This window comes from Thunnus maccoyii, chromosome 1 (assembly GCF_910596095.1).
Source record: "Thunnus maccoyii chromosome 1, fThuMac1.1, whole genome shotgun sequence".
NCBI classification, from domain to species: domain Eukaryota; kingdom Metazoa; phylum Chordata; class Actinopteri; order Scombriformes; family Scombridae; genus Thunnus; species Thunnus maccoyii.
Genome location: NC_056533.1, coordinates 35,556,664 through 35,700,842, shown reverse-complemented (window position 1 = coordinate 35,700,842; position 144,179 = coordinate 35,556,664). Strand labels below are relative to the sequence as shown.

At 39.7% G+C, this 144,179-nt stretch overlaps 3 protein-coding genes and 1 long non-coding RNA gene across 10 annotated transcripts in view; 2 read left to right on the top strand and 2 right to left on the bottom strand.

Annotated features, from left to right (window-relative positions):
- Nucleotides 1-46,811, top strand: part of crtc3 (CREB regulated transcription coactivator 3) — a 50,494-nt gene extending 3,683 nt beyond the window's left edge. Inside the window, exons 2-15 of one of the 4 annotated variants that reach the window (XM_042408412.1) lie at nt 5,200-5,310; nt 8,965-9,093; nt 16,241-16,302; nt 28,209-28,271; nt 31,480-31,583; nt 34,796-34,834; nt 34,937-35,022; nt 36,791-36,840; nt 37,906-38,126; nt 39,957-40,192; nt 40,695-40,904; nt 41,463-41,546; nt 42,594-42,804; nt 43,674-46,811. In XM_042408412.1, the coding sequence (XP_042264346.1) occupies nt 5,200-5,310; nt 8,965-9,093; nt 16,241-16,302; nt 28,209-28,271; nt 31,480-31,583; nt 34,796-34,834; nt 34,937-35,022; nt 36,791-36,840; nt 37,906-38,126; nt 39,957-40,192; nt 40,695-40,904; nt 41,463-41,546; nt 42,594-42,804; nt 43,674-43,879 (1,812 nt within the window). In that variant the 3' untranslated portion in view covers nt 43,880-46,811. Of the gene's footprint in view, nt 1-5,199; nt 5,311-8,964; nt 9,094-16,240; nt 16,303-28,208; nt 28,272-31,479; nt 31,584-34,783; nt 34,835-34,936; nt 35,023-36,790; nt 36,841-37,905; nt 38,127-39,956; nt 40,193-40,694; nt 40,905-41,462; nt 41,547-42,593; nt 42,805-43,673 lie in introns of all 4 variants that reach the window. The other 3 variants (XM_042408406.1, XM_042408429.1, XM_042408420.1) reach the window with 3 other exon arrangements.
- Nucleotides 46,812-66,533: 19,722 nt separating this feature from the next.
- adamtsl5 (ADAMTS like 5) lies at nt 66,534-110,882 on the top strand. Of its 4 annotated transcripts, XM_042407741.1 has the most exons (14): nt 66,534-66,765; nt 66,998-67,289; nt 78,824-78,899; nt 87,425-87,597; nt 89,445-89,505; nt 90,301-90,406; nt 90,978-91,105; nt 95,420-95,543; nt 100,821-100,907; nt 102,560-102,723; nt 104,148-104,364; nt 108,323-108,454; nt 109,444-109,515; nt 109,619-110,882. In XM_042407741.1, exons 2-14 carry the CDS (start codon nt 67,282-67,284, stop codon nt 109,951-109,953), a joined length of 1,683 nt encoding a protein of 560 aa, XP_042263675.1. In that variant the 5' UTR covers nt 66,534-66,765; nt 66,998-67,281; the 3' UTR covers nt 109,954-110,882. The 4 variants fall into 4 exon arrangements, with proteins under 4 accessions (XP_042263675.1, XP_042263671.1, XP_042263662.1 ...); XM_042407737.1 differs by having other exon boundaries at nt 66,534-67,289; XM_042407728.1 differs by lacking the exons at nt 66,534-66,765; nt 66,998-67,289 and adding an exon at nt 76,846-77,308.
- On the bottom strand, nt 100,992-113,829 carry LOC121894883. Its single transcript, XR_006095643.1, has 3 exons — nt 112,728-113,829; nt 111,637-111,640; nt 100,992-101,003 (listed from the first exon to the last, which is right to left on the bottom strand). It is a non-coding gene; the product is annotated as an uncharacterized LOC121894883 (long non-coding RNA).
- Nucleotides 113,830-116,129: 2,300 nt separating this feature from the next.
- serinc4 (serine incorporator 4) lies at nt 116,130-143,397 on the bottom strand. The gene is made up of 11 exons (XM_042421430.1): nt 143,190-143,397; nt 131,682-131,849; nt 130,736-130,914; nt 128,696-128,775; nt 128,078-128,171; nt 123,483-123,694; nt 122,358-122,453; nt 118,185-118,311; nt 117,851-117,963; nt 116,695-116,848; nt 116,130-116,601 (listed from the first exon to the last, which is right to left on the bottom strand). The coding sequence occupies exons 1-11, from the start codon at nt 143,307-143,309 to the stop codon at nt 116,394-116,396; spliced, it is 1,551 nt and encodes a 516-aa protein (XP_042277364.1). The 5' UTR covers nt 143,310-143,397; the 3' UTR covers nt 116,130-116,393.
- Nucleotides 143,398-144,179: the final 782 nt, after the last annotated feature.

The following is a 144,179-nucleotide window of genomic DNA, read 5'->3' as shown; positions in this document are numbered from 1 at the left end:
TCACAGATGTGCAAATATAAGATTGAGATTTTACACTAATGTGCAATGTCCACGAGTGGGACAGAGTCCATGTCATTTGGGGTCTTGTTGATGAGGCCAACTGCAGTCTGGAAATGTGTTGTTTTTTTTTTTACCAAATTGGCCTTTTGAGATACAATAATTTACACAAGACATGTTTTTAACTTGCAGTGTTTCCCACACATAGGCTGTACTCGGGCGGCCTGGCCAGGAAGATAAAAATCTGTTGCATTGCCAGTTGCATGCTGCAGGAACTGACTGGGGACTAGAGGCTTCTCTGTGTGCCACAGCCTAGCTAGCATCTACCAATAGCCTGCATGCGCGGTGTTTAGGGAACATCTGTAAATTGTAGCGTCGACCGACAGTCTGCATGTGAGGCGTTTAGAGGACATCTGTAAATTGTAGCTACAGAAAATAACCCGGGTTACACTCTCCCCCTTCTAAACTGCACGTGTCTCTGCATGCACAAGGGTTGCACGCCGCACCTCCCGCCACCACAAGTAAACTCTCAACCTGTGGGAAAGGCTGCATTGCAACCGGCATTGAAATAGGAAAAAGGGAAAGTGGATCCTTGAAATTTGCACCACTAGCCAATATTGAACAGGCTGGGTTGAAAAGTTGAAATACCTTAAGGTAGCAGTGTGAAGATGCAGATTAAATCTCTTGCATCTCATCATATTCAATACATTCCCACAGTTTAAACTCTGATGTACATGATGTATTCACACTAAACACTAAAATGAGAATAGCTGTCCACCTTTAAGGTTAGTCCACCTTAAGTGAGTCTGGTGAGGTTAGGCTAACCCATTGTCGCTAACTTGAAGGCTAACCCCCTTCATTTTTCCAGCAGTTGGGGAAACAACAGACTTTTCTTGGTCTTGAGAAGCTGCAGCATTTATTAACTGACACACTGTAGTCTGTGCTGTACATTTACTGCCAGATTAATAACTCACCGCTAACCTTTTCCTCTGCTCCGCTCACATTCACCATCACTTTTCTGCCGCTCGCTCAACCACACACTCGCTGCGCGCTGTCCTGTTCCTTAGAGGAGCTACGCTACTCTTATAACGGTACCTTTCACAGAGATTTCTTTGAGGAACGAGGGGGGGAGAGGATTCTCGGATTCGATGCACCAGTCGATGACTCAGAACGATTCCACAATCTCTTAGGGTGTTATCCCGCTCGCACAGCTTCTGAGCGAAAATCACCAGTAGCCCGTTTATATTAATGACCGTGTGAAATTTTAGCAGCAGTTCTCGTAATTCTGCGGCGGCGGTTAAATACAGGGGCAAACACTGCTGCCCAGAGAGGAAGAGTGGGACCATTCCTGGAGGATATCACTCATATTTGTGTTAGGCAGCGCTGCTTTCCACTGGTGATGTGGTTGCTCAGGTGTCACTTTGTAGACTTATGACTTAATATATTTTGAGATACTTGTCCAAATGTTGACGCATAGTGACTCACAACAGTCACAGTCAGATGCTTTATGCTGTCATGACTAGGTATCTCTAGTGCAGCTAAAATAAATCTGAGTGTGGCCTTTTTATATTTTTTCTCCAATGTATTCCTACGTTCAGCTTTATTTAAGTACATTTGAGAATTAAGGAAGGTGTTTTCTCAGCAGCGTATAACCAGACAACAAACTGAGCTGACTAAAGATGTGTTTTCTGTTTCTGAATTTATTTTTCTTTCACTCCATAAAGGATGAAAACGAGTCAGATATATACTGTACATATACCTGGTGAATGTTGGATACATCAGAAACTAATAAATATTCCAGCAGTAAGTGAGACAGTGTGCAGGAGTTGTTCTCATTTTTATTCAAGTCGTGCTTTCCTCCGACGCACCTGTCACATATTCAGCTGTGCAGAGACTTTTTTTTTCCAACTCCATAATGTAGGAAAAGCATTAAAAATGAAGAAAAGTAATAATATAATAATTCCCAATGTACTGATCCCAGATCAGACTTGCAGACTATTTGTTTCTAGAAGTCAAAGTCATCTTGGTTTGCTGTTTTGAGTGAATACATTTCACCTCTCCGAGAGGCTTCTTCAGGTCTCCAGTTGCATTTTAATTTTTGCTTCTAGAAATCTCATGACCTCGATAAACCAGAACCTTTTATAGATTAAATATATGTGGATTCTTGTCTGTAATTATAGCTGCTCCCTGAATTTAACTTACCTCGCGAGGCAGCTGGATTCGCGAAACAAGAATCCGTCTCGTCAGGCTTCAAGTTCGTGCTCGTGTCCGAACCGCCGTTGGGTCGGACCAATTAGTGTCCTGTGAGGATTCTCACGTGTTCTCATGAATCCAGCTGCCTCGCAGGTAAAGACGATGATAGACAGATGATTCATCTAATCACCTGCCAAGTATTTATTTGCCAAGTGCCTGCACTTTTCCAAACAATTGTCAAGGACGACTTCTCAAATGGTTCTGTGTAACAAACCATGTGCGTCAGGTTAGAATTTAACATAAGTTCAGTTTTTTTTTAAAGGAGTTGTAATTTATTTGATTTTCTTCTCTGCCTCATGAACATTTCAAGCATATACAGTACGTATACAGTCCAAGATTTAAAAATAGTGTCTCCTGGGAGGATATAAAGACCCTTTTCATGTTATTCCCATGCCATTGGTTCACAATGTGCTCTTTCTATGCGAGCGAGAGTCCTGAATGGCCAGTCAAAGAGGATGTGGTTTTGAGGCAACATTGAATATGAAGTTTGCCATAAGGTATGAACTGTCAGTGACCCCTGCTAGACAGAAAAGCCCAGTGAGTGAGGCTGAGGCTCGCCAGGGTACACGACACACTGCCAGCAAACAGCTGGAATTAGAAGTAGCTGCTTCAACATTTACACCAGCCACCGAATGACTGAATATAAACCCCCCCCCCACCCCCCACCCACCCCCCTGAGGGGCTCTGAAGAACTGTACATTGTACCTGAATGCACAAACAGACTCCAGTCTTCTCTCGGCTGCTGTGCTGTTAGGAGCTGGTATCCCTGTGAGCCATGAATGTGTAAAGTCTGCATATCTGATCAAGACTATGTTATGTAATCCCTAACACTAAGACTGCTGCAAGAGGTTTAATGAGGATTTATTTTTTTAATATTTTTATATTTTTCCTAGATAGAAAATTGAATGTTTCTGTTGTTGTTATGGGGATATCCAATTTACTGGTGATAATGTTTGAAATATATGTGCGTCGCTGTCTTTTGTGTAGCAGGGGCAGTTGTAATTTGACGTTAATCCCCAGATAAAAGATAAATGAAACTGATATTTTGGTTCCCTGCTACACAGTGCATTTAAAGATCTAAATGAGTTATCAGGTTGCAGTTTTAGAGGTTCAGTTAGTATTTTCAGTGCAGAGAGTAGGAAGAGTTGGTTGGTTTGTGCTTCATGTGGAGCAGAAAATCATTCTTTTTGTTGTGGCTTTTATTAGCTTCCATCTACTTGACATAGCTGCATGACATGTTCTTTATTCAACAAGGGGAAAAGTCAGAGATTAACATCTATTTTCATACGTGACCTGGACAAGAACACTGTTGGATTGAAGATAGAAATTAGTATTAAAAAAAAAAGGTGTTGCAACAATAAGATTCATTGATTAGATGACTGACAGAAAATTAATCTGCAACTATTCTGATGATCGAATAGTCATTTTAATATTTTTTTTAAGCAATAATGCCCAACATTTGCTGGTTGCAGCTTCTCAAATGTGGGGATTTGAAGATTTTCTGTGTCAAACATGGATTTTGGATTGTTGATCACGCAAAACGAGACATCTTAAGACATCACTGTGAGCTCTGAGAAATTATAACAGGCACTTTTTCTTTGCTCTGACACGTTATAGATGAAATTAGTCATCAATCAATTGAGAAAGTAATTGTCAGATTAATCGTTTATGAAAATAATCATAACATACATAAACAAAACGAGGCAGTAGTTAACGCCTCACCATAGTTACTGCTCATTACCTGACTGACACCGATCGTTAACTTCAGGCCGATGACTAATAGCTATGTTTACTACTCAGATTTTCCAAGCCCATCCCTAATATCTTGTCACATTCTCTTATCTCTTTCAGCCATCTCTGTTCATTCTTTGTAAATCTTTTGATAAAATCAAATAAGGTCAGTCTTTTGAGATTCAAATTTTGCCCTTTCAGCAGTCTAAGGAAGAAATGCCCCTCTGATTTGCCTATCCCTGATCACAGCTGATGGCTGGCTCTGTTTACCTTACCTTGGCAGAACAAGCCACCTTGTGTTTTCTGCGAGGTAGTTGTTGTGGCATCTCTTGGTAGGGCGCAGGTTTGGAGGCCAAGCTGCCCATTTCCTAGAATCCTCTATTTGTGTCCCGTAAATTGCAAATACTGCTGCTTTTTTTAAAAAATCAGACTAATCAGTTAAATTTTTCTTGTAGTTCGTTTTGTGCTCCTTTCAACTACACATCCTCTTAACATCGATTCTGTACAAACATTGATTCTGTGAAAAGATTAAATAATGAGAGCACTAGATTGAGTTAAGAGGAGGAAACAAACCAAAGGCTAATATCTTTGCTAACATCTGATTCTCTTAGGTGATGTTGCTCTTGATGGGAAAGCAAAGCTTTAATTGTCATGTATCATAAGAACCAGTTCTGAGTGAGAAAAATGCAGTTCAGGTAGTGGTTTGGTCCCTCTAATTGATATATTATTATATATGACATCATTAGATTATTAATAGTGAAGCATCAGTGTTAGAGCAGCATGTTACTGTTGTAGCTGCAGGAGGTGGAGCTAGTTTCAACTACTTTATGTACAGTTAGATCATAAATCAGCATAAAACAGCTGTCAGCAGGTGTCCTGACTCCTTGCAAGAGAACAGAAAGGTAAACAACCTTTCCTGCTGCAGCAAAACAAAACTGTTTCTGTAATAGTTACGGTCAATGAACCATTGTTGGATGTTTACATTTCTCAAAATGAAAGACCAAAATGTTATTTTCTACCTTTCTTTTTTTTTTCCCTGCTGATCTGAAAATGTACCAAACTGTGACTCCAAACCCGAGGCACATGCCGAACCGTGAATTTTGTGTACCGTTACACCCTTAATGCGTGGAGATTATTTACAGGTTTGTTTGTTTGTAAAGCTACATGTTCCTTCCATATGAAGCCTCTGACAGCTGTGTGTTTGTTTTTGACTGACAGGTGCAGTTTCAGAAGGTCCAGCAGCTTCGTCTGTCTCAGTCACGGGCACAGTACTATGGAGGCTCTCTGCCCAACGTCAATCAGATCGGCAACACCAGCACTGAATTTCAGGTGGGATCTCATCACTGTCAAAGTATTTACACCACCACCATCACCACCCAGTAGTCTACTGGTCAAAGTGCATACCACTGCCTCTGTACTAACATCTACACATATTTTGGCAAAATGCCAGAATGCATGTATCTAGGCTAAGTCAACAAAAATAAATATCATACACTGCTCTACCATTTATTAACCATAGTCCTAGATTTTCAATAATTATGTAATTCATGTGTTGCTAATCCAATTCCACTGAATTTGTTTTAGTCCATGACTAGACATAACCTTAGTCTGGGAAACCACATCTTTAGGTTTAACAAAAATTTAGTTTAATTATGTGTTATGTCCTCCTCTTGTACAGGGGTGTACATTTACACATGTACATTATATTGCCTTTGTTACTGGGCATTAAGTCCAAAAACAGCACTACATTAAATTATGAAAAATGATTCAGGAAGGCTTCACACTATGAGACAGATGAGATGGATTCTACAACTCTGGAAAATTATCACTAATCATTTAATCCTTTGTCTTCATGATTGTGAAGTAAATAGTAGAAAATACACTGACTGAGATTCAAGATCCTTTTATTGTCATTCAGCAAAACGTCAGTGATGCAAAGCAGAACAAAATTACGAGCATGGTGCCGTTAAAAACACAGATAAGATAAAAAGAAAAACATTATATAAAAAGAGCTCTATACATAAATATATATATAAAAAAAACAAGGAATACCTGTGCAATCTAATCCTAATATTTCCCCCCTCATGTATATTAATGGGATACACTTTTCAATATAATGCACTCCAGTACAAACCACCATCCACTACATCCTTAATAATAATCATAAAGTAGAATTATCACCTTTCTGACAATGTCAACAAAAACCGGAATAGTATAATCTTCATAAAAGCAGAATGTGTGCTTGTACCTGTGATGTTGCATTGTGGCAAAAGTTGATCCAGGTTAAACTTTATTCGCTGGACGGCCCCGGCTGGGGTTTTTTTGACCCTCTGCAGTGGCAACGCAGTAGTGTGATTCAAATAAATGAGGAGGCGGCATTTTTCACACAGTGCCAGTATTAGTCTGAACACACGGCCTTATAGTTGTACCGATGCTGTAATAAGAACAAAATCAGTTCATTTTGTGTCGGTGTACTGTGATGCTTTCCTTTTAAGCAGAAGGATGTCCACTGTCAAACTAAACACGACTATTTTCTTTAAAACCCTGCTTGCCTTGAGATCACCATCTACCAAATTCAAGGTCTTTTTCTTATTCAGGGTTTTTTCAAGGCCAATTGTGTCAGGCCATAATGACCCCCCCCCCCCCCCCCTTCTTCTAACTTAACTGCAAAAACAGCAAAGCTGGACCTTCAGAAGTGCAAACAAGCTTCTCCTGAGAATATTAAATAATTCAGAGTTTATGCCGCTTTGAAAAAAAAAATGGAATAAAAGATGAGCGCCGTAGTTCTCAGCACTCTTTCAAGTAGCGCAGTGCTGTATGTGATCTAACAGTGCTTCTCTGTAAGAAGGGGGCCGGGTTGGTATCTGTGTCAGCTCTCCGAGGACTTAGTTATACTGGGATATAGAGAGTCCAGGTGAAAGTGCCCTTGTTACTTGAAAGAATGGCCCTTTGAGGTAGAGCAGTAATTGCAGCACCGTGACCAGGTACAGAAATCAAACCCCACACGGAGGGTGAAAGCCCCTCTCACTTGTCCATTCACCGTCCCTTCTGGGAACAAAGCTCCACAAGCGAAATGGCCTTTAGATTCCACTTGACGATAATCATTTGTCAATAGGGGTGTAAGGGTATGTGAATTTGTCCCAGACCATCACCGTAAAGACTTTATGGTTCAGTGCACGCAGTCGTACGAAGAATACACTTACTCCGACATGGGGGACGATAACTCTAGAGCGCAAGTTCCAGCTGGAGTTATATATATTGTGTGATGAGAGAAAAACGTCCATCGTTTCACATTATGCTCTATTGTTTATCGTTGTGACACAAATCACACTCTTTACAGCAGTGTTTTTCGCCATTTGGAGTCGCAAAGCTTTTATTGCACTTACAGTAACATACAAAGTTTAGTTGTCGTCAACTCTTCAACTCTCCATCGCTGTCTGTCTCTCCTCTGCTGCGCTGCACGCACACGGAAGGCTCAGCCCCGCCGCGCTGAGAAAGAGCACAGAGGAGAGAAGCAGCGAGTTGGCGACCATAAATGACAGCAACTAAACAACATAAATTGCTATTTATTCATTGAATTAAAATGTGCTATATCGGGCTAGGTATCATTATCAGGATATGAAATGACCTATATTGGGATTTTGAGATTTTAGTTATCTCGTCCAGCCCTACCATTAGCTGTAGCATAGATGTAAGGTAACCTGGTTACCCTGTAGTGTTGCTGCCGTCAGAATGACAAACGAGAGACCCATAACACTGACTGAGTGCAAAACTATTATTAAAATATGTGCCGATATCACCACAGTGAAACGATACCGCGTCTCCCAGTCCCCTCTCTGTTACGGTCGGATTTTCACTCCACCTTTGAGTGAAGATGTTCAGAACAACTATAAATTCATTTGATTTCTCACATGGTCAGACAGCATGTTGTGAGAACCAGTTCCGAGAGAGAAAAATGTAGTTAAAGTATTGCAGTAAAAGTAGTGGTTTGGTCCCTCTGACTGATATATTATTATATATGACATCATTAGATTATTAATAGTGAAGCATCAGTGTTAGAGCAGCATGTTACTGTTGTAGCTGCTGGAGGTGGAGCTAGTTTACACTACTTTATATACAGTTAGATCATAAATCAGCATAAAACAGCTGTCACCAGGTGTCTTGACTCCTTGCAAGAGAACAGAAAGGTTGTTTACCTGTTTCACTGTTTCAGTAATAGTTGCCACTGCAGCAAAATTCAGACATGGATTATATCGGCTGCATGTGAACCATGTGGACTCTAACAGTGGATGTGAACAGGGCAATAAAGGATTGGAGCTTTATAGCCACAATAATATTAAAAGTTTTTTTATCTCATTGTAAATGTGTTAAACAATGAAAGAGAAAAATTTACATAATAATCTCTTAGGAATACTCTTTAGTGCTCTTTTCAATTGACTATATTTGAGTGTCCCATTCATGTTAAAATACTTTTTGTTTTACTTTAATTTCATAGTATAATACATCAATGTTAGAGTATATTTTTACCTTATATTATTATCGTATTTTTATGAAAATGTTTTCCAGAAAACACCTTTATGGAAAGTGTGTCACACTAAACAAAAGATACAATATTTAATCACACCTTTGTGCCTGTAGTGTTAATCAGCAGTCCTTTGTGCTTGAAATGCCAGCAAGACCTGAAAAAACACAACACATGAAACGTAGCCTATATTCACTTTTTGCTGTAGTAGCAGTCGACATATGACAGTACAATAGTAGGTGAGGATTGTAACACGATGTAGTAGGATAACCTCATCAGTGTTTAAATGACTGAGGCTTTAGACTCAATATAGAAGAAATATTGGTTTCTGCTAAATGAACAAAATAAGCAGCTGCACTTTGATTAAAATTTGACAAAGTGATGTCTTCTCCCTGCCAACGTTTGTGAAACTGCAGTGTTATGTGTGTGATGTAAACAGCCTCCTCCTGTCTCTTTCTCAGGGTGGTTTTCCTTCAGGGTTAGACTCCGTCAGAGGGACCCGCCACCACGGACTGGTCGAGAGGGTCCACAGGGACCGCAACCGCATCAACTCCCCCCATCGCCGACCCATCGACAAGCACGGACGGCAGATATCCTTCCAAGCCTAAGTCATTAACAGCAGGACACCTCACTAACACATCGCCGTGTGATGCAGATATTTTCGTCATCACGAAAGGTTAATCGGCCATGTGGAAGTGGGTGTTGTGGCTTCTAGGCGGTTGGTCTTCATTGTTGTTGTTTTTTTTTTTTTTCAATGGCGGTTTGTGTTACACTCACCAGCGTAGGCAGCTGTTTTGTAGCCTTGGGATCAGAATTAGTCATTATGCTAATTTGAAATGTGACGCAGAGACAGGGCGCTTTACTTATGCCTAATGGACATTGACAGTAGGAGATTCTTAGCATACTCTGAATGCACTCTCAGGTGGCATATGCATGTGTGTGTGTATTGCATACAAGCGTAGCAGGAGATGTGTTTTCATGAGGAAGCTTCAGAAGGGTCTAATTGTTGCGAAAGTGATTATATGTACTGTGGAGTGAGGAACAGGAGGAGTGTTTGCACTTTAACTCTCAACTAGACTCTTCAGAATCCATTTCCACAGAGTCTCGTCAGCGTTGGAGTGAGTAAGAGTTGTGAAATCAGTCTTTTCCTGCTACATTCTGGCACCAATGTCCATGGTTTGTAGTCATATAATTAGGGTTTCATAAAATTTTGTAAACCAGATGGCATAATGTAGACCGCTCCCATTTCCAATGCACAGGAAATTACCATGAATTGTGTCACCTATGACATGTTTTGTATGATTGCATCAGAATTGATCACAGAGCTACGTCGGTGTCTCATGCAGTAGAGAATAGAGACATGTAAATCAGCGGTAGAACGTAAACCTGCAATAATCTTGTCAGGTTATGATAATAGATCATCTTGTGTACCTTGGAAATACTGTCCTGAAAAAATTTAAATCACGTCTGTCAACTCTGTCTTGAAGTTTGGGTTGAACCCAAACACGGTCCAACCCAACGAGACAGGTTTGAGCATGCGCCAAAGCTGAGAATGCGGTAGGAATGCAAAGCTCTAACAGAACGTGTCTGAAATTCGGCAAAAAAAAACAAGGATTTACTGATATTAACTAAGAATGAAAGTTGTGTTATGCCTCTAAGGACGACAAAAGCATGGACAAAAGAGAGCGTGAAACTGTTTATACACAGCTGACTGCAGTGGACATGGATTGTAAAGAGGAAAATCTACAAGAATTACCTTCTTTAATTCGCATGATAGTAAGAGACGAAATCAGCGCAGCAAGGGACGAATTGCAACTGCAGCTAAATGCTCTTCAGGAGGACATATCTGTGTGTGTGTGCAGCCGTTAAATTGGAGATGTTGAAGAAGCGTTATGCAATATAGACACTCGGATTAGAAAATTGGTGACGGTAAACGAGCTACTCCGCGAGGGGGATGATGAACTAAAAGAAAAGGTCGAGCGGCTGGAAAGCCACAGCAGAAAATACAACCTCTGTCTAAACTTAATACAATACATTGATTATAACTTTCAGGGAAGAATAAAAAAAAAAATTCACGGATCATTTAGTAGCGGAGGCGTATTGGAAAGAGGTGATTGAACCAGGGATGCAAAACATCAGGTTAAAAGGACCGGACTGATTTACATGGAACAGAATTTGCACCTATTAACAGGTACGAACATTAGTGAATAAAGGAATGAACTGTAAGAATTTACTATATGACAAAGAAACGGGGAGTTTGTTTGATAGTTTTGTTGTGAACAATGACACTTCAATTGCTCAGTAATAAGTAGCTAGACCGTAAGAAGCAAGTGGATTAGTGGCCATAGGAAAACCATGAACTATGATAGGAGATAGAATGGTTTCAAGTTTCAACTGTATGTGTAATTTTACAGTGGGTGTGAAATTGGTATGCGTGTGTGTGTGTGTGTGTGTATGTGTTTAGTTGTTTCGTCATGTGAAAGCCCCAGGAAGAGTAGCTACTGTTACAATACAGTAGTTAATGGGGATCTAAACAAACAAACCTTAAAAATAACAGTTCATTTAAGCACCTCGGGGAAAACAATTACATATTCAAGTTGGAGTGCTGAAAGGCCCCTACAGAGCCCTGACTTCTCAAAAACTCAAGTGTTTTGAACTGTTTTGAACAAGAACACTATGTACAGTACTTATACACACATAAATATAGCTCCATATGTCATCACACAAAGTTCTTCTCGTAAATCAAAATTAAAACTGTAAAGTTAAATATTGTTTTGAAAGGTTCTTTATAAATATTATATAGTAATAGGGATTTTCTCGATACTTTGTAATAAAGAGATACAGGAAGGACTGGGAGACAGAGTGGTTGACATGGACTACATTTCCTGATCTGGATTCACACCCAATATGTCACATTAACATGAAACACCACTTAGCCCACTGATCCATCAGTACGCCCCCAATTCCTAGCGTTTTAATAAGTGGATCTGTTTATTCTACGCCTCCGGACAGAGATGATTCAGTGACCTGTCACTGTAGCATGATAGGTTCAGGGGAGTTTGATGTCATACTGCTGTATATATTTCTATCAGAACAGATGTGTAAAGTAATGGTCATGAGGATGTATGCTGTATGTTGAGGAAAACATTCCATAAACCCACGTTAGTTTCCCTTTTTAATAATTTAATTAATGATACATTGATGAGTTTTTCATATGTAACCAGGGCTGATGTGTACAATAGAAAGTCATGAGGACATATGAGAATAGTCACATCAAAGGGGCTTTTCCACTATTGAGGAAAGTACTATTGATTTAGTCTAGCATAGCTCTAAAATATTAACTGTTTCAAAGAGTTCCTGATCAACACAGTTTAATTTGAATTCATGTAGACAATATAACCAAGCTATCTGTGATTTGTCTTTAAGTCTAACTGAAATCAAACTCTTTTTGTCTGCTACAGCATACATACCTGCTATGCGAATCACTTGTCCTGTGTTCTCCATTCAGAAAAAAAATCCAAAAGGGGAGACATTTATATTCTGTATTTTTTGGTGTCGTGATGGTGCACTGTAGTTTTGCATTAATTCAATGGAATACCATTAGTTATCAGTCTATGTAAATGTTGACCTTATTTCGATACAGCCAATCAAATCTTTGAATAAAGCGATAACGTGTCGTTCTATCATAAGCAGAGCAGACAGTCACACCGAGCCTGATAGCATCCTGCTACAGATCACGAGAGCCACAGACTCTGAACAACAACCCACATTAGCTTTCATCTGATTGTAAAACGCTCTGAAACTGGGCCATTCACATCAAAACAACGCACGCAGACACAGATGACCATAGCAACAACGCACTGGCAAACCCCCTCTACTTCTGTATTGACATATTGTATTAAGTGGGTTAGCTGGATTTCTGTTTGTTTTTGATAGCCAACAAGCTGTGTTATCATCTATGAACACATTGAACATTACCACCGTTTGGCTGCTGACCGGTGTTTTGTTTGCTAACGTTAGCTAACTTAACTCACTTCGTCAACTAACAACTTACCTCATTTTATTGAAGTATGTTTTTGAGCTACAATGTTGGATGAGCTGGTCCTCCCTCTCCTCTGTCCAGAAATCCACCATGTTTTCATACTGGCCTGTGCTGTTCTCTGATTGGCTGAAGAGAAATAGCTACATCCCTAAGTTCTAAAACTGCAACTTTTAACTTGTTAAACGAGCCACCAAACAAACATTCACCGGGGGTAAGTGCACCGCTAACTTCAGTTAGCAGGCTAGATAGCTAACTAGCCACTCAGCCGGAGCAATTTAACAGCATGTAAACATACCTGCAAATGTTAACTTGGTCTGGTTAGATGCTGGTGCAGTTCTTAGTCTTTGATATCAAAGCTAACAACACCTTGTCTGTCCATGACTTGTAGCTACAGCGGTTTGTTTATTTTCTCTGTTCTGTATGGTGTAGCACCAGTACTCAGCCTGCTAGCTAACATCAACCAAACACAGACACCAATACGTCCCTCCAGCAGCTGAAAAAAAAGGAGCTTTTCTGATATTTCCCCCCTTTTAAATATATTTAAAAACACGTTGACTGCATAAAGGTATGAATAAATGTGATTTCAGTTGGACTTAAAGTTCGCCTATTTACTGTGAAATGTAGTTGTAATGTAAAACACACTTAATGTGTTAACTCGGGTGTAGGCACTCACAGGAAGTGAGTCTGTTGTTGTTAGTATCAAAACAGAAGCTGTTTGCCCATTTGTGTGTGGTGTTGGTTTCACACATGTGCATACTGTACGCATGTGTCCTTGCATATAGTTGGTGTGGTCAACATGGTGTAAAGGTCATTGTTGAAAGAGATTGTTGGTGTTGTCGGTGCCAAAATAGAAAGGACTGTCCAGTTAGCTCATGGTCACAAGGTGTGTGTGTGTGTTTGAGCGAACATCTCATTATCTCCAAGTGGATTTTATTTATCATTCTTAAAATATCAGCAGAGGGAATGATGAGCACCTGAGTCAGTGCTAAATCTGGTCAAGTTTCTGTATTCTCTAGACTCTCAAGAAAAAAAAACTGTGCATTTATTTTAGGAGGCATGTGTGTGACAGAAGAGGTCAGAAGTCATGGTAGTAAAACAGCCAGTGCAGCATTTCACAGAAAAACAAGGGGAGACGTGAAGAGGTGCAATCTCACTGTCATATGAGACGGTAGTTAGTCTAACGTTGTTCTACACGGAACAAAAGGTTGCAATCATGAAATATAATCTGCTGTTTATTTGTTATCAGAATCTGTGTTCGAGGCATTTCCTTTGACTTTGCTCACATTTACCGTCATTGTGCGTTTTTTTTTGTTTGAATACCATGATTCATCACTATGAATGGAGTAATTGTTGCAGCCAGCCGCCACTCCCCAATTTCATGAAAACACATCCAAATTAAGCCTTTAATTTTCTATATTTATAATTTCATTAGATAATAGAATACATATCTATATAGAATTTAATGACATTAAAAGAGAGTTTGGATTCAAATATGTTTGGCTTTTTTGTTGAGTGTCAGAGCTACCCAATTAAAATAATGTGATACTGTATTGATTCACTGATGCCTGTAGGGGAATTCTTGCATAAGCCAGAATAAATGTCAGTGAGTTTTTGTTTTTGCTGTAAGATTTTAGTCGGGATACCATCCACCCAGGGTCATGTCTCCACATTTTTACAAAACTACTGTTATCAGCACAGTCTAACAGCGCATAGCCCTTCAAAACAGAATGTCTGTTATTAATATAGATAGCGCTCAGATATAGTATCGGCACTAATATTGAAAATATTTCCAACGACACCCAGCCCTTCTGCCAGATAGGTTTACGAGAAGTAAAAACATTGCGAATGTGGGCCCACAGGGAAAGGTCATACCTCATGTGCCTGTTCTGTGGGCCGTCCCAGAATGCACCGAGAATCAGTGGAGCTTATCTGCTGCGGAGAGCGATTTAAAAATGATGACGAGGGAGCAGTGCATCATCTTGAAAATGAAAATATGTGGCGCCGTTCATGATTCTGGCTCATCCAATCATAGCGCCGTAATTTGAAAATGTCGTTTGTGAGAAATAGAGAGTGATTTTTTAAAAATTATTACACTCTCACTGTGTACTATAGAGAGATGATAACTCAGTCATTCTTTTCGACATACCAGACATACAACTTGAGTGTGCCATCTACAGTTCGGGGGTTGACTCCACCGTTATAGTTGCTGGAAGATGAACCAGTTCAAACAACCAGTTCGACAGGATCGTTTCCCTCTCTTTCTCCGTGTCTAGAAGAACCACAATAATGTCTTCTCTACTTAGTTTGCGGTGGTGAATGTTTAAAAAGGGGCTTATCAAATGTTTTGTGTTGGAGGTGATGAGAGATAACAGGGCTCCAGTCTATGTGCGGTAAATCTGTCTTACTGCTGATAATAATTCGTCCAAGGCTGAAACAGAAACCGTGTAGAGCGAGAGGTTGTCCTTGTGTTGATTGGTCATAATTTTCAACACCCCCCCCCCCCCCCCCCCCCAAAAAAAAAAAAACACCAGTTCAGACTGGAGACTGATACCAGAGCAGAGGAGCTCGACTTGTAAACACTAAAAAAAGAGGGACTGTTGGCAAGACAAAACACCACCCTACTGAAGTCCTGCCCTTCCACAGACAATGCCAGGAACTCTGTCTGCACTCAGCAGTAAATCAAATAATGCTGTCATTGTTTCACTAAGTATTTGAAAAAGGCAGCTCTCTTTGTTCACACTTGTCTCTCACCGCAGTGGAACTTTGATGAGAATGCGCCTACATTATAAATACTTTCTTTTCTCTTTGAACACGTTTAACTGTCATCCTGAGTTTTTATCATCATGTATTTACACATCAAGACGAAGAAGTAGACTAAAAGCTTGGACTGACACTGCACGGATTATGCTTGATTTTTAAACCCCAAAGCTGTTACTAATTTTTTAGAATCTGGCTGAAATTTCACCAGATCTGACACCTGATTTTTGCCTAAACTATCAAAGATCTGGCTCCCAGAGGATCGGTTGGATTGCTGGCATTCTTTCCAGTGGTTCCAAAGTCGAGACGAGTGTTGTCAAAATATGTGTTTTGTTATAGACAGCTTGTTTAAATATTAATGGAGTAACCGCTAGTACATGTCGAGGCTAAAACTGCAGTCTTGACTGCGACTGCTGTGACGTAAAACTGAGCTTAGCTAGCAACAGAACGAACAGATCAGATTGTTTGCATCTTCCAGGCATGGGCGGCTCCATATTTTTCTTTTTCTCTTCCATTTATAGTAGAATTGCAAAAAGTAATGTTGTCTTGTTCTCTTTCTACCAACATTGTTGAGAGTAGGGTTTGTGAATAAACCTTCTCTGAATTGTCTCTTGACAAAACCAATCCGGGGTCCGATGCTTACACTCAGTGCTGTTGATCCGTACAGCTTGAGCATTGAAGTCGCATGTTTTGGCCGTGCAGAAAGGCCGATTTGAAGCGTGTGGTGTGAGTTAACACATTGCACAAGAAACCTTTTATACTTTGCAATAATTTCAAGTCAGATTAGAGATGTGTTGCATTCTCTTTGTCTCACATTTCTTTCTATGTGTTAGTATCCAATAACATAGGAATATGTACATGTTATTGTTATAAAATGCACCTTCTGTCACAGTGATGTTTCTCTATTTGTGCCAAAAACTTCCTTAACTAACACCCACATAGAGAGCTCTCCGTATGGAACGGTGTACCTGTCCCCACCTCCGGACAACAACTGGAGAAGGTGAGTGTAGCTCCTGGCGAGCCACTGACTGAATGGTTATTGTTTTCTCTTCTTCCTAAAACTCAATTATTTTACAACAGGAACCGTTTCCTCTTTCCAGCCCGTTTCCTCTATCGACTCTCTCTCTCTGCGCCTACCAGTGTTTTTTTTTTTTCTTTCTTTAATCCAGACACCAGTCATCTCGCTCATACTCAAATCAGAAACGTATACAGTCAGCGGACGCCCAGAGCGAAACTGAGGCGGTGTGACGGGTGGAGCTGTTGGCCTTAATTGTTTCTGCAGAAATGCATCAAGTGTCAGGATGCTGTGTAAGCCCTGGGGAAACTTCCGTCTACATAAAGGTGTTTGACAGATAGCCTTTTGCATTAAAGGTCATGCCCAACAGCAGTTATCCTACTGTTTAGGGATTTTGTGCTGTCATAGCACCACTGCGATGTGGTATCTCCAACTTAGCAGAGATTCAGTCACAGTACCTGCTGGAAAACAATGCTAGCCTAGCTGTCCTTGATGTTAGCTGCAAGATCCCTTTTTTTCCAGCTCTGGTTGTGCCTATGTTGAACAGTCAGTGTATTGGTAGACAGCTTTTCCTCAGTGTTTACAAGGGAGTGAATTATAGCCCTGTGATAAAAAGCTCAGCCAAGCTCCTTCCCACTCACTCTCTTTTCAGGCCCTTGCTCTGTCTCCACACTTGTGTTTTGTATGCTGGCTTGGCCGGCCGCCAATCACCCCTGCTTCGTCTTCTCCCATAGCGCCGACACAGACATTCGCCAGGCTCCTTGTCGAGAGCACTATAACAGCTTGTACTGTAGAAGCGAATAAGGCCCACGCCCTCTCGTCATTGTTGACAGCACAAAACAGGTTGGCTGACAAACGTCCTCACGGAGCAACCAGACGTCAGCGCTCTCGGAGTGGGTGTGTTTCTGGGAGAGCCATGTGGCTCAAACCACAGAACGCAAACTCTTAGGTTTGATATTAAAAATTAATCTTCAGTGGGAATACAAAAATGTTAGTTTATTTAAGTAAATAAGTTAATCTCCTGTCATGATGCCAGGTGCAGGCGTGGCTAGTAGACTAATCATTCATACTTCACATGGAGAGAATCTCTGAATTGATTGGATGAATCTTTCTGAAGCATAAAACGGTTCAACAACAGGTTTTTTTTATACCCTGTAAAATGACGGGCTACAGTTGTTTGTGACAGAATGATTTTCTTGTAATTGCTATACGTGGTCTCTCTTTGTGGATGTACAGTACTTGCACAGTCTGTTTTTGTTATTGTAGCAGTTTTAACACAATGTCCCTGCTTTTGTAATGAAAAAAGAAAAAATAAATTTTATGTAACCTTGTGAAACGGCACACAATTTTACTCTACTATACCCCCACACGTTCTCATCTCTGCCTTCCCTCGCTTCCACCCTAGCTTCCACCGTAGCCCTCTATATGTGATTGGCATCAGCTCCGTCAAGTCTCTGCAGGCCAAGCCGAGCCTCCTGCTCCAACCTGCAGCAGATTGTTGTCACAGTGTGTAACAGGATAAACTTCCCCCTCAGCAGTGGATTTTGGCCAGCTTTCACTGTCACAGGCAGAGATATACAAGTTTTACCCTCAGCACTGGCTTACCGACTGTGTCTGAACAGACAAGAGCCCCAAAACATGGAGACCCCTCTGTTCAATACCCAACATCTACTTATCAGAGAGTTTACACAAGTTTTCTTTTGGGTTGCATTTTACTGTTGATTATTTAATGAACTGAGTTTAGTTAAGGGTGTGACCAGCTCACTTTCAAAGCAACTTTCTGATTTGATCTAGAGCTTTCCTGCACATATCTGCCTTGCATCCTTCTTTTTTTTTTTTAGAGGCTCAGCCAAGACTAACATGAACAATCCTGGCTGTGGTACTTCACTGTGCTAAAAAAGCTGGCAAATGAACCCTCCTGACCTCCTGGATCTGCCAGGATGTCAGGGGTGAATTAGACTTTTACATTACATTAGTTTAGAGCATATTGAGAGGAGAACGGATGAAGAAGGTAAAGATGACTATTGCATGAAAGTGGTAGGATAGAACTTATTTGTGGTGTAACAGGAAATGCATGCAGCATTTATGTTCCTCCTCTCTCGATCAGACCAGAAAGCATTTTGCAGAGCACTCTGCAAAATGTGATACCAAGCTAACAAAACATCAGAAGTAAGCAGCCTGGGTGTAACTTTAGACAGGGAATGAAATTTTAACTCTCATAAAGATTCTATCATAAAATCAGCCTTTTCACCTCAGGAATATATTGCAAGAGTTTGGTCATTTTTAAGCAAAAAAAATGCAGAAAAACTCATTCATACCTTCATCTCTAGTCAAATTCACTACTCTGCTGTACTGCACTTTTAACCTTACTCTCCATAAAAAAGTGAGCACATTACACTGATTTTAGCGACTCTCCCTGTTACTTTTACAATTGATTTTGAAATTATTTTAATAGTTTACAATATTGCAGAACTACTGAAACCACACGTCCCAACCCGTGCCCTTAGGTCCTCTAATACCCAGTGCTGCTTTTGCAATACCTGCTCTGTTTATGCACCTAAAATCTGAAACACTTCACCAGCAGAGATTAAAGAGGCGACTTTAGTGAGCACTTTTAAAAGCCAAATAAAAACCTACCTATACAAACTGGCCTTCAGTTAACTTCCTACCCAACATTTATTAATTTGTTTACCGTACAAGTGCACTTTAATGTCCTACTTTCAATCTCTAATTTTAATCTCTAATTTTAACGTAATTCTTATATGTTCAGCACCGTCAGTTACAACCACTGTATGAAAAGTGTCATATATGTATTACAGCATTTCTCATCGTCTGAGGGTCATGGACTAAAGACGGCTAAAGCCCTGAGGTTTAGAGCATACGAAGTGAAAGCTCACATGGAAACACGATCTAGAATTTCCCTTTAAAGAACAGGACAATGGTACCATGCTATCATATTCTAATGTAGCAGCACCATCATTTTACTTCCAAAATATGTTGTCAAATGCATATCTGTGTGCAATTGTAGCATACAATATATATTGGCATTAACTTTCTGATGATGGATAGCTGCATACTTCCCAGGTGTTCTGGGTAGATCCAAGGGTTCAAGCAGACAGACGGCACCAGTCACATCAAGCCACATTGCCTGATGTAGTCTGCTTGAGAATTTTGAAGCGGATGTTTCCATTTCAACCTAGTAATTTCATGAATTATATCATGATTGATGCCCTCACAGCAGCAATATATCACAAGCTCGTCCGTGTCCTGTGAGCTATGTAGGTGGGCAAAAAGGAATGAACTGTACAAAAACTAGTCATGTTTTTACTCCCAGACTACTGACTTGAACTTGTAGCTTTGATAAAGACATGACCCACTGTTGGAGGGGGGAATGAGAAACCAGAGTCTGGGCTGAAGTCATGCCAGATTAGGGAAGCTCTTCTTCCAGTAGCCTGTTGGGAAATCCCATTGAAGAAAATTCTGTTCTTACAGTCCTCTACAAGAGACTTATTGTTGATATACTGATTATGTTTAAAACCATTTTCTTGTTGCCCAGTGGACAGATCAGTGGCTCAACTTAATATCCATCCATGGAAATGGTCTTAGCCTCTTGTGTTGTTGCAGTGAGAGGCAGATTCCCTGCTTGTCTGTCTCAGGGGAGAGTGGGGCGGTAAGTGTTTACAACGCCAACCACATCTGCACTGCATTACCGCCAGTCAGCTCTGGAGAAGAGCCACAGAGCTCTTTAACTGTTTCAGCGCTTTAACTACCACAGCAGTGTTCTTAGCCATCTGCTGTATACCCAGCCTCTCAAGCACTGAGGATTGGTGTATGGCAAAAGTCAGTAAGGCATCCAGTTCAAATCAACAAAACCGGTGAAAGAGATGTGCACAGTAAGCATGCATTTTGTGAAATGTACTATTTGTGAGTGTTTTGGTTACAGTTAGTTCTATTTGTACCGCTGTATGTTTATAATAGGGTAATTCATGTCAAGCTTCCCAGCCTCCAATAGATCAAAACTTAGAGGCAGTGAGCCCGTGCTAAGGGATCAACAAGCACGACAGCAATGCAGGGGAACAGAGCTGTTCACATAGCCTTTAACCGCTCCATGACCAGCAGTCTGGCCAACAGATTTTATCATCTCTCTGGATTTGGTGAGGCTGATTTTGTTTTTTTCCTTTAGAAAAAAAAAAGTAGTGATTTCCCAACTTTGTCCATCTGTAGTCAGTCCACCATCTGTCCTCTAGAGTTAAATCAAAGTATAGTGCTTGCTCAGAACTGCGGCGTGTCAAAAAACATTGCAGTACGATGGTGTCTGGGAAGAGCAGTTCTTACAGGGGATTGGTTCCTGCGGTCCTCAGGCATTAGACCTGAATACAGCCCTGGATGCGTCCCTTCGGAGTCCATCTGCTTCAGGGTCAGAGCCTTGATCCTGTCCCACGCCCTCCTCCTCTTCCATTCACCCATCTTTGGCCTGCTATTCCTATACCAGCCTCTCTCGGGATGAAATCTCAGACAAAGCTCCCTGGAGATTGTGCTGTAGAAAAGCCTTCCAGGGAAGGGATCTTAAAATTTCCTCTTCTCCCTCTCTGGGAGATGTTGTGTGATGATTCATGAGGGATTTTACAGCAGGGCTAGGTGGTCTGATTGCTGCTTTCCTATAAACTCTAGAGCCTGAGCGATACTGGTTTTTGGGTTTGATGCAGATACCGATATTTATATCAGCACATGTGTGTGAATATATATATATATATATATATATATATATATATATATATATATATATATATATATGTGTGTGTGTGTGTGTATATATGTATGTATATATGTTTACACATACATGCATACACATATATATTTATATATATGTATGTGTGTGTGTTTTACAATTTCATTTAGAAGATGCTTGTGCCATAAAGCTAAGTTTGAGTCTGATTGGACGTAGGTGCCAACACACAGTGCATAGAGGCAACACATAGAGTGCACAGAATGCATAAAAGCAGATTTATTTATTTTATTTTTTTCAGTCCATCAAGTGTGAAGGTGTTCACAAAAGAGCTGGCACTTTGGTCTTTTCTCAAAGATTGAGAGCAGCTTAGGGCCCTGTTGTGGTACCAGGTGCCTTTTGTTGACAGAATGTCATGAATGGGAGGGAGCATAGACCTGAATGAGGGAGTTCATGTAGGCAGGAGCTGTTTTAGTTACTGTTTTGTAAGCGAGTGTCAGGGTTTTGAATTTGATGCGGGTCACAACTGGGGGCCAGTTGAGGGATATGAACAGCGGCGTGACGTGCTGTTTTGGGCTGGTTGAAGACCAGCTGTGCCGCTGTTTCTAACCTGTGATATTACGAGAGCCTGTAACAGGAGTTGTGCTGCATGCTCAGACAGGTAGGGTCTGATCTTCCTGATGTTGTACAGGGCAAATCGACACGACCAAGCAATTGAGGCCACCTGAACCTTAAAGGTTAGTTGATCATCAGTCATGACACCCAAGTTTCGGGCAGACTTTTTGGGCATGAGTTAGGTTGATTCAAGCTGGATACTGATCTGTTGTTGTATAGAGGGACTGGCTGGGATGACAAGGAGCTCAGTCTTACAGAGGTTAAGTTGAAGGTACTATTGTTTTATCCATGCCAAGATATCAGCAAGGCATGACGAGATCCCAGCAGAGACCGTGTGGTCTTCCGGCAGGAATGATAAGAAGAGCTGGGTATCGTCAGCATAGCAATGGTATGAGAAATCATGGGAGCAGATGATTGCACCAAGTGAGGTTGTGTATATTGAGAAGAGAAGGGGACCAAGGACTGACCCTTGAGGAACCCCTGTGGATAAGCCATGCGGTTTGGACACTTCTCCCCTCCAAGATACTCTAAAAGATCTCCCTAAGAGGTAGGACATGAACCAGCAGAAGGCAGATCCTGAGATACCAAGCTCAGTGAGTGTGGAGAGAAGGATTTGGTGGGAAACTGTCAAAGACAGCTGACAGATCTAGCAGCAAGAGAGCTGAGGACTGACCAGTCTTTAGTTTTCAACCTGGGCTGGGTTGAGTGTAGGTTTTTTGAGCAATGGGGTGACTCAAGCTTGCTTAAATGCGGTGGGGAAAGCACTTGTTATAAGCAAGGGGTTGATGTTATTTGACTGCGGGGTGAAGTGCGGGGCAGATGGTCTGTAGAAGGTTGGATGGTATTGGTGCAAGAGTCCAGCAGAAGTTTGGAGACTTCCCCCTCGGTCAAAGGAGAGAACGAGGAGAGTCTGGCCTTGTTAGCTGGCAGCTGTAGACTGAGTTGGTTAGCCTCAGAGAACTGGTTACTGATGGCAGAGACCTTTATCAATAAAGAACAAGGCAAACATGTCTGCAGTGAGCAGATTGGAGGGCGGAGGAGGAGGCGGATTGAGGAGTCAGTTAAAAGCAGAGAACATTTTCCAAGTGTCTGTAGCGCCATAGATCTGGAAGAGAATGATGCTAGGAGACCCTGATAGTCACTGAGGTCAGTGGGCTCTCTGTATTCATGCCATTTTCTCTCTGCCGCTTTGAGCTCCGTTCTTTGCTCTCTGACTTCAGTGAGCCATGGACTGGGGGGGCTGTTGCGAGCAGGTTTGGATGTTAGAGGGCAGAGATTGTTAAGATAGGAGGCTTGTGAGGAACAGAGTGTGTCTGTAGCCTCATTGACAGGGATTTAGGAGAATTCATTATGAGGAGACATGGAGAGCTCATTGGAAAGTTGAGTCGGTGTGAGGGACCGGATGTTTCAGTGGAAGGAGACCAATTGCGGAGGAACATGAGGATGTTTTGGTAAGGAGATTGTGAATTGAACAAAGAATTAGTCAGGCAGAGGTAGGGGGGGTGTCAGTCAGATTTGCTGTAGAGCAGCAGTCAAAATCACATCAAGAGTATCGCCCACTTTGTCTGTGTGGGGGCCTGTTTGAGGTCAAATAAGAACAGAAGTGACAGGAAGTCAGCTGCTGGGGTTTTGTCAGTATGGATATTCATGCCATGACATGCATCCCATGACAAACCATCTGTAAACACATGAGAATACAATACAAGTGACCAACATGAAGACATGTAAGAGGGAGAAATAGAAACGAACAAACCGAAACAAAAGAAAAAAATCAAAACAGCAGCAATAATAAGAACAGCTAAGCATAATGTTGGGCTTAGAATCACTTATTGTGGTACATGTGTGTAGGTAGGTGTGTGTGTGTTTGTGTGGGTGGGTGGGTTGTCTGCATGTTGCCTTTAGAACAATCTGTTCAACTGGGTCTGAAGAGCAGCTTTCTATTTGGAGAGGGGTTTAGCAGGGATCAGGTCCTCTGACTCCACACTGTCCCAAACCAGTCCAGTCCCCCAAATCTCCCACAGTCATCAAGGGCCAGTCCAAGGTGGTCCCATCATTCAGATATGGTTGAATAAAACATAACAAAAGATAGATAAATTTTATAAACAAACAAAAAAAACAACCTTTGAGTAAGTATAAAGCCAATTGACCAATGATCCATTTTTGATGCCCATAATGATGCTGGTGACCAAAACAATGGTTATCTTAGTTGCGGTGGGTAAAGTAGTATTTATATGGGGGGAGGTGGAGAGGAAAAAAGAAGATGCATACATATAATAAATACGAGAAAGGACTTAGCAAAGGAAGGAGGAGGTAGATAATTAGCTTTCTAAATGAGCAGAGTGTTAATGGATGAGGTGTTGAGGGATAAATTGTGAGACAGTTTGTTAGTGAAATGTTGAGTGTATGACGTGTATATGAATGCATGCATATGTATGATGTGGCTGGTTTACTGGCATTTGCTAACAGACAAAATTAAGATTGACATTTATGATGAATGGAATCCAAGTTTTACAAAAAAATGTAACATTTGTTTTCTTTTTTTCCATTGATATATGCTCTGTGAGAAGATTTAACCAATGATTGATGTTTACTGTTTGTTTGGTTTTCCAGTTTGTAAGAATGACTTTCTTGGCGATAGCTAGGGCAACCAGTGTGGGTTTTGTGTGTTTTGGTGGAAGTTCAACCGACGATAAATCGCCAAGTATGCGTATGAGGGAGAGAGGGGAATGCTGCAACCCAAGAGTGAGGACAGCTTCTGTGTTACCTTCAAGCAAATGTGTTGCACGAGTGGAGCCATAAGGAGTGGAGGTGGTCTGTGGTGCCTAGAGTGCATTGTGAACATTTATCTGTGTCGGAGAGACCCATTTTATGCATTTTATGTTGAGTGATGTGTGCTCTATGGAGGATTTTATACTGGATTAGTTGTAGACTTGTATTCTTTGTCATTTCAAATTAATTTCTGCAGACATATGTCCAGAGGTTGGTGTCAGAGGGGAGAGATAAATCTCTGTCCAGCTTAGCAGTTGGCAGGAGGATGCTGTTATCTATATTGGAGATTAATTTATAAAGATTTGAAAGAATTTTGGTGGATGTAGAATACTTTTAGTTTGGCCAGTATGTTCACCACCATCTTCTGGGAGCTGAGGCCATCATTAATGATCGGTTGAAGTATATGAGCACTGTAGCTCAGGTCAGGATTCTCCACAAGCCTCATGCCTTTTACCATGTTTGCACCAATGTTCCATTCCTCAAGCATGGTCAGGATAATCTGCTGATGTGTTCCACTTTTTGGGACCCCGACATGGCCTTCACATTCAACACAACTTGGACTGTCTATGAAATGAGCAGCCAAGCTCATGAGGGCTTCGGTAGATCCAGACCAACAGTCAGTGGTAAAGGGAATGCTGTTTCCTGCATTTTCCACAGAGAGAAGTTGCTTTATTCTTGTTACAACTTGTGAGTGAATTTGGCCCATCAGCTGAGTGCAGAAATGCTTCTCATTTTTCAAAGGGTACCTGGGCTCTGCCTCGGCCAGTAATCTTTTAAAACCAGTACCCTCCACAATTGCGTAAGGAAGGATATCAGTGGTGATTGTTTCCATGATCGACTTCTCCAGCTCCTTTGATCTCAGGTTGGGTCGGGTGGGGTCCACTTTGTGGTCTTACCAAACACTTGTTTGAGTGTGGGCTGTGTTGTTGATGATGAAGCTTTGTCTTCTTTGGGCTGTGCTGCTTTATCACGTGTCTCATGATAGGCTTCTTTATGTTTCACTTTAAGATGTTCCCACTAGTTGGTTGTATTTTTCAGTTTGAGGCTGTTTGATCATTGACTGACAGAGCCTGCACAGATATTACAGATGAGTGTACCAGATGGGTCCTTGGTGAAGTAGTCCCACACCTTAATTCTTCCACCCTCAGCCATCTGTAAAAAGAAAAATAAATAAATTAAAAAGTATGAGACATGAACTGAATTATATATTTGAGCTGGAACCAAACTACTTTGCATAGCATGTTCTATATATTCATTCTAAATAGCTTAATCTTCACTAATGATGAATTTGTATTTATATTTAGGTATATCAACGTATATACTATACTATATATATTAATATAATGAGTAAAGTCACTGGCAAAACATTTGAAGTCCTTTCTACTAAACCACAGCAAAAGTTTCAATTTTAGGGGTTCAAAAACACCAGAGTAATGTGGACGCTAGTCGTAAAAGTAGCAAAAATTATGCATTTTAAAACAAAAAAGCATTAGTTTAGATGCATAAATAAGTTCTTTATAGAGTTCTTTTAACTGTAAATCAGGCCAAGATATTCCAGTAGTGTCCCAGAATAAAATATAGACCCGTAAATGTGCGTATGTTCCCTTTAAAGCACTGGTCAGCATCAGATGTTGTATAATATTCAACTAGTTTACCCCAGTTAACCGTCAGTCAGTCTGTTTGTGTTTCATCTTGACTATTTTGGCTAATAAAGTTGACTGAGCTATGATTCTAGGTGTATATTATGTGCTTGTATGATTGTCAAAATTTTAAATCAGTTTCATGTGTTTAATTTAAGAACATTACACCTTTCTAAGAGAGAAGCTGGAAAGAAAAAAAACTCACAGGGGTAACAAACGGAAACAAAATCAGCATGCAATTGTGTCGGAGTGATACAGTATTTGTTGTCGGATGGGTGGAGTGCCGCAGCTCATCTGCATTCCACAGCCTACATCGTATATCTCAGGCTAAATAAAGGTTATTACACCCTTCAGTGACAGGCATAGTGGCTTAACCAGGTGATTCGGCACATGTGGAGGGGTTGTCTGTGTTGTAGTTTTGTCTATTTTTACACCGCTCGTCAATGTTACATGAAAGGACATATCAGAGATTGCCCCCTGTTGTACGGCCGGAGACCTACAGGCTTTTAATGCTACATTATGTTGAGCTTTTTAAGGTGGTTATAAGCCTTGTTTCATATTTCTGCTTGATAGAAAAGTGTTTCCAATGTTTTTGTAAAGAATAATTATGATGTATTCCTGTGCAAGTCCACATGATCACTTAGTGGCACATAGATTGTGATAATTTGAATAATTGCTCAGTTATTTTGCTAATATGTTTTGTAGAGGGGCCCTGTGTGCAAATCCAGTTTTAATACCTTCCTTAATTATGTTTATGTCATGTTTACATGGTGCATATATCCAAGTATGTTTATGTATCTTAACTAGATGACACGTGGTTGGTTTCTAGGGCTCAAGCTGGCTGGTAGTTTACCTCGTGTTATATACACGGTAATTAAAGGTAACAGGATATACATGGGAGAACATGTGGGAGAAAGGTTGGGGGGGTGGGGGGGACATAAACATTATTGCCCCAGGGCCCCATAGCCTGTTGATCCGGCCATGTTGGCCAACATTTCTAATAGTAATAATAACATTGTTCTCATCAAGGTAATTGCTGAGATCTGGGACTGCAGTGACATCACAAAAAACATGCGCTGGCACTCGCTGTCAGTGTTATTCCACCCTCACATAAAGCGGTGCAGATAATCTGACCCAACGTTCGGTTTGTGTACAACCTGTCTGATGGTGTGACTGCTGTTGCTGCTTTCATTCTTCACCATGCTCCCAGATTTCAGCAATTACTTTAATGAGTAGGAGTTTATCTGATAATGATAAGTCAAGAGAAACTGCAGCCAAAAATAAGACCCCAAATCGTGTGTAACTAGAAATCTCCTTTACGCCCGAGCGCCACAGAGCACCGGCTTTGAATTCCTCGCTTAACGCTGAAAAAACAACATTTCCTAAATTCTGTAGATACAATCTAGTAAGCAAGCATTCCAGGAACATGACAACCAGCACGGCTTAACAAAGGCTGTGTAGTGACTAAAACCCCTTTCTTTCACAAATAGGAAGTTCATTCGAGTTCTTTCTGCAGTCTAGATGTATTTTTAGAGGACGATTCGCACCAGCGGTCGCTTCAGTACACTTTCAGTCTTAAGGAAGAGTCAAGACCCCTTTTTTTGCTGAACGCTTCAAAAAAAAAAATCCACTTAGTCACTGTTCCCACTCCGTCGTTTCAGGCTCCGACAATGACTCTTCACATCGAGTTGTTTATGTCGTTTCTCTTTCTGGCCAGTCATTTCCCCCAGAGAGCTGGCTGCGTTTCACCGGTTTTCTCCCCATTAGATACGGGGGAGAACGGCTGTTCTTCAGCTGCAGGTTTAGCTTCCAGTAATCCTTCTTCTTAGCACTCCTGTTGTTTGTCTTCCTTTCTTCCGTCTCATTTGTTCTCCCTCTGCTTTTAATTTATTTTGTCTTTCCATTTTCCTCGGATATACAATGGTATTGTGCTGCATCTGAGTGTGTTTTTTTTTTTTTTCCAGGGTCTGTCTTCTTTCAACACATGCACCAACACACACAAATCATTTATATATTTTTTTTTAACAAGATCTTTTTCTTCTCTTCACAAACTTAAGAGCAGGACTTTCAGCAGCCAGGGGTCTCTTCTTTCACCCAGTAAATTTGTCTGTGGTTCTTTTCCTCTGTCTCTCTCTTTGAAGGGAACAGCAGCCATGGACTGAGGAAAAACGGCCGGGGTTTAGATTAATATCACAACTCAACAGGTGACCCTTGACCCCTCTCTCTCTCTCTCTCCTCTCTCTTCCCCTCAGTCTCTATCTTCACTGCTTTATCCTTTGCTCACACAGCGGCCGACAATTCCGTTCTTTGTCTTTTTTTTTTTTTTTTTCTTTGCAATCGCTGCTGGCTACGTAATATCCTGGTTTCTATCCTTCGTAAATCTGCTTGATTTGTAACATCTCAATAATCCTCTCCTTTCTTTCCCTTTTGAAGCGCTGAGATAGAGGGCCGCAGAGGCTCTTCTAAAGACTCTTACGGTTGATTTATTCATTTTTTTTTTTTCTCCTTGTAGTTTTCCACTCATCTTTCCAGTTTGGTATTTCTGAAACATTAATCAGTAGTATCTTCTCTTTACTAACCCAGCTTTAGGACTCACGGCTCCTTTGCAGACTAACATCCAGGCTCACGATTCACATTTTCTTACTTTCAGCCTTTTTTTTTTTTTTACATCCCTCTCCAAAGTGCTGTATTTGTAAAGTGTTGTTTTTCTGAATTCAATGTCTGGTTTGTGTCGACAAAGACACAGAAGAGCTCTGATTACATCCTCCAAACTTAATTGTTCAAAATTTACAAAATAACTGCTTTGTTTTGAAAAACCTGAAGTAGCATGCATGCTAATTGTTAGCGGTGGTAAACATATACTTCAAAATTTGGGAAAATATGCTTATTTACTGTCTTACCAAGAGTTAAATAAGAAGATTAATATCAATGACACCTCAGTGTGTTTAACACAGAAGCATCTGATGTTTATCTCAGTGTTGCATTAAGCCTGGAAGCATCGAGGCACAAGTACGTCTGAGGGCCAGTTGGATTTGGTTCAGAGTTTTGAACTTCTCTCCGAGGACAACAGGACTTCTTCTGAGATGCTGTGTGTGGTCACCGAGTCCAGCTGTAAAGAAATGGCTTCAGTGTGTGGGCTGACTGCTTTTCAAAACAATAGGAAGCCCTAAAACCAGTCAGTTTTCTACATAAACACACATGCAAAGAACCTGAGTATCACTGGAAATTTTTCTATACCAGCGCTGACTCGATGCCAGAGTTTGAGCAGAACCATACCGTCCTCAATCCTTTACTTTAAGAGATATAAACATTTTTTTCAGCAAAACCACACGATGCCAAACTTCTCAAATGCTGACTGGTCTAAACAGCAACAGTATAAACTATTTCACTGTATAAAATACAAACTCAATTTGGTAAAATAATTATTTAAAAAAAGCAAATATATAATTAAAGAAGAAGTAAACAAGACTACAAACCTGATTCAGTCATCCTTTGCCAACTTTTAGTTAGTGCTCTGGCTGACACCATTCTGTTAATGTAATGTAGCAATGTTAGCTTTTATTAGCTTTGGTCATGTCATCAGTCCCACATTTGATCAGATCGAATATTCCCTATTTATTACATTATATTTAATATGTAGCATTAGGTATGTGACACAATTACACCATTTACACATTTAAATCTGTCCAGAGAGCCAAATAAAATTCTTAAGATGCTTTCAAGGCTAAATCTGTCTTCATTGACAGAATAAAGTCAAACTGAGCAGCTTTGAAAGCATCAAATTCGGAATAAGTGTGATAACAACAATTGGCTACAACGTACTAGAAGGAAGTAAGAATGACGCATGAAGGGAGCCATCGAGGTTTAATGGAGAGCACTAGAGAAAGCTCTCAGCTGGAGTGATATAGGGCTCAAGAGTTTGTGTGGGTTGGCTCGTGTGTGTGTGTGTGTGTGTGTGAGAGAGAGAGAGAGAGAGACTGGTGTAAGTGTGTGAATTTACAGTTCACATTGAACTCTCTCTCTCTCTCTCTTTTATTATAGAGATATTTACAACTAATAAGACAATGAGTCACATGCAAGAACCACTCATAAGAGCAGATTTGTTCTTAAACGGCACATGTGAGTGATTTAAGAGAATTTGTGGCTTCTTCTCTTACTTATAAATTTCTCCGATGAACGAACAAAATCCATGATTGGTCCAGACCTGTCCATGAGTCACGTATTAACAGTCTTTCTCTCTCCGCAGGGCACAAAACACTAATTTGAACTGAATTTGGGGTTTAAATATGATACAGAAACTAAATTAAAATATATGACTAAAACAATTTATATTCTGTTCATCATGTTATCATCATCATCTGTGTTTGCCAATTTACTGAGGGTTTTATTTTTTTTTATAGATTTAATTATTTTGGCACAGCAGTTTATAGCTGCCTCGGGGTCTTTCTGCAGCTCTCTGTTCAGTATTATCTGGTGTTGCCGTGCCGACAGTCCGCTGTCTCTCCTCTAACATCTCTGTTACTGTCACATTCCTTTATTGCCTCCCGTATTAACTTACGGAGCACTTCGCTTTAGCATCTAACTCTTTATTTCTGTCACAACACAGCACCGCTCTTGACAACACGCCGCCGGCAGCTGCATTAACATTTTCTAAATGTTTCCTGTCCTCTAACACAACCACCGACTCAGCTATGTTTATCTGCTGATTTTATGAAAACAGGACTTGAAGTAATATATTTAAAAATGAAACGATTTTGGGGATGATGAATACACTAATGATGAAATAGAGAAAAGAGAGTTTGGCGAATCCGATCAACACTTGTACGAGAAAACTTCACAGAAAAAAGAGAATTATTGTTGAAGAATATGAGGATTTTCTTGCATGAGGCCCATTATTTCATATTAAATAATCTTTAGCTGTCAATTGTAATTTGATCCTGATGCTGAATATTTGATATTTCTTTACTGAAACAGCTGGTGGCCAAATTTAGTATGGAATGCATTCCTGTAAAACCCATTCCAGGTAAAAGTGGTAAGAATATGATCCTCTGATATGATAAAAGAGTTGATCTTCATGTCATGTGAAGAACTTTCATGGATGAGAATCAAAAGCATGTATATATGAAGTGTTTTAAGATGATTATCATTTCATCACCGAGCCGAAACGTTTGTGTTCACATCACAGACTGATTAAGATTTAGCGGCGGTGTTGTGTGAGGGTGTTGATGTGTGAGGTCAGCGTGAGCCTGGCAGATGAATGCAGCCTGTGTGGAGGCAGAACAGGAAGCAGAATGACTCACTGACCTTACGGCCCTGAGAAATCTCTCTGCCTCTGTCCAAGGTGCTGGAACATTTCGCATAATTTTCCTCCTTCTTCTTCTTCCTCCTCCTCCTCCTCCTCCTCCTACACAGAACCAACTCAGACTCTGCTCTTCATACGAGTGCTATGAACCCAAACCCTCAGGACCCCTTTGGCATGAACCAGCAGATGGGTCGATGTCCCCCCCAGCGTAATGGTGAGAGCAACATACACTCATAAATAATGTGTGTTTGTTTGGCTGTGTTTTAATGACAAAGCCAGCTCAATATGAATTTTGGTGGATAGTTTCTTACAAGAGATGGTTTTGTTATAATGTGTCCTTCAGTCCCAGCAGCTCATGGAGGCTTGTATCTCACATCATGTCCTTAAACTCCATCTCTGTTTAGTTTCATTTTTCTGTTTTCTATGTGCATAACTGCCCAGTTTAAACCCCGGTGCAACTATTATAGCTAATTTGATAATCAAGTAATCATTTAAGTCATTTTTTTAATCCAAAAAATGCCCAAATTTCTCTGATTCCAGCTTCTTGAATATGAGGATTTTCTGCTTTTCTTTGTTTTACATCATTGTAAACTGAACATCTTTTAGTTTTGGACTGTTGGTCAGACAACACAAGACATTTGATGTCATCCTCAAGGACATAACGGAAATGCAACAGACATTTTTTAATGTTTTCTCACATTTTGTAGACAAAAACAAACCTGAAAATGAATCAATACTGAATAAAGTCAGCTGCAGCCCCAATAAAAAGTGTAATCCTGTATGTTAGCGCTCAGCAGAAACACTGTAAAGCTCTTTGGATAAAAGCCATTTACCATTTAAAGTAATGTATATACATGTCTGCTCAACTTGAACTTTTATTAGGCTGAAGTGCTTGTACATGTGTTGCTGACCTGATGTGACACAAACTTGGATCGAGAGTGAACGACCATAAAGAGCAGAGGTGTAATATTCACCACCAGCACAGGCAGGAAACAGCCTACTGAGACTAATCAAGATCTACTCGAGTATGGAGATGTCACCTCTAGGATTAATCCAGCGCCTTATACTTTTATAGTCGAGGTGAAAGCACAACTATTAAAGCACAGAGCTCACATGTGTTTTTCAACCTCTCATGGTCACATTCAGTATGCAGGCTGCTCCTATACAAGGCCCATGTCATAGTAATCATGCTAGTTTATGGTGTTTGTGTTTCTGTTCCTCTGGTCATTTATTAACAGAGAACACAGTCCAGCCAGCCAGCCAGCTGTTTTTCAGACCTGCAAGCTACTCTTGAGCTCAGTTACACAAATCACCATCCGTCCTTTGTTGGTTTTAAAATGTTCTGTTTATACATTCGTAATCGAACAATGATTGGTCCAAAGAAACAATCAAACCCTGAAGACGAAAGATTCATCCTCCTCCTCCTCCTCCCTTTTCGTTTCGCTCTCCCCGGTCCCTTACGGTGCCTCTCTCTCTCTCTCTCTCTCTCTCTCTCCTGGGCTGTTTCCATCCCAGCGTCCAGGGTGTTTCTGACAGTGTTTGTGGCTTTTGTCTGATCTCAGCGCTGATGAAGTGCGGAGTGGATGAGACACCGGTGCATTACCGCTCGCTGTGTTTAGCCAACAAGTTTAAACAGGATATTGCTTTAAGATCGGGGGGCCAAGTGTGAGTTTCACATACAAACAGAATCGACACAGTGAAGAAATATGAATCACAGCATGTTGTGTTTAAATGGTTGACCTTAGACCTGGTCAGAAACGTGGCCCCGTGTGTATTTCATGCTTATGATTGCTCTCTGTTGCACCGGCATCTCGTGAAACTCTCGCACATGGCTGCAGCTATTTTCAGTTACGATCCATCTACCAAAATTTTCTCGATTTTGATCCATCACAAGTTCTCAGAGCCTACAGGGATGTCTTAAAATGTCTTTATTTGTCTGACCAACAGTCTAAAACCCAAAGATACTCAGTTTAACATCACAGAAGCCACAAAATATTCCAATTGAAGAAGCTGTAACCAGTTGATTTTTTGCTGATTTTCAAAATAGTTTCTGATTAATTTTCTGTCCATCAGCTTATTGTTTGCATTGCCTCATTCAGCACAGAGCTGCCAGCTGACCTAGACTGTATATCTAAGTAAATAATTACATTTCCCCAAAGGTGACCTGGTCTTCCACATAGTGTATACCTCACAGTCCTCCCGCATAGCCAGCCTGCCGTATAGAGTCCAGCAGCACATACTACACATAGCTGCACAGGCTGAATATCCTTTCCTCTTAAAAGAGGCCGTGACAGCGAACCGGTTCACGGTAGGGGAACGAGAGACGCTGCCTCACCGCCTCACCCACTACCGTCTCAGGAGCCCCGTGAAGCCCCAGGGCCTCGTTGACACCTCTTCAAGGTTTCAGTGGGTTTCAAGTGGTGTTAAGCTCCGGCTGATTAAAGAAGCATCTAACTAGGAATTACAGCGATGAGTCACCCCGCCGGGGTGGAAACACTTTAAGCAGAGAGGAGTTTCAGCTGCGCGATTTCTCCTCCGCTAGTTATTGTGAACGGAAAAAAAAAAAAAAACAAGCCGCATCAGTCAGAGGAGATCTAACGTTACTTCTGCAGCTGACGGGCCCTTTTGATTGCTGGTATGCTCTGGCAGTAGGCAGTAGGCAGCTCTTTTTCTTAATCCTGTGCGTTTACAACACACACACACACACACACACACAGAGTGCATTACATTCTGTGTGTTATCCAGCCAGGGACACAAGCCAGCTATTTTCCATCCCAGTTGTCCTGTTTCTGTCCCAGTAGCAGCCTCTACCAGCAACAGCAACTAGACACCTTTCGAAAAGGGAAATGAAAATTACGCCTCATCGTCCCATCTGTTACGACGGCCGTAAAGCCGCCTCTCAAAGCGAAGCGGCCTCTGAGAGAAGGAGAGCTAACGTAAGAGAAGTTTAGTGTAAGTGTGAGCAATGAGGAGACATCAGGAAATATTTTCCTAATAAGTAATAAAGGGCACAGGAAGTGTTATTGCTCAACACTTGAGTAAGGCACGGAGTAGATAAAAAGTGAAAAGGAGGAAAAGACAATGTATGTCTCAACCCCCCCCCACATAACTCTCCCCCCCTTTCCCTCATCTCTGTGACTAATAACATGATGCCAGATGCCCAACTGTTATATTTCTGAAACTGCGCAATAATTGCGGAGCGTATCCCAAAAGGGTCCGTTACTATCCGAAGGACTAATTATCACCCCAGACACGCCTGGATTCAAAACAGCTGGTTAATATTGAATATGCTCTAATGTTCCTCTGCCTTTTGTTTTATTATGTCTTTCTTTATTTCTCCATTGATCATCCCTCCCTCCCCCCCCCCCCCCCCCTCCCTCCACATCTCTGTCTCTCTATTTGTTTCTTGTGGAGGCTGGCACGTAGCTAGCGTCAACGAGGCAGAGGTGGACGGATCTGGAGACAGTGAGTTGAGCCGTCTTCCTTTCAGTAATCATTCAGAAATGGTTCGCATCTGTTTGTCTGTGGAACACATGTTTTAATTAAAGTGCACCTTCCTCTCCGCAGTCTTCTCTTTTCCCACCCTGACTAACGAGGAGAGTCTAATAGGTGTCAGTAAGCCCCTTCCCAAGCAGCTGTGGGAGGCCAAGAAGGTGAGACTCTTTTTACTTTTTCTTGCTTTGTTGCCATGCCAACGATGAAAACTCCAAACTGAGCGACTGTAATGTCGAGACAAGACTGCACAACATCTGTATTTTTTTCCTCGTTGTCAACAAATCTCATGTGCCAAACCAAACCAACGATGAATCGATGTACTTACAAGTGTCGTCTGTGTGTATCCAAAGCCTCATATATCTTATTCCTCTGTGCCGTAGACATGTTTTTACATGTTCTACATGTTCTTAAACAATTTACAATGTCTGGGCCAGAGTCTGATGGATACAAGTATGAATATATGTTTGAAGGAGGAGGAAGTACAACAGAGATGTGCGGAGAGGGAGAGTCTGAGGGCAACAGCCGACTCTGAGGTACTGTAGCTTCCTCCAGCCATCTACAACAAAACACAGGATCCAGAGGGACATCGTTCTATTTTTATTGTATCTATAATCGTGTTTTACGAGCATTTCCACAGTCGGGTACAGAGCCAACTTCACACAAGTCGAAAATGAGGTAGAAAAATAGAAATTGTTTACAATATCGACTATGTTCCCGCACATCTTAAGTGGTGTCTGTCAACACAGAACTACTCTCCGGAGACTGAAAACGTGATCGCTGTTATTAGTCTTTGGAGTCATTTCTAAACAAACTAACCAAACTCTTAATGATGAAATGAAACCGGTGCAGCGGTGTGACTCCCTCACATGTTGTAAGTAGTCTTTGGAAAACAATGGAGGTCTACAGAGGAATAAGATACATCAGGATTCAGATACACACACACACAATACTTGTTAGCAGCATCAACCAACTGTTGGTTTGTTTGTTGACGATAAGAAAAATATAGAAAATCTCCAGCTTTATCCTTTAACGTCTTGGGAGAATGGTCACTATCAGGTGATTGTGGTGCCTTAAATTCCTGCTGTGATTTGGTCGAAGCACATCAGACTACTGGTTGAACCAGTCTGTCCTGCATGACCAACAACAACAGCTACAAATCATCAAGGAGGAAAATCTCGCATGTTGTCGAACTAGACGTGAAAATCTGACAGACTAGTTTTTGTTCCACACACACAGAATCAATTCTCTTGATTTGAAACGACAGATCATAACGTCCGACGGTCATTTTCAGTATCGACAATCAATGTCTGGATACGGCAGATCCCAGCGTTAGAGGATTACATCCTACCGGGATGCACCAGCGGTTCAGACTCATCTTGGCTCAGCCGATCCTTAAAGGAGGTCATTACCCACAGAGATGCACCCGTCTAATACTTAGAATCAGCACCAGCGCTCATACTGACCGCATCAAGCAGATCGGTTATCAGCCATTACAGGATTGATCCACATGAAATTCTTTATCTATCTCATAATAAGAATTTTCCACAACCGTTTACATTAACTCACAGTCACACCGGCGGCCTCATGTTACCTCCTAAAATAAGGTTCCAACAGGGAGGAGGTACACAGATTTTAAATAGAGAGCACTGGTATCTAATTTAATCTTGGTATTGGCAGATATTACGCTGAGATATCTGGAGAGAAAAAAGTCAGATCAGTGCATCGCTAATTACAAGATGGCACGAATCCCGGCAGCAGCCACAACGCTGTCTTTGTTGTCGATCCTGTCCTTAATGCTTCAATACTTTTATATCCTCCATCGCCAGAAAGCCTGGAAACAATATGCATGTGTTAAGATTAGCGAGGAGTGTGAATGTATTTCTCAGATAATTTGTGACATAATTGTAATTTTTTTTTGTGTTTCAGGTCCAGACTCTGGCATCGAGGCCTAAATCCTGCGAAGTGCCTGGAATCAAGTACGTCAAAGGATCAAAAATGTGTTTTTTGCTTATTTGAACATGTTATTCCATGATATCTGGATCGTTGATGTAATTTCACACAAAACATTTTTTATTGCCACTGTACCCCAAATCAAATGGCTCAAAATAGGATACAGGTGTTTTCCATTGGCCGCAGCCCGTCAGGAGACACAATGGAATCCTAGAAATGAAATGCCGCACATCCCCACCTCATCAAACAGGATGTCTGTGTTCCTCTTTACACCTCCAGCCCTGTTTAAAACAAGAGGAACAGAGTTGTTATTACAATCAGATTCCACCGGCTTTGTTTAACAGCAGTTTGCAAATACCATTGTCTTGCCATCGCGGATGACCTCCGGTGTCATGTCATGATTTACAGGCAAACGGATGTCTCCATTTTTTTTTTTTTTTTTTTACTTGCAATTCCATCGCTTTAGAGCAGCAGTTTTTCCTCTCTGTAGCGTGTGGATCAAGCATAGTTTAGTGCATCTATTGTTGTCATACAGAAAGCAATGCAGTCCTCTAAATAGCCTTAAGAGAACTGAGATTCCCAGAAAGACGCCTCTCTCGTCTAATGTGGAAATCCGTGATTGATGTACGGAGCGATGAATAAAGGCAGAACATTATGACCCGCGCAGCAGGCGCCGAGCGGCCTCTTATTTCATGCTTTTTTTTTCTTTTTCTGACAGCAAAGACACGTGTGTTTTGTTTGTTTGTGGAGGCAAGCGTTTGTTCATTGTTTTGTGATGTGCCAGTTTGTGTGCATGGGGGGGAGGGGGGTGTGGGGGGGGGGGGGGGGGACAGACAACAATGAGTCATAGTCGCTGCTCATACGCTGTTAAAGCAGCGTGTGAGCAGAAATGGAAATTAAGAGAAATAATCCAGCAAATGGAGAGTAGGCGGGGAAAAAAAAAAAGAAAGAGGCTAGAACAATCTCATCAATGTGAAACAGTGATGACAGCCTGTTTAATGACACCGCCTTTAACAATATTTATATGAAACAAATCGATTATGAGCGTCGGTTCCTGATGAGTCAAACCGGTTTTTCCTATCTCTGTATAGTATATTTCCGTCTCCGGAGCAGAACCCCGGTCTGTCCCACTACCAGAGCTCGTTAAACACCGGCGGCTCACTGCCCGACCTCAGCAACCTGCACTTCCCCTCCCCCCTCTCCACACCGCTGGACCCAGAGGACAACGGAGGGTACCCCAACCTCAGCGGGGGCAGCAGCACTGGAAACCTGCCGGCCGCCATGATGCACCTAGGCATCGGCAACTCACAGGGTGAGTGGAAACAACACATTGACCCCTTCTTACAGGTTTTATATGTCCAGAAGGTGTTTTTTTTATCCTGATAATCATGTTGTGACACCATAGATTTATCCATAGATGCAACAAAAAACAGGGGTGTTTTGATCACAATATATGGTACGTACGCATCTTAAAGGACGAGTTCACAGTTTTTAAGTGTGTCTTAAAACAACAGTCAGGTGTCTATATGAGCAGTAATCATTCCTCCTGTTCACACTGGCTATTAAAAACCTTTTAATGTAAGTGATGGAGGCCACACAGTCATTTAGTGCTTCAAAAAATCACATATAAAAGTCTATCTGAAGCTCGTATGAAGCTGCAGCTGTCCATATTAGTCAAATTATGTTGATATCTTTCAAAGTCTTTTTAGTGCCAATTTTTTTTTTTTTTTTTATTACGATCCTTCCAATACAGCTCAACAGAGCAACACTGTCCAGGGAAACAGACGGGGGATTTTTAGGGAGTTTTTCCCTTATTCCACTCAAGAGTCTTAGAGGATGTTGTATTGCTTCGCAGACTGCAAAGAGCCCCCCCCCGCCCCCACCCCCGAGGCAAATTTGATTTGTGATATCGGGCTATATAAATAAAAATTGACTTGACTTCACAAACACAAAGATGGAAGATATCCACTTGTTTTGACTAAGTCAGACAGCTAAAGCCTCATATTATCTTCAGATAAACTTTAAAATACTTTTCTTTCTGTGGATTTCATCTCCTCTCACTAAGCACATTTTAAAAAGGGGAACTTATAACGGTCAGTATGAACAGTGAGGAATGATTACCAGCGAGGAAAAACCTGTTTCGGTGTTCTCATCGGCTCCCGACTGTTGTTTTAAGACAAGTTTGAAGAAGTATGAACCCGTCTTTTAACCGCCAGTGACATCACGACACCCGGTCGCCACCTGTCATTCTCATTAAGATTAGTTTGAACATGTTTTATTTATTATTATTATATAACTAGAATCGGGACTGGTGACATCACATAGCAGGAGAGTTGATAATTCGCTCACTCTCCTCCAGCTCTCTCTCTCTCTCTGTAAAGTTTACTTTCATCTCTCATCCCTCCTTTTTTCCTCCAAAGTGGGTGTTTTTTTTCTCTGCATCTCTGCCTTTTATCGCAAAACTTGTCACACTGGATTCTAGTAAGATGCATGTTTTCACTGCTTTGATAATGTCACTTCTGAGAATTTGAGCTCTTGCAGGATTTGAGGCGTTTCCTAGCAACACGACTCCAACAGTCTACCTGTTGTTGAGTGAGTCTTAAAGTCTGTTTTCAGCTGTAGACTCGCCGCCGCAGTGTTTTGAGCAGCCGACCGTACATTATAGATAACTCACTGAATGATCTCTCTGTGTCCGATCGCAACCCCCCCCCCCGCCCCGCCGCTCGCCACCGCTCCCCTCTCTCTCTGTATTTTGCGAGCGTATGTGTGGTCGGGCTCTCATGTCGAGCACAGTTCAGCTTGGCCGAGCACCAGAGCGACACGGGAACTTTGACCCCGTTCTGGCTCGCTACAATCAGCTCTGTTCTTTTCCCTCAGTTTCTCTCTGTCCTCTCATTTTCCTTTCTCTCTCTCTCTCTCCCCAGCCACACAATAAAGTCTTAGTGTTTTTGGGGTTGAGGGGTGGGGTGGGGTGGGGGGGGGGGGGGGTGGGGGACTGGAGAGCATGCTGGAAAATTGAGTATATAATGCATCATAACTTCCACATGTTCTCCTCGGTTTCAAAAGGGCCCCCGTATCTGCTCGGGATCCACAGCTGCTTTATTTGTTTCACTGTAATGTTTCTTTATCGTCCTTCCCGCAGGTCTCTCCTCCTCTTTGAGCAACCCCTCACTTCAGGCGTCCCTCAACAACTGCCAACTGCAGTCATCGCTCAGCAATCCCTCCATCAACTCGTCCCTGCGTCTGTCCAGCAACTCCCCGCGGCGACGGCCGGCTCCCATCAGCCCCCTCACCCTGTCCCCCGGTGCCGAGCAGCGCAGAGGTCTGGCCAAGCAGCTGTCTCCCACCATGTCCCCCTCGCTGTCCCCGATCACGCAGGTACACACCTCACACTGAGACTGTCAGTTATTTAATACGTCGTAAAAACCTGTTATTTAAGGAGCTGTAAAACTGGATTTTACAAGTTTAAGAAATGTTAGTTTCTTCATGTGTGTAGATGAACAAACTTTTTTTTTTTTTGTGTAACTTAGTTGATTTGTTGCTTTCCGTGCATCTCCGATGTCATTGCAATTTGCAAAGTAATATTTTGGAGAAAAGAACCTCCTTATTATGTCAAAAATACTAAAACCAGAACTAAATCTAGAAAAAAAAACCTTTAGTAACAAGAGGAAATGTGCAATAATATGAAAGAATCCAACCTCTGAGTAAAAAGCTCCGCCGCTGCCAAAAACACACAGTGGTGCTTTTGTTTTTAGCCGTTTTGATTGAGAGAACGTATTTGAGTAATGACATGACAATCACAATGAATCAACTTCAAGTCTCCGTTCAACCCTCAGTCGGTCTTTAGTGACTCCTGCTGGCTTTCTCCGTTCCTGTGTAGGGAGTTGCTTTGGATACCAGCAACATGCCGAGGGAGCCGCCCCCACCCTATCCGCTCTACCAACAATCCCAGCATGCAGTGGACCAGGGCCGACAGTGCCAGCATCAGCACCAGCAGCAGCAGCAGCAGCAGCAACAACAACAACAACAACAGCAACAGCAGCCTGTTTCCCCTCTGCAGAACATCCCGCTGGACTTCAACACGAGCCAAGTGAGTGCCATGAAGACGCTCTTTGTCAGAGTGCGTGTGTGCACATGGACTAACAAACAAACACACATAAATAATTTTGTGCAGCAGTGTTTGTGCATGTGTATTGTTGATTTGTTTCCATCTCCCTGCAGGGTAGAAATTAGTGTAGAAGATTAGATTCAACAGTGTAATTGTGTTAACCCGCATTAACTGCAGCAATCACATTTACTGTGTAGTTGTTTTCCTGCTAAATAGACCAAAACAACATAAAAATAACCTGCAAATGTTTTAAAAAACAAAACAAAGACATTAATACCTTGGACTGGTCGAGTTCTAATCATTAACAGTTGTAATAGGTAGATAAAGTGTTTTTTGGTTATAATGTGATTTTAATTATAGTCCCGGTAGTCACAGCCTTATAAATGAACCCTGGTCTGTTCCACCTCAATGAGTCATTGATAAGAATAGTTTTATTTACATGTCATATGTCATAGTTCACCTTTAGAAAGAAGAAAGCTGGCAGATAATTAACTTTTCTTACCAATTTTGACAACAATATGGACTTATTATTATTAACAGCACAACAACATGGCGACGCTCTTCAACGACCCCTTCATGGAGCCGCAGTACTCCAATCGCCAGAGCAAGACCTCCGCCTATCAGGTACACACACACACACGCACACACACACACACACACACACACACACACACACACACACACACACACACACACACACACAGTCAAACGTAACCAGGAACACGCCAAACATTAATTTCAGAAGGGCACATTTTAACCAGCAGAAGTTCTAAGACGACCTTTTTTGAAAACATGAATATTAAGGTGAGAAAGAGTCGATGCATCATATAAAAACAAACACAATTTACATACAAGATGAAGCCAAAAGTCTGATTCACGTTAATTTACATTGGAATAAATGAAGCTTTGTGTCAGGTTTGTTTTTCATAATTAAACCATTTTTCCATCTTCTTTCATTTAAATCTGCTGCAGTGTTTGACTTTTCATTCAGTCTCGGATACACTGCAAAGATTTCTCCAACCATAATTTAGTCAGAAGTCTCAAAGCAGAAACCTGTAACATTTTAAGTAAATGTATATTATTCTTGCACAAGATCTCGGTCTGTTTTCTACCCAGTAATATAAACTCAACACACCAAAACTCAAAGGCTTTGTGAATGTTTTCATGTTGCAAAACCCGTTGGCTCGGCGTAATCCTCGGTGTAGCGTTTCCTCATCAGCAGCGCCGTGACGCCAACAGATGAAGTAAATGGGGATGTGAAAATCTACAACGTTTGTTATGAGAAAAATCAGCACTGCAATAAACTGTGACTCAAAGCAGAATCTTCTTCTTACAACATCCTTTTTTTTTTTTTTTTTTTTTTTTTTTTTTTTTTTTTTTTTACACAAACAAGTTCAAACAACCGTACAGAGTGAATTTCTGCTGAAACATCTCGTCTCATTAACATCACCGAGAAGCTTGTTTTTGCCCCGTTAGGATGGATGTTACATATTTTATGAATGGATTTTCATTAAATGCTGTCAGTTGTAGTGTGAATAAGGTTCTCCGTGAACTATAGATGTTGTTAGAAAACACTTGAAGACATCACATACAACAAGTTGCCAGGGGTAACCATGATGATAACTCAGCTGGCTAACGCTTTGTGTTTTCTCTCCGCCATCTGCCGGCTAGTTGGACCAGTTCAGTCTGTTGGAAAACGCCATGAGCTCCACGGCGGGGGGTTCTTGCTTCGACCCTTCCTCCTCCTCCTCTCTCTACTACTCCCAGGCGGCCCTCACGGGGCTGGGCGGCAGCCATGGCAACCTGCAGGACCCGATGCACATGAGGTCTAACATGCTGTACTCCAACTGCAGCGGAGGACTGCCCAACATCATACTCACCGGTGAGTCCCACATACAAGACGAGTTAGTGAGTCTCCGCGGTGCGTCCTCAGAGGAACTGTGTGTTTTGTTTTGTCTCACTGTAAGAATGTTCTAGTTTGTTTATTTAAAGCTGCATTAATTGATTTCAGCCTCTAGAGGGAAGACAAAGCATAACACACACAGTACCTTTATCCAGCCATGTGACGCTTCAAGTACAGTGATTGAAAACAGCTGACTGCTGCTGCTGTCGGACACTGGATGTATAAGAGACTTAACGGACACAGTAAATGTACAGCAGAACCAAAACAATGAGCTAAAGGAGGCTAAAAGCTTCACAGAGCTGCAGAGTCGAGCGAAACCTAAAAATAGACTCGATGAAAATCAGGAAATAAATTTGTTTTACACACAAACTCATCAAGAGTTTTTTTCAATTTACTCATTGAAATTCAAGTGAATGGGCCCAAAACTTGCATCATATTTATGACACAGATGTGAGCAAGAAATTCTCATCCTGTCAATCAACCTTTCACAATAAAAGCACACCACACTCGTAATAAACATCCCTCATTTTTAAAAAGCTAAATGATCCCGACGGGCCAGAGTCTGAGATCCCGACCAACGCTGACTGCAGCTTTAATTTATAAGATATTACTATAAAAAATGAGAGTTTTAAGATAGATTAAAGATTATTACACAACACACACCTCGGGATTCCGATCTGTTTTTGCTGAAAGTGCAGACATTACTAAGAGAAGAGAGAGTTAAAGAGAGAGTAGTCATGACTAACAGCCAGAGCAGTGAGACCGGTTATTACAGAAAGAGGAAGTGTTTTCCCAGACTGGTAGAAACATTCACCCGCCGTCATCTGTTTCCCTCCTCCCCCCCCCAGACGACTCCAACCCCAGTCTGTCAAAGGACATCAGCAGCGCTCTCTCGACGGTGCCCGAATGTTTCGACTCGGAGGGAGGCTTCCCGCTGGAGGACGAGCTGCGCATCGAACCTCTCAGCCTGGACGGTCTGAGCATGCTCAGCGATCCCGACATGGTGCTGCCGGACCCGTCGGTGGAGGATACGTTCCGCAGCGACAGACTCTGAGCCTAAAGAGCGTCACAGGTTTCAAGAAAGAGACGTTTTTTCATTTTTTTTTCTCCCACACACACACACACACACATGAATTTGCAGTGTATAGAGTGTACAAATCTGAATATGCATGCAAACATTTTCTATAGGGCCACTGTGCATGCATCCACTGCCACTAAGATTCATTAAATGTGAACCGTGCACACGCTTTCTAAGGAGGAGACTTTTGAACAAACATATTTCTCATCATAATTTCTGATCATATTTCTCGAGACGTTTTATTTCTAATAAGGCGGATCAATGCAGTTTGTGGGTAAAAAAAATAAAACAAATCAGCTCTGAGACTCTGCACCTCCTCCAACCAAAAAGACAATCCAGTGAGGAGCCCTCCCGCTTCTCTCTCTCTCTCTTTCTCTCTCTCATCACCAGCTCACAGCCCCCCCGAAGCCATGGCAACCTCGTCGCCATGGTTACACACCATAGCAACCCCCCCCCCCTCCATCACATCGCTGAAGAGCAGCAGAAATGCCAACACACACACAATTTACTTTTTTTTTTGTTTGTTTTTCCTCACAACTACGTGAGCGACTCACAGCTGGAGCAGCGATACGTGTTGCTGGTAAAACATCTGGCAGCGGTGTGCCGTGGCTACTTCAGGCTCCTGAACGATCGTGGTAGAAATGAAGACTCAGAGGGATTGAAGCTTTTTTTTGTTTAGTATCAGATTATTTTTTAAAAGATGTTTGCCACAGATTTTATGGCCTCAATTGACAGTCTGATCAGAATGTATTTTCAAACTAGACGACAAAAAGGGCAAACTGTTTACAAAGATGAGATTTTAATAAGTAAATATTACTAAAGAGTATAGATTTTTTTTTTTTGAATTTCTAATTAAGAAATAAAAAGATGTGCAGAGTAAATGCTATATATATTTTTTTCCTGGTGATTTGATGGATATATCCCCCCTTCCTCCTCGGACACGGATGAGTCGGCTGTGATTTCTTCCGGCAGCACTGGGACGGCGTACAAATCCATTTATGAAAAAGATTTAAAAAAAAAAAAAAAAAAAAAAATGGAACTTAACATTTTTTGACATGTTTTTAAAGATACTTCTATGTACATTCATTGCATATGTTTTATTTTACTTTTTTTTTTGTACCGAATTGTAACGGCGCTTGTACTGTACTTTAAAAAAAAAAAAATCTGGTTGTGAATAAGGGCATGCGCTGTGCTACTGTGGATCGATTATGTCCCAAGTATCTGTTTGCATCCGGCTTTCTGTCCTCGTGTTGCGGCAGTACAGTAAACCCCCCCCCCCCCCCATCCCTTCCTCCTCCCTCCTCCTCCTCCTCTGTGGCTGAAAAAAGTCAAAGTGACTCATCCAGAGAGCAGACTGTAATCATGTGGACATCGGACATCATGTAACATTGCACTTAAACCTCTTTTTTGCACTAATTGGTTCACATTGTGATGATTTTTTTACCCCTGGTAAGACTGTTTGTTTGTTTTTGTTTTTACCTGATAACCCAAAGAAGCTGAACGAAGCCATTAATACAAAGAAAAGTGAGGCTTTATGTGACTAAATATGTCTAGTCAGTGCACATACACACGTTTCAAAGTACCAGCAGCAGATGTTACATTTTGATGTAAGAAAATTTATTAAAAAGTATATATATATATTTTCTGGGCTTTGACCGTGTAGTCCGATAGAAATGTTTTTTGTAACGAGCTCATATTTACAGTTGATGATGTAATGACTCGGCCGTTCAGGGCGTGAAGTGTCCCCTGTTGTGTATCATAATTAAAATACAATTACTGCAATTCAAAGAGCTATTTTTAATATTGTTTATAAGAATAAAAAAAAAAAGATTTGGAGCAATTTGCTCTTTTAGCTATGCAACTTTTTTTTTTTTTTTTTCCATTGATGATGAGTGAAACCTGTTGAACAGGTGCATCTTGTACATTATGCAGCTTGTAATGTACACAATGTTGGGGGATCAAAATTTGATTTAAACAAATAAGAAAAAAAAAAAAAAATCACAATATTACATGTGTCCAGTGTCCACAGTGTGTGTCAACAGTCGGAGAACAAGAGCGTCGTAAAGGAACTCATCGTTTAAACTCGCGACATTTTGGATTTGCAGGCGAAACGCTGCATGGCACTGTTTGTGTTTTTATTTTTGTTGTTGTTTTGTTTTTAACTTCTCAGTCAGAAGGTGTCAAACCTGCACTGTGTGGACTGCGGGGTTTTTTTTTGTTGTTTTTTTTTTGGAGTGTATGAAAGAGATTCAGTGTGATTTTTATTTGTCGAATACAAAAAATGAAGAGGGGTGTTTCTGGGTATCATGAGGTTGTTTTTTTTTATAAGAGTTTATATTCAGCTATTATACGTTTTTACCTGCTCTCTTGTCTCTTGTAAAACTCTGTGGGGGTTAAGTGATGGAGCCACTTTGCTGTTTTAAATCTTCCCTTCTTCTTCTTCTCTCTCTCTCTCTTTACGTCTGAATGCATCTGAAACGTTTCCCGGCCTGTTTCCTGCTGTCTAAACGCCTGCCTTCTGCTGCCTTACTTTGTTGTATTTTGACTTTTTTCATATTCCAGCTAGTAACGACTTCTCTTTAGCTTCTAGTTCTGTTTGGTACCAACTGCTCGTGGTTCTTTTTTTCTGTCACTTAGTCTCACTTCTGTTGTTGTTTTTTTTTTATTTTGTTTTTGTTTTTGGTGTCTTACTTTTTTTTTTTTTTTAGTTGCATATTAAAAATGTACAGTTCTGTTATTTAAAGAATGTTTATGTCCACTAGTGTTACTACTTTTTTTTTTTTTTTTTGTAATTTCATTGAGTTTTTTTTTTTTTCCCCTCCCAAGATATAAAATTTTCTTGGTTTGTAACGTATGTTATAGTGCTTACCTTTCTGATTTAATATAAACAATAAAACTCTATACTGTGTATTAAGTGATGTGGTCTGAAGTTACAGGATGCTGTTAGTGTTTCTGCCAGTAGGTGGCAGCAGTGTGTCGTAGTTCACATTCACACTTCACACAAGCAGAACATCTCTGTGTTGGTTTGGCCAAACATCCAAATACTCTCTACACCCATTAATCCTGACAAATGATCTCGAGACACATTAAGCTTTTTTCTTATTGATTTCTTTTGTATTGGGTTTTAGTGGGAAGCTCCGTTAAACGTTTCCAAATGTGATACAACCGACAACAAGCAGCGAACCGTCGTTTTTAAGGAAACGACTGCGAGCCAGACCGTGATTTCAAATCTAATTAAGTCCAACATATAATCTCTTCCCTCATGTCTGCTGTTAGTTTTCATTCCTCCTCTGCCATCACTCACTGAACTACGTCGTTAATCTTTCACAAAGTTTCGTCAACTTTTCCAGTACCGATATTTGCGCATGTGTGATGTGACTTTAACTTTTCAACATTATCATTCTTTTGCCTCTCAAGTTGCCCCAAATCCTGATTTTACATAAAGGCCATCAGAATCTCCTTTCAGGCTAAATTAAAGGACGAGTTCACAATTTTTCAAGTGTCTTAAAACAACAATCAGGAGCGCAAATGAACGATGAAACATGTTTTTCTTGCTGTAATCATTCCTCCTGTTCATACTGACCGTTAGAAGATCCATTCATGATGCACTTACAATGGAAGTGATGGGACAAAAATGTATTAAAAGTTTATCTGAAGCTAATATGAAGCATCAGCATCCAAATGAGTCAAATCAAGTAGATATCTTTCAACGTTACAGTGTTTTTAGTGTCAAAGTTCCTCTTTTTGTCACTATACTTCCACCGCAGCTCAACAGGGAAACACAAAGAGGGAATTTGATGCTAAAAAGACTGTAAATGTGTCAGATATCCACTTGATATGATTAACTCAGACTGCTGAAGCCTCATATAAGCTTCCTCCATCACTTACATTTAAAGCACATTTGAAGGAGGAAACGATTACAGCATGAAAACCTCTTCCAGCGTTCATATGGGCGTCTCACTGTTGTTTTAAGACAATTGAAAAAATGTGAGCCTTTCCTTTAATGTTTGCAATACACAGTGTTTGTTTGACGATCTCTTCCTCTCTACCAGCCTGCACCAGACTTTAGGATTAACTGTGTTCAGTAAATCTTTACTAATAAATAGTTAATTTCCATCACAGTCAATGCACCAGATTAATGTTTAACACTGAATTTATAAACCTGCCATTTGTTCCCCTGCAGATGGGCATCGCAGTCCCTTAGAAGAAACAGCACACACACACACACTCAAACAGTGTATACTGTACATAGGAGTGTGTGTGTGGGGACAGTAAGTCTGGCAGATGGATGGTGTGGGTTCCTGGAGAATAGCCAAACCTGATAAAACAGAATGCAATCTGGGAGTGAGTTCCCAAAACAACACACAAGAGTGAGAGAGCTGAACAGATAATCACAGTCATCAGTCAGAGAGCTGGAGTCGGTCCACAAAGTGAGTCTGGGCAGGTCATGATGCCAGCCTCGAATTCCTCCGAGGATGATGTTTGTGTGTGTGTGTGTGTGTGTGTGCGTGTACCGTCCAGCTGGTGGGAACCTGGAGGAGCTCTGAACTGAAGCTGCTGGCTGAAAGTAATTAATGAAGTCTGTTAAGCTGCTGGCAGAATAACTGTGTAGCAAACTGCTTTTATTGTTGTTAACTTTTCTTCAAGCAGCAAAGTCAATTAAGAACAAATTTTAACTGACCTGCTCACATACAAAATGTGTAAGGAATTAATCACCTCCAACATGATTGACAGGTTTAAGCCAGGCTAGAGGTAGAGGTCTGTCTGTCTGTTGCACCACTTTAGTTCAGACTAAAATATCTCAACAACTGTTTGATGGATTGACATGAAATTTTTTTTACAGACGTTCATACTCCACAGAGGATGAGTCCTCGCTGGTGTCTTTTCCTCTCGCGCCACCGTGAGGTTGACATTTGTGGTTCAGAGTGAAATATCTCAAACACTATTGGATGGATAGCTGTAACATTTGGCTCACACATTCATGGTCCCCAGAGGATCAACTGTAATAACTTTTATTTTCTGACTTTTCATGTAGCATCATCATCTGGTTAAAATAAAAAGGGCGCAACATGCTTATTTCCAAGTCTATATTTTTTATTCTGGGGCTCTACTAGAATATCTTAACATGATTTACAGTTTAAAAAACTGAACCTCTTGTCTGAAACAGGCCGTTTTAGCTCCCGTCTCTTTAAGACCCCCCCCCCTTTCCAATGAGCCCACTCTGTTCTGATTGGTTAACTTCTGCCGGCTCCGGAGGCTACATAAACCAAGCCCACAGGAACAGCGCCGGGCTTTGAAGCCAGTTTGACATAGTGGCTGAACCGTGTAATTAATTTCCAGGTCCGTCACAAAAACCACACAATCATGGGAAAAGGAGCGACTGTAAAACGGTGGATACATTTTTTTGAGCATCACAACCTCCACGGAATGATTTATTTCACTATCAGTAACTGATCTACTCCGCATTTGGAAAGTCTAGAAGAGCCGCACAATTGAATTATTTTATCCCCATTCACGTTAAACCAGAAGTTAGTTGGCTCGGCCGGCAGAAGTCTCTGGTGTGCACGTTCTATGGGCCGAACAGATGCGGAAGATCCAGGTAATTTTATACCAGGAAGTCTTTTTTGGCTTCGTGCACCACTGAGCAACTTTTATAGGAATGAACGGAGCCCCGCGTCCAACTCTGTATCCAGTTCTCTTTATGCATCCATGATGTAAACAAACAGTAGTGGGAGGATTTCTTCTTTTTCTCCTTCTTTACCCAAAATGGAAACTTATGAGATACATCCGTACATGTTTCAAGCTGAAATTCAATCAGAAATAAGTGAGTGGACACAGTGAACAAACCATGGAACAACGTTAGCAACAAAAATTACAGAATGGATATATTATGGGGAAACAATCTGACGTCAGTTTGAGGAGGAAGTAGAGGTAACTAGTAGAGGAAGTAGAGCAGGTCTGGCTTTAGACTTTCAGGGAGCATTTTTACATATGTTCACCTCAAGTTTTGGAAGTTCAACAATGGTTAACATAGATATCCAACATTATAATGGTATATAAATACTATATAAATCACAAAAATATATATATCTTTACCCCTTAAAACTAACAGCACTCCCATCAGCTTCAACTGTACTTTGTGTTTAGTGCTAATTAGCAAATGTTAGCATGCTAACATGCTAAACCAACATGATGAACATGGTAAACATTTTAATTGCTAAATATCAATATATGTTTTCCTCCAAGTTTTGGAAGTTCAACAATGTTTAACATAAATATCCGACATTATAGTATATAAATACTATATAAATCACAATATAATAATAATAATAATAATGATAAGAAGAAGAATACACTTCATTTATATAGCACCTTTCTTAACATAAAATGCAGCTCAAATTGCTCTACAGAAAGAGGTACAAACAAAAAACAGATATCTAAAAATTTTAAAAGAAAGGAGAAAAAAAGAAATACAATAAACAACAAAAACTACAGTGATTAAAAGAGGCAAGAAGATAAAAAGAGGTAAAATCATGAGATAAGAAAGATAAAACGGGTAGTAAAAAAAAAACAGCAGATAACAATAAAAGGCAAATAAAAGGTTGACTTAATTAAAAGCAAGACCATAAAAATAAGCTTTGATCTGCTTCTTGAAAATATCAACAGAGGATGCTCGTCTAATATGTGGTGGGAGTTTGTTCCAGATCTTTGGTGCGTAGCTGCAAAAAGCTGCCTCACCATATTTTTTGCATTTAGTTTGTGGCACATTTAACAAGCCAGCAATAATATAAATTTAGCACAAAAAGTAAGGAAAATTGTGTTTGGTGGATTATTTCTTTGTTGTAACAATGCTTCTTGGCAATAAATCTGATACCGTTGGAAAGCCTGTTTATTTGCCTTTTAAATGGTGCCACATTTATAAGGAACATGCATTTGTGGGATGAGCAGCAGAACTGAGTATGTGGGTTGTGCCCATGAAAAATTTGCCAAATCTTCTCTACCGATGCCGAACAGCTTATTCTGCCATTGACTCTTGTTTGGTGTTTGGTGGATTGGGTGACTGAAGCTTGAAGAAACAAGACATATTGTCAATTTAACAATTTATCCATTTAACAAACAGGAGCCTCAGTAGCGTGTGGAAGAACCTTACACAGCCACAACAGCCTGGCACCTCCTCCTCATGCTGGTCACCAGCCTGGTCACACTCTGCTGTGGGATGGCGCCCCAGTCTTCAACCAGCATTTGTCGCAAGTCAGCCAACGTGGTTGTGTTGGTCACTCTGGCACGAACAGCACGCCCAAGCTGATCCCACAAGTGTTCAGTGGGGTTGAAGTCAGGACTGCTGGCAGGCCACCCCATCCTCTCCACTCCCAAATTCTGGAGGTGGTCTCTGATAAACCCCGCTCTGTGGGGGTGAGCATTGTCATCTTGGAGGATAGAGTTCGGCCCCAGACTGTGGAGATATGGGATCGCCACTGGTTGCAGAATCTCATCTCGATATCTATATAGAGCTGTTCATAGAAAAGAACCTGCAGAGAATTATCACACTCATTATCACCATCACTCTTTTCTTCAACTCTGAGGAGTGTTTTAAAGTCTTTTACCTCACTGTTTTGGTTTTTACAACCCTACAACTTTGGTTTGCTCTCATCTGCATCATTTCCAGAAGCAGCAGACAGCTGTTTCCAGGATTCAGCTCATTATTATAAATTACTAAACCACATTATTTTCCTAATATCTAAATATAACTTACTCTCTTGTGCCTGTTGTGTCCACATTGCCTTCCTGCTGTTTGTTGCTTCATACATTCTCATTCTTTCTCTTTCTTCTTGCATTTGTTTGCAGTTAATTGTTTTCGTGTCATTTCTCTTTCGCCATTTGCAATGAGAAGCATCCTTTTTACTGCCTTGATGCCATTTTCACCACACGTGTTTCGCTGATGTTTATGAGGCAGAGTGAGCGCGGCTCTCTCTCTCTCTCTCTCTCTGTGTGCTGTTTGGCAGTTAATTCCACCCAGACCCCATAGAGAAAAATTATAAGCTGCGACCGAAAAATGTCTCCAGATTGGATTTCTTCAGGTGGTTGCAATATTGATAAAAGAGGAGATAGAAATGTGTTTTGAACGCTTTGTCCCCGTTTTCATTTATAGAGTTCAAACAGCGCTGGCATGGAATGAAAGTCAGGGACCGGCCCACACGTTCTGATGGACTAGATGCTTATACGCAGCAGAATAAAAGCCTCACAACAGATTCTTCTTTTGTGGTTTCAGACACAAAACATACAGTGATGTTATTTAATACTCTGTCACTCTTGTGCCCTTCTGGCGTCACTTTGTATGTGTGTTTGTGTATGTGAGAGACACAAGAAAGAAAATCCACTTGTAATTCAATTTTGCGGCGTAAATATCTGCTAAACATCAACACATACTGTCCGTAGTACAAATGTGAAAACGCAATGAAAACCTATTGAAGTTTTAAACAATTTCCCATTAAAGACAAAATGTACAAGTCATGAACATCCTTTTCTGGTTTCGCTTGCGGGCCTGATGTAGACCCTTCCCACCATGACCCCCTTTGGGACGGTCTCATCCACAGTGTGGGAGGTGGTCCGGATGATTCCCTTTGAAAAATGTAAGGCAGTGGGTGGGAAGTTTACCCACAAGAGTGTTTTCAAGTATAACTGGAATGTCCACTCCATGTCTCCCGGAGCGTGCTCGCGGCCCCCATCGCCAATGGATTACACGCTTCCAAACGGGGCTTCCTCCCAACGACCTCCTGGTGAGACAGAGAGAGAGCGCACAAGTCAACCAGAATGTCAAAGTATCGTCACTGGGATTAGTAACTTTAATGTAATTAAGATTTTCAGATTGTAATCTCTACACTACTCCTTACTGAAAAGAGTGTACAGATTACTGCAACATGTTACAGAGCGATTCGCACATGTGGCTGAATTCAGTCATTAGTTGTCGTTTTGGAGGACCCTACATGAAGAGTCATGGTTCTCTGAGGAACATGGATGTCTGAACCAAATATCTTTATCCTTCTAAACTAAGTTTCTATTCAAATGTAACACAAACTGTAACATTTTCAGAAGATTTTGCCTGTTTTTGCCTCCTCACACATGTCACATGCTTCATGTACGTCATGATTCATTCATTAAGTCTGTTTTCATGGCACTTTGTCACATTTTGCTTTAATCAATACACCAACTTTCCCACCTCAGCCAAGCATAAAAACCTTTTGCAATATTTTCAGCATTTCCATTGTGGTTTTTTAATGCACAAATTGAAAATGCAAATAAAAACAGGAGGATAGGAACACACTTCTAGCATTTTTCTCCCCTGAAAACAGAGCTTTTCTAAAACGTCCTCCAGAGTGTGTAAATCTGAAAACACCAGCTTGGCGTCGTAGTGTGAAAAACAGCTGTCATATCAGCATTTTCTTGTTTTTCACTGACATTTCATTGGAAAAGGAAGAAGACGAAACACCAGACAATAAAAACAATGGTGGACGGCTTTATCGTCTACTTTGATAGCTTGTTTAGAGTTAAATGTAACTATCTATCACCTTCCTCTGCTGAAACTGTTGTAATCTGCTTGCAATAAAAATGTAAGGACCTGCAGCAGAAACATCAATAGCATACCGTTTCTTCTTCGCTGTTTTTTTGTGGCTGACTTGCTCGTCTGCCCAGTAGGTGAAGAATTGCCTGTTTTGACATTTTAATGTGGATGGAGGTATCTGCAGAAACAAGCTGGAATGGACGCATGTTGTTTTTGCTCGCATAGCGTTTCAGAATTCAGCTGACTTGATGTAAGATGTAATCCCAAGTTGTGCCTCTCATGTAGTAGGGGTGTGCACGAATACAAATAAATTATTCGGCAAAGCCCAAATAGTGGGTTTTATACGAATATTTATTTCATACAAATATTTTAAATATTATTTGTTGGGGTTGTTCCCCAGAGATAAAGTTGAGCTACTGACACAAGCAAAGTGCTCTCAAAGACTCTCCAACTGTTGTTCCCCTTCTCCTTTCCACAAAGTTAGGTTGTAAAAAATAGGCAATAAATGAAATAATTGCCTTTGAAGTTCCTCCCTACACGTTACACGCTGTGCTGTCTCTGTGTTATGGGTGTAGCTAGTATGGGTTCAGCTCTGTAATCATAATAATTTTCTAAAATTAAAAGTGTAATAAAAACAAAAACAGGATTTTTAAGCCTCTTTCCACTTTTATTCGAATACAAATACAAATAATTTTGCTGCCTCAACAAATACAGATACAAATACAAATACTGGGCCCTCTGCACATCCCCTATCATGTGTCAAGATACATTCAGGTAACAGGGGTGAACATCATTTTCTCTAAAAGATATTTCATCAGTAATGTTTGTAAAACTATCTGGATGGAAAAATATTCTGTCTGCTGACTGATAGAAAAGGTTTTAAAATGAAACAAAGGTGGCAGCCCTGGCCATACCTGGATAGGAAACAGAATCACAACTTAGGAAACAGGTTAAAAAAATCTTCATTATCACAGCGGACAGAATATTGTTTCATCTAGATGGTTTAGAAGAGTCTTTAAGGATTTGGAAAACACCCTCAGAACAGAGTTAAGGGTTTTTAATTGACCTTCTGGGTTTTTTAACACATTACCTCTGTGACCTGAATGTGTACTGATACCTGAGACGCACAAACTGGAGTTAAATCCATCCAGGAGTTGGACCACAGTGTCATCCATCAAGTGAAAAATGATTGATTGCTGCAATGACTAATAAACACCTCAGTTATCATCCTGCGTCGAAGCTTGTGATCTGTATATTTAGCATGTTGGGCTTCAGACGGCGGCGCGGTCACACCTCTGGTGTTGTGTGTTGCGAGTGCCTGAAATAACCTAATCCCACTCAACAGGAGCAGGATCAGAGCTGAACAGGCTCAAATAAAAACCTCATTCCCAGAACAGGAGGAGCGGCGGCAGCATCTGATCTATGGCCCGCTTTGTGAATGGAGGCTTGGATGTGGTCGGCGCTGGTTTTTGGCTTTTGTTTACATGCTTACGTGTGTTATTCTCAGCCAACGAGTTCGTACCACATTTCTGCTCTGTGGTACCATCTGTTGGCAATAAGCGAGTCAGGGATGACTTTGTTTACTGTGTGTTTGTGATTTTCACTTGGTAAGTATGAAGTTTACATGCACACACACACTCATGCAGCTGTGTTTGGCCCCCCTATAGATGTTTGTATTGAGAAGTTGAGATCTTTCTGTCAGACTACTGTGCCGCTGACATAAACACAATTTATCCTCCGTGCTACCTTACCCCAAAGAGATCGGTCTTTATGGGTGTGTGATTTATTGTGCTTGCAGGAACATTGAGCGTGCTACATACTGTGTACTGAAGCATGAGCTTTATTGGACTTCACATGCGAAGGAGAGACACTGAGATAACGTCGGGCTGGACGGACGCAGCAGATGTTTCCCATCCAGGTTCCCTGTTTAGACCATCTCTGACTCTGGTTTACAGGTCGGTGTGGATTTACAAGACCAGGCTTCACTGTTTTACCTCAGAGTGTCAGTGTCCTCAAACGTCACTCCTCCTGGAGGTGTGTATGTCCAGGTTTATGGGTCAGTTTCACAAAAAATCAATTAAAAGACAATTACGACTGATTAAATGTTTTATATTCTTGAATGTGCAAACTATAGATCACCTCACACTCACGAACACCTGATGCTTTGTGTGCAGTTATAATTTGCGATAATTGACTATAATTTTCAAACGTTTGTTCATCTTGAATGTCCTCATTCATGATAAATGTCCTTACAGTGAATCTCCTCACTGTAGATGTCTTTAAAGTTGGTGTCATCAAAGTGAATGTCCTAATAGTGAACATACTCATAGTGAATGTCTTCATAGTGAAATTTCTCAGTGAATGTCCTAATAGTGTCCTCCCAGTGAATGTCCTCCTACACATAACTGAATGTCCTCCTATATAAAAGTGAACGCCCTCAAATAAGCTAACGTCTCAGCAAAGCATCTCTGAACCGTCTACAAACAGCCCAAAATGCTGCTGCGAGGCTGTTCACCAGGTCCAGCAGGATGACTCACATCACTACTATTTTAAGTCCTTTGCATCGGCTTCCCATCTGTTGTAGGATTCATTTTAAGGTTCTTGTTATTACGTATAGAGCCCTGCATGTACAGGCTCCTGAATACATCACTGATCTTATCCATCACTACATCACCAGTAGGTCAGTTAGGTCGTCCAACCAGGACCTACTGGCTGTCCCTCGCTCTCGGCTGAATACTAAAGGTGATCGTGTCTTTGCATTTGTGGCTCCAACACTCTGGATCTCTCTTCCTGTACAAATACGGTCAGCAGTCTCTATATAGAAGCTTTTTAAAAAAAACAATTGAAGACCCATCTTTTTATATTGGCTTTTGTGTCATCTTGAGTTGTGCGTGATGTGTAGTTTCGTCATTTGTTCATGTGTTTCTTCTTGAGGTACTCTGCTGCCTGTGTTTTGTTTGTTTTATGTTAAGTCTAACTTGTGGCATATGTTTTTATTGTATGTATGTTTTTATGGTCTTACTTACTTTGTGAATTTCATTTCTGTGGAAGGTGCTACACTAAAACTTCTAAATAAATAAATAAATAATAAAATATGTCCTCAAGTAAGTGATTGTCTTTGCAGCACATGTTCTCACATTGTCTTTAATCTGAATGTCCTCACAGTGTGGATGTCTTCCCAGTGTCCTCATGAAATATGTCCTTAACACGTAATGTCCTCAGAGTGTTGTTAATTCTTCTGGGGGCCACAAGTCCAACAAAAAAAACCCCTTAAAAGAATCCAAATGTCCCCAATGACACCATGATCACAACACAACATTTGACTCCTTAGATTAGATTCTCAAAAACATATTTTTCTTAGATTGCAGCGGAGATCAAAAGACTACATACTAAAATAGAAAATGCACATTTTTGTATTGCTAAATGTGTGTCCCAAATGTTCATCACATATCTTAACTCTGCACATACTGGTGTTGAACTGTTTTTTTTTTTGCACACATAGGGTACTGATTTATTCATCCAGCCAGTGGAGAGCAGCGTGTAAGTGTTTGGTACATAACCTCTCCTTGCAGATGTTCAGCCTGTTTCACAGTATTCAAACAGTCCAGTAAATGTAGTGGATGGTATTTACTGGAAGTTTTAAGTGGCTTTTTATCCTCACGTGTTATTTTGTCCTATGGGAAAGCGATGGTTGCGTGTAATAAATAGCTCTTATTATGATGAGTTTGGACAACACACACCTTCATGACTGACTCACGAGCTTGACTGCACCCTGTTTTTGAGGATTTCTTACTTGAGTGTTACAGACAAGCGTGTAATACCCCCCCATACGTCCCTGCCAGCAGTAAATCAAAGTTGTTGTTCTCTTTGTTCCTCCTCTTTTATTTTATGAACTTTATGAACTCCATACGTCAAACCTTCACGCTCTCTGAGAGCTCCTCCTCTCTACATAATCCCGCTACAGCCATTAAGCCAGCGCCACATCCAAAACATGTCATAACATCACATCCATGTATACGGCAATGTGTTGCCCAGGTGACGGAGGACAGCTCGAGATGAAAGCAGGAAGTGCCTGCAGGGTTTTCCTGTCATGTCATCCAGCGGGCACATATACCTCCACTTTACTTCAAATACCACCCAGGATGCAGGCTGGGATGGTGCCATTTTACCGTTACAGTGTTACAGTTTCATTTTGCAGATGCTTTAATCTGAAGAGACATATATCTGAGAGTTGATGCAACACAAGCAAGGATTTAGTCAGGAGAGAACAATGTGCTATAAAGCTAAATGTGAGTCTGATAGGATGTAGGTGCCAACAGACGCACATAGAGTGCAAAGAAGTGGAAATTTGTTAATTTACTGTTCATGAAAGAGCTGGGTCTTTAGCTTTTTCTTAAAGATTGAGAGGGACTCTGTGGATCAGATGGAGTTTGGTAGCTTGTTCCACCACCGAGGAACTACAGAGGAGAAGAGTCTGGCTAGTGACTTAGTGCCCTGATGTGTTGGTGGCACCAGGCACCTTTAATTGGCAGAGCATAAACCTGAATAAGGGAGTTCAAGTAGGCAGGAGCTGGTTTAGTTGCCGTTTTGTAAGCGAGTGTCAGTGTTTTTAATTTGATGCAGGCAGCAACTGGGAGCCAGTGGACGGATGTGAACAGCGGGGGTGACGTGTGCTGTTTTGGGCCGGTTGGAGACCAGCCGTGTCGCGGCGTTCTGGATCATCTGCAGAGGTTTGAACGTGCATGCAGGGAGGAGTTGCAGTAGTTAGTGTGTGACATTAAGAGAGAGTCTGTACCAGGAGCCGTGCTGCAAGCTCAGACAGGTACAGTCTGATCTTCATGATGTTGTTCAGGGCAAAGACCGAGCAATCGAGGCCACATGAACCTTAAAGGTTAGTCGGTCATCAATCATGACACCCAAGTTACAGGTAGACTTTGCATGTTGTTGCATACGTAGACTCTCATACCTTTTTCCTCTCATCTTCATTTTGTCTTAGATGAAGAACATGTTTGGAATGAGATGTAATGAATCCATCTCAGGAGATTCTCATTATGACTTATTTTATTTTTCACTCAGCTTGAGTCGCTCTACTGGCATCTACCTGGCACTTGTGTTTACTAAACTCACACATATTCTGCTAAAGATGATTCATTTTTTTGTTTTTGTTTTTCAATTTCGATACTTGATGACACTTGTCAAAATCTTAATCACCTGTCTGTGCTGCCTGGACTTGTAATGTTGTCAAGTTACAGACAGTTTTAGTCTGCTGGGAAAACATGCAACATGTCAAACAGAGGATGTTACACTTTTTAATCCTTCAGGCATATAATAGGTAATATTCAAATTGAATGTTTTTACCAGAAAGCAACAAAATACTACTTCCAGGCTACAGTATATGTATTTAATATGTGCATTAATGTATTTCAAATGTGCATTTTTATTTATATGTGTATCCTCTGTCATTTCATCCGTCCATAAATACACCAAAAATTTTAAAAACTGTTGTATTGTTCAAGTTGAAGAGTAACTTTATGTTAATATCGGATCAGATTCAGGGAAGCTTAGTTATGGAACAATTACTGTAATATTGCAGCTCAATCAACCTCTATCAGAAACTTTAAATTCAGACTGAAGGATTATTTGTTGATCCAAACAACCTGACAAACGTGTATTAACATGTTACAGCTGTTGTACAAACATTACACACATATGTAATTAACATGTTCTTTCTACTCACTTATAGAACATCTAATCACCTGTTTGCTGTTTTTTGACTTGATTGGTTTTATTTTGTGTTTTTGTTCTAAATTTAAAATTGTTCATTTTATTTCCTGAATGTGATTCGTTACATTATGGGATTAATAATCCTATTTGACTCCTATTTATCATTGTCATAGTGTTGAATTGTATTTTTCTTCTTCTACTGTAGGAAAACGACAGTAAACTGCTGAGTCCAGCAGCCAGAACCGTCTGTAATATTAATGATCAGCAGGAGATGATTTCAGTCAAAAGAAGAAACACTTTGTGTCATTATTATGTTTGAAAAGACGGGAAATCTTTATGCTATTCAAAAAGATCAACACAGTGGTGAAACTTTCTCTGCATAAATGATCCAGCTGAGCACTTCAAGTCTCACTGAACTCATCGAGCTCATCAACCCGTGTTTGTAAAGCATCAAAACATGATGTTGCTTTTTTTCCATATAAACAAACATAATGTCAAAAGGACACAGGAAAAACACACTTCAAAAAATAAGTTAATTAATTAATTCATTATTTAAAAATGATAAACAAATAAAGGAAAACATTAATAATGATAACGATCAATTAATATATTATAATAATTATCACTATTTTTATTGAATTTTAGGTGTTTTATTAAGATTTATAGCATCTGTGGACTTTTGTTCTCCGGAGTCAAAATTGACCCGGGAGGACAAACAGACAACAGGAGGGTTAAAGTAAAATTTTAAATTGGAAATCTGTTTCCTTTTAACCAAACAGCAACAAAACACCACGTCCAAGCTGCAGCTGTGTTAAGGATGTATGTAACGTATATGACTTTTCACACCAACACTGGTAGTCTTTCATCAGTGCTGCTGTGTGAAACCAAGTCCACTCATCAAGTTTCTCCATTCACACTGGCAGGCTGCCAACCTCAGTATAAACCTGAAAGAGAGAGGGGGTGGTGGTGGGGGTGGGAGGGGGGGGCTCTGACTCCCCACTAATGTCTTTGAGGAGGGCTGAAGTGCCTCTTCGGGCTCAGGAACCTCTTATTACAGAGCAGCACACTGTAGGCAGCTAAATGCACACACAAAGAAAGAGAGAGCGTAGGTGTATGAATGTGATGATTACTGTAAACACTGGGCTATCTGCTGCTGTCTCAGCACTAAACAGTGAAGTGTGTTCAGTAATGATGGGTGGGGGGGGGGGGACTATAGGGAGGGCGGAGGAAAATCTCTCTACAAGCTGAGACAAGAACAGAGACCTCAGAGCACTTAACTAATCATTATATGTACAGGTACTGAGGAGCCACTCACTGCTGCCGGAAACATTTCTATAAAAATTATGAAGTGAACGTCAAGTTAAAGGACTCTATCTGCTAAATTATTTTATAGTTATGTAAGAGTAAAAGCTTAAAAATTCCACCTTTCATCTGACTGCATGGACCTTCAGTGTCATAAAAAGTTACAGCCAGACATCTGTGAAGTCGTCTTAACCATGACGGTGATGAATATCTTCACACGAATGTGAGGAAAACTGTGAAATTACACTTCTGAGAGCAAGAAATGATCAAAAGACTTAAATGCACACAAACACATTGTCTCCATTTAACCATAGAGCTGCTGTGCACTGGGAGACGTTATGACAAGGCTCACAGTCGATACTCAATCATGACCTTTAACACGTAAGTGGAGAAAAAATAGACTGGGGTCTTTTTCTTTCATGTATTTTTGGGCCTTTAGCGACAGTATAGCGATGACAGGAAACAAAAGGAGAGAGAGATGGGCAACGACGTACAACAAAGATCCACTGGTAGAATTGAACTACGGATGCTGCAGTTATGTGACAAGTGTCTTAACCAATAAGCTTTCAGCATGAGAGAGATGCTGACCACAATGAAAGTACAGGTGTGGCTACGAGAGTGCGACTATCTTCCTTCACACCTTGACCAGTAAGATGCCACCTAGCAATATAAAGTTTGTCCTGCAGGGCAAGAGGATCAATAAAGTCCAAAAGGTTTATTATTCATTAGATTTTGGTATTTCTTGCAAACAAGTGACAATTGTGGCTGCACGTTGCTGCAAGGGGACCACTGGGATTCATCCTCTGGAGACCAGAATATCCACAGCAACTTGTTTTTTAGATACTTTGTCATTGATGTCAAGATTGAGATGAGATAAAGAACTGGAGGAGACACAGAACGGCATTAAGGAGGACCGACTGTTCATCTGGTTACTCGACGCTGTCTGCACTCTCATGATGCTCACTTTAGTTTTTAACACAAGTAATCCTCTTTTTTTGTCACCTAACAGTGCTTTTACTTAAGAATATTCTAGTCCTTTTTATCATCTGCTAATCAAAGCAGACATTTGTGATACAAGTAGATAAGACAATAACTCACTCTCAGGTCTTATCGGTCAGACTGGGTGGCTGCTGGTTGCTGCTTCCTAACTGATGCTTCTATATATTTATGACGTCTTGCATGTTTACTGGTAAGTGGTCTGACTCAGCTGAGTGTTTACACTGGATTCAACACCCTGTGTGGTCACAAACAACCGAGCAAGTGGTAACGGAAACTGACAGTCAAGATCACAGTTAAAGGGGAACTCGACTGATTTTACACATTAAAGTCTGTTTACAGTTGTCGGGGAGTACAAGCTGCTGCATATCTGAATAAAGTAGTATGAAGCCTTTTGTGTCTCCAGATGAAGCTGATAAATTGCCTAAAGTTGAGTCAACATCAGTTGAGGCTGAAGACTACAAGTTTGAAAATGAAAAATAATCTGGGGGAGTGAAGTTAGCGGATGTCTGTAGCTCCTCATCTCTGCTGAAGGCTAAAAGCTCCAGGCTACGTCAGCCACTTCCAGCATAACACACTCAAATCTCAGGCAAAAATGTTGGCAGTTGAGTTGCATTTTGGGTAATGTAGGCACCAGGTTTTGACAGGGAAGAAGAATGTGTGGAATAAAAAAGCATCTATGTTTAGCCTTTTTTTAAAAGGGACATATCATGCTTTTTGCAATTTTCTGTTAATTTTAAACTTTTATAATGTCGGATGTTGATTTTAAACATGGTGAATGTGTGTAGAAATGCTGCCTGAAAGTCAAAATCCCAGAGCATCAACCTGCTCTGAATGCTTCGTTTGCAAAATTACCACATCAGGAGCTCACAGGACTGCCAGCTGGCAATACACACCACCACCTCCTGTGTGATTTGTGTGCATGAGTGAATCAGAACGAAACACATTCACTGTTGTAACCTTCCTGCACTGGAAATTAAAGTATCCTCTCTGAACCGATTATCTTCACAGTTGTCCGACCCAAACCAGTGTGTTTCCGATGTCCTCGTCCTCACACTCTACTTCCTCCTCGTGATGACATCAGATTGTTTGCACATGCCCACAAACAGCCGTCTGCTCCGTAATCTTTGTTGCTCGGATTCAGGCTCGAACATGTACAGATGTATTTTAGAAGTTTCCATTTTGAGAAAAGCACGAGAAAAAGATAAAAGTACCACTACTGTTTTTCTGGAGCCAGAGGAAGTCGGCCGAGACACAGTTTTCAAAATCTAACCAATCAGAACAGAGTGGGAGACAGGAGCTAAAACTGCCTGTTTTTGACCCAGTCGCCAGAATAAAACGTTGACATTGTACTTTTCTGCAAACCACGGATACATTGAATATCTATGTTTCAATGTCGGCCGTTATCAGTTGAATAATGATGTTTTATGATGTGACGACACTGTGGTTAAGGTCTGGTTAGGTTCAGGCACAAAAACCACTTGGCTAGTGTTACGGAAAGATTGTGGTTTGGATTAAAATAAAATAAAAAAATAAAAACGACTGCAAATGTCCTGACGTCTCGCTAAAAACAGCCACTTTTGTCAGTTGAAACGGGAAGCGGACATTGTCTTCGAGGTGGTCGCGAACTGTGTTCTCTGCTGATTCCAACAAACTTCCAACAAATTTCCCAGCCGTCCACTGACCCCTCCTCCCCCTAATGAGAAAGTCAGCTCATATAGATCTCATGTGAACTACCTCACTTTAGAAATGTTGATATGATACCTATTACACCTGTTGAAACGTAGATACTCAACGTGGTTTGCAGAAAGATACAATGCCAACGTTTTATTCTGCAGTTTCAGACAGAGGCTGAACTGGGAGGCTGCATAAAGGACCAGTATAAGACAAATAAGAATTCTGAACTGTAAATCATGCAAAGATATTCCAGCAGAGCCCCAGAATAAAAGTACAGACTTGCAAATGTGCATCATATGACCATCATGAGTCTGACAGTGTAATAGAAGAACAATGCTAAGTACTCTTTTAAGACCTTGAGACCATGTAAGACCGCTTTGTCATCCAACGAACGCTCTCCTGTTTCCTTTGTTATGTCTGCACGGCTCCAGATGATAGTTCAAGGTCGCATGTTGGAGCTGCAGCACAGCTCAGATGAACTGTCTCCCGCCTTGGCTGAGCTTAAAGGGGCCTGCGACACACCGAGGTGGAGACAGTTCTCCGAGTTCACCGAGAGGCTATGTGGTTGCTTCACCATCACTCAAATCTTCCCGTTCATGCTGCTGCAGGAAACTGGAGATGACTCGCATGCTACAGACTCATACATCACAAGATGAGCTCCAACAAAACCTGCAAGAAGAGGATGTGGCACCTCAAATCTAAAGCACAATGAGAGACAAAGGAAATGCCCGCGGGATACAGTTTCATGTAGTTATAATACAAGAGAAGGTATGAAGTGATTAACACAGACAGGCGTCCTGACATGTAGATGCAGATGGGGTTTGTCTCCCTAAAGCACTCACCTGGTGAAACAGTGAGAGCAGGAGGAAGGTGAGGAGGAGGTGATGGGATATGGAAAAAAGTAGCGGAAGAATGGGAAGAAATTATGAAACAGTGAGTAAGATGGTGATGAAAGACGTGATGGTGAAAGGATGGAAAAGACAGAAATGGCAAGAAGCTGGAAGACGGTGTGTGTGTGTGTGTGTGTGTGTGTGTGTGATGCTTTGACATCCGTTCATTATGTTGTGGTTGTGTAATCACTCGGCTACATTTCTGTTGTAACTTTTATTATTATTATTTATTATTTGTAGTGATTTTAAAAAAAACGAAATAAAGGTTTTTTACTTAAGTAATTCTATTTATGCTACTATATATTTCCACTCCACTACATTTCAGAAGGAAATATTGTACTTGTACTGCATATGTTTGACAACTGTAGTTACTAGTTACTTTTCAGAATTTAATCTCACATAAATTTACATATAAACTTGTAAATTACAACACATTGCTAAAGATTAAACTGGTTTCCAACCTTTTTCTCATGTGAACTCTGTCAGTGATTAGTTGTGTTTTATTGTCTCTGAGTTGTGAGCAGTTTCATCAAAGAGACGTTTAACTTCTCACATGTTTTCATTTCAGTAAAAGTTACTGTCGAAACAATGAAAACATGTTTGTGTATCAGAACTTCTTCTTCTTTCCTCTCCCATTAATCATCTCACGACCCCTCAGATTTATCTTGTGACCCTTTGGAGGGCCCGACCCCTAGGTTGAGAACCATTAATTGTAAATAAACTGTATATAAAGCATTTTACTATATTCAGTATAATGCTGCTTATACATGGATGCATCAGTATCAATATTGTATTTTATTAAATGTATCGGTGCCCCTTTTAAGAGTTATTAATGGTTAATAAATCATTTACTAGTTCTTTATGGATCATTATAAATCATTATTAATAAGTACTTTGTCAGGTTGTGAAAAAATGCTGTTGACTGGTGGGACGAACCTTCTGGAAAAGAGACAAAAATCAATTTATTCACAATTTATTACTCATTTATTAACGGATTTCCAACATTTAATTCACTTTATTACCAAACAGAGATGATAAACACCAACCAGAGGGATTCTTCACAACCTGGACATCCCAAAATATATTTTAATTATTGGATTGTAACTCATCTATTAAGCATTAATAAATGACTTATTAACTATTAATGAAGCCTTTCCATCAATAACTATTTATAAAGGGTTCCTTATTAGAAAGTGGCACCAATTTATTTAATATATCAGTCACATGGGGACGGGGTTTTTTTGTTTATTTTTTTGTAAAATGAGTACTTTTACTTTTGATACTTCAAGTAAATTTAGCTGTAAATACTTATGTACTTTTGTACACAGTAATGGAGTATTTTTATATTGCAGCAGCACATTAAATACCTGCAGGAATGTTACATTAATATTATATATATATATAATTACATACCAAATAATCATCATCATCACCATCATCATCATCATCTTCCTTGGGTACTTTTTACTTAAGGTACAGTACTTTAAATTGATTGAATTGATGAATAAAGGGCTTTTATTTGCAATGAACAAATGTTGTATTGTGATATTTCCTGTGTTTAGAGGTGTTTTTCTTCTTGTTCCTTTATTCTACTTCAATGAAACAGGAAACATCTTCTGTTCAGCAGGAAAACCTTTGAAATGAAAAATATTTACACATTAAGATTCAGGATTTTTCATCGAGGGAGAAGGAGGAGATGTGCTATTAATCAGTTTTTAGCAACATAACTGAACTTTTTGAGGTAAAACCATATTAGACACAAATTATCATTCAAGCAGATTTTTTTCATGTCACAAAACATGTCTGGAGGGAATCTTTAAGTTTTAAAGTCCCTCTCCACCCAAAAATATGTTTTACTTTATTTGACTTCTCAGTGTTGTTCTCTGTTTTCTGGTCAGAAATGATTTATGTTCAGAGTTTGACATGTTTTTACATTCATCTGCTGGAAGAAGAAAGTTTCTTTGAGTTCACCTTAAAACTAACTTTACGACATGTACGAGCACAATTTGTGACATCACAAATATTTTGGAAAACAATCTTAATTCAATAAGCATCATAAAGAAGTCTGATATTCACTCTTATACCTTCCAGCACACAAACAGGGAGAGCAGACAAATTTTTAAGATTTTTTAGTTGTTGTTCTCTTTTTTTTGGAAACACTCATATGAGACACAATTTATTATTCAAAGCAGAGTATTTTTTTTTTAATTCTTAATGCATAACTGGAGGAGATCTTTAAGTTTGTCATCCAGCACTTTTTCACCTGCAGGATTTCTGTAGGAAACATCTTGTCACCTCTGACTTTAGAGGAGCTGCTGGGCTGTGATTGGAGGAGAGAGGCGTGTTCACTGCAGGAATGCAGCGCTCAGGTGGAGAGAGAGAGAGAGAGAGAGAGAGAGAGAGAGAGAGAGAGAGAGAGAGAGAGAGGGGGGAGAGAGGGGGGAGAGACAGAGAGACACAGAGAGAGAGAGAGAGACACACCAGCACTGCGCTCACACTGCCAACGAGGGCGGTGGAGTAGTGTAGCGCTGCCGGTGGCTCTTTGTGCGGCTTTTCTGCCACACATTTGTCCTGTTTTGGACTGTAGACTGTGTGGTTTGGACTGAGAGGAAGGTCAAAAAAGAAAAGAGAAGAAACAGCTACTGGAGCTACCTGTTGCCACAGGAGAGTTTTATCAGGCAGGGCAAGTGAAAATCACCTGCCTGGAGGCGATGGTAAGACTGTTATACACACTTCAGAGACTGAATTTAAATTGTTTCCCATTTGGAATAATTTGTATGTGGCTCTCAGCTGATGGTGTCTAATATAAAATAGAAACAGAGAGAGGAATTTCCCTTCTTTTCATTTAATTTCTGCACCTGAAGTGCAGCAGAAGATGCGTCTTTTTTTCCCACTTTGCGTTTCCCGCGAGACAAAACTGATGTGATGTGTTTTGGGAACTAACAGCTGTTTGGATGGACAAGCTCTGCAGCTGAAAGAGGAAAAACAAGTTCCTTTAAAGTTCCCCTTAAAAAAACAGAAGAAGAAGAAGAAGAAGAGGAAGAAGGGAAGCCCAGGAGAGAGTATGGGCTGCCATGGATGGTGTTGAGTTTGGAGTCCGTGCGTCGGAGCAGCCAGCCGCTGGGATGCACTGCGCATCTGAGCCGCGACGTTTCACACCATGATAGGGGACCAGAACTGCACCTGACCGCGAATGTAACAAACCTGAGACCAATCCACAAGGATCCACTATGTCGAGGTAAGACTCTGGGATTTTTAAAAATGTGTTTCTGGTGAAGTTTTGTGTGGCTGTAACTGCTTGGAGGATCGCATGAGAACTCAATGAAGATGATTTATAAGTGAGTGTCCAGCAGTGATGTGAGGTGATAAATTCCAGAGACAGGTTTAGTTTTTCTCTTTTCTAAGTGAAGGCTGTTTGCTCTCTGATGTTGCATTTCAGAGGGAAAAATATGTGGTGTCCTTAAATATTTACCTTGAGTTATTTTGCTCATAATGAACTGCAAAGCCTTGAACATTTTTTGCAGTACAGTGAAGGATGGGAGGTGATAAATTCCAGGGACAGTTGAGTTTTTTTTTTCCCTCCAGTTGTAAGCTGTTTGTTTTGTTCTCACTTCATCACAAGAATTGCAGGGGGAAGTAAGTAAATAAGTAAGTAACTTACTTTATTTACTTTACCTTTGGAGAGCAGAGACATCACAAAGCGCTTCACAGAGGAAATAAAGCATAAAACACAAATACAGGCTTAAAACACAGTAAAAAAGAGAATAAATAGATAATAGAAAAATTACACAAAGGCAAGTCTAAACAAATGGGTCTTGAGCTGCTTTTTAAAGGTGTCCACAGATCTTAAGTCCAAAGGGAGAGAGTTCAAAAGTTTAGTTTTAAGATCGAGGAACACCAGCAAACCCTGATCAGAGGACTTCAGAGACCTGCTGGTGACATGTAGGGCTGCAGTAGATCTCTAATGTAGGCACGAGCCTGACTATGCAGAGCTCTATAGATGATCACGAGAACTTTGAATTGGATTCTGAATTTGATGGGGAGCCAATGAGGAGCAATCAGAATCGGTGTCCCATGAAATCTTTTGGAGGATCTGGTCAAGAGTTTAGCAGCAGCAGCAGCATTTTGGGCCACTTGTAAACAATCCAGGGATGTTTTGCTGAGGCAGGTGAAAAGAGAGTTACAGTAAAATGAAGTAACGTTTCCATTTCCGCTTGAGACACAATGGGCCTGAACTTTGATCCTCAGCTGGAAAAAAACAAGAGCAAATCAGACGCTTGACATATTGGCCCAGATTCAGAGCCTGTTCCAAAGTCACACCTAGATTTCTTATGGAGGATTTAACTGTTGAGGTAAGAGACCTATCCCTTATCTCAGGAACAACACTAGGAGGGGCAGAAAGAAGGATTTCTGTTTTGTTTGCATTCAGCTGTAAGAAATGATCTGCCATCCAGTTTTTATAGCATTTAGACAGTTATTTAAACCTGATATGTTTTGAGGTTTAAAAGAAACATATAATTGAATATCATCTGCATAGCAGTGTTAGGAGATACCTTTAAAGTGCCTTAATATCTGTCCAAGGGGAAGCACACACAAGGCAAACAGAACAGGACCAAGGACTGAACCTTGGGGCACACCACAATACAGAGTTTTAGATGAGGAGGTGAAGCTGCCAACAAAAAAACTGCAAAGCTCTTATCAGAGAGGTAGGAGGGGAACCGCTGCATGGCTGACCTATAGATACACACCCACCCACCCACTGCTCAAGTCTCTCCACCGAGATACACTGGTCCACACAATCAAAAGCTGCACTGAGATTCAACAACACTGAACATTTTCCTGCATCACCACGCATCAAGATATGATTCGACACAGTGAGAAGAGCTGTTTCTGGTGAGTGCAACCAGCAGAAGCCAGACTGAACCTTATCAAAGATATTATGCTCATCTATTGCAGTTGTGAGCTGCTTAGCAACCAGTTTTTCTAAAAATTTTGGCTACAAAAGGCAACTTGGAGATGGGTTAGGGTTAGGGGGTTAGGGTTAGGGTAACTCTGTAATTTTGGAGTAGAGAAGGATCAAGGCTTGATTTTTTTGAAAAGTGGTTGAATAACAGCTTGTTTGAATTGAGCAGGAACATGACCAGATAATAGAGAGTTGTTGATTATGGAGAGCACAGCAGGTACAATAGAGCCAATGACATTTTTAAACAGAGATGTTGGAAGGATGTCAAAGGGGGCAAGAGGTCATTTTCATTCTTTTAACCAAGTTAGTAAGAACTTTCCTGGATTGTAGGCCGAGAGGAGCACGAGATAGGAGGGAAAGGTAAAGAGAAAATGTTCGACCTGATGTCATTAATCTTACCCACATAGAAAGAAGAAAATTTGTTACATTCCTCACTTGATGGTGTCAAATAAAACTTTGGGGTTGTGCTGATTGTTAGATACAAGATTAGAGCAGCAGGTAGCTCTGGCATCCTTTACCACAGTATTGAAAGATGTGTGTGTGTCATGTGGTGACTTAAGACTTGTGTTCATGCGTTATTTGACTTGTTCATCAAAGAAACTTGACTTGAAGCAGCTGAGATGTGGCTTGTACAGTGTGTTTTCTCTGAGGGCAGATTCAGTCTGCTGTAAGCTATATACTTCCTGCCAGCGGGTGAGGTAATCCTCCCGCTGTATCTGTGATATTGCCACTCTTGGCTCTACATTCCACCCATTCTGCTTATCTCTTAAATGTCACCGACTATAAATACCCTGCTCATATTTTATCTAATCCCGTCCCTGCAACAGAGAACACAAACACAGGGGACTGCAGAGGGTCTGAGCCTTTTGCTCCGACTGTGCATAAAGTCTTTTTATTTGTCTTGAATCTGTCTTTTAACTTTGTTTCCTCTGCTGCTCTGCTGCTCTGGGATACTCGAATGCTAACATTTCTGCACTCTGCACCCAAGATGTTAAAGTGTGATCTCTTATGAGCTGCATCTGATGTAATGTGTCACAAGAAATGTGCAAGCTGTCTGTCAGACGGACATGGTCTGCAGAAAGAGAAAGTCGACACAGAGAGCGAAAGATTTTGGCTCAGGGCGCATTTTCTGTCTCTCTGATAACTCTTTAGAGGAATGTTTGTTTGGGAAGGAGCCACCAGCCCCGTGAACAGATTTAATCTACTTACCATGGAACACTGAGCATATAGCTTCAAAACGAGGACTCTAATTTGGTGTTACACGCAATGATGTCACTCTCTCCTGTGGGGAGGAATTTCAATCCTTTTCTTCCTTGTGGATGCGGACTGTGAGCAGGAGGACAGCAGTATTTTAAAAAAAGACTCTTAGTTAAAGATTCCCTCCAGACTTGTTTTAAGACATATAAAAATACTCTGTTTGGAGTAATAATTTGAGTCTAATAAGTTCAATTTCCTCATTAAAATCTTTAAAATGACATCTCTTCCTCTTTAAAAATCCAGAATCTATAAATATGCAAATATATTTCCTTTCAAAAGTTTAAATGCTGGTCTCCTACTTCACTGTCAAGTCCATTTTCAGTGTTTGTGCAGCTTCAAGTTTCCACATCACTCTTGTGTAAATCGGATACTGGACCACGATTGGCTCCAAACTAGTTGTGATGTCACAAATTCTTCTCGTAGGTACACACCTTAAACTGAGATTTAAGGTGAGCTCAGAGTAACTTTCCATCTTCAGCTGATGAATGTGAAAACAAACTCTGCACATACACCATTCTGCAAATGAACTGCAAGCACTCTCTACCCACTCCTAGCTGCTAAATGCTCCACTATATTCACCAAAATCACACAATTTCCCATAATACAAAACCTACAGAGGTACAGAGGTGAAAACCATGGATGCATCCCAATTTATTGATTTTGAAAAATGTGAAATGCAACTAATAAGTCTTTTTCATGGTGGACATCTTTAGGTGTCACAGCAGGAAAATCACAGGTGTTGATCTTGATGGTTTTTTCCATTCAGCAGCTTCAGTGTCCTCGTATTGTGTTTGCTGACTCAATGCCAAGGTTTACTGGGACACTTGAATATAACAGATCCATCATTAATGTTATTAATAACACCTGTACTTTTCCTACTATGACAACTCAATATGTCTGCCGTGAAAAAGGCTTATTGTCATTTTGGGTATACATAATGTAATTCTTCTATTCAAGGTACAAATGGAAATGGTCTAAATATTTATTATTCACTTCTGTTCTACCTTTGTCTGTCTCCTGTGGGTTTATATCCTGGAAAGACTGGTCAGTAATCCAGTTAAAGGGTGAAATGATTAATTGATTAATCGATTAAGTTGAAGGAAAAATAATCGGCAATGATTTTAATAATCAATTAATTGTGTCAGTGAGTTTTATAGCAAAAAACACCAAACATCCTCTGGTTCCAGATTTTAAAAAAGATTTTTTTTTTTTTTTCTGTTTTATATCCATATAAACTGAATATCTTTGGGTTTTGGACTGTTGGTCGGACAAATCAAGATATTTGAAGACATTATCTTCGGCCCTGGGAAATTAATGGACAGTTTTATAAACTAAACAATTAATAAGCCAAACAATTAATCGAAAAAGTAATGAAAATAATGGTTAGTTACAGCCCTAATCTAGTCAAAGATTTATTTAAAAAAAAACACATAAACTCCCATGCAACAAATCCTGCATTTTGACAACTTTTAAAATAACAAGTTTAACAAAATGGTGCCAAGTGAAAGAATGCACAGTTGCATCCCAGCTGCTCCAGTTATTCATTCTGAAAAATATGAAAGCATTTTGAACTTGTCCTTGTCATGTTTCTGCCAAAGCATCCTGCTCATCCAAACACTGTTCCCTGGTTACTTTAAACATCTGTTCTCCGTCAGAGAAAATAACGAAGTCAGACAGCGATATTCCTGACGAACACTGTCTAGTCTCAAGGTTCAGTCAGATAAGACTTTACTGCTCCGTGTTTGTGTGTCTTTGCACAAACCTGACGATAAGCTTGTACTTTACTGATTGAAAGGTTTCCTTCCATGCAGGATTACAGCTGTGTTTTTACCCAGTTAGTGCGTTTCTTTGTCTGTCAGCAAAATGTCTTAAAACCCCTGTGAAAAAATTTCCATGAAATTTGACGGACATATCGGCTTTGGGCCAAGGAACAATTGATTTGGATTTGGTGGTGATCCAGATCTGGGATTTCTGCCATTGGACCATTAGTGTTTAAGCTGATGGAGACAGAAATTTGACTCCTAATCCTGCAGGAACATTTGCAGCTTCAAGAAAACAGTTTTTATTTAGAAGTGAAGTGGGTGTAGTAATGTTGAGGTTGACAGGCTTCATTGTTGAAATGTCAGTTATGATTGTAATATTTTAAAGTTTCGGTGGTCTGGCTCACTGTTCACTGTGGGTTTTTTTGTTGGTTTTTTTTTTTGCATGGATCTCTTCATGTTACTCATGTTGTGAAACCATGACTGTAGATGACCCGGGAGGCTCTGCCGCAGTCAAAGTGGCTGTGAAAAGATAATCTTATAATCCCTGAGGTATGATGGTGTACCAAGTTTGTTCTCCCTGTCGTGGAAGGAGCGAGTGAAGTGATGTGAAGTGAAATGAAGTGAAGGGAAGGGACCGTAGTTGAGCAACAGTCTGAGTCTAGACATTTTGGCAACAACAAAACCAACAACACGATCTGTCTTTCATTCAGTCATTTACCACAAATGTCTGTGGGTGTTTTGTCCAGACATACAATAGTATTTCATTTCTTTTCTGTGAAATGTTTTACTACATCTTTAAGTGGAGCAGATGCTGAAGCACAAAGACGCTCCACGAGCGCTCAAAGAAACTCTTTCCATGAATACGAGGCCACTGAGTGTTCGATTGTTGCTGCCTCATTCATAGTCAGCGCGGATCCAGAGGTCAGAGCTGACCACCGAGCCTCCAGTCTGAACATCTGTTAAAGGTTGTAAGGTTGTGTCAATTCATTCAGCAGCGTGCTCCATATAACCATCAGACCCTCCACCAGGCTTTCCTTAACACTGGGTGGGTCACAGCTAAATCTCAAGAGGGGTCAAAGGTCAAGACTGGCCCCCGGTTGGAAGATGTATTGCTTCTCCAAACTCGGTGGGTGAGCAGACAATTGTAAAAAGGACGCCTGCAGGTCACCATGCAGAAAGACCAAGATCCCACACAAAGAAACTGAAGGAGCACAGATCTGCAGTCAGGTGTCTCCGGTGTTGATGTGACTCACACCTTCCCGCAGGTCAAAGGACACATTCTCACCTGCAGCGCACTGTGCACCACTATAGTTTCAGTGTAATTGCATGATAACAGCGTGGAAATGTTGTTTATTTGTGCAGGGTGGGAATGTGAGGGCTACGTGTCTGTTAGGGTGTGTTTAAGCAAAGGTTTGTGAGTTCAGTCATTACAGAGGTATTAAATGCGTTGGGTGGGGAGAGCGCAGCCTCTTTTTTCTCTGCTGGATGCAGGTTATGTTGTCACCTGTCTGACAGTCAGATCGCACTTCGTTCAAGTGTCAGTTCACTGGATTTATGTGAAGACTTTTGGGACTTGAATCATTAGACGATCAGAGTTTCTCAACCATAATGAACTGAGAGTGTTTGTTCCTGCCAAAGATGCATCATCTTTGGACTTTAATTTGTTATTTTCAAAATACAAAATGTATAAAAAATTTAAATCCAGATCTGCATCAAAGTACACAAAGTGACAGATGTTATTTCAGGAGTATTTAATGAGAAAAAAGCATGTTTTTTCAAAAATTCAGAAAATACTTTTAAAAATTATTTAACAAAAGCTAAGGCTTCAAGGATCATTTATATTATCAATTCATCTTCCAGTTCCAGTACAAGTACATTTTTGTCATTTTTGCTTATAAAAGTACTCAAACGATTAGAATTGTTGCTGATTAATTTTGTTGATTGACTAATAAATTAGTGGCCTAATCATTTAAAAGTTTCACAAAAATATCACTAATATCTGTAAAATATTTTATGAGATATCTAGGGCTGCAACTAATGATTATTTTCATTGATTAATCAATAAATCGTTTACTGTATGAAATGTTAAAAAGTAGTGAAAAAATCTCTCAGAGGCCACAGTAACATCTTCACTTTGTTTGTTTTCTAAAATGTTAAGATATAAAATTTATGACATTCATTTATGAAAAGTAGAAACAGCAAATCATCAAACTGTAACCAGAGAATATTTGTCATTTTTACTTGAAAAAACAATCAAATGATTAATAAAATAGTTGCCGATTAATTTTCTGTTGATCAACTAATCGATTAATCGACTAATTGTTGCAGCTGTAGAGATATCCTGCTAACTCACATACAAACCCAAAGATATTCAATTTACAATTAAATAACACAGAGAATATCAGAAAATCATCACATTTCAGAAGCTGGAACCAGCTCAAAGAAGACTCAATAATTAATCAATTATCCAAATAATTTCTACTTAATCATTTCAGCTCTACAGGATATCTAAGTCTGTGTTATGTGATGCTGCATTCATGTGATATTTTCTCAGAAAATCAAACTTACAAGATAAACAAAGGGAGCTACAGGTTTGGAGAAGTGTTAGCGGATCTTTGAGCATCACTGCGTTCGGCTCATTTTCTTGTCTAACACTCTTAATGATGTAGTTGGGTGTTGTTTGGGTGGGTTGTTTTTTCTTCTTCCTCTGTCATGTGTGCGACTAATGTCAGTCAAAATAAACAACTAGTCTCGTATTGATTAAAGCCCTTTCCCTCTCCCTGCCCCGGAGCTATTCGCTAATGTGCTGCTATAATCTTAATGAGAGCAGGAGGAGGCGGGCTGACCCCTGCTCACCTCTGTGAGGGCCCCTGCAGTCGGGGGGCCAATCAGTCAGTGACCAGGACTGTTGTCTTTTCATGTTCAAAAAACTGAAACCGAAGATCATGTCAAACTGAGAGAAATTACTTCTCCTTTTATATAAATCCTTGAAAATAAGTGGATCACTTTGCTCAGCTGCAGTTCAGAGGAATTGTTTTTCTTTCATGAAATTTAAACAAACAAAAATATCAACCAAAACATGAAGTGCTGGTCTGTAGACAGTAAACAAGCACACAAACTCGCAACAGCATGACTTCTTCAGAGCTTATGATTTTATTTTATTTTACTAATTAAGTGCTGCTCATCTGTTAGGGCAAAAAAGAGAGAAAAAATTACAGAAACCCAATTCATACAGCAATAATTGTTTGTTTTTTTTGCCACTTTGGGGCAGCAGAACAAGCTGTAAACAGTTTTGACATATTATCACTTTATAAAGTTGTTATGGCCTGTTTTACACGTCCATCAGAAACAGAGCAACACTAACATCATATTGAGTTGTTTCTGGCCACCTGACAAATGTAAGTCCAACTATCACTCTTCTTTTAGCTCTTGTTTAGATCTCCACCAACTCCTGACAGAATTATCTGGCTCTTTAGCTGCTAAATGCTTGCAGTGTTTGGTGCTGGGTCGGCAGTGTACGAGTAGGTTTATCAGAGCTTGTATAAACTGAATGTGAGGTTGATGAGAGCAATCAGACTGAAGAAAAACAGTTAAGTTTCTAAAAAACCAAAACAATGAGCTAAAAGATGCTAAAATGCTCTGTAGAGTCGGGTGATAATTCTCTGTGATTTTGTCACTACGAGCAACCTCTCTCACTCGACACAGTCATTTTATCCATTTATAATATAAATATTTGTGATTACTGCAGATCAAGGGCCCTTTCACACCTAGCTTGTTTGGTCTGGCAAACCCTCACCCGGACCACAGTCTGGACCAAACAGCCAAACCTTGGTCCGACATAAAGAGGTGGTCTCGGTCCGGCTCAAACTGAACCATGGTTCGGTTCGCCTCTAGTGTGAAACCAGCAAACAAAACAACATCAAGAACGCTTTTAGTTTTGTCAAAGTTACACTATGATGTAATTAGGAGTGCAACTAACCATTACTTTCATTATTTTCTCAATTAGTCTATTAGTTGTTTGTCCAATGTTGATCACTGTTTCCCAAAGCCTAAGGTGATGTCCTCAAATGTCTTGTTTTGTCCCAACTAACAGTTCAATACTGAAAGATACAAATTCAAAAAGAAATCTAAAAATACTCACATTTGAGAAGCTTGAACCAGATATTTTTTTTCCTTATAAAATGCCTTAAAACCATCAATCGATTATCAAAATAATTGGCGAGTCATTTCTTGCCAATTAATGGACTAAGTGTTGCAGCTCTAGAGATAATGCAGTGCACACTTTTCAAATCAATCTGGACTTAAACTGTGTTATTATTCAGTTGACAAAAAAGCTGATTTGAAATTCACTGTGATGGATTACACAACTCAAGCCGGTTTTTTTGAGGAGTCTGCCTTTTGGTTTTTATACCAAAATGAGTGGAAACTAATGGCTGCCTGGAATGAAAGGAAAAATTCACAAAAAAAAAAAAAAAAATTAAAACTGTATTGTCTGCATTTGGAAACAACCAGCAAATATGTTTAGTTTAAAGTACACATTGTAATAATTTGTAGTTTATAGCTAAAACGTACGATACACTGTGGCCTTGAGTGATGCGGCTCAGATGCTGGAAGTAAAATAAAGTCTGTGGGAAAATGAAAAGGCCCCTTACATCAATCATGATTATGTGCTCCTTGCCTCTTTCGGTCAACGCGACCTTCCTTGTTCCTCTGATATGAATTCCCCCATGTAAGGCCAAGACGGGAGCTGAAGGGCTCTGAAGGGCTCTGAAGGGAAGGGCTGCTCAGCCGAGTGTGAGGGAGATGTGTATCGTTTAATTAGACAGGGCAACTACTGACCTGGGACTGAGCCAAAAAAGCCAACTCCAAAAGCTTTGGACCAATTTTCTGTTTATGGCCCAGGGAGAGATAAAAGACAACAACAGACTGAGAGAGATAGATGACAGACAGGCTGGAGGCTGTTGGAGGATGAAGAGGGATATGGAAGATAAGGGCAGAGTAAAAAGGAAACAGAGAAGATTAAGTTGGTGTAACTTTCCAAATTTCTTACATCTTTTTCCTTTGAAAATGACGAGTCCCATCACAAACCACAACCCTTAAACGTATGACACACTGCAGCTGCCAGGAAAGCACTGCCAGGAAGCGTTTAAAGAGAGGGGCTTTCCAAGAATCACCAGCACTTCTCAGGAAAAGCACTTGTCCTTTGATGAGTCAGAGGGAGAAAGAGAGGGAGAATCAGCGACTCACAGTTTGCCTCACCATGTTTGCCCCGAGGTAACATAGCAAACACAAGAGACACTCAACACGATGCTGAGTGGAAGTCTTATCAGGCAGCACCATGAGAAGTGGCTTACAGTGTTGGCACTCTACTAGAGCTGCAACTAATGGTTTTTCTCAATTAACTGATTAGTTGTTTGGTCTATAAAGACACAAGAAAACATTCAGTAGTTGACAATTAATTTTCTGTCGATCGACTGATGAATCGACTAATTGTTGCAGCTCCACAAAAGATATATAAAATTTAACTGGTAACCTTTTAGGTATAACTTTATCTTATTTGTATATGTGTAGAATTATGTGCTTTTCAGAGTTAGTAGTATTCATGCAGCTTAAAATAAGTGGGATACATCTGATTTTGCTAACCTAGCTAATGTTGTTAATGCTAGGCTATTTAGTCTATTGTTAGCACAATGTTTTATTATTGTTTTGTGAAATAAAATTTTAAAATCTTCCAAGTATACATCATTATAAAGTGTCAGGTCAGATGTGTCGACCACATTTCATATTTCGTTTACTCTCTAAACTGGTTGTATATCAGCACGCTAACGTTAGCTTTGTTGGTTGGTTCAGTTAGCTACGTAACAATTACACCTTAAGTTACTGGTTATAAATATTTTATGAAAACTAATCTCTACATAAGAACTAAACTGGTCATATATCAGCAAGCTAACATTAGCTTTGTTGGTTGGTTCAGTTAGCTACGTAGCAATACACCTTGAAGTTCCTGGTTGCAAATATTTTATGAAAACTAATCTCTACATAAGAACTAAACTGGTCATATATCAGCACGCTAACGTTAGCTTTGTTGGTTGGTTCAGTTAGCTATGTAACAATAACACCTTAAGTTACTGGTTGTAAATATTTTATAAACTAATCTCTACATAAGAACAAGTTTGTGTGGTGCAAACAGTTTTATTTTGCGTAAAGATTTGCATAATTCTCCACTTATTAAACATGTAATAACAAAGCTAAATTTGAATTTCCAAAGAGCTGGCGCAACCGGACATTGACTCTAATTGAGCTCTTATTCAGATTATAAGTGAAATAAAAAGCTTCATGTAAACGCAGCAGGTGATACAGGTTTTCTAGCATCCTTTTATGTAACGTGGGTCAACAGTTGGACAGGGTTGAATGAGGGGGGAGTCCAGTCATGCAGGCGGTCCCTCCCTCTCGGGCTGTGTGGGAGTTAATAAGACACAGTTGAGGTGGGGGGGACTGGGCAGGGGGAATTAATGATACTGGCTGGATGGGGGGGCATTCCTGACCTTGGCTCCTACCCACAGGGGTTCGCAGTAGTGTGGCGGCTTATTTGTGGATATTATCATCGACCTAAAGACCTCTGTGCCTGCGAGGCGGTTTGAAATGTCAGTCGTGTCTTTTCTTTCTCTAGTCTTCCCACCTCTGCTGTAACAACTTCTATACCTTCAACTCTGGACATTCTTGTGTGTAAAACAGCGACGGTAATGTCACTAACCCACTGACGGTGTTTGTTACTCTCTGTGTCTACAGGAAGCTGACTCTGTGCCAGGCCCTGACCTTTGTCCTGCTGCTGGTCGCTCCTGTCTGCCTGTCCTCCCTGCAGAGCGTAAGTCCGACTCGCCTACTTCAACACAAGTTACTGCACGACCTCGACAGGAACGCCTCTGCTCAGTTTTACGCCTCTTACTATACTGAATCTGGATTGATTATCAAATGATGTAACCCTGCCAGTGAAGTGGAACCTTTCTCAGTCAGTCAGTGCAGCTGTGCACGACATTGTCCAAAACTACTGAAAATAGCTTTTAAAACCAATAAGTTCAGATTTAACCAAACGAAATTTAATGCTACATTTGATAATTTGGGGCAGAAGAACACATATTATGACATATGGCTAACGTGTTCTCAAACAGTTGTCTATTCACACATCCAGCAGACACAGAGCCAAGTCACTCCTCAGAATAATACCTGGCCTGAGTTGCACCAGCTGTTTTTAAATCCATCATTTAGTTTATGTGTAAAGTCCTTTTTAAGCTCTTAGAAACCGCTAACTTATTAAAAACTAGTGATTTACTAAATCAGGTTGCCCCAGTAAAACTTAAGAAAAGTCTTAGCTAGTAAATTTAGTAATGTGTAAATTGGTTGCCTTTGACTCTGGGAAAATATTGTCATTTTTCTTTCATTTACAGACATTTTATAGACAAAATTAATCAAGAAAATAATCTGCAGATTAATAGATAATGAAAATAACTATTAGTTACAGCCCTACATGAGAGCGCTGAACAGTGAATGTACCATAAAACCAAAACTTTGAGCTAAAAGAGGCTTAAAGACTCCATCAAGCTGCAGAATTAAGAGATAATTTTCTGTAGGTTCATCACCAAGGACAGTCTCTTTCACATTAATAATAATAATAATAATAATAATAATAACAATAATAATAATAATAATACATTTCATTTGTAGTGATTCTCAAAGTGCTTTATTACATTACACATAGTCATTTATTCATCGTTAATATGAAACATAGCATTTATTAAATAGCATTTGATTAAAATTTAATGGAGCTTAACCGATGTCTTCCTTAAATATTTTTGAATTGCTATTATTGAGCTCCTTTAAGAACACTTTCATACATTTTTAAGGTCTTCAGTTGTACACAGGAAGTCAGTTGGAAGCCATAATCTCAATATTTGTGTTGTGTTGTGCAAATATACAAAGCTAATAGCTGAGTGACAGTGTTTCAACAAGTGGCACCGTGCTACATTTACACACGGGGTCATGCAACCTGCCAAGGCTCAAGGCCGTTTCCCACAGTCTCTCCACTCTTTCCTGCCTTTTCGTCTTCTTTTTCTTACATTTGACAGAGTTAAATGTTGCGATTAAGCTAATTTGCGCAGAGAAAAACGGTGCTCTCAGGTTCCAAAGAGGAAAATCCAGCTCATCTAGATAATAAACCAATCACAGCCCTTTGACCATGTGAGTGGGTCGCTGAGGTCTGGGAGCGTGCTGATTGGATTGTTTTTGCAGCGTGTTTGTCTTCTGATGGTATTTTGTCTTAGAAACGGTACTGTTCCTATAAACTGTGTCCTCATGGTGTCTCCATGCTCTGATTGCTGCCACACCACCATTTCTGCTCCGATTGCCGCGTCCATCATCATCATCATCACTGTTTGTCTTGTTGTCAGGCAGACAACCCCCCCCCCCCCCCCCCCAACCTCCCCCCAGGCCCAGCTGGAATAACCAGACACTGAGATAGTCTAAACCCCCAGCCCGCTCTGTCACATCAAACACAAGAATGTAGTGGAGGGTCGACACATCGAGGGTCCCTTTTTTATTATGTGTTGTTAGAAAAACAGTAAGTCAGTATCACACTGGTGTCATTTAAACAGACATAATGACACTCTGGGGGAGACAAAACCATTCCACATTTAAAATGATGTTTTAGATGTTTTGATTGCTGGAACATTTTCTGCATTCAGTCATTGTTGCAGCTGCACTGGCAATGTTTCTGTTGTTAACATTCAGCCAGCGAAACACAACAACAAGACAAATAGACCAAACAACTCAACGGACCAAGAAATTCAAAATACTAGATTAAGAGCTAGAGCTAGAATCATGTTATTGTCTTATTTTCATGAAGTAACTTTTCCCAGGGGGAAAATTTAGTTTGCAGTATATCATATCAAGCACCACAGTTGAAAGAACCACAAAAACTAGACGTCAGAGAGCTCCAACCTTCACTAAGTGCTGCATAATCCTCTATGTTTTGTTTTAATAACAGAAAACATGAAAATCTGCCACAAAATAAACAATGACTGGCAATTAGGGCTGTTGAATCACAATATTTTTTGTTACTGATTGAAATGTTGAAATGTGTAGTGCTGACTGTTAAAAAATTGTCAAGTACAGAAAGTTGTTGTTTAATTATTCTTAAATCACAAATATATTGCTTAAAATGTCATATTGACAAACTGTATTTTAGTTTGGCAAAGTTCTTAGAGACTGAATCTTTTAAGAACTTGGTTTGGTAGAAAAAAAAGTTGTTGACAAAAATATTTTCTGAGTATCTGTATTATAATTCAGCACTAGTACCCAGTGAGATAGCATGTTAGATTAGTTTTATTAAGAGGATTCAGTAGTTAATATGAAATTAACATAAAATGTTCTAAAAGTCCTGGCAAAAATTTTAAAAATTGTTAAAAGGGCTTTATTAAGAAACAAGAAAAAGAAGTGAAATCCTACTACTATAGTTTGTTTCATGGTTTGCTGACATAGCCTCCAGAGTGGCAGGAAGTCAGCAGTGAAGCAGTGACCAATCAGAACAGAGTGGGCTCATCAGGAGGCGGGCCTTAAAGAGACAGGAGCTGAAACTGCCTGTTTCAGACAGAGGCTGAACTGAGGGGCTGCATAAAGGGTCAATATAAGATAAATAAGGAGTTTTTCACTGTAAATCATGTAAAGATATTCCAGTAGAGCGCCAGAACATAAACATAGACCTGAAAATGTGCATGATACGTCCCCTTTGAAAACTCATGGATACATGTAATTATTTTTTTTTTTTTATAAAATTACATTTAGATTTGTTGACAAATTTGTGCTCTCTTCACAAAACAAACAGAGAAGGAAACAAATCATCAAACAGAACTGAATAAAAGATTAAATGATAATAATTATTAAAACAAAACAACATTTAAGTGTCATTACACAGTATTCAAGTAAAACAAACTAAAGACAAGATGAAGTGATTTTCTATATATAGTGTGGAAAAGTCATTTACAGGGTAGTATTAACAGTAATTAAGTCAGTAATTCTTATGGACGTATTGAGTAGATAATCAGATTATTTTAATTTTGGCTGTGAACGCGGGATGGAAAGTTTTTCCAGTTGTGTCTGTCAGTCCCAGACTGTCTCCTCAGAGTGGGAGAGCTGGTCTGCTGACAGATGAGAGGCATGATGGGAAAGTCAGACGACAGTACACTCAATAAGTCTGTACAGCCTCTTCTTATATTTCGTTGTTGGTTTTATCTCTGGTCTCTATTCCATATTTAGGTATTCTATTTATTTTAATTTTTTTATATGAGTTTATTATATTTGTTTCTTCTACCTTCCTTATTGTTTTTATATTTTGATTTCTGTCAAGTGGCTGCCGTAACACTTTAATTTCCCTTTAGGATTAATAAAGTACTCTGTCTATGTATGTTGTTAGACCGTGGAGTGGAGGGTTCAGGTCCTGGTTTCTACCTGTCGCTCTGACTGTATGCAGTTTTCTTTTCACACATGAGAGCAGATTTTTTTTCTCCTCATGTGAAGGGGGGGAGGGGTGCATTGTAAAGGTCAAAGGTCACTTTCATTAATCTAGAATGCAGCCCACCCCATCTCCAACTGTTATCAACACTAATTTGACCGGCGGTAACACTAATGAGGGCAACCTCACGTGACCCTGCCATGAAAAATGACGGAGAGTCATAGCACAGGTCACTCTCAGCTGTGTGTGTGTGTGTGTGTGTGTGTGTGTGTGTGTGTGTGTGTGTGTGTGTGTGAGTGTGTGTGTGCATGTCTGACCAATTCTATCATATGAGTCACGAAGTCAAAGAGCCTCAGTCACTCTCAGGCTTTTTTCTTCTTGTCAGCTTAGTCAACCAGAGATTAACAGTTAAATTGGACGTATTCTGCACATTTCCAGCTCTATGTTTATATTCTGGGGCTCTACTGGAATATTATTATTATTATTTACAGTTAAAAACTCTTCTTATCTTCTACTGGTCCTTTATGCAGCCCCTCAGTTCAGCCTCTGTCTGAAACAGGCTGTTTTAGCTCCTGTCTCTTTAAGACCCGCCTCCTGATGAGCCCACTCTGTTCTGATTGGTCAGCTTTCAGAAGCTGCATCACAGCTGACTTCTGGCTATTTGGGAGGCTACGTCAACAAACTATGAAACAAACTATAGTAGTAGGGTTTCACTTCTTTTTCTCGTTCTTTACTCGAAATGTCAACTTCTCAAATACATCCGTACATGTTCGAGCTGAAATCTGATCTGAAATATGTGAATGGACAATATGAACAACACACGGAAAAACGTTAGCAAGAACCTTAGCAACAAGGGCTACAGAACAGCGTGCAGCAAGGTGAGGAGGGTCTAGTTGCAATCTTGCAGACTTACACGACACACCTACTTCACTACACAACCCCCCCCCATGTTCTTACTCAGACCCTAATCATGTCACTCCTCATGCCTGAACCTAACCAAGTGGGTGTGTCGTGTAGTAAAGTGTCGTGTAGAGTAGTGTGAGTCCACAGATAGATCTACTTGGACAAGGTAGAAAAAAACGTTGCAAACAAAGTATTAACAGCAGGTTGAAGCCCTGACTTTTGACTTGCAGGGAGCTTTTCTAGTTTTGGAACTTGTTTAACATAGATATCAAACATCATAACAGTATATAAATAACAGAAAATCACAAAATATGATATGACCCCTTTAAAAGTACAAGAAAACAAGTGTACTGAAGGTTTTGGATGTGGGAGTTTTTGGGAGAGATTAATGGTTACCAATAAATGAAAGCGCCATGGCTGTGGAGATACTACATGAGAAGTACAAAGGCTTGTTGGGACTAATGTTTTCATTAAACTCTTTTAATGTTGAACTCCGGGAGTTCAGAAGGCTTTGCAGTAATAATCTCGCAAATGATAAATGTCATGTTTCATTAAACTGTGGAAACTCTTTGAATAACCGGTCTTTTGGATTTGTTCAAGAGGCTAAAGTTAATATTGGAACTGCACAGAATTTTTTAACCTTTTTATACGCAAGAAGTTCATCACTGATCCTTAAACATGTGAAACTATGCTGAGAAAAGGCATTTTGTTGGTATTTTTGTCTCTTTAAGCCACGTCACGGTTAAAATAAAGCCTGTAGCAGCAGGATGTTGTGTTTGCTGTAGTTGTGTCGGCTACTTATGAAACAAACGAGCCTCGTTATGTGGGATGAACCTGAAATCATATTGATATGGACGTGAGGTGTGGACAGCAGCTGCTCATTTTATTCTTGTTTATTTAGTTTTATTCTGCTGTCGGCAGAGGAGTTAACTGAGGTCGCATGTGGATTCATGCTACTATATTACCTGATGTCTCCAGCTGTTCATTGCTGAGGTGAAACAGCTGGTCAGTGAATGGAAACCATCCCCATTTAATAACCTATTCACATGAAAGATCAATCAATTAGCCATTATTACTATTATTATAGCCATTATTGCTTTATGCTGGATCCCTTCTGCCTCCAATATGCTGCACAGTCCTAAATAGTATCATCGACTTCATGTTTCGAGGACGGTGAGATCAGCAAACCCAACAGCTAAAACCAGCATATCAGCAGGTCTCAAAGAGTCTCCCTCCACTCAAATATATGTTCTTTCTTCTTGTTCCTTCAGTTGGATGTGTGACCTTCACTGTGCAGAAAGACGTATGTGCAGAGTTTGTTTTCACGTTCATCTTCTGCAGGGGGAAAGTTTCTCTGTGCTCACCGTAAATCTGAGTTTAACATGCGTAACTACGAGCACGATTAGTGACATCACAACTCATTTTTAGCCAATCAAGGGCAAACAAGATAAGAGCAATGTGGAGACTTGAAGCTTCCTGTGCACAAACACTGAGACATCGTGTGTGTCCATCAGTTCAACTTTTGAAATGAAAAACATTTGCATATTTATAGACTCTGCATTTTTCAATGAGGGACAGGGAAGAGTTAAGGACTTTTAACAACGTTTGGAGGAGATCTGTACAAAGCATTAAATTCGGTTCCCTCAAAAAAAAAAAAAAAAACGGTCTGTACAGTTATTACAAAGTATTACATTTAATTTACAAAAATCCATTTCCTGCCATAGTTGTAGCTTTTTTGTGTGTGGCTGAGGGCTGTCGGGAGACAGTTACTAAAACGAGACTGGTGAAACAGTGTTTGCTGCAGGCAGACCATCAGACCTGCAGCAAACACTGTCACTACTGCAGCTACAGTTGTGAGGAAGCTCATTGTCTCATAATGGACAAGTGTCAAGTTTAGCAAAATGGTTTTCTGTTATTCTTTGACTGATGTGATCATGGAAAATGAATTAAATTGCATTAAAAAGGTTGGGAACACTGCAGAAACCTGTTTGCTCCTTACATATTGTAAAGATTTATATGTTTCTATCTTATTTGCATCTGTTTGTTGTACATTTTCAAAATCAAAGTTATCAGAATCTGATGTTTTAGCCACCTTGTACTTTGAGTACTTTAGTCTTTTATTGTCAACACAATAAATCAAGCACACAAACACGATGGAGATATCCGACTCACACCACACTCCTCCATTACAGTGGATGATCTGATTACACCGCGGACAATCTTGCTGCATACATTTGCATATTAATGAAGAAAGTGGCGGGACATGAGAACAAGAGTCCCGAGTTCTGTTTTGTTCATGTTCTAATTCACATCTGCTCCTTCTGAGTGTCGCAATAATTCCCAATTTGCACAACAGATACTCCACATGGCTTTGGCCCAAGTCCATTAAGTAGGTCAAGACAGAAATGCAGCTGATGTTGAAGGTGTGTGTAAAGAGTTAAAAGTGTGTGTGTGTGTGTGAGCCTGCTCCTGTATGAGAAACCGGTGGGAGCGCTGCCAGTTTCAGTCCTCCTCCAGGGGAAAAACTCTGGAATGTGTTTGAGGAGCACCATTGAGATTTCTCTAATCACTTTTATTGTTTGGCTCTGATGATCCTGATCCACCAGGCTCACAAGGTTGTCTGTTTGTGTGAATAGATTTTACTGCCCGTTGGATTCTTGGCTATAAATAGAGCAGGTTTTGCTAGGTGTCACAGACAACTCCCCTCAACAGACATTTTCCCTTCCACAAATGACATCCTACTGTTCTGCCAATACTGTCCTCACACACACACACACACACACACACACACACACACACACACACAGGGGTTGTGAAGTGCTGACAGTTGCCAGTTGCAACCTGACAGCTTTGAACATGCAGGACAACACCGCAGAGTGATGCTGCAGAGTGATTACAGCGGCGAGCAGAGTCGTGTTGTTAGCGTTCGCTGTCTCAGCTGACGGGAACTCGATGGTGCACGACACCAAACGCAATATAAATAGAAAACAGACAGCAGAGCAGCATAGAAACTGCTCCGTGTGATCAGTGGAAACAGTAGAAAGGTGTTAATACTCTGAACTTTATGGTGAGGTTTCACAGTTTTTTTTATTAACAACTATTACATCGTAGGATTATACCGTAAAAGCTAATACTTCTCTATTATCTTCTTGTTCATCACTGTTATTAAAAGCAACAATATTTGTTTTTATAAATAAGCAAATCAGTCAAATTTTTATCAAACAGTTGCATTTAATTTTACTGCAATAGCAACAATATTATTGCCGTAAAAACGTAACATTCTCATTTAAAAATATATAAAAAAAAAAGGGAAGCAAAACTAAAACACTAACATTTTATTTTACTATAAGAAATTAATTGCAGTATTGATAGTAAGTCATGGAAGTACCTTAAAATACAGTTATTGCTCCAATACAACAGTTTGTAGAATTGAAGTGAATAGGAAATCCTTCAATTTTTCCTTTGAAATAAAGTCAACGTTTGTTTGTTTTACAAGAATTCAGAGTTTCAACAGCTGACGTCAGTTTTTCTAATGTGTGAGGTGACAATTATGAAATGTTTTGTTTGTTTCAAGTCTATCCTAAAACAATACTGACATGCCCGTATGTAAATTAAAAAGAGTTGGTTTGGTTGCTTCTTCTTCTTCTGCAAAGAAATCCCGTCTTAAAACAATTTCAGTTTAATTGTTTAAGCAAATATGAGACTTTAGCAGACAAATCATGAAGGTATCCTAGTGAGTTACTGATCTTTTTAGTAACTGCAGGAACAATTACAGCAAACAATCACTCTTTCAATGCACATATGGGCATGTCAGTGTTGTTTTAAGGCTTTAAGGATCAGGAGTTGTGTATTTGTGGTGTATATGCAGTGATTGACAGGTATCTCAGCTCAGCCTGGATCGGCTTTTTTTGTTCTTTTTAGTGTGTTTGTCACTTAAATGTCAGCGTTTAAGTGTCCGTCTCCTTCTGTCTTCTCTGTCTCAGTCCTCCAGGGTTTCTGCGTGGGGTCCCTCCAGTGAGGCCTCGTCGGGGCGTCCGGCGCGAGCCCGACGGCAGCTGCACTTCAAGAACGAGTGGGCGAGCTGGAGCGGCTGGTCCGTGTGCTCACGGAGCTGCGGGGCCGGAGCCTCGGTTCGGACTCGCACCTGCATCACCAGGTGAATAACACTCAGATCCAGCTCAGTGTACATGGAAAGGAGAGATATTCTTAGTCATGATGCATTTCAAATTGGTTCCCAATGATCTTAAGAATTAATTAATGCTATTTAAAGTTTAATGTGTATTTTCAGAGAAACCTGAAAGGCATTGTAGATAATGTATTTGCATAATTTCTACAGTTGAAATAGATTTTAACAAGTAAGAGTTTCATTTTAGCCGATACATTTTCGACATAGCAATCTGTTGATTTTAACATTTACTGTATTAATTTTAAATTAACTAAACACAGCGGTTCCCAGTCTGGGGCTCAGGAGGCTCATGGTAAATCTGAGGGGTCACAAGATGATTAAAGGGATAAAAAAGAAAGAAAATCCGTTTTTTCCTGCTTTTTCTCTATTCTTCGCTTTTTTCTTGTGAAATACCGAATACTTTAATCTATTTAGGCCTCCAAAATTCCTTCAAATTAAACAATCTGAGAGGGAAAAATCACTCTCTTGATTTCTCACAGTTCATGTCTAGAACACATGGCCTTGTTTTAAAGGGTTACAAGCCACAAAGCCCTGGAACTACTGACTTAAGTCTTACAGATTTTCACTGAAAACTGGTTTTATGTCTCCGTGCACCCTGAAGTTACTGTATGTTTCCTGTTGTAAGAAGAAGGTAGTTTCCAGTAAATTAAGTCCTCTTGTGATGTTAAATTACAAAGTAGTGCAATTCAATTTCACTGTAAACAATAAAAATACAATAAAAATACATTAATATAATTTATATCAATATGTCAAATGTTCCAAACATATTTGCTTTCACCACAACATTAAGAGCCTGGTTCATTAGAAATCAAACTTGTGAACAGTAGGACAGTGAAGTGTTTTTCATGTTGTTTGTTGTCTTACTTGTCATTATTAGTGTAAGAGCTGCTCTTGTTTATCAGAAGCTTTGTATGTAACATCCACGACATTATGTTGTTGTGCTATTGTTGATTTTGTGTGTCTTAAGACCTGTGTTTCTTGTCTCTATGCAGCGCAGGCTTGTTTGTATCGTCATATTTTCACCGTTTTTAGTGTTGATTGTATTTTTGATGCTTTTACTTGCAATATTTGTGCTTCCAACTTTTGCCTGCCCAGAGACAACAGATGAAAATCAGCCTTTCTGGCTAACTCTGGCATATTTTCAGAAATGTCCCTGTCAAATAAAGTAATAAAATGAAATTAAAATGAAATTAAAATGAAATTAAATGTTTTCAACCCGTCACAGCAGCCTGCAGTTTCACCACATATTTTCAAGGGCTGCAACTAACAATTATTTTCATTATTGATTAATTGTTATGTCTATAAAATGTCAGAAAACTGTGAAAAATGCCCTGTATAATTTCCCAGAATCAAATGTAACGTCTTTCTTTTTTAAATTGACAACAGTCCTGAGCCCAAAAATAATCGGTTTACTATCATATATGACAAATAAATTATTAAATGATCATATATGAGAAGCTGAAAGCAGCAAATGTTGACATTTTTACATCTTAACAGATGAATAAAACGATTATTAGATTATCAAAATAGTTGCTGATTAATTTATAGTGTCGATTAACTAATTGATTAATGGACTAATCACTGCCGCTATTATCTGACTGAAAAAAGACTCTTTCCTGTTGTGTTTGCGATACTCCCAAAGTCTCATAATCCCATGTCCCAGGATGCCCCCTGACTCAGTGGAGGTGGTTTACTTACTTGTTATATCTTGCTTTCTTACTCATCTATTCTTGCTGTTGTAAGACTGTAAATTTTTCCACTGTGAGATTAATGAAAGATTATTTTATCTTATAAATCTCTTTGTTTCTGTGTCACAGGAACCCAGTGGGAGGACCATGTGGAGGAGAACCCAGACAATACAAGATCTGCAACACCAAGGTCATTTCAACATGAAGGTTTTCACACTGTATGGGAAAAACCGGCTTTCAATGCAAACATTTTTAGAACAATGGCTGATGTTTGCTCTGGAAGTCGGTCGTGTAGGTGTGTTCGGGGCAGGTATAGCAGCTGACTGAGTCGAGAGCTTTCAGGGTGTGATCTGGAATTTCACCGACATATTAACCCGCGTCCTCACCGCACCGCTCTGCTCTGAAATCTGGGATTTCGCGCAGTCGTGCAGCAGTCAGGTATCAGACCTGCTATTGTGTTGAGAAACGTGCTGTGAGGTCAGCGGCGGTGTGTCAGACATGTCGAGGTGTGTGTGTGTGAGTGTGTGTGTGTGGGTGTGTTTGGACAGGCAGTCACTGTGGCCCATATTGATTAAGGGAAGAACACAGATGAGTTGCAGCGTGTTGAAGCACGCTCGAGTGTGTGTGCATGTGGCAGTTTGTTCAGTGTGATTAACTCTAAGCTTCTGTTGAATGGACACAAATCCCCGACTTCTCTGCTGCACTTTATGACAGGAACGTGAAGTTTTGTGTGGAAATAATTTGTTCACACTGTGACATCCCACATGGTTAACCATTTATTTAGGGTTAAGACTCACTTTTATGCTTGAGATTAGAATTATAGCTGGGTTATGTTTAAGGTAAGAGTTGTGGTTTGGTATGTTGGCAGCTGTTATGGCTAAGTTTAACTTTCAGGGGCTAAACACAGTGTTTCTCACAATGCAATGCAACATCCTTACGTTGTATCTGTGTCTGTGTGTGTGTGTGTGTGTGTGCGCGTGTGCAGGAATGTCCCTCCGGTTCGGACGATTTCCGAGAGATGCAGTGTGCCGCCTTCAATGACAGGCCGCTGGTGGCTGGAAACACCTTCAGATGGACCACGTTTCATGGAGGTCAGTGAGACGAACGCCTTCCCAACTACTGCCAAACCGGTGTCAGGGGGATACAAGGTTTTCAAAACAACATGATTTCTCGAAGGCATTTATGGTTTAAAAAGTGGTCAATTCTAGAGCTGCAACAAAACAAGACATTTGAAGATGTCACCTTGAACTTCAGGCAATTTACGATCCATCCCATATGACCTGAACGTGACATAATGCCTCTACCAGCTGGTGTTTTTTTTTTTTTAAGTAAAAGAGAAAGCTGTTCTTTTTGAAATAACTCTCTTGGTTGAACAGATCTGAAAATACCAGCTGGGGTTAAGAGTGTGTTTGTGTAACTGTAGTTTTTGTATTGGTGGCAGTCATGTGACTCTCTTGTCCTCTGTGAGGCCTGCTGGGTGTTTAATCCAACCTGTGTTATGAGTTTTTTTCCCTCCCTGTTCTTCTTCCCAGTTCCCTCCTCTCCTCACCTCCTGCCTGTGTTTCTGTTTCTCAGCCACCTCCCCTCCCCTGTCACTTTGCCTCTTTGCCTATTTTCCCATAATAAACTAACGAGCCACTGACTGAAGATCTTCCCTGCCAGGCTCTAACCCCTGTGAACTCAGCTGCCTGGCCCTGGGTCACAACTTCTACTACAACTTCGGCCGCGTGCTCGATGGCACGACCTGCGAGAAAGAGCCTAGAGCGGTGTGTGTCAACGGACGCTGCCTGGTGAGTGGAAACAATATGTGTTGTAGTGTTTTCTTTACTCACTGTATTCATTCAACTGTAATCGTCAGTAATACTTTATTTAAGATAACGCAGCTTTAACTGAGAAGGTCATTGATATCTGGCCACTAGGGGGCAGCAGAACTCAACAACAAACAGACAGACACACAGTCCTGACATATTATTGCCTTATAAGGTTGTTACAGCTAACAAGTTGGCAAACAATTACCTCTTTTTACATCTAGACGACGCAGAGCAACATTAGCTTTCATCTGGAGTCTCTGTTTGCGGCTGCTGCAAACAGTTTTTTATGAAAACGGTGAATTCTTACATACTTTAAATGTGACGTGAAGCCAAAACTGAGCTAAAACTCAAAGCTAAAAAGCTCTGTTTGTCGTTTGTCTTTGCGAACAATGCCTTTCATATTCTGCAGAGGCTTTTAATTCAATGTTATGCAGCTGTAAATGTCAGGATGAGACATCGGATTGATGTAGACCCTGTAAGAATTTCACTTTTGGTTTTGAGTCGTAGTTTTCGGTGATGATCTAAGCATGAAACTGCTAAATGTCAAATATGAAATATTGGAATTGGTGGGGCTGGATAACATCATTGACTATTAAATATTTAAAAGATGTCATCTGATGTGTGGTAGTTACTTAGAATCAAAATGTTGCAGTTTTGGACTATTTTATTAAGTCAAAGTTCATGTTTTGTGGTAATTTGATGACATGATTGTACCACATATTCTGCTTTTGTGTTTAGATAACATTTCATGTCTGAGAACTTTGGCTACTTTTGTTTAAATAATAAAATATAGAGTTTCAAAGTCTGAGTAAGTGCTGGTTCCAGAAGTATTTCTCCAGTTTTATTACAGTTATATCATCTGTGTTCCTCAACACAGAAACACAGTGTCTTGGATAATTAAGCAATAGACCAGGTTTATGTTTTGGCCATCAGTTTAGTTTTAATCATTTTAATCAGGGTTCTTCTGACAGTTTGGTACGGCAGATGGATCTAAACGCTACAATACTCATGAACCTCAGCCACCATAAATCTGTAGGTGCTGAATTAATCAAACATGGATCCAGATGCATTTGAACTGCTGAGTGTTTCTAACTGAAATGCACAGACTTGTAGTTAACTCCTCTCCTTAAGCTTTTATGTACACAGACTTGTTCCTTTGACTTTTTATCAATGAACCAGACATTTTCAAACACAGTTGATCTTTTGTTCTTTCTCTTTAGTTTGTTCTTTACCTTTACTAAAGCACTTTGAATCGCCTTGTCGTTGAAATGCACTAGATAAATAAACCTGCCTTGCCTTGCCTTTTGGATCCCTGCGAGTTTCCCTCCACTTCATAACTCTGTTGACCTTTAAAAAATTAAGCTGGGGTTGAACTAAATTTCCACTTTCTCTCTCCTCTCTTCATTCCCACTCTGTCGAGGTATAAGTGACACTCTGACTGGTGCTCTCTGGAGAAGTGAACTCCATGCTGTGCGTTAGGGCCAGAGTGCACTCATCAGTGTGGACTGCAACCTTCAGTTAGCATTACAGCTCTGCTCTGCACACAGTCCAGAGCTGCTTCCACATCCAGCCTGTCACCCTGACACCCCTCACACTCTCACACAGATGGGGACGATTGAAAATAAGTTTTTATCCCTCGGGTCATTTGCAGCACACGCAGAATAACGGCATGCATGCATAATACTCAATAGACACATCTGCTGCATCAGGGTGCACTCACAGGCAAAGTTATTTTTACACCGCTGACATAGGATTACTGTGCGTCTGTGTTTACATACTGTATGTCTCTATACATATACTGTATGTGTATGTGTGTGCATGCTAACGTGCAGCCTGTGGTGTAAATAAGTAGATTTATGGGCCGTGGACCAAGGTCAGAGCAGCACAGGACCTGAAACAGGAAGCAGATGCTGCCTGCAGCTGGTGTAGAGGGCTGCAGGTCTCAAATTGAGATCAGACTGCAGAACACATGTCTGGTTTGGACGCAGTGCATGTGTGTGTGTGTGTGTGTGTAACCTATGTAGATGCTCCTTCTCGACTAACTTTTTGCACATTTGCACTTCTTTAATTTGCAGTTGCTGAATTTATCCAATCAGCAGCAACTGATGATTTTCATTATTAATGAATATCAATGAAAACATCTGTTATTTTGTTGGTTTGTTACCAATAATTGTGTCATCCTGTTTTTCCAAACTGTGATTCTGTAATTTTGCTACCTGGTCTACATGTCTGTCCTCTGTTGCTCTTCCTGAGGTTTCTTCCATTTTTTTCCCTCTTAAAAGGTATTCTGGGGGAGTTTTTCTTTATCCAAATTGAGAGTCTAAGAATAGAAGATGTTTTATCGCTGTACAGATTGTAAAGCCCCCTGAGACAGATGTGCCTTGTGATTTGTGACAGCAAGGTACAAATAAAATTGCCTTGGCTTGATTACATCTCTTGTGTAATCTATTATATTGTCAGAAATAGTGAGAAATGTTCTACAAGAGTTGCCAGAACCCAAGAGGATATCTTCAAATAGTTTCTGTCCAAAACACACATGTTTTTGAAACAAGACTAAGAGTTTACAGCCGTGCTAGAAACTGTGAAATTATACTAATAGTTCTATTAGTGTCATATTGAAGTTACCATAAGTTAGCTATTTACACGTTTCCAACTTGTAAATAGTGTTCATGTCAACCTCCATAATTATGAAGGGGAAACTGTGAGTTTTCTGGCAGCTCATATTTACCATCACTAAATAATATGGAAGTGCTTGAAAATGAAGCAAACATAGTCTGTTGTTCAGTGTCATTAAACCCAAATTTAATGGATATAATGTAATTTTGCCAATGCACAGTGTTTTAAACCCTCATACAACCAACTCAGTTATTATACAAGATGGCGTTCATGTCATCTGAAAACTCAATCAGATGACGTGAAAGCTCTCAAGTCCTTAACACAAAGATGGAGTCTTCCCTCCTTCCTCCCTCCCATCCATCTGACATAGCGTGAACATGGTATTAGGTATAGCTGTGATTTGAGCTAAATGCTTAAACATCAGTATGCTAACATGCTTACAGTGCCAATGTCAGCAGGTATAATATTACCAGGTTCACCATCTCAGTTTAGCCTGCTAGCATGCTAACATTTGCTAAGTAGCACTAAATGTAATTAGGTTTTCAGGTGTGTGGTCATACACAAAAGGATAAAAGCCAAAGTGGTTAGAATTTATCTTCTAGGGACATTGAATGTCTGCACCAAATTTTGTGTTAATTCATCCAATAGTTGTTGAGATATTTCAGCGTGAAGTGGTCGACTGATTCACCAATGATGTCATCCTAAGAGCCACAGCAACCCTCACATATGAGAAGCTGAAATCAGAGAATGTTTGTATTTTATTTTCTTGACAAATGACTTAATAAATTAATAAATGATCAGAGTTGTTGTCAGTTATTATTCTGTTGATTGAATTGATAAATCAACTAATTTCCTTTAGCATTTGTCCAATCACATAACAAAGATGTGAGTAGATCAGCTGCTCAAAACCACCTGAAGTAAAGAAATTAGCCCTGAAAGCTGCAGAATGAAAGAATCACCGACACCAAACCATTTTACAGTCTCAAAGTCACATTAATACAGATGTTGTTTCTTGCATGCTTGGTTTTCTGGTGTTTTGCAGGACTGAGGTCGCTCCCTCAGTGGGGCCCTCGTGCACTCTGTTACCTTGTCACCAAGGATTCATTTCCTGTTGTGCACACAGGATGCTCGGAGTGTTTTTGTATTTTTAAGGGGCTTAAGGGGCTGATTATAGGTTCCCTAGATTGTTACTCTCTTGCCTGGGAACCTCCTCCTTGATTGGTTTGCTCTGCAGAGCGGTAGATGAAGGCCTTGGAAGAAAGCAGCCACTGTAATCTATCTAGCAACAAGATTCTCCACACATCATAAACCATCCAGCTCTTCCTCCGTGCTCTTTGCTTTGGCATTTTAACGTTTACAGAGACATTGCTCCTACCCGTCCTCCCCTCTTGAGGCCCTTAGCTGCTGTTTTTTTCCCCAAAGTAAATGTTTGTGAGGAGGAGAAATGACAGGGATAAGCAAATAAGAGAAGGAGCGAGAGAGTGTGTGTCCTCTGGAGTAGACTTTAAGGTGCAACAAAGACAAAACGAAAAGAAAGGTTAAAAAGTTGCCAGGGCTCCTGTCAGAAAATGTGTGAAGTGGGAACGCTGCTTCTCAACATGCTGTAAGAGAAACAAGTTTCAGCAGAGACATGAAACTTCCTAAATAGTCACGTGCATGTTTGTGTGTGTCGTACAGAAGCCCGGCTGTGACTCCATCTTGGGTTCGAAGGCGCAGGAGGACGCCTGCATGGTGTGTGGAGGACAAAACACCACCTGCATGCACCACAAGAGTGTGTACCAGAGCAACGGTCTGGAGGCAGGTAGGATACACACACGCACACACACACACACACACACACACTATTACATTACCTCCACGAGGAATCAATTGAAGCAGTTTCCAATCAACACGACCAACACGATGTCAGGATTATTCCAGGCACTACTTGTGTTTTTCCCTCCCAAGTGTTATTAGTCATTCAAGTTTAGTCAAGAGGTTATTGTTCTCCGATAAAGTGAACATTAACCACGGTAAAAAGTTGGCCAAACAAAAGCAGTTGGCTGCTTTCCATGAAGAAATTGAACTAACAACAGTTCCTGTGAAATTACATATGTTAAGTTTTCTGGAAAGGAGGAGGAAGAACGCAGAGATTTTCAGGCCAAAGTCAAGGCTCCAAATGACACTCTGGCTCGTTGCCACCAAAATACTTTGTACCTACGTTGGCACCTGCAGTACAGACACTAACATTGTTTCTGTCTGCACATTTGCAACGGTTTTGTTTCCATTAGGGAAAAAGAAAAGATGTAGAAGAAGAAATATGTCGGCACCTATAAATAGATAACTTTTATTGAATTGGATAATAGGTTACTGAAGACACAAGCCAATGAAAACTCTTCTGAGTCCATGTGACTTTTATTTCGCTTGGAATTGTGCAGTATAAACCAAAACCAAGCAAGCACAAAAGTTCTACAAAGTAAGCATTTTATCTATTATCTATAGGCAAAAATCCTAATAAACACACATGTAGTCCAAAGTATAAGAAAGTATATTTCTGTACCAAGTGATGACAGGAGGATTCATACTATAATATATTCCAGTGCAAAAATGCATCCATCATGATAGACAAGAACATATTGACTGTAACTTCTTCTGCTGGAGCTCTGACTGCATTTACTCTGTATTACAGTTCAGTTTGAAACATTTCTGTCAGTGCATTGATTATTATAGCAAATTGTTATACGGTCAAATTTGAAAGAAAAGCCTCTGTTCTTTGAGGTGAAACAGGAAGTCTAGTCTTTACCTGCAGCAGATAAACGTCTGTGGAGGAAAAGATCATTAATGTAGTTCCTGGGATCCTTCTTTGCCTCCAATATTATAAATACAAATAAACATAAATTTCTGCTTGGCACGAAATAGTTTGGGAAAGTTGTAGGTTGCTTATTGAGACGATGTTTGCTAACCAGAAAGCTACTTGACACCTTGCGAGCGTTGAAACACCTGCAGCAACAAGTGAAAAAAGGCGAAGGGGATATTAAAACTGGCAGCACAAACTCAGTTGTGGCCTATTCAGCTTTTTGGAAGACTTTAATGAGGATTATTCTAGGAAAACTAACCCCCAATAACAAACAAACACATACATGAACATTAACACTTATTGAAGTCAGCAGACAGATAGATAGATAGATAGATAGATAGATAGATAGAAGAAGAAGAAGGTTTATTTATTTATTGAATGGGACAGTGTGCAGTTTGAAACATTAAAGATACACTGCACCAGAGTTAGCTTGAAGCTAATTTGCATCTGTAGTCCCCAACAAAAAACATACAACAGTACAACAACAAACAGTAAAAAGCAAAAAAAAAACAAAAACAAAACACACAGAACACACCATACAAAATACACACAGCACATCAAATACACCCACAATGTCAGTTAGAAATAATGTAAACTAAACTCAGCTGTGTGACTCAATGGTTACACAGCTGAGATAGAAAACAAAAATTCAACTTGCTATGACTAAAAGCGAAACGATGTTATTAGTACCAAACTGTTGATGCTGGTCAGAGGACAGGATGTGCCTTCTAGGTAAAGTATTTATAATTGGTGCAGAAAAAAAAACCAGAAGATAAATATATACATTAAACGAAACAAACACAAGTAGATCACCCTGAGAGGTAAGAAACATGATGTGCTAAATAGGCTGATACGGATAAACACTCATAAGTAGCAAAAGTACATAAGTATTATGAGCTTGATGTAGTTAAAGTATTGCACTAAAAGTAGTGGTTTGGTCCCTCTGACTGATATATTATTATATATGACATCATCAGATTATTAATAGTGAAGCATCAGTGTTAGAGCAGCATGTTACTGTTGTAGCTGCTGGAGGTGGAGCTAGTTTACACTACTTTATATACAGTTAGCTAGTTTAGTCCAGTGGTTCCCAACCTAGGGGACGGGGCCCCTCCAAAGGGTCAGCAGATAAATCCGAGGGGTCGTGAGATGATTAATGGGAGAGGAAAGAAGAAAAAAACAAAGTTCTGATACACAAATCTGTTTTCAGGCAAAATCTTTGATTTTTGCTGAAATATTGGATCATTTGAACATTTATTGAAATGAAAGCATGTGAGAAGTTTAGAGGGAAAAATCATTATTTGGTGGAGCTGTTAACAACTCATAGACATGTGAAATGTGACCCCGACTACACACTGCTTTTTGTAAGACGTCAAAAGCCAAAAAGGTTGGAAACCACTGGTTTCATCTTTAACAATGTGTTGTATTTTAAAAGCTTGTTATATTATCCATTGTGTCAAATCTTCATCTGAAAAGTAACTAAAGCTGTCAAATAAATATAGTGGAGTAGAAAGTACAATATTTCCCTCTGAAATGTAGTGGAGTGGAAGTATAAAGTAGCATCACATTGAAATACTCAAGTACGATTGTACTTAAGCTCGGTACTTGATGTACTTAGTTACTTTCCACCACTGCTCAACATTTTATCTTAAACATTTATAAATGCTAGTCTGTCATTCTCACATCCAGCCTGGGTCTTTGGGTTTCTACCAGTCGACATTGAACCAAGATGGAACAATGTTGGCAGTGATTTAAGTTCACAGAAGGGAAAGAAAATTAAATTAGCTTTGATCAAGATGGGACAAAAATTGCATTTAGATCCTGTGTTGCCCTCTACTGAGAATTTAATCAAATTGTGAGATTTAACACATCAAGGACACACACATACACACGAACAGAAAGTACCCAGCACCTCTCCGGGTTCAGCTCTGTGTGTAGGCAGAGCAGAGCTGACAGATGGAGTGCCGGCCATAATGGCTCAGATTGAGCAAGAAGAAAACAGGCTGATAATGGTTGCTTTGTTTGGGCGACTCAACGGCCTTGGGAGGTTTTCTCTCCTCCTGCAGCTGCGTTTCCCAACGAAGGGAGAACCGATGGAGGACGGCGGCAGGAAAAAACGCTCCTCACAAGGTCAGACGGCCTTGCGCTCATCGCTGCCTGTCTGTAACTCTGACATTTTGTCTTCATACAGCTGAGGCTCCGCAGACAAACCTTGCGCATAGTTTCTCTCTTAAATGGGTAAGCAGGAGCAACCAAAGTTAGGCGCTCTTCAAAAGCTGTGATGAATGCTGTTCATCCAGCGGCTGCTTTTCACTCCAGAACAGCAGGGGAACCATAGAGCTGTCCCAGCCTCCCCTTTTTTTTTGTTTTGGCTCAGGAGTGAAATATCACTCTCTAATGAATGGTTGTGATTTCAGCTCATTCACAAATTGTCTGTCTTTGTGCTTGTAAACTGATTTTGTAAACCATTAATCACAGTTAATCCTTAACTGACATCATAGATTCTGATTGTTTTATAGACGATCAAGACTGTAATGCAAACCGCGACCTGTCACAGCCTGTGTTTGGCAAGATCTATAAAAAAAAAAAAAAATTATCTGATTACTGATCCAGATTGTTTGTGAGTTATTGATCAATTACTGATGACTGAAAAATGACAGATGATGATTTTGTGGGCTACTCAAAAATTAACTCGCAATATAAAGTACACAGTACAAAAAGAAACCACTGAACTGTAATAATGTAATAAAGTAAAATATTTAGAGTCATGCAGCTTTTCAGAGATCATTTATTAATGTAAAGGAGTTTTTTTTTTTTAAAGAATTTATTATCGAATAAATACCCACCATGTGCTATCTACAAGTAGCTTTTCACTCCTCAAATTAATTAACTTAAACCTGCATTAATGGGGTTTTTTGGCCACAGAAACAGGTAGTGAACACAATATTGACATATCATTACATCTTAACTTGAGATTGATACTTGTTAGCACATAGTTGCTTATTTCCACATCCAGCAGTTACGGAGCAACATTATCATTCATCTGAAGTCGTGTTTCTGTCCACCTGGTGAATCTAAGTCCAATATTCACTCTCTTTTAGCTCTGTTTTTGTTCTCCACCAACTCCTGAGGGAAATATCTGGTTCTTTAGCTGCTAAATGCTCCACTATGTTCACCAGCTAGTCTACAGCTAACTGTGTGTTTGCCGTTCGGTGCTTAGCAGGTAGTGTACAGTGGGTTTTTGGAGATTTTTCTCTGAAAACAGCTGTCTGCTGCGTCCCAAAATGACGCTATGAGAGCGCTGAGAGTGAATCAAAACAGTAAAGTTGCAGCAGTTAAACAATGAGCTGAAACTCGCTATAAAGCTCCGTAAAGCCGAGAAGAGCTGCAGAGTCGCTGATAATCCTCTGTAGGTTCATCACTACGAGCCACAAGCAACACATTACACACTGACATTTCATATGTTGTTATGATAGAAATATTGATTATGGCCACTTGAGAGAGTTTCTTTTGGAAAAACCATGAATCACTTTAATGCTCATGGAAGACAATCCATGTTTGGGTTCATTTTGTGGTTTGGTGGTGTGTTTTTCTTATTTGATGCTTTGAACATCACAGATTTATAGTCTAATAGAGTTCAAGTTTTCTTTTTCCAAAAACACTGGATACTACACTTCCCATAAACCAATTTTATTGTCTCTTTCATTAAACCCTCCCTGCCTATTAAATGCTTAAGTCTTTTAAACTATACGCCCCCAGTTTATAAGTCAAGCTTTCTGTTAAAAATGTGTCATCTCCAAGACAAAACTAGATTAATTCCTTCAAACTTAACAAATCTCCCTCAGAGCCAGAAGATATTATTCTCCTTATGACTAGTAAGTTGACTTTGACATGTGAAATGCCTCTTTAACAACAACGATGCTCTTTATTTTGGGTTTTATACATGACTTCTCATTACGTTTGACCTCTCTAGGTCACATCTCAGCATCTCACACTGTAAACAAAACGTTTACAGTCAACCTGTAGTTTGAACTTTTAATGTTCACCTTCATTTAGATTAAAATAACTCGACTTTAAAAGCCATCCGAGGCTTTTCTCTCTTTGGCTATCGAGTTGTTTTTGATGCAGTTCATGTTCCAGGTTGTAAAAAAACTGACGTTCCCTTTAATCATGTGAAGTCATTAAAAAACAGGAAACTTAACTTTGGATCCAAGCCTCTAACTGAGTGTCTCTGTTGGCCAGGCGGACCTTTCGGATACAACGAAGTGACCATGATACCAGCTGGAGCCACTCACATCCGAGTCACCGATAACAGCAGGAATTATCTAGGTAAGATTCAGCCTGTCACACATGTATAAACACAGGCCACCTGGTATGCTGTTTATATCAGTTTCAGCTCTCTGCAGATGAGGGCACTTTGTGTCACTGGCTCCATAGTTACAGTGTAAATCAGACACTTGAAATTAATTCCTAGACTATTACTTCCTCTCCCCAGAGACAGGAGGGGCTCAGCAGTTATTTCCAGGTAACATAATAACAAAGGGCATCTATTCTCATCTTTGTTTATGGGATCAAAATAAAACAGGCCCTGAAATGGCACACACTGTGGTCTTGAAAGGGAAGCTAGTAAAGGCTTTTATCTGGCAACTGGGGCAAGGCAGGTGAAAGTACTTGTTTCCAGTTCATGTCATGGAAAATCCCTCTCTAAGTACTGAGGAGAGACAGCTGCCTTATATAGTCAGATGGCATATTTCTATCTCTGAGCGCCTGCCTTTAGCTTAACATGACCCACTGATATGAGGAGCAAATTTTTGGCATTAAATGACATGGCTGGTAATTATCTTGTCAACACATATCATATGCAGAGCTATGTGTGTGTGTGTGTGTCCAAACCCTGATATATCTTATTCCTCTGTGCCGTAGACCTCTGTTGTTGTCCAAAAACTATTAAAAATAAGTCAGTGAGTCACACTGTTGCATTGGATGACATGCTCCTTCATCATGAAGAGTTTGGTCACGTTAGTTTGTTTAGAAACGGCTCCAAAGACTAATAACAGCATCAAGTTTTCAGTCTCCAGAGAGTAGTTCTGTGTAAGGCAGACGCTACTGAGCATGTGAGCAAATGCGGTTCTGTTTACAGCTTTTGCTAGCTTGTTGTGCTACATATCACAACCTCTTGACTTTGTGCTACATCGTAAATTCCTCAAAAAACTTCAGTACAAATCAAGAGGTTGTGATGTGTACTAAGGGTGTGCCCGAATACAAATACGTGATTCGGCAAAGCACAAATAGTGGGTTTCTTATGAATATTTGTTTCATACAAATATTTTAAAAATTATTTGTTTTCAGGAAGAAAAAAAAAAAGTCAAATACCAGCATGCAGGTTGGTTACATCTCTATCTCAGTGTATCTCCTCTGCTCCGCTGTTACGTCTATCAGCAGGTCTCACTGCTACATGACGCACATTTCCTAATTTGGACATCACTCCTGGAGACACTAATAAAAACAAAGACAGTATTTTTAGGCCTCTTTCCACTTTTATTCGAATACAAATACAAATAATTTTGCTGCCTCAACAAATACAGATACAAATACAAATACTGGGCCCTCTGCACATCCTTAATATGTAGCACAACAAGCTAGCAAAGCTGTAAACAGCGCATGCTCAGTGGCGTCTGTCTTACACAGAACTACTGTCCGGAGACTGAAAACATGATCACTGTTACTAGTCTTTCGAGACGTTTCCAAACAAACTAATGTAATGAAGGTCTACGGCACAGAGGAATAAGATATATCAGGCTTTGGATACACAAACAATACTTGTTAGTAGGATGAGTTCATTGTTGGTTTGGCTCTGTACATGAGATTTGTTGACAATAAAAAAAAATATAGAAAATCGCCAGCGTTATCCTTTAACTCATAAGAAATATTTAACTCAATATCAACACTGAATGACACCAAACGTTTCCTTCCTCTCTCAGCCCTCCAGAACGGTCGCTCCCAGTTTGTGATCAATGGTAACTGGAAGATCAGTGTACCAGGCGAATACAACGTAGCTGGAACAAAACTGCTGTACCGGCGCTCAGCAGACACCTGGGAGAGCTTTGAGGTGCCGGGACCCACCCAGGAAGACCTGCATCTCATGGTGAGAGTCCCTGAAGACACTAGACCAGGGCGGTTTGATCAACATCTGGTCTCAGGAGCTGGAACATTTAACGTTCTTTTGTTAATTTTAACGTAATTGTAAAGTCATATAATTTAAGTAACTTAATTGTATAGTTTCGCCTGTTTGCATGTGACCTGTATTTTATATTAAAGTCAGGCCGTACTTTATTGAGCCCGCCTGTCTGTTTACTCACCAGACACCATCGAGCCAGCCAGACAGGCACCAATGCCAGTAAAAGATTAACACGTTCTCCTTTCCAACATTGTGCAACATATTGTAACCCTTAAGTTATTTGGCTTATCTTAAAGCATTTCATATAATAAGAAAAAAAACAGGTTTGGATTAATAATTGATTGTTTCCATTCAGGTTCTGTGCAGGTATTTCAACCTGGCTTTACTACCAAACAGCTGTTAACTATTGCCTCCTTCTGAGATACTTTAAGAACAATAAGAACATGAGTTTCAGCTGCGTTCTCTTTGCTTTACAAAGCTTTTTTTGTGTGTAGGGATCGGTCCTGGGATTCATTGCCTATAATTTGTCGTAGTGCCCTTGTAGCTAGCCCTTAGGGTTAGGGTTAACTTAATCCTTAAGCAGAGGAGGTTGTCTAAAGTTTAAATATCAAACCCCAGGACTAGTCCTCAAAAAAAAAGCTTTAAGCTCAGAAAAAGCAGTGAATGTACGGTTCATTTAGCTGCAATACCTTCTTGTTCATCACTCATGTATTTTAGTTAATCTTGTAACCCTTACCCCACCCATTTAGGATTAAAAGGCAAGGCGAGTTTATTTGTCTAGCATGTTTCAACCACAAGGCTTTACATGAAACATAAAAGACATTAAGATCAGATATAAAAGAAACACAAGAAATTGTAAAAAGACACATTTATTTAGGATTACAGATACAGTGCAGGGATACAAGGACAAATATTAGACAAAGGCCACCTGGACCAGACTCTGTAACGCACAGAGAAAATCAATTAAATCAAAAGTTATTTCTCGACCTTGGAAACCACGATTGGTAAAACAATCTCACCATGATATCCGATACAATAATAGCTACAATTGAAAGCTCCAGAAAAGCCACTAAATGGACCTCATGGTGAGATTGTTTTGTCAACTACAGAGGAAATAGTTAATGCGGTTATAAAGACATGAAAGATGTTTTTGGTTCTGGTCTGATGGCAAAATAAGGAACAGAACCGAACAATGTAAATGTAACACTACATGTGATTTAATTTCAGTATTTTGTCAATATTGATGCATGCATATAATGTGAAGATATATACAAAGCTTACACTGTACGCTGCACTATCAGCTAAAATGTGAAAGCAAATGGAAACAGATGAAAAGATTCAAAGCCTTTTCCAGGCCGGTCTAGATGTTTCCATGTGGTCCTTGTTTGCAGGTTCTGGCAACAGACAGAAACCCGGGGATCGAATACGAGTACTGGCTGCCACCAGACCAATACGCCCTCTACCACGGGAGGAGGAGTCCACTACGTCAGGCTCACCACACTGCCAGCTACCTCCCCTGGGACCAACCCACCACTACAACCACTACAACCACCACCACTACTACTACCACCACCCGACCTCCCCCTGTCACCACGCGGTCCCAATGGTGTAAGCTTCATTTAACCACCCTCAAGTATATTCACAGATGAAAGCAAGAGTTTAAAGGACAAACAGAATTTAAATTAATCAATTATCTACACACCTGCATGTCAGTCAAAACTCTGCTGATGTTGGGAAGAACTGAGACTTCAGCAGTTCTTCACAGCAAACTACTAAAGCTAATGAAGCCTTCAATTAAAAGCTTCAAACATAGAAAAATGTCTATTAAAGTAAATAATTAGTTAATAAAGTTAATTGCTAAAGAGGCATCCGACAGAGCAAGGAAGGCAAGCGGACAGACAATGAGACAGTTTCAAAATAAAAGCAAAGGCGGTAAACAGTAAAATGATAGTTTACAAAATAATCTCATTACAGGGTCCATTAGTAGCTGTTCTGGATCTTTTGATTGTATCTCACTGTCTTCATCAGCAGAGACAGTTGCCCAGCTGTGATGGAATTGTTTCACTTTAAGGACTTTTCATACATGTAAATGTAAATTTAAAGTATTTACTACATTATGTCCCACATGCCAACAGTCATGCTACAGTATCAAAGGTATAAAAGGAGTTTGGCTACTTGAATTATGCTGCAAGAGCACAGAGAAGCTTGGATTAATCTGACCATTTTATGTCTGGTTTTGGAGCTATATAAATATGTCTGTTATCATCAGTAGTTTGGGAGATATAAATTTAAAGACGCCCTATGGGGTTTTCTTGTAAACAGAGTTTATGTTTATATTCCATATTATCATCAAAACATATTGTGTGTATCCTTGAAGTCTAACAAACATTTCCTTCCTCATAAAACATTTGCAAAGATGATTTTTTTTTTCTTTTTAAAACTGAAACCTGCATTGTTCTGATCCATATTTGTGGTTGCAGCATTACTGCCAACTGCAGATCAGTGGGAAACCATTAGCAGGAATGGTTGTCAGGATCCACTCATAAAAACAGTGATCCGTAGCGCTACTAGTGTCTTAAGAAAAAAAAACATTTAATTCAGTTTCCTCAAAAAAGGCCTTAGAAGGTATGAATAATTCTCCAATTTAAATTACAAAGATCTTGAAAATGTTTTCTTGCCAGCTGTAGACAGTAACATTATTTTTTGTACATCACTTGAAGGTTGTCGGGAGACAGGAAGCTCTTTTATTATTTTTTATGGAGATTCAGTCAGCAAACACTACTGATAGCTGCAGTAGCTAAAAAACTCATCCACTGAAAACTTAAATCAACCTAAATTAATTATTTTGTAATTGATTAATCCATCCAGCAATTTTCTGCTATTTGTCTGGATCCAAGTTATGTTAATTGATTATATTTCTAAGAATTATTATTATGTACAACTGGGAAGTACTGACAAAAATGTGATATAAATGTCAATAAAATAATGTACTTACTAAATAACTGTTGGCCTTATCGTCCCAACCTGTTTTTTATTCTTTGACCAGTATGACAGTGAAAAAGGTGTTAAATTGCCTTCTACGTAGTATTAAAAAGGTTTTAAATTTAATTTAGTGAACACTGTAAAAACACTGTAGTGGTCAAAAACTTCACAAGGAACCTTTAACAAGTAACTTGTCTGTTCTGCTGCTTTAAGACCTTTAGTGGAGTTTCAGCTGACATGTAAGTAGATAATGACTGAACTTAAATTCAAGGTGAGCGACTTCTGTAAGAACCATATAGAACCGAGTTTATCAGCCTCACGAGGGCGTTTTATTGCCTGTACGTGAGAAGACTTTGACCCAAAGTCTGTAGCAGCAGCAGCATCGTAATGTATTTCTCCTTTAAGTAGAGTTGCAAAGATTGATAGAAAATTAATCAGCAACTGTTTTGATAATCGATACATCTTGATCAAATTGAAATCCATGCACACAGGTGTTTCCAGTCATGTACTAATAAGAATGATAAAGGCGTAAGCTTTCCAAAACTAACAAGTTGACTCTAAATGAAGAGGAGGATGAGGGAAATGTCAATCAATCACAGTGTGTACACGCCCCCCACACACAGCCCTGAGAAGAAGTCCAATCAGGCACGATAAGTGAAAACACCTGTGTGGTGGATGATAAGTGTTCAGGGGCCTTAAGCGGTCCATCTTCTGACCACATTAAAACACAAAACAGGAGTCTATCTGCCGGCTGACATGGTGGCTGCTGCTGAGGAATGCGGTTGGTTTATCTCTCATGATAAGCCTGCAGTACATATGTGCTGAATCTGTCCTGACCTCCTTAAATACTCAAATTCACATGGAAATATGCACACGGCCCGAGGACCTGTGCCTTCTGTTGGAATACATCCAACACTGTAGCCTCTCTGGAAATATTTTCCAGCTGGTGGATTCACGCCGAACAGAAATTGACTCTTGTTGTTTCCAGAAATAGTGTGTCGACTGTTTGTTAGGTAACATGGTGATATTTCCAATTGTTGCATAGTAATTCTATATAATCGACCCTGCTGACAACAGGAAATTATACAAATTAATGCTAATTTAGCGCATATTTTCACATGATATCCATTGTTGTAAGATTGTACTTTCACTGTTATACTCTGCATAATGTTTCTGCTGTCATCGTTGCAATTAAATTGGACCTTTGCTTTTTTTAAAGTTCATTTTCTCACTTTGCCCCGATACCGTCCACCCAGCCAGAAAGTTGTGGTTTCATCTGTTGAGGTTTTTTTTTTAATTCTAAATATCCGTCTCTGAGATTTCTGTCTCCTCTCAGTAGAATGAGAGGTTGATGGAATTTAATTTGTGGTGCTCAGAGCATTGAAACGTTGACAATGATGTGAAATTTTGAAATGCTGTTTTATTAATCGATTATTTGACCGACGGAAAATGAATCAGCAGCTATTTTTATAATAGAAAAATCATTTTAGTCATTTTGTTGCTGGACGCAGCTTCTCAAATGTGAGGATTTGAAGATTTTCTGTGTCATGTATGTAGAAAATAGACAGTATAGTGAATTTTTTTTTGACTTTTTGACTGTTGATCACACAAAACGAGACATTTGAAGACGTCACCATGGGATCTTTGAAATTATAACGGGCATTTTATGAAAATATTATGAAAATATTCACAGATTATTCAAAAATGCCACACATTCAGACGCTATTGTAACACTCCCATACTTGGATGTTGCCTGTGCATTTCATGGATAGTGACAGTTTATACTTTAAACACACAGTCTTTCTTTATAAATTGAAAAATTATATTGATCTTGCAGCTTAATGAAACATTAAACCATCGCTGGCTCGAGAAAGGCTGCAAATTTCATAACAAGAAAAGTTCTGAGCAGTTATGATTAACAGTGTGAAAGACTCGGGATTGTAGCTATAAATGCAGGGTTTGGGATATTATCTATTTTTGATACAACATATTTGTTCATACACCACAGGCATTTTAGAAAGAGGTCTGCTGTTTCATTAGATCAATATGTCAAAAAACAAGGAATTTCCTGTTTTTCTCAGCAGCATTTTCAATAGTTTGAAAGTTAAATAGGTTGAGGAAGTGGTATGAATTCACTGGTGCCAGTACAAGAGCATTAGTTGAATCCAACTGAAATCCTGTTGCTTAAGTTCGGCCGAGCTAACAGATACATTTTAAGGCACAATACAACACAACATGAAGCAGGTTTTATTATCTACAGCAGAAGAAGCTGGCCTTTGTGTGTTTCTTCTGATTTATTCTGCTTTCATAGTCGTAGTCAAGTGTTCACAACAACACTGGCTCTAAGCTAATGCTAATGTAACATTTACTGCTCAAAAATGATGCAGAAGATCAATTTCTTGTGTAAAACTGCAAAATATCATAGCATATCATGTTAATATTACCACCGCTAACTCACAGCAACTCATGTTGAAAAATTCAAACAACTTGCTTAGATTAAAGTTTGCTTTGAGAAGATTAATGTAAAAAAAAACCCAAACATTACAACATTGTTGATGACAGATTGTGATTTGTGTCTTACTAGTTTTAAAGCCTGTGAAGCCGCCGCGTCAACCTTCCCACCACAACCGCCAGCAGCGCCCTCACCAGCCCATCCTGCCCCGCCTGGAGCGGGAGGACAACCACAGAAACCTCCTGCCTCAGCCTTCACCTGGAAGTATGTTCCCCACCTCATCCCAACATATCACCAACTTCCCAGCTAACCACAACCTGATAAAAAAAAACTCTTCATCTTAGATTTGATGTTTTATTCAGAGTTAGGAAAGTGACCCAAAGCAGTAACTTGATCTCAATGATGTCTACAGGTGCTGAATACAAACATACTATGTGCAAACAAGACCTCTTTATAATTATAACATGGACCAACGGGGCTACAGTATGCTAGCTAGGATGCTTCTAGTTTGCTAGCTTGCTAGCTTAGCCAAAAACCTAATTCTCACCTCATTATTCAGTCAAACTTCATGTTCCTGTTAACCTATTTGGGGGAAATGGTTAACGGGTTACAATTTGTAGTGACTGATCATCCAGGTGATGTCATTTTCAGGCCACACTGAAGCAGTTGGCGGCTAACATTCGCTAGGCTAATGTTTGTCATGTTGTAGACTCACAGGTCAGCCTCTAAACACTTTGCTCATAGAGACTGAGGACAATCTCCCAAGTTTCATTGTTAAAAATGGGTGGAAACAATTAGAGACTTTTAAAAAAACCTGCATTGCACCAATCCAAAGTCTTAAAAGCAGCCCTTCACATTGGGGCAGTGACATGTGGTTCACTACGGAAGAGAGTAGAGGGAGAGCATCAATTCTAGTAAAGTGTGTCCTTGAAAAAATGTAAGGGGCATTATTTTTCCAACTGGCACATAAGGATGACATCCCTACTCTAAATATCAACCACAAAATTCTGGTTTGTTCATTTCTTTTCATAAACAGGGAAACATCCATCAACGAGGAGAACACCAGATATATTTAAATCTGTGATAAAATGGCAAATGTGATTTGGAGGTTTGATTGATATCAACCTTCTCATCTAACTCCCAATAAGAAACCAAGCTAGCATATTTCCCAACATGTGGATGAATTCCTACAAGTCCTCTTTTTATATGAAGTCTATACTTGTGAGCTTACTTCTGCTCGGTTTATCCTGCAGGGCATTGTGGGAAATGTCTGCGGGTTAAAGGTCGAAGGGAACGCCAGAGACAGTATTGCAAGAAGGACTTTGGTAAGTCTGAACCTTGTAGCTTCAATGTATTTAAATAACTTTAGGTAGAAAACTACGTTTCATGTGTAAATTGAAATATTAAAATATCTTTATTTCCCATCAGTTTTCAGAGGCAGAGTCCTCGGGAAGCTGTACACAGGCGAGGAGACACGTTATGACGTCCAGATCCTCCACTCCTACCGGAACCGCTTCCGCCTGGAGCACCGGGAGTTCCTCTGGGTCCCTAATTTGTGCGACTGCCCCCACATGGAAGAGGGGCTACAGTATATACTGATGGTGCGTCGGCACATTAACTATGAGCACACGCTAAACCGCATCCTGCTGGAGGAGGACAGCTACGTGGTGCCGTACTCACCCAGAGAGGACGAACTGGTGCGACCGCTCGAAAGGCTCTGCAGCAACAGAGGACCCAAACAGCGAGGAGAACCGAGGGGATGAGTGTGTGTGTTTGTGTGTGTGTCTCTCAGAGAATAGAGCTCATACTGAAGCTTTATTTACTTCCAATGTTTCATTTCTGGACCTTCAAAACATCACGCTCCGTGGGATCTAAGCGATCCACGCGACAGCCTGATGAATTCCAGAGTGGCGTCACTGGAGAAAGATGACAGCTGGACCGTCGACGGACACTTTCAGCTTCATTTGAAACTCGCCACATTAAGAAAACCAAAAAGACTCCAAGTTTATTTAAAAGCCTCACCAGCTTACTGTACCATATAGAGCACTTTAGGTGGACACTTGTGCCCACCTTTAAACACATACCAAAGAGAAGAACATTGACTGAAATGGCCTTTTTATTATTGCTGTTTTTCAACAGCTCATTTACTTTTTTATATCAATGAAATTTTTCGTGTGTTGTTTTTAAAGGAAAAATCCACCTCAAAACAGCAGGTTTTCAATGGTTTCCTCTGCTTATTCCTGGGAATAAATGGCCTAAATCTCCTTGATGTCAGATATTTCCAGCAGCTCAGAAAGACTTAAAAGCAGCAAATGTTTCAGCGATCTAAAATACCAACAGTCAACATCAGGTTTTGCTGTCAGTCCTCCAGAATTAAAGAGTGAGGCCTTCTTTCTTGAGCCAACACGTAGCTCTGACTTTCACCAATCACACAAGAAGAAAATCCGTCGAGGAGGAGCTGCAGAGACCAATAAAGTTGCAGAGTAGGAAGGGTTATTTTCAGGAGTGATTTCCCTTTCAGAGATCCGGAAATACAAGTCCTGTTAGGTGACTTACAGGTGGAGCACTTCCAAGGCTTTGATGGACATAGAGTATCCATTACCTGCACCGTTAACGATGAGCAGAAGTTAAGGATTACGCTTTGTAGAAAGCTGATAAATCATTCAGCAGTATGAGTTATGGTTAGCCAACTCACGTGAGATATTACAGCGTTGATATTTTGCGTCTAGGCTCTGACCTCATCATTCCCCACAAAGGAAAAAAGACATCTCCTATTGGAAAGGTAGACTGAGACCCTACAGGTGGAGGCCGAGCATTTCAAATGATGTAGGTGACAGCATACTGTATCTTCCAGGTGAGCGGTGCAAGCAGGCATGCAGCTAAAGAGTGTTTGGAACACTGAATGCTTAAAGGATTTGGTTGGAAATAGAAAAACACCAGCTAAACATTATGAGAAGAGAGTCTTGGATATAATGTATGTTGCAGCGTGAAGAGTACGCCATGTGGGTGTAGTGGTGACTGGAATTGGCAAATCCGTTTTGGATGAATTCAGCGCTTATGTTTTGCTTCTAAGAGACGTTTTTCACAGCAGACAGGCAGGAAAAGCACAGATGGAAATAATAACATTAATGACGGCTGCATTGCATTAAGGTCACTCTGCTATTGTGCACATTCACTCACTGATATTATTATTATTGATATTATTATTTACACCTGTGCTTTTCCTGCTTTGACCAAGCGGGTATTTCCATCCTTTTTCTCAAATATGATCACTTCTCATCACTTCTGTCTCCAAAAATCCAAGATGGCTTCAAAACAGGAGTCAACAAACCAACGGGTGACGTCACGACGGTTACGTCCTTTTTTTTTTTTACAGTCAAAATGTCTGCCGAAAAGGGTTCATTGTGACAATTAAGTGTTCTGAATTAGCTACAGCTGTGAGTCACACTCCTCTCCATAGCAATGGCAGCTGAGGCTCATGGGTAATGTAGTGTTTATGCCATTTTCTACACCAAAGTGACAGAAAAAACATAATTTCTCATAAATAAAGTGGAAATAAATAAAACAATGGCGACGACATAAACCTGTAGTGTCATTAAATTATGCAGGAAACTCCTGAGTTTCTACACTACAATACCTGAGTTCTGGTACAGATACCAAAATTATTACATTATTTTTTCTGTTTGGGAAATATCTGCACCACAAACTATCTAACTATTCTAACTTTTAACAGTTCTAACAGAGTCTAACTCTGCTATCACATATCATTATCTTTTAAATCTATTCTAGGTAGCAAAATTAAAAAATAGAAACATGGATTTGCCAAAAGTTGCCAAAATTATAATTCAATGATCACAAAAATACTGAACATTATAGACTGACGTCCAAACGCAGGTTTTGAAGGTGGATTTTTCTTTTATCTTTAACTCAAGATATAGTAACAACATATTGCTTCACAGTGTATTTATGTATAAAAATAAGCTTAAACCATAACACATTACTTGTGTTCACTTGTGTAACGTCTTTCACAGTGTTTATGTTGCTCATTTGTGGTATTCATTTTTTTTCTAGTGTGTTAAATCAGGTCTGTTTTGTGATGCTTTACATGAAAGAGAATATGAAATATACAGTATTTTATTGTGTGGCACTGATTAGCTACAAATATACTAAAGTATCATTTGACTATAATTATTTTTGAGAACTTGCAGTCTTGTCGGTTGACTTCTGTGCATCGTGTAATGTATTTGAAATATCACATCTCCTGTCAAACCTCATCTAAATGTGCCAAAAGAGTACGGATGATAAAGATCCGCTCTGCTTAATATAGAGTTTTTATAGGAGTTTAAAAAAAAAAACAACTATTGTAATTGAATTTGGACTGAAAGCAGATTACACACGTTTAGAGGCGCCTTTAGACTGTGCAACAACGATCGTTTACTGCATGTCACATTGTGCGAGATGGGCATCTTGGTCACAATCTGTGTCAGACTGTTCGATATACGTTTGAGGCTGTCAGATTGTGAGATGAATGCAATACAACTCAATGCAAATAGTAAAAAGTATATGAAAGCAGAGACACGTCATCATCCATCCGTACTGCTCTTATGTTTTGAAAATGTAGCAAGTTCACACAAACTTCTTTTTCCTTTTGCCTCCATCTCTTTTTGTTTGTGTGTACCATGGATGTATTAAGGAGAACTGGATACCACGTTCAAAGATGGTGCAAATTCATTCCCTATGAAAACTGCTCAGTGGTGTATGAAGCAGAATAAAAAAACAGTCTGCCATGTTTCGGCGGTCGTCCTCGTTTTTTTGGGCCCATAGATCATTCACAATAGAGTCCTTTTCCACCCGAGCTGGTTCAGACTATGCACGTCTGAGACTTCTGCTTCCAGATGGCTCTCTGCTCACTTGAATGGGATAAAATAATTTAACCATACGACTCTTCTAGACTTCCCAAATGTTATCAGACCAAACGGATCAAATCTTGATAATGAAACGAGTCATTTTGCGGGGGGTTGTGACACCCGTTTTACCGTCACTCCTTCTCCAATGATCGAGTATGAACAAGATGCTTTTTGGGCCAGCATGCATCACATGACGGACCCGGAAGTTGTAATTACACGGTTTGGCCTGGCGCTGTTCCTGCAGACATGGTGTTTGCTTTCTAAACTGCTGTGCCAGCCGGTTTATTCTACATCATTTAATGTCATATTCTGATTGGTTGGGATGCAGACGCGGGTCGTAGCAGCAGTCGCATTCTGACACTCTGAGAAATTTGCTGTCGAGTCTCATCTAAGACCATCGTTTTCGATTTGACCACATTTCTCTCACTATCGTCTCTTTCGTCTCAGAAAACCCAAAATCTCACAGTGTTAAAGGAGCCTGAGGTGATTCTCGCTATGTATCAGGCAGCGAACAGTTGAACAAACCAGACATGAGAACAGCAGCATTTGTAAGAAAACAATGTATTTACAAAAAAAAGCTTCACATCTACAACAAAGGAAACACGATACTAAAAGTACAGATAATAACAACTGTATGTGTTTTATTTTGACTGAACCAAATTACTGCTCATCAACTGTAAGAACGTCTTCACACATTCAGCTCAGTTTCCCTTCAGTAGAGGACGGGGGGGGGGGGGGGGGGGGGCTATTTTAGATTTATAACACAGTTCAACTCGGTGTCTTGCAGACACGACTACTTCATCTGAAGGCATGAGATAGAAATCTTCTATCCCTTCTGGAGTTCAGATTTCTTTTTTTCTGTGTTCTTTGAGCACTCCAGGTTTCAGTTTTTGCTTTTTCAAAATTCAGTAAGAGATGCAAAAACATCATGTAAACAATAAAGTCACATTTAGATCTATTTGGACTATAAACAGTACTAATGAATAGAGAAGTGAATGATGTACCGTAAAGCAACAAGCTTGTTCCTCATTGTGAGTCAAATGCAAAGTATTTTTTGCTCCCCAATTTAACAAATCTGTTATGTTGACCTTTGAAGAACATCATACATTTCAGTTTAGCTGCCTCTCACTTTGTCAGACCTTCTGTCACTGAGCATTTAAAAATCAATCCTGTGAAATGATTCAGAGAAAATACTGAAAGAGAATCTGGTATTCCCATTATCTTGGACCATTCAGGTTTATTTAAACACACACACACACAAAAAAACCCTTTCTTTGGCTTTGGACCATATAAGAATCATAAGCTGCAAGTTTGTGTTTGTGAATGAGTTAAAAATGCAATTAAATTGGTTCTGACTTTACATTTTCTGGTTTGTAAGTGCTAGCACTAAATGAAATAAAGTTCATGCAATTATTCTGTGTAACTACATCGATTGTAATTCATTATCATTCCGGCAGCTGATTTTAATTTAGAGTTTTGTACTAATTTGTGGTGGTAATGTGGAGGATCAATATTAAACAAATTCAAAAGTCCTTAACAGATGTTAAAGGAACAGTTTTACATTTTTGGGAAATATGTTTATTTAGTCAGAGAAGATCAACGACACTCTCATGTCTGTGCATCAACTATGGAGCTACAGACTGGAGTCGATTAGTTTAGCATAAAGACTGGAAACAGGAAGAATAGCTAGCCTAACTCTGTCCAAAGCTCCTCTAAAGCTCACTATTCTACATGTTTTATCTGGTTAGTTTAATCCGTTACACAAACAGAAATGTAAAATCGCCAAGTTCGGTTTTACAGGAACTTGTGACCCATCAAAGAAATCGTTCCAGAACAAACCACAACTTGTCGTGTTAATTAGTGAGCTCTAGCGGTTTTAGAGTTCAGAGTTTTTTCACTTAGGACAGAGCCAGGCTAGCTGTTAGCTAAGCTAAGCTAACTGACTGCTGATGGTAGCTTCATATTTAGTGTACAGACCTGAGAGAGGTATCGATCTTCTCATCTACCTCTCAGCAAGAAAGCAAATATGCATATATGCTGCAACGATTAGTCCACTACTCAAATTGCTGATTAGTTTAGTTATTTTAATGATCATATAATTGTTTTAGGTGTTTTTTAAGGAAAAATGCGAAAAACTTGCTAGTAGCAGCTTCTCAAATGTGAGATTATTAGGCTTTATTCTGTCATACATGATAGATGAACTTAAAATCTTTGGACTTTGGGCTGTTTATCAGACAAAACATGACATTCAAAGATGTCACCTTGGGCTCCAAGAGTCTATTTTATGACATTTTATAGACAAAACGATTAATCGAGGAAATAATTGTCAGATTAATTGATAATGAAAATAATGCATATTTCCCAAAATGTAGAACTGTTCCTTTCAGGCACCAAATACCTGAAGGTTCTCATTCAAACCAAACACTTCAGTCTGTGTACAAAGTATAAAACATCAATCAATAAGTTCATTTTATTCACCCACTGATGATTAAACCAGAGAGACGTCTGCTGTAGTGTTTGGCTGAACAGAAAACCTTCACTCATGGTCGGACGCCACTGGCAATCGGCCTCAATTTTAAGTTCATTTTTGTAATTGTAACATTTTTTACAATGTAATTATTCCTTATAAAGGTCACAGATGATGCTATTAGCACTCAGTTCTCTGTTTCCAACTTGGGGGAAAGATTTGTTCACAACCAACAACTGCCCGGCTAAGATCAGAGGACAAACTGGGCTTTTTGTTTGAGGCGGGAAAAAAAGTATTTATCAAAAATAAATCTAAAAGCGGTAGGGATGAGTGCCTTTGTAGTAATATTACAGCAAATATCTACAATTCCTTTTTAGTTATAATATTAAAAGTCTAAATACAGCCAGAAATTTAAAATATTACTAAAATTAAAAAGTAAAAATTCAGAAATGTTTCCACCTTTGCACCTACGTCCTGTAATTCCCTCAATATACAGAGTGAGAGTTCACCCTCCTGATCCCTTTGGCAATTCATACTGTAAGTGTGTTTCAAAACCACAGTCAAGTCTTCATTAGTGGTTTAATTTCACGGTGCGGCGCCGGTGACATCAGGGCATTACCCACTTCTTCACATATCAATGGGGCACCGACTCTTCTGATTGGTCCCTCTCACAGCGCTGTGAGTCTTTGACCCCTGACCCCTGTGACCTCCATTCCTGAAAATCCCCTCCTGCGCGGGGGGGAACCGCTGGGAGGCTCGGAGTCATCTGACCTCTCGTCCGCATCGCGCCCTGTCGGCCTCCCTCCTGCCAGGCCCCTCGCAGAGAGTGTCAGACGCTGACGGTGACGTGACGGGAGGATGCCGAGCGGCGTTTGATGCGTGAGCGGCGAGGTCTGGATTCATTCTGACAGCTGCACAGAGGGCCCAGCAGCAGCCAGAGGTAGAGGATCACACAGGCCCAGCAGGATGACATCTTCACCCAGAAGGTAGACCAGCTGCCGTGGGTGAAGGTGGTCTCCAGCACCGCAGACTCATAACTGGGAGGACGACAACGCAGTTTAGCTACTGCTCAGAAATCAGAAATATAAGGATGAGAACAACGTCTGTGTTTGGAAGTGTCATTGACTGACCTGAACCAGTTAGTGAGGGTCATCATGACGTATAATGAGGCCAAGAAGAAGACAAAGTGGAAGAAGAAGTAGCTGTAAGCAACTCTCTGGGTCTCGTTGTGGATAACCTTCTGACAGCCTTTGCTCTCGTTGTCAATCACAAACTCCTCCTCAGCTGAAAGAGAGACAAATTTATAAGTGCGAATGTCTTAAATAAAAAGCTCAACTCCAAATAAAACTTAATCTATGAGACAAATCATCGCGGCCAACATTAAGAAAGGAAGCCAACATTTCCAACAACAGATGGAGAACATCTTAATGAACTGCTGGACCAGAGAAACAACGTTACTAAGCAACAGTTTTAAAATAAATAGAGATTAGTTAAACTATTACTTTGTTTGGAGTACACTGTCAGACTTAAGAAACACAATTTTACTTTTGACTTACTGCCCATCTGTTAATTTTTATCATGTTTTTTTTAAATAATCTTTGAATATCCAGTACATTTTTTTGTTTTTGTTGCTTTGCTATTGAGAGTTTATACTTGTGTTTTCCTCAGTTTAACACAAAACACAAGACATTACAAACTAAAAATTTAAAAAAAAGGGATAAAGGCCATTTACTGTATATTTGTAACATCAGAACAATGCAAATTAATACAAGAGCTCTTCCTGCTTCTGCTATAATACAAAACAACATATTTCCCACCGAGCTGCTTGTCTTGTTTCTACCTTAATATTAGTGAATATGCGCTTTGCTGATGTAAAAACACAACACAAAGCACTGTTGAAAGGTCAATTTGTAATCTTAGAAAAGTACTTCACCAACAGCATTGCACTCCTATAACGTTGTCGGACTTATGATGGACAGTTTTTTTTTCTAAAAAGGATCGAAATTGATGCTGCGGAACCAGAGTTGTTGTCTTTTTTAATTCCATGCGTTCTTCGTCCTTATCACAACCAGGCGCCGACATTACCCACGATGCAATCAATTGACATAACTTGACACAATTTATCATTTTTTTCCCACAGCTCCCTCTGGAGCCACAAAAGCCTTTATAGTACTTTTTCACATGTGCGGTAGTACTCCCCAACACACCTGGAAACAGACCCTGATGTGTAAAATTGACCTATAAAATCGTTGGAGTTCCCCCTTTAAACTGCATCTCGGTACAAACCTTCCTCTTCCTCGGGGCAGCAGAAGCAGCAGGTGGCTTTCTGGAACTCGTAGCGGTAAACTTTGATCATCCAAAATGGACCAAACACCTCTGCCAGGTAGGAAGCTTCATTACTGTGGAGAAATTTGATTTGAGTACATTTATTAGCACAGAATTACTCCTGTCAAGGATATAACTTTTAATTGAATGCTTAGGTTCAAAATTCATGAACGTTTGATGTGTATTTTATGTTGTATCATGGTAAAGTAAGGTAATTTTTTTTGTACACCTCACATTTTATAGAGAATTTACATCCATACAGGACACTCTGTTGAAAGATAACATGATTTCTTACCATGCAAAGAGAACACAGCAGTACATGATGGCAGCTCCGATGATGGCGACGGCGTTGCCCTCCTTCTGGATGTCATCTTGTCCCACAGATGGGTAACAGACGGTCATGTTCATGCCCTGATACACAACTGACACAGAGGAGAACACAGCAGGTAAATTAAGAGTATCACACACAACGAAACTGTCAGTTTTTTCGATTTACGCCAAGTCTCTTTTATATGGATTACTGGCAATTACTGTTGTATTGAAAGGTGAAATCAAATGGATGTACATGATACTAAGATAAAAAATATGGTATCGGCCTCAAACAACAACTGAAAACATCTTTGCAGCCTGTAGCACCTTTCAAGTTCATCGGTGTCTCGTTGTAAAATCCTTGCTGGAGCAAAATGCTTTAATTTGGCTGATTTTAGGGGGAAGAAATCGATTTGTTTCATGACACAAAACAGCGGCAACATCTGTAAATGTGTGAGTAAAACCACCAAATGTAGTGACACAGAGATGAAAGTGATCCACAAAAATATGGACTGAATTTATGTACATTAATTTCAATTTATCTTGTTTATACTGAAGCACATTTGGCACAATTTGAAATTAAATGCAGTTGTTTTATATCAAATGTTATATTACTGAAATTAAGAATAATCCACGAACAAGACTAAAGGCGTTTTCAAACCTATAGTTCATTCGCTCTGGTTCCAAGTGAACCAAAATGCATCACTAAAAGCTACATGAGAGCGTTCTCTCCATTCATTGGTCAGATGTGTCTGGGGCAGGCAAGAAGAAGGTCTTGAAGAAGCTAATCTGGTCAAATACAACTATCTTTGTTGAGCTAATCCAGGTTGGACCTCGTTTAATTCTCTGGCTAGCTGTTAGCAACAGTTCAATTTGTTCATCCGCATCCCAGCATGCAAAGCACACCTGGCTATGAGAGCCGTTTAGCTGGTTGGGTTGGCTCGAGGTCGGATCTCTTTCCCACCACAAACGAACCGCTCCAGAGTTTGTTTGTGGTCCGCATCCGAGTCTGACTACTGTGATCAGATCTGTTCAAATGAATCTAAAATGCATTAACTTTATTTATTCCCCCACAACAGGAGTCAATTTGGAGATTTCTTTGACATTTTCTTTTGTTAAGTCACTTTGAGTTTTGTTTTGTTTTTTTGTCAGAGCTACAGAGAAATTTTCCACATGCAGGACAAGAGCTGTGTCACTTTCTTCATTGTTTCTCCTTCGTCTCATTTCCTGGGAAATTCCTCTCTTTCTTGTAAAAGGGGCCTCGGCTGCACACTTTCTCTCCTGGGACACTCTCTCTCTTAAAGACTCACCCTCTGGACTCTTTCTGGGGCGAAGGCAGAGGAACACAGAGCACTCACAAATATGTACTGTATGCACACACATGCACATGCATGTGCACAAGCTCCAAACTCCCCAAAAACACACACACACACACACACACACACACACACACACACACACACATACACACACACACACAAATCTAGTCCAACCTCCAGAGGGTCGTTTCAGCCGGCTGTGGATTACTGAGAGAAGTTATGTGTTTGTGTGTTGTGGGGAAAAAAAGGAACCTGAGCTCAGTGAAAACACTGGCTAATTACAGGATTCAGACTATATTACACACACACACACACACACACATACCCACACGCACACACACACTCAGGTCAAGAGTCGTCAAGGGAGAGAGAACATGTCCTGCTCTTTGAGTTGTCTCTTTTCAATTGCACTCCAGACTAATTCTTCCTCTAAGAAATGTAAGGATTACTGTGTGTGTGTGTATGTGTGTGTAGGTGTGTGTGTGTGTGTGTGTGTGTGTGTGTGTATGAATGTGTGTGTGTGTGTGTTTGTCATGGTGAGGTCATAGAGCAGAATAAGCCTTCCGGGGACAGACTAGGCAAACAAAGACCTAAGAAGACAGTAACAAGGATGGATCTCTTTGTATTACACACACATACACACACACATACACACAAACGCACATGCGCACACACACACACATACATATATCCCCTTTGGAGACGTTGCCATGACAGGTGAACAGACCCTGAATTAGAGCAACCGAGGAAGGAAACACACTCAGCAACAGTAGGTGGAAATCAAATGTTACAGAGCAGTCGAGTGTGTGTGTGTGTGTGTGTGTGTGTGTGTGCGTACGTGTCTTTGTGTGTGGTTCACGGTCTGCGTTGAAAAGGTGTTTTTATAACAGGCTGAGAGTGCATATTTTCTCAACAAGTTGCTACAATGTCCTGCACTGCCCGGGGACTCTCACACACACCTACTGTACACACACACACACACACACACACACACACACACACACACACACACACACACACACACACACACACATATAGTTGCCTCTGTGCATAACAGCATGTTGAAGGATACGTCTGGCAATTTTCTATGTTTTTCTTACTGTGAACAAGTGTCATGTGCAGAGCCAAACCAACAATGAATTGATCACCGGGTGACATGTTCCCATCATCATTATTATTATTATTATATATGACATCATTAGATTATTAATAGTGAAGCATCAGTGTTAGAGCAGCATGTTACTGTTGTAGCTATTGGAGGTGGAGCTAGTTTCAACTACTTTATATACAGTTAGCTAGTTTAGTCCAGTGGTTCCCAACCTAGGGGTGGGGCCCCTCTGAAGGGTCACCAGATAAATCTGAGAGGTCGTGAGATGATTAATTTCTGCTTTTTTCACCATTTTCTTACTTTTTACAGACCAAAAAACGAATCTATTATAAAATGATTGACAGTAAAACTGACAATGAAAATAATCATTAGTTGCAGCCCTAGAAAAATATGTGTTAAGGTATATAGTATTGTGTAATTACAGAGAATAATCTGTGCTGCTTTTCCACTTAAAATTTTGAGACAAGTCTAGATGTCTTTATTAAATCACTCATCATGATTTGGTGGAGCTGTTAACAACTCATAGACATGTGAAATGTGACCCCGACTACACACTGCTTTTTGTAAGACAGCAAAAGCCAAAAAGGTTGGAAACCACTGGTTTCATCTTTAACAATGTGTTGTATTGTACTTAGCGTAGCAGCATAAAACAAAGCGATATATCACTCTTGACAGACAGAACTGAACAACATATTGCACTTTCACAGAACATGTGTAATGATGCTGCCAGGCTGTTTTCCTGTGTTATTATGTTGTCAATGGATCCATGAGGAATGTGAAACAAATATCCTTCAGTCTGCCCTCACCACAGGCCACCAGCCCAGCAGGCAGCATGTCAGAGCACATCTCATCCCAGATTATCTGTGTGTGTGTGTGTGTGTGTGTGCACCTATATCTACGTGTGTGCCATTTAGATGTAAACCCTGGATAAGAGAGGGGCCTCTGACAAGCTGCTGCATTAATGTCTCAGTCATGTGGAGGCTCTTTGTCTTACCTGGAGCCACCAGGTGAGTCATTATGAGTGTCGGATGAAAAGTAGAGGCAAATTATGGAGGATTTTATCATATGTGCATGTGCGTAGGGCAGGATGATCCGGTTCAACCGAGCAAATGTCAAACATGACAAGAGGATTTTTATCCAGTGGTGATATTCAAGGATAGCTTCTGATTAAGTTATCACACGCACATAAAAAAAATCCACAGTCCTGCTTCTGTGCAAAAATGCATTTAAAAGTTTATCTGAAGCTAATATGAAGCTTCGGCAGCCCAAATGAGTCAAATCAAGTAGATATTTTTCAACATTACAGTCTTTTTAGTGCCAAAATCCCTCTTTTTGTTACTATACTTCCACCTGCAGCTCAACAGTGTCGGGTGGTAATTCTTTTCACAATACACATTTGCTCATTTGACCCATTGTTCATTACCACAGCTTGAAGAATGAAAACAGTCTGCATCACTTACAATCAAAAAATGTGTTATTACAAGCAACATTACAGTAAAAAGAGGATTTCAAGTGAAGTGGATAGCTTCTTCCTCTCATTCAGGGCAGCAGATGTTTCTCTTTTAATCGACATATAGAGAATAACCTTGAAAATCAACCCCCAAGTGTTTGTATTGATGTTAGCGGTTTCAGAGTCAGCGTTAACACTGGACAGACACAGCGTGCGGTGTCTCAGTGGAGCTGCAGGGAACGGTCGCTGTGCTTCTGCTCTGTGTCTGCTACGTTAGCGTACCTTTCTCTGGCGGGCGGCTGGACAGAGCAGAGAAAGTGAGGTACATGACGTAACAGCTGATGATGGAGGCCTGAAGGAGCCCCGACCGAGGCTGCTCTGCAGAGACAGAGAGACAGAGAGAGAGAGTCAGGGTCAGAATATGAACTATAACCCCCCCCCCCCAGACATACTGTATACTACAGATCCTTTACTTAAAGGAATACGCTTATCTGCCTCCTTGCTGAGACTTACATGAAGATTGATTCCACTCTCATCTGTACAGTAAAGATGAAGCTAACACCAAAAGCCGGTTAGCTTAGCATCAAGCTAAACTGCTACCCTGCCTCTGTCTGAGGGTAAAACAATTTGACTACCAGCACCTAAATCTCACTAATTGCCATGTTATATGTCATTTGTTTTAACTGCACAAATGACAGGTTATGGTTTTATGAGGGGTTATTTCCTGAACTATTTCTGGTGCCAGGTGCAGTAACTTCCCTGCTGGTTGGCTGACAGCCTGATGATGACGGCAGGACCTGTCGGTTTTTCACACTTTGTTTAATGAAGTGATTAAACAAATGAGATAAAACGTGTTAGTGAGCTTTAGAGGTGCTGGTAGGAGGATTTTATTATCCTTGGACAGAAACAGGCTAGCTGTTGCATGCTAAGCTAACCCGCTGCTCCATATTTAACAGACAAATAAGACAGTGGTATCAATCTTCTCATCTAACGCTCGTTAAGAAAGCAAATAATAATCTTTATATAATGTTTTACAGTTAATTGTGTCATCAATCTGAAAGGAGGAGGGTCAGTCTCTATCAGATAAATGTAGTGGAGTCTCCAAAAATGGAAAAAATCAAGTAAAGAACCAGTAGTTCCACCTTTACTTGAGTAAATGTACTTAGTTACTCGCCCTGTCTGCAAGCAGCTGTATGTTTCGATGATAAAAGCCTAAAAACATTTGCAGACAAAGCAGATCTGTCTTCCAAACGGAGCCACAGATAATATTAGCTTACATCTAATTATTATTATCTGCAGCAGCACTGGTTTCAACAGGAGGGATGTTTGCATAGCTGGAGATGGACTAAGTGTTATTTCACCACTGAGGATCGATGACAGACGCGCGAGTGTGTTTCATCGACTCACTCTGCTTCACGCACGGTGTGACGGCAATGAAGGACATGAGGCCGCAGAGTCCCAGGTTGATCCACAGCAGGGCCTTGTTGAAGTGGCAGGCGATGGGGTGTGTGTAGTACTTGTACATGAAGGTGAAGGCCATGGTGGCGATGGTGTAGAAGAAGAGGGTGGCGCACATCACCGCCAGGTACCAACGCTTGTTCTCTGCCGCTCCGGTTAACCTGAGAGCAGCACAGAGGACGGAGACATGAAGTGAAGGCTTCAGATTTACCTGCATGTTTATCCAGCGACGCTGCATGTGTCACACTGGAAGTTTTGGGATAATGTTTGTGATATTGGCCGAGGAGGTTCATCCTGTTTGTTTGTTTGCAAGATATCACAAAAACTTTATAGATTTAAAAGATTATTGGTGTAAAATGAGAGCATAAGTTAAGGAAATAGTGTCTTAAAGGTGAAAATCCAAGATTTATTTTTCTCTTTGAGTTTTCTCCAGTACTTATAAGGAAGTACTTCACTCCAAAATGAGAATTAATTCATTCATTGCAGCTTAAGCGTCTATATTTACTTTTTTTTTGCGATTAAAGCATCTTTCAAAACATTGAAACATAAGTTTTTGATTATAGAGAAATGAGTCGATCCCTGTGAAGATCAGTGCAGTCTATGTGTTTCTTTCAGTGTAACCATGCTCGGATACATGTCGGGGCCGATCCGCTGATCAAAGTCATAAATTTAAAATAAAAGTAAATATGTTTCAGCTTATGCAGCAAATTCCAGGTGTGTCAGTAAAATCAGAGCACAGTAAAGTAGGTAACAGAGAAAACTGACATTTAAGACATATGAAAAGTAGGTTAAAGGAAATAATGTGCCATATTTAGGACATTTATATTCACATTTGTATAGCCCAGTATCACAAATCACAAATTTACCTCAGGGGGCTTTATAATCTGTGCATCACAGTTGAGTTCTGCTGTACAAGCTGTTAAATGAATTTTTGTGGATCATTTTTGGAGCTGTAAGAAAGCTTTTATAGACACACAGGAGTGACAGTAACTCCTGCTTTTTAGAGGGAAAGATTCTACAGGTCGTCTTCTGAGCTGCAAACCCATAAGAGACAGAGAGTCAGGTTTGCAGGGGGGGCGGGGGGGGGGGGGGGGGGGGGGATTGAGAACCCCAGACTACTATAAAGGGAATAAGAGGATTTTACGTTCTGCGCGTTTGCCTTGGAAAAGGTCCTGAATGAATAAATCCTCTTAGCTGTTGTAGCTACAACTCTGCCATGCCACAGCAGAGTTCAGAAGTGGCTGAGAGAGACTGACGGCACAACAGCAACAGCTGGACACAGTAAATAACATCTGGGACAAGCTGGCTGTCAGAGGACGAGTCGGGCTGAATGAATGAGGACAAGACGAGGAAGACGCAGAGAGGAGGAAATATCAGCAGAGAGAATAAACAAACACACACACGGAAACAAATATTTAAAAAAAAACAGGAACAAGCAGACAAATATATAAAGCAACAGATGAGCAGGTTAAGTAACAAACAGCCAACATAATTTGACACTTCTCTGCTTAGTTTTGTTCATTTAATTAAGATCTAATATGTGTGTGTGTTTATTAAGTTTTATCAGCAGATTTGTCGTTGCTGCTCAGATTCTTTGAGAGCAAATTCTTTCTGCCAAATCTAACTGAATAACCATTTACTATATTTGATTGATTCCTTTACATGAGAGTCTTTCACTGAAGTGAATTAACAAATAAAACTATTAATAAATACTTCATAACTGCAATGTCTGAGGTTCGATTCCAGCTGTGGAACTTTGTTGAACATCATAACAATCTCTCCACCCCTGTTTCCTGTCTCTGTCTGCACTTTTGGACATTGAATAAAGGCAATAATGCAAAAAATAAAACAGAAAATCTTTAAAAAATCTCCTCCAGACATGTTTTAACACTTAAAAATACTGTACTTTGAATAGCTTAATAATTTGTGTCTGATAAGACTTCTCCACAAATAGTACAACTCCCATGTTAAAATCCTTAAAATGACATCTAGTCCTTCTGCCTCATTAAAAAAAAATCTTTGTTCTTTGTTCATTTAAAAAACAGATGCCTCCTATTTCACTGTAAAGTTATTCTTGTGTGTTTGTGCTCTGGATGCTTCAAGTTTGCACATCACACTTGTGTAAGTTGCATACTGGACCACGATTGGCTCAAAACTAACTAGTTGTGATGTCACAAATCCTGCTCGTACGTTAACGCCTTTAACTCAGATTTAAGGTGAGTTTAGAGAAACTTCAGCAGACAAATATGAAAACAAACTACACAGTGAAGAGAACAACATCCAACTGAAGGAAAAACACATTTCTGAGTGGAGGTGGACTTTTAAAAAATTGAAAGAAAGAAGTAATAAAAAATAAAAAATCACCAGGTACCAACGAGCAACCAAGCAAACAAAAAGCACAGCGAGAAACTGGAAAGTAAGTGAAATACAAAACAGAGAAACTGAGGTAGCTTCTGTCTTTTTGTGTTTTGGTACAGATGTTGCTGAAGTCAGTCTCTGTGATGTACAGAGATGTACCGTCTCTGCTGGACAGAAGATGAATCCGTCATCAGCAGCACTGATACAAACAGAGACGTTCTTCTCCAGATGTGACCAAGGCTGTGGTCCATATGTGATAAACTATTAGAAACCTTCGATATACACACACGTATGGATGTAAACTGTATGAACTCTACACGCTGACTAGTAACAGCAGGTACAGGCTGTCTGTTAAATCCACCTGTATCACCGGGGAATAAAGGGAATAATGGTTCTTCTTCTGCTGCCTCCACAACACATTCCTTCCCCCAAAATCTTTACGGTCATAGAGGCAACCACTCAGTTACTGCAACAGCGTTCCTTTAATATATCTGTTGTAACAGGCCAGTTTGGTCAATGTTGCACATCAGTGAGCGGGACTGCTACATCTGATTTACAACAATGTTATGAAATAACTTGATATGTGGATACCTGCCGGTTGCAGCAGCTGCAAGTTTAAACTTTAGCTTCGTTATCATGTACGTGTTTACTAAACACAGATTTACGCATCACTAAATTAAAACTAGCTGAACCACACAAACTATTTCTTATATAGAGATGAGTTGTTACAGGCCTTCTAACTGCCAGGTGGAACAGTTGCTAAGCTAACTGAATGAACCAACTGGCAAAGCTAACATTAGCGTGCTAATATCTTACTCATTTAGATTGAAGTGTATCTGACTTGACATGTCACATTTCACAAAAAAACACACTAAACTGCAAACTTTATGCCAATAACATCAGACTAAATGACCAAATAACGACGGCTAGCTTAGCTTAGCCTAATCGGATATTTCCCTTTCACTGTAAACTGTGTGAATAGTACTAAATCTAAAACACACATATTTGTGCAGGTTTGCAGATAGAAATAAAACAAAGTCAGACCTACATTTGCAAAGATTATTTTATCTTTTTAGCCCTAAAAAATGTATTTTTGTATTCATATTTCAGCTTGTGATGCTACAGACGTTTCCTAGCAACCGATTTATGCATTATTAAAGTGACATTTCTTTAGTTTTCATGGTGAAACATGATTTAGTAACTTAGTGGTTTGAAACTTGCTTGTAGTTAAGAACTTAGAGAGGACCTGACACACAAACGTAGTGATGGATTTATGATTAGCTGGTACCGTTGACTGTATATAAATGGCTGGTACACATTCCTGAACATTACATACAACTAGTCATTATAAAACAATGGGCATTACTCTGCTGCTGCTGCTGCTTAACAGCCTCCTCTCTTCTTGGAAGGCTTTCAACAAGATGTTTTGAAACCTCTCTGCGGGGATTTGCTCCCATTAAGCCACAAGAGCATTAGTGAGATCCAACAATGATGTGGGGCGATGAGGTCTGGCTCCGGTTCATCCCAAAGCTGCTAGATGGGGTTGAGGTCAGAGCTCTGTGTTGTACCTGCACCCTGCTATCCTTTTCTTTAATTCTACATGGACACGATGTTACGACAACTAATGGTCTTCCTGAGGTAAAGGTGAGAGTGTGAACACACTTGTATTTATATAATAATTTAATGACTGGGAGCTGTCACACAATACAATTATTAACACAGAGAAAATATGTACTGTGCAAAGGTTTTAGGCACTTTAGATGTTTAGATTCTTATCCATCATGCAACACCGTCAGGGGGGCATCTCATTGGTCCCAAACATCCAGCCAGAGTCATAAAGAACTATCTTCAGCAACAAGAAGAACAAGGAGTCCTGCAACAGACTCCGCAGAGTCCTGATCTCATAGAGATCATGGAGATGTCAGTCTGGGATCACATGAAGAGACAGAAGCAGCTGAGACGCCGAAATCCACAGAAGAACCGCGGCAACTTCTCCAAGATGCAGGAACAACCGACCCGCCTGGTCAAAACTTTGTAATGTCCATATAGAACTACAAGCTAGCAGGTATGTTTTTGTTCTTTTGTGCGGTTTATTGTTACCCAGCTCCTGAAAAAAATACTCATGTGTGTGCCTCTTTGTTGCCACAAAGATGGCAACAAATACAAATCTCATCCCCACCACTCACCAGTTCTTGTTCCAGGTGTGTGCAAAAGCTGTGATGAGGATGAGTTGGATGAGGATGAAGGCAAATCCTCCCACCACACCAACGTAATGCCAAGCTGACAGGAGGAGAAAGAGAGAGAGAGAGAGAGAGAGAGCAAAAAGAAGAACCATCATTCATGTTGTTTGATCTATTTTAGGGAAGAAACAAAAAAAGGAGCAAACTGTAAATCAGAATTGAGTTCTGATATCAGGCTTGTATCAGATTTATTCTTCCCAAACAAAGTCAAATCCAACTACAGAGATTTATGGACCAATAATTCACATCAGAGTCGACCTTCAGAGAATGTTTAGGAGCGGTTCTCTGCTGCCCTCTAGCAGGATTCACAGAGAGATGCATTAACACAGTCAGGAGCCCAGATGAACAATGAAACATCACTTACATTGTAAGTGCATTATGAAGGGATCTTCTAATGGTCAGTATGAACAGGAGGAATGATTACAGCAAGAAAAAAAAAAAACTATTTCAATGTTCATTTGAGCTCCTGACTGTTGTTTTAAGACGCCTCAAATATTGTGAACCCGTCCTTTATTTTCAGGTGAGTTCAGGGTTTGTGATGGTTGACAGTTAACAGCTTCTCACCGTGCAGGAAGGACTCTGTCGGGATGAAGAAGGCAGCAGTGCACATCCCGAGCAAGGTGATGAACTTCAGGAACCAGAAGCTGTACGACAACACAAAGAAGAAATTAGTTTAAAAGCTAAAACATAAAGATGAAAACTGATTCTAAACATCTAATCCATGTTGTATGAAGATGTGTCTGTTATATTCTGCTTGTGCTTGTTCTTCTACTTTATCTGCATTTCATTGGTCATGATGCACTTTGTAAAGATGTTTTAGGAAAGTTTCCATACACATACAGTAGATCTGCAGGGTATACCACACTAATAATTACAGTCAAAATAACTGTCACGATTAATTGATCAGTTGTTTCGTCTATGAAATGTCTGAAAATGATGAAACATGTCAATCACTGTTTCCCAAAGGTCAAGATGACATCCTCAAATGAAAAATGCAACATATTTTATCAGCTGATTATATTTTATAGCTCTTTTCCCCATGTAGTTTGATAAGGACTCATAACACGAAAAGGAAATATAGACGCTGCGTGCATCAAAAACTCAGACAAGACACGTCAACATCTCCATCCAGGGTTTTTACATTACCAAATTAACACAACACCCACCCCATATACCCTATACCTCCCTTACTGCAAAGAGAAAAACACAACAACAAAATAAATTAAATATAATAAACCCCAAAACAAAAAGCCATAAACTGTACCTGCAAAGCTTGCAGTATCATGTATTTGTACACACATATGTATACAGTACATCGCATATGTCTACTGTTTCAGAGTATACTGCTCATATGTTTCATATGTAAAATCTCGATCTGTAAAGTAACTTCTATCCACAGTAAAAAGCACAACATTTCCCTCTGAAATGTAGTGGAGAATAAGTACAAAGTAGCACGAGGGAAGTATAAAAAAATTACAGATGGAGCCTTTAATCTAATCAAAAAATCCCACAAGGTTTGCACATGACAAAATTTTGTCTTGACACACTGTGTTTAATGTTCCCTCCATATACATGTGACCCTGTTTGGTCTTTATAAGGACACACTGTACAAGGTCTCAGCAGGGCACTGGGTCACTCTCTGACCCTCTGCAGACCTCTAAGAGGCGTATAACCTTTGCCAAAGACCCTGAGACCTTTCACCAACAAGACCGAGCTGAGTAGATTTATACCGAGAGATGACCAGCATTCCAGTCTGTCAAATCCTAATCCGAGCCGCGTCACGGCTCTAATCGACAACGCTGCAGTGGAAAGTGTGACAACAAAGGGCTGAAAATAGACCGACGGACCAGGTCGGGTGAGCAGAGGGAGAAAACACTTTCCCATTTAAGACCTCGGGGAAGTATTTAAAGATGTGTGTAGCGTGCGAACATTTCTGGATGGGATCACATCCACTCTAAATAATTTGATTCAGAGAAATTACATAAAGGTCTTAATAAATTCAGAGAAAATTGGCTGTTTTTTTTTCCATTCTAAGCTTCATTTAGGATGTTTTGTGGAGGGGAGGGGGGGTTGAGGGAATGTGTGCCAAATCTCTAAAAGGTCTGTAGTTGATTAAGGATTTTTTATGGGAGATTTGGGGAGAATTTTATGTTTATTTTCTTTTCCAAAGAAGCTGGAAAGACGTGAATTCAGGACTTAATGTCTTTTCTTTTTGATTGTCTTGTTTGTTGGTGGGATCAATAAAGAAACACACATAAATCTGTGAAATATTTGGTGGAGCACTGATGGAATTTTTATTAGAGCTGCAACAATTAGATGATTAATAAATTAATTGTCAACTATTAAATTAATTGCCAGCTATTCTGATAATTGATGAATCATTTGGATTTCCATGTTTAAAAATAAACTGTTGCTTTTATGAGCTACTTTCTCTAAAAATAATGATAAATCAGCACAAAGTGTTTTGTAACCTCCAAATTAATAACTCGTCTAGTGTCGACTTCCTGAATGATGTGTAATCACACACATGATCTACACCATTTGATTTGAAAGACGTCTAAAAAGAGTAAACAGGTGGGATGAGGTCAACTCTGCAGCACTGACCCGTTGTGTATGAGCGCTCTGAAGTCCTGGCTGGACTTCACATCTATGAGGAAGATCGCCATCATCAGGTAGAAACAGGAAGTGCCAAAGCAGACTCTGTAGACCGCTGAGTAGCCCACCAGCATCTCACAGTGGCCTCCGCCGTGCGCCTGGTCACACACCATGTTGAAGAAAGGCACCTGAAACACACACACACACACAAATTATTTTGTATGCAGACATCTGAAGCACAGAGGATCTCTTACAAATGTTCCTGTTAACCTTTTGGGTGGACTTGAGTTAAAAAAGTCTCTTTAATTCTCTTTAAGTCTCTTTAATTTGCAACAGGTGATGAAGTGAATCAGGCTTGTAAATAATATTTGAGTTTAATACATTAAAGTATCATATTTTTTTTTATTTTTTACTAGTTTTCTAGTGCTATGAAACAGTATTTCATTATAAATACTATTCATAAAAACACTATAGGGAGCATTTTACTAAATATTATGCTTCCTACAGATGGAATGAGCTGATACTTTACTCCAGTTCTACTTGCATTTCTACTTGTGGTTGCTTTTATAATGTGAATGTAACTACAGTAGTGTGTGTGAATTAAAAAAAAACTTTATTGAACATTATTTGAATTAATCAACAATGTCCATTCTGGGTCACAACCCCCAATTAATCATGTTTGAAATATTTTAGGGGCAATATTTATAGTTCTAATTATGAAAAAAATATAAATAATTGTGATTCAAAAGAGAAAAAAGTAAGATTAGATAAAAGAAAAGAAGATAACATAAGATAAAATAACATAAGATAAAATAAGATTAAATATGATAAAATAAGGTACAGTACATTAAGATAAGAAAAATTAAATTAAACTAAAATTAAAAAAAAAAAAGATAAATAAAAAAGAAAAGATAAGATACACTGAACACAACGGAGGATCAGATCCAGAACTCACATTTTCCCTGACGAGCTCGGAGACGGTGCGTGACAGCATGAGGCAGGAGACGGCGCAGCTCATGATGTGGAAGAGGGTGTACATGACCCGCGTGCTGGTGGAGGATTTGACCGGAGGACAGAAGGCACAGCAGAGCGAGCAGGGAGCGGGTCCACAGCAGCAGCATATCTGAGGAGGAGAGGACGGAGGCCGCTCAAACAAACAAACAAACAAACAAACAAACACAGTCTGATGAAAAAGATTAGAGCTGCAACGATTAGTTGTTTAATCAGTTAGTTGCCAACTATTAAATGAATCTATCAACTATCAACTATTTTGATAATCGATTAATCGTTTTGAGTCATTTCAAATTTCCAAATTGTCTGATTCCAGCTTCTCAAATGTGAATATTTTCTTTAGTCTTTAGTTTTCTATGAAAGTAAACTGAATATCTTTGGGTTGTGGTTGGGACAGAACAAGACATTTGAAGGCGTCTCTTTGAGAAATAGTGATCAACATTTTCTGACATTTTATAAACCAAACAACTAATCTATTAATCAAGAAAATAATCGACAGATTAATCAATAATCTGCAATTGTTCGCTCTAAAAAAAAGATGAAAAATAGATGAGTGGATAAAAATATGACCCACACACTGCTGACAAGATGTAAATAAACTTCCAAGAGGCCATGATTGTTAAAATACTTCTTTTTACTTACTTATACCTGCATCATGTGTAAGTGAAGTAAAAAATATTGCAGAGAGTGAACAAACAATCAGTCATCTGACCATGAAGTCAGACGTTTTGTCATTTCAGTACATACTTTTTATGCTATATATAAATGCTTTTAACATAAAAACTTTATGCATATGAGGCTGATTAAGCAGTTTGTCTTAGACTTTGTTCCACTACGAGCCTCCAGAACAGCTGGATGCTGAATATATTCCCTTAGTTGGTGTTTTGATGATGATGGTCACCTCCCAAAAATCTCCCACAGGTGTTCTTAGCTGAGATCTGGTAACTGTGGAGGCCAAAGCATATGACTGAAATCATTCTGAAGCATTTCAGAGACCCCTCATGCCCTGTGTGAAAGCTCCTGCACCTCTTATGTCTCTTCATTAATTTATTCAGGGTTTTGTTGTTGCATATACTATGTCTTGTCTTTATGGTTTGTGTCTTTAAGACAGTTTGAAACTGTCTCACATGGCATAAAGAAAAGTTTGACTTGTTGATGGAATTGACCTGAAATAAACTGAACTGATAACTGAACTGGGAGGACATTATACAACATCTGAAATCATCCTCCTGCTGCCTTGATATTCTGCCAACAGGCTTTTTCAAAAATGTCTCTAATTGCACAGCGTCAGATCTTCTACAGATTGTAAACACATCTCTTCTCTCAGGTTTCTTCCCCAAGGCCCTGAAAACTGCCGTCATCAAGCTCTTAAAAAAGGAACACTCTAAACACTTCACTAATGAACAATTATAGGCTCATATCAAACCACCTGTTTTTAAGTAAAATCACTGAAAAAGCTTTTTTTCCAACAGCAAAACAACTTATTCACACTAAACAAATGTTTTGATGTCTTCCAGTCAGGATTTTGTCCACCACAGCACTGAGACTGCTCTTTTTAAGGACTTTACTGACATCCACTTAAACACTGACAGTTGCAGAATTACAGTCTTAGTATAACTGGATCTCAGAGCTGCATTCGATACAGACGACCACAACATGTTACTAGACTGACTGGAAAACTGGGTGGGACTTTTGGGCACAGTACTAAACCGGTTTGAATCCTACATAAAGGACAGGGACTACTTTGTGTCTATAGTTAATTACACATCTGAGCCGAAAAAAATGACATGCGGAGTTCCCCAAGGCTCCATTCTGGGGCCTCTTCTGTTCAACAACTACATGCACCCACTAGCTCAGATTATGGAAAACAACTGAACATGTTACCACAGTTATGCAGATGACACACAAATTTACACAACTATATCACCAGAGGATTATAATTCCATACAATTAAACAAAGATAAAACTCAAGTGGTTGTTTTTGTTTTTTTTTGTTTTTGGAGCCAAGGAAGAACGATTAAAAGTCAGCACTCAACTTCAATCAATAATGTTAAAAACCACAAACCAAGCCAGAAATCTTGGTGTAGTCATGGACTCAGACCTGAACTTCAACAGCCACATAAGACAATTACAAAGTCAGCCTACTATCACCTGCAGAATATATCAAGAATTAAAGGATTTATGTCTCAGCAGGATTTGGAAAAACTTGTCCGTGCATTTATCTTCAGTAGACTCGACTACTGTGACGCTGTCTTCACAGGTCTCCCTTAAAAATCGATCAGACAGCTGCAGCTGATTCAGACGCTGCTGCTTGAGTCCTCACTAAGACTAAGACTAAGTGGATCATATCAGTCTAGTTCTCAGATCTTTACACTGGCTTCCTGTCTGTCAAAGAAGAGATTTTAAAAGTCAAAATTAAACCTGGAGAAGCAGCGTACAGTTTTTATGCTCCACATATCTGAACAAACTCCCAGAAAACTGCAGGTTTAACTTCTCTAATTGTATTTAAATGTATTTTTATATTGCCTTGCATTGCTTTTACATGTTGTCTTGATGCCATGTTTCCTTTATGTTTTTAATGTAAAGCACTTTGAATTGCTGTGCTGTTGAAACTTTCTATACAAATAAACTTGCCTTGATAACAAGAACTTTATTAGGAACACCTGTATAATCCAATACAACAGCTCTGCCATGAATTCTACTTTCATGAAGTTCATACATTTTCAGTCTTGTTGACTCTGTCAGAAAGGTGATGATTCTACTTTATGTTTATTATTGAGGTCGTAGTTGGTTGGTGTTGCTTTACTGAAGTGTGTTATTCAGACGGTGTTTCTAATATTATGTCCATGCCCTTTACATACATGAAGAAATGATAACACATGCTAATTATTTTTTGTTTTCTGAGGTGTTCCTACACATTTACAAACATGTTTGTTGTTGTTCTGCTCAGTTAAATAAAAAAGATTAAGTAAAAAAGTTAGAAAGTATTTAAGTATAAAACTAAAAGCCAAATTTTACAAACTTGCTTTACTTTTACTTTCATTGTATTTTATTCTGTCTTTATTCTGCAGCACTGTTTGTAACATTTGTTTTTTTTAAAAAAGTGTCATATAAATACAGCTTTACTTTACTTAATTACAACTTTTTTTAGCAACATTTCTCACACAAATTCAGTTTTACTTTCCAACCATCTGTTACTCAAGAAACTGACAAAACAACCAACTGGAACCAGTGATCTGCACTAAATCTAAAAAAGCTTAAACCTTAAATATGACTCATTTGTGGATGCATCAAGTCCAAGAATTTAAAGTCAAGCAGCGTGAAGATTTTTGGAAGTCACTGTATCAGACAACCTACATTTAGTGTTTGGCAGCGGTGCAGTTGGTGGCAGATTAATCTAATGAGTCCAGCAGCATCTGGCTGGTTCTGATTCTGATAATTCACCTCTGATCCTCGACTAAATCTAAGGAGGCCGAGCGGGTAAACCTGCACGCACATCTGTCTGATGTGACAGCAAAGTCTGCAGATTATTGTCTGGAGGTCCATCTGTCTGCTTCATCAGCAATGCTCAGTCTGACGGTTGCAAAGTCATCCTGAGGGGTCACAAGATGACTTGTGGGACAGGAAATATGGGTTTTAGCTTTATAAATTTTGTAGAATATGTGCTCTGCTGTGTGAGATGCACAGTGATTTTCAATCTCTGGTAATTACTGAAAGGAAAAAAAAGATGCAAAGTAAAAATTACTCTTGTACAAAACTGTCCGAGAGTCAGAGAAGCTCCTGTTCTGCTGCACTGTACGATTCATGAACATGTGCACTGGATGCTGGTGCAGAGAATCCAGAGATACTTAATCATCACGTGCTGGTTATAATCTGATGGATAATGCAGAGAAGATTATCAATATCTTCTCTTTGAAGGGAAGAATGAATAAAAATAGAACTTTAATCGTGTACAGTAGCTCAAAAATGATTTGATCCTGGAGCATATGAAACGTGATTATTAAAGGGACAGTTTGTCCAAATTTGTCTCTACATGGATCTCTTGAAGTAAATATCAGTCCACAGAAATGTTGTCTTTATCTTAACTGCAGTATTTTATGGCTGACTGCTGCTCACTCTTCTTGTAAGAACAACATAGGCACATATTAATATTTTGTAAATTATTTATGCTGTAATCACATGCCATAAATGTTCTAACATGATTTAAGTTCATGCAGCAGTTTATGTACATCTTATGTAAAGTTAAAGTATATTTTGAAGAGTATTATAGGTACACTTTGCTAAGGTTATGTACTGTATATACTTATTGTTATTTTCTTCTTTAGTGCTGGAATGCAGGAACATACTGTATATTTTTGTTAATGGCATAAGGCTGCGATTTTCTATATTTTTCTTATTGTCAACAAATCTCATGTGCAGAGCTAACAATGAAATGATACTGTGTGTGTATCCAGAGCTTGGTATATCGCATTTCTCTGTGTCGTAAACCTCTGTTGTCCAAAAACTATTAAAAACATGTCAATGAGCCACATCACTGCTGCACTGGGTGACATGTTTCTTGTCCCTGAGGAGTGCGGTTACTGTAGTTTGCTTAGAAACGGCTCCAAAGACTAATAACAGCAATCGAGTTTTCACTCTTTTCACACAGAGAGTATTTCCCTGTCAGAAAGAGGCAACCATGCATGCGTGAGGACATGAGTCTGTTGAAAGTGCTCTGCCAGCTCTTTGTACTAAACTTCTCTGAGAAATTTACAATGTCTGTGTCTGATCAATGAAAAAATGGTGTTTGTTTACTGTCAAGAGAGCTGCGTCCTTGTGCAAGCACACTGGCCTCTTTCTGACACCGAAATACTCTCCAGAGAGTGAAAATGCTGTTATTAGTCTTTGAAGCCGTTTCTAAACAAACTAAGGTCACCACGTTCTTCTGAGGCAAGGAACGTGTCACCCAGTGCAGCAATGTGGCTGACAAACTATTAAATACACTGATGTGTATTTAATAGTTTGTGGACAACAACGGAGGTCTATGGCACAGAGGAATCAGATATGTCAGGCTTTGAATACATACTCACAACACTTATAAGTAGATTGATTCATTGTTAGTTTGGTTCTGCACATGAGATGGGTTGACAACAAGATAAACATAGAAAATCTCAGCCTTATCCTTTAATGTACATGTGCAAAAAAAATGGCCAAAAGCTCTGATGCTAAGATGTAGAGGTTTCTGCAAACAGGGTCGGATCTAAACAAGCTTTTGTTGCAGTGTTACATTTTCATTTGGCTCTGATCATTTGACACGTGTAACGTGTGTACATGATATAGCCAGTGTGATGACATGTATGCTACGGTTTAGGAATACATCATGTTGGTAAAGGATCAGGCTTAATGTAACTTCATAAACATTTTCATTCAATGTTTTCCCTGCCTCCTGTGGACTTATGAGTACATTGGGTTTTCACAAGAAAATTGGATTTAATTCAGTGGGACATGAGTCAAAACTAAGATGCTTTGCATACAACAACTTGGAACTGCCATCAGACCCCATCTCAAAAATCTTTACCATGCAGAGTCACACTGCCAAGAGGAAAACACACAATTCATTTGGTGAACCTGTAACCTTTCCTCTATCTTTGGCTACAATTTATTGATTACTTATTCAACATGTTTCTTCTAGTTTTTCTGTTCTATTCTTGCTGTTCAATGTTTTCTTCCTCTTTTTCCTGTTTGTGTTTCTTTGTAAAGCAGCTCATAAGTTTGTTATACAAATATAGTTATAGTTATTATAGTTATTATCTCTCATCTGTACTCTGACTGCATTGTGTTTGTAAAAGAGAACAGTTTATATATTTACATATTTTGAGTTGTTTGTCACAAAGCACGGTTACAGTGTGGGGTCCCCTCAGGGATCCATTCTAGCGCTGCTATTATTCCTCATTTATATAAATGATTTACCAAATGTATCCAACATATCTGTCTCCCATAATGTTTGCAGATGACACAACCTTAGTTCTGTCTAATTTTCAGTCATTGATTAAAGATGCTGAATCTGGTTTATCTGTAGAACGGTTTAAAGTGCACGTATCATACATATTTCCAGGTGTATATTTTTATTCTGAGGCTCTACTGGAATATTTTTTGCATGATTTACAGTTGAAAAACCTCCTTATTTATCTTATACAGGCTCTTTATGCAGCCCCTCAGTTCAGCCTCTGTCTGAAACAGGCCGTTTTAGCTCCTGTCTCTTTAAGCCCCGCCCCCTGATGAGCCCACTCTGCTCTGATTGGTTAGTTTGCAGAAGCTGCATCTCAGCCAACTTCTGGCAGCTCTGGAGGCTACATAACCCAACAATAATAGTCTGATTTCACTTTTTCTCATTCTTTACTGAAAATATGAACTTCTCAATACATCTGTACAAGTTTGAGCCAAAATCCAATCTGAAATATGTGAGTGGGCAACGTGAATAAACAAAGGAACAACGTTAGCAACAAAGAGTACTGAATGAACAGCTGTTTGTTGGCATGCGCGAACAATCTGACGTAATCACAAGGAGGAAGTAGTTTGCAAACAAAGTGTTTAGAGCAGGCTGAAGTTTTTGACTTGTAGGGAGCATTTTTACATACGTTCACCTCAAGTTTTGGAACTTTGACCATGTTTAACATAGACATCCCTCATCATAACAGTATATAAATAAGAGAAAATCACAAAAAGCATTATATGTCCCCTTTAAAGCAAACAAACTGTATTTAAATATTACAAAATCTAATTTCATTGTTTTCAGTGGCAAAAGAACATATTGTAAAAACTCATCAAAGATCTCATTGAGTGTAATGACAAGCCTTAAGTGCTAAACACTAAATTCTTTGGAATTATAATTGACGAGATCAACACATTGATCGTGTCATTAAAAAAGTGACAAAATCTATTGGAAAATTTACTGAAAAAAACTACAAAAAACTTTGTCAGAACAGCAACCCGCTCAAATATTTGCTCCACATCAGCTCCTTTAATTCAAGAAACTCAACTTCTCACAACGATATTAAAATTTTCCAAATATGTGTTTTTATACATAAGATACAATTTGAGGAGGGAAATATTCCAGATCATCGCTGACTCAACCAGCCAATCATCTAATCTTCATCTTCCCAGACATCTGACAACCATGTCAATTATCAATCAGATACAGGAGTATTTATTTAAGTCGAGGAAATCAATAAGCCTATGAGACTGTTTTCCTCTAAACTCAAATCAATCATTCGTGACCACAAAAAGAAGCAAAGTTATTTGAAAGTTTCTATTGTGACTGAAGGAATCATCACAACCTCAAAACCCCCCAACAGTCAGAAAGTGACCTGTTCTCTGAAGTGACTCACTAAGCAGGAACATATATACATTAAATACATGGGATGTTGATAGATGCATTACATTATAGCTCATATAGACCAACTGGTGCTTTGGTTGTATGTTTCTGACCTAAAACAAATAACTATAAGGACACTTCATCTTTTCTATTTAAAGATGTTCTCCTTTACCCAGCGGTCCTCAATCAAATCATTTCATTTCTGCTTATCTCCTATTGATAGACTCCGTGACTACATTGACTCTAAAATATATCCTATGTTCTGCGAATGATAGTGAATAATATGATTTTATATTTTGTTTCATAAAATTGTAGTTTTTGTGCAAGTTGAATGTTTTTCTACACACTAAAATCTGCCACAAATGTATTGTTTCTCACTCAAAACGATGTGTTTATAGCATTCAAAAGATACACGAGTTCATTAACAATCAATAACAAACTGTGACATGTAAGTTATAAAAGAGTAGATTAGATTATAACAAGCTTTTCACACTAAAACTGGGTCAAACAACAACTTGTCTTGAGTCTTTCTGGATCACATTAACTCAGTATTGTGTTGCTGCTATATTGAAACATTTTGACTGAGTGATTTTTAGCATTTCTGTGCAGAATATTGTGGTTCTTTATATTATAAATTATTCAAGGCTTTTCTTGTTAAGGGAAAACTTTGTCTGCTAACTCTGCTATGAAATAGTATAAACCTTGTTGATCCATCTTACAGACAGCGCTGATCGCTCTAACCTCTGCACACGTCTGTCCTCTGGCCCAGTTTAAGCTTTATAACAGAGGATTACACAGAGTGAAGTTGTTGCAGTAAGCGAGCGGCGCAAATCTGGTATAAACACAGAGTAATCACTTTGATTTAAAATAATACAGTGGGTCATACAGTATATCTGGGCCAAACAGCAGAGAATGTGACAGAAGGAATATCTTTATTTTTTTAGCTCCTGAGTGATAAAGTTTTACTTCATGCATTGTGCACGTTTGGATAAATGCACCAGACTTTCTTGTCAAATCAGGAATATTTTCCGTAAAAACAACCAACAGGACTCAGGATGCTGGTTGTTTGTTTGTAGATGTCAGTGCCGAATCTCCTGCATCTTTCCAAGTGTTCAGGAAGCTAATCTGAGAGCTAATCCTGCATGAATCACATTGTTAATGCAGCAGCGATCCAACGTTACCTTTCATCATAGTCCACAACAGCAACTTACTGCATTTAAACGTAGTTTTTATACAGTTTATAATGTTTTAGTGATTTAGTGGTTTTCAAGTGTCAGTAAACTGACTTAGGATGAAACTGACTGATGGACTGACTGAATGTTTCTTTTATTTATTTTTCAGTAAGATGTTTATGTTTACTCATTAATGAAGCTCTTTTTCTCTTCTTGTTAAAACTATTTATTCTTTATGGTCCAACAGAACATTTTTGTATAATAAAAATAATGTAGTTTCTTTTTCATAACTTTGTTTTTATGTTTTATTTCTTAACTTTCCTAACTTTAACATTATTATTTAGTATTTTTAATCATAACCTAAAGAATCTACATACATTCTATATAGTAAATCTTTAATATTGTCATAATTGACATTGTCATGAATAACCTTTTTTTTAGGCTTTTTAGCCTTTAGCTCACAAGAACAATCTATTTTAATTCTGTTTTCTTGTTTTATTTTATTGTTCTGACATCAGTAGCAAAATTAATTCCTTATTCTGTGTAACTCGGTGAACAATGTTTGATTTTATCTCTTGCAAATAAACTAAAATCAGTGAAGTAACTTTAATTGTGTTAATAATGTGTATCAGGGTTTTTATAGAACATATAAAAAGGATTTCATATTCTTAATGAGTTAAAAAACATTTGGCGGACGGTCATGAAGGTCATGAACTCTGACAGAGTCACTGCTCAGTATGATCAGCTGATCAATAGAAGTGATTTGTGTTGTGCTGTTTCCATTTGCACTATAAAAGAGTGAACATTGATTCATTCACACTTGTTGCTGAACAGCAGCGACTGTGGCCACAAGTAGTAATGACGAATGATCAATAATGCATCAGATTTCTCTTCATTTCCCATAATTCTCTTGTTTTAAAGACGTCATCATTAGAGGAGTGAGAGTGAGAGGAACGGGACGACAAGCAGGAAACAACAAATATGTCTCCTGGTGAAGTATACTGGTTTTATACTGGTGATAAACACATTGAAAGACATTTTAAAGTGTTGTGTAACTCAAAGTGTATAATTCTGTCATCCTGTTTTTCCAAAATGTAATTTTGCTATCTGGTCTGTTCTGTACAAACATCTACTGCATGTCTGTCAGTCCTGGAAGAAGGATCCTTCCTCTGTTGCTTCATGAGGTTTCTTCCATTTTTTCCCTGTTAAAGGGTTTTTTTAGGGAGTTTTTCCTTATTTGAATCATAGATAGAGGACGTTGTATTGCTGTACAGATTGTAAAGCCCCCTGAGGTAAATTTATGGTTTGTGATATTTGGATATATAAATAAAAATTGACTTGACAAGTTTGTCTTTCAAAAGTTATAGTTATATCTTTCATAGTCTTGATTTTAAGGACAAGGCTGATGATATTCTGATGACTTGATTGAGAGAGTTCACAGCCACGCTAGCAGCTCTGTGAAGCTTTATTTACTGTAGGTACAGTGATGGTTAAACTAGACACTAATGTCACAATGACAATGCTAACATTTACCATCTTAGTTTAGCCTGTTAGCATATTGAACAGGCTAAAATTTGCTGTGAATTTCATCAGCTTTGCAGGTCATAAACCAAAATATTCAAGGAAAAGTCAGAGAATCACAGTAGGATTCATCCTCTGGGGAACATGAATGTCTGTACAGAATTTCATAAAGTATTGAGAGCTGGTTTTGGTCATTTTGGGGGATTTGTTGACCAGCAATACAAGTGTTTTTTGAGTAACACTTTCAACAAGCTGCCACAGAACCAAAAATCGACACCACACTGGTGAGACTGAATGAGAAGAGGTGGAAAACCTGTCAGCAGTACATTTACTAGATTATATTTTTTTGTTCAGAGCTTTAATGCATCTCTTTAAATCCTGACAATCCAGATTTGATTGTCTATTTGTCTGTCTATGGGAGATTTGCTCATTTGTAGAAGTCCAAATCCAGACTGACCAACCATCCGTCAATCATGATTGGTTGCTCAGACATTTGACTAAACATGGCTGACTGACGCCTTCCTGCCATCTTTTCTCTAAAGTCTTCAAGTCCAAAATACAAACTCTTCAGAAAGACGCTTAAAAAGGTTTCAGAAGCCCGTAAATGAACGTCACACTGGTGATGACCAAAATAACATGAACACCGAGAACAACACCACAAACTAAGGCCTCAAATCAACACAATTTTAGCTGCAAGAAGAAATGGAAAATTATAAGCTTAATTATTGTTGCAGTTTTGCAGATTGTACAGCTGAAGAAAATCATCCCGACTGGTGACAGAGATCAACGTCTGCCAGTGATAAATACAACACCAAACTGGAACCAAACTATGTAAGTACAGTTTCCAGCTACTTCCCAGTACTTCAATACCTCCAACCTATGCTACTTCGTATATCACGTAACTACATTTCAGAGGGAAATATTGCACTTTTTACTGCACTAAATTTATTTGAGAGCCAAAGTTACTTTGTAAATCAATTTTCTACATACAGAAATATGATCAAAAACTAGCTCCACATTGACCAGCTATGACATTAAAATGCTGCTTATGTTAATGCATCAGTAAGAATAATCCAATAATATAATATAATTAAAACTTTAATAAAACATTAAATCTTCACATTCGAGAAGCTGAAATCAACACTTTTCTGGTATTTTTGCTTTAAAAAAATTACTAAACTGATTATTCAATCATGAAAATAGTTGCTGATAAGTTTCCTCTCGATCGACTAATTGATGAATCAACTTATCATTGCAGCTCTGATTTTTATCAATAAAAGTTAATATATAATCATCTACCAATAAAGAAACTTTCCTTTTAATCTGACACTGAATGAACCCTAAAAACATCAAACTCCAGCTGCTGTCACTGCCTCCTGCACTGCTGCTCGTCATCAGCTCTCACCTGATAGGCCACCATGTTGAGGAAGTAGTTGTAGGCGCCTCTACGGTTCATCTTCTGCGTGGCCGACATCGTGCCGCTAAACTGCTTTTCCTCGGCCACCACAACTCCACATTTGGCCATGAATTTCCAGCACAGTCTGGGTTTTTTTTTCTCAGAGTGCCTGCAAAGATGGCATCCTCACATCCTCAAAGAGGCCAAAAACACAACTTCCAACAGGCCTGAAAGCTCCTGGTAGGAGAATAAAATAAAAAGTGAAAAAAGCACAACGCTCAATCCGGTAAATTGTCCCTACACGCTCCTTATGCTGGATTAAATCTAGTCCGGCTGGGCTCCCTGTAGTTGATAACCTCAGCATGAGCACCGCTTCAGCTGCTCTCAGTCCAGCCTCACAGGGGAATAAGTTGTTTTTTCGCCCATATCCTGCGTGCTTTGGCTCTGCGGCTGTGTTGGGTGCTGCCAGAAAAGTGGGAGAGCTGGTGGCGAATGCCCGGTGCCCTCCCCCATCCTCCCCCTGTCCTACCCGCTCAGATTAGGCAGAGAGTCTGTGAGGGGAGGAGGGGTGAGGAGAGGAGGAGGAGGAGGAGGAGGGGGAGGAGGAGGAGGAGGAGGTCGACAGGGACCATGTGTCAGTCCCATCTGTCCCTCCCTTCCCTTCCCCCAGCGCCCTCCCTCCCTCTCCCTCCCTCCCTCTACCACACAATCCCTTCAGTACAATGGAATTGGACAATACTCCTGTTTAATCCAGATTTACAAAATTAAACAATTACCTAGTGGGATTTCTGGATGCTGATGCCTGACACTTCACAGCCTAATGCCGACTACACACACCGACCTCCCAGACCTCGTCCGAGCCCGAGTCTGAGTGTCAGTTAGATAAAGAGGCCACGTCCGTAATCCTAACAAGTTATCATGCCGGCATTTACGACCCAGAAACCCTGAAGTGGGGCAGACTGGATGCAGGGCTGTCTGTGATGGAATCAACAAAGGCAG

Coding starts and splice junctions, on each gene's coding strand:
- adamtsl5 (XM_042407728.1), top strand. CDS start 77,139: ATGACACACTGCAGCTGCCAGGAAAGCACTGCCAGGAAGCGTTTAAAG. Junction 102,724..104,147: donor AGGAAGACCTGCATCTCATG/GTGAGAGTCCCT, acceptor CCTTGTTTGCAG/GTTCTGGCAACAGACAGAAA. Junction 104,365..108,322: donor CACCACGCGGTCCCAATGGT/GTAAGCTTCATT, acceptor GTGTCTTACTAG/TTTTAAAGCCTGTGAAGCCG.
- serinc4 (XM_042421430.1), bottom strand. CDS start 143,309: ATGGCCAAATGTGGAGTTGTGGTGGCCGAGGAAAAGCAGTTTAGCGGC. Junction 131,850..143,189: donor TCAACATGGTGGCCTATCAG/GTGAGAGCTGAT, acceptor TCTCCTCCTCAG/ATATGCTGCTGCTGTGGACC. Junction 123,695..128,077: donor CACACCTGGAACAAGAACTG/GTGAGTGGTGGG, acceptor TGCTGCTCTCAG/GTTAACCGGAGCGGCAGAGA.